Here is a 144,179-nt window from a genome sequence, read left to right as displayed (position 1 = left end):
CCATTTTTAATAGGGCTCTATTTAATATTTGGCTCTCTGGAGTCTAACTTCTTGAGTTCTTTGTATATTTTGGATATTAGCCCTCTATCAAATGAAGGATTGGTAAAGATCTTTTCCTAATCTGTTGGTTGCCATTTTGTCCTAATGACAGTGTCCTTTGCCTTACAGAAGGTTTGCAGTTTTATTAGGTCCCATTTATCGATTCTTGATCTTAGAGCATAAGCCACTGGTGTTTTGTTCAAGAAATTTTCCCCAGTGCCCATGTGTTCGAGACTCTTCCCCACTTTCTCTTCTATTAGTTTCAGTGTATCTGGTTTGATATGGAAGTCCTTGATCCACTTGGACTTAAGCTTTGTACAGGGTGATAAGCTTGGATCGATCTGCATTCTTCTACATGTTGACCTCCAGTTGAACCAGCACCATTTGCTGAAAATGCTATCTTTTTTCCATTTGATGGTTTTGGCTCCTTTGTCAAAAATCAAGTGACCATAGGTGTGTGGGTTCATTTCTGGGTCTTCAATTCTGTTCCACTGATCTACCTGCCTGTCACTGTACCAATACCATGCAGTTTTGATCACTATTGCTCTGTAATACAGATGGAGGTTAGAGATGGTGATTTTCCCAGAAGTTCTTTTATTGTTGAGTATAGTTTTCGCTATACTGGGTTTTTTTGTTATTCCAAATGAATTTGCAAATTGTTCTTTCTAATTCTATGAGGAATTAAGTTGGAATTTTGATGGGGATTGCATTGAATTTGTAGATTGCTTTTGGCAAAATGACCATTTTTACTATATTAATCCTGCCAATCCATGAGCATGGGAGGTTTTTCCATCTTCTGAGATCTTCAATTTCTTTCTTCAGAGACACGAAGTTCTTGTCTTACAGATCTTTCACTTCCTTTGTTAGAGTCACCCCCGATGGATTTTTAAATTATTTGTGACTAATGTAGAGGGTGCCAATTCCCTAACTTCTTTTGCAGCCTGTTCATCCTTTGAGTAGAGGAATGCTACTGATTTGAGTTAATTTTTTATCCAGGTACATTGCTGAAGTTGGTTATCAGGCTTAGTCGTTCTCTGGTGGAATTTTGGGGGTCACTTAAGTATACTACCATATCATCTGCAAATAGTGATATTTTGATTTCTCCTTTTTCCAATCTGTATCCCTTTGACCTCTTTTGTTGTCTGATTGCTCTGGCTAGAATCTCAAGTACTATATTGAATAAGTAGGGAGAGAGGGGGCAGCCTCGTCTAGTCCCAGATTTTAGTGGGATTGCTTCAAGTTTTTCTCCACTTAGTTTTATATTGGCTACGGGTTTGCTGTATATTGCTTTTACTATGGTTAGGTAAGGGCCTTGAATTTTTGATCTTTATAAGACTTTGACTATGCAGGGGTGTTGAATTTTGTCAAATGCTTTCTCGGCATCTAATGAGATGAGCATGTTTGGTTATATTGTGGGTTACATTGGTGGATTTTCATACATCAAACCATCCCTGCATCCCTGGGATGAAGCCTACTTGATCATGATGGATGATCATTTTGATATGTTCTTGGATTCAGTTTCTGGACATCTTATTGAACATTTTGGCATTGATATTCATAAGGGAAATTGGTCTGAAGTTCTATTTTCTGTTGGGTCTCTGTGTGGTTTATGTATAAATGTAACTGTGGCTTTATAGAACGAATTGGGTAGTGTTCAGTTTCTATTTTGTGAAATAGTTTGGCGAGTACCAGCATTAGGTCTTCAATGAAGGTCTGATAGAATTTATCACTAAAGGATCTGGTCCTGGGCTTTTTTTTTTTTTTTTTTTTTTGGTTGGGAGACTGTTAATGACTGCTTCTATTTCTTTAGGAGTTATGGGACTGTTTAGATTGTTTATCTGATCCTGATTTAACTTTGGTACCTGATATCTGTCTAGAAAATTGGCCATTTCTTCTAGATGTTTCAGTTTTGCTGAGTATAGTGTTTTGTAGTAGGATCTGATAATTTTTTGGATTTCCTCAGTTTATGTTGTTATGTCTCCCTTTTCATTTTTGATTTTGGTAATTTGGATAATATCTCTGTCCCCTCTGTTTAGTCTGGCTAAGGGGTTATTATCTTGCTGATTTTCTCAAAGAACCAGCTCCTGGTTTTGTTGATTCTTTGTATAGTTCCTTTTGTTTCTACTGGGTTCATTTTAGCCCTGAGTTAATTTCCTGCCATCTACTCCTCTTGGGTACATTTGCTTCTTTTTGTACTAGAGCTTTAAAGTGTGATGTCAAGCTGCTAATGTATGCTTTCTCCAGTTTCTTTTTAGAGGCAATGACAGGTATGAGTTTTCCTTTTAGCACTGCTTTGATTGTATCCCATAAGTTTAGACATGTTGTGCCTTCATTTCATTAAATTCTAAAAAGTCTTTAATGTCTTTCTTTATTTCTTCCTTCACTAAGTTATCATTGAGTAGAGCATTGTTCAGCTTCCATGTGTATGTGGTCTTTCTGTCAATTTTGTTTTTATCGAAAATGAGCCATAGTCCATGGTGGTCTGATAGGATTCACAGAATTATTTCTATCTTCCTGTATCTGTTGAAGCCTGTTTTGTGACTGATTACGTGGTCAGTTTTGGAAAAGGTACCATGAGGTGCTGAGAAGGTATATTCTTTTGTTTTAGGATGAAATGTTCTATAGATATCTATTAAATCCATATGTTTCATAACTTCTGTTAGTTTCATCCTGTCTCTGTTTAGTTCCTGTTACCATGATCTGTCCATTGTTTAGAGTGGGGTGTTGAAGTCACCCATTATTATTGTGAGGTGCAATGTGTGCTTTGAGCTTTAGTAAAATTTCTTTTATGAATGTAGGTGCCCTTGTATTTGGAGCATAGATATTCATAATTGAGAGTTCATCTTAGTGGATTTTTCCTTTGATGAATATGAAGTGTCCTTCCTTATCTTTTTTCATAACTTTTGGTTGAAAGTCAATTTTATTCCATATGAGAATCAGTACTCCAGCTTGCTTCTTGGGACCATTTGCTAAGAAACTTTCTTCCCTAATATTGTATTCTGAGCAAGTCTGTCTTTGTCACTGAAGTGCATTTCCTGTATTCACCAAAATACTGGGTCCTGTTTACATATCCAGTCAGACAGTCTATGTCTTTTTATTGGGGAATTGAGTCCATTGATGTTGAGAGATAGTAGGGACCAATGATTGTTATTTCATATTATTTTTGTTGTTAGAGTTGGAATTATGTTTATGTGGCTACTTTTTTGGGGTTATTTGAAATAAGATTACTTTCTGGCCTTTTTTAGGGTGTTGTCTTCCTCCTTGTGTTGGAGTTTACCATCTATCATCCTTTGTATGGCTGGATTTGTGGAAAGATATTATTTAAATCTGGTTTTGTCATGCAATATCTTGGTTTCTCCATCTATGTTAATTGAGAGCTTTACTGGATATAGTAGCCTGGGCTGGCATTTGTGCTCTCTTAGGGTCTCTATGACATCTGCCCAAGATATTCTGACTTTCATAGTCTCTGTTGAGAAGTCTGGTATAATTCTGATAGGTCTTTCTTCATATGTTACTTGACATTTTCCCCTTACTGCTTTTAATATTCTTTATTTTGTGCGTTTGGTGTTTTGACTATTATGTGACGGATGTGTTTCTTTTCTCTTCCAATCTATGTGGAGTTCTGTAGGCTTCTTGTATGCCTATGGGTATCTCTTTTTTAGGTTAGGGAAGTTTTCTTCTATGATTTTATTGAAGATATTTACTGGTCCTTTGAGCTGGGAGTCTTCACTCTCTTCTATACCTATTATCCTTAGGTTTGATCTTCTCATTGTGTCCTGGATTTCCTGGATATTTTAGGTTAGGAGCTTTGCGGTTTACATTATCTTTGACAGTTGTGTCAATGTTTTCTTTTTTTTTTTTTTTTTTTTTTTTTTTTTTTTTTTTTTGCTATTCCGATATCTCACTTTAATGATATTTGCAAGACCACATTCTTTTTTTTTTTTATTAACTTGAGTATTTCTTATATACATTTCGAGTGTTATTCCCTTTCCTGGTTTCCGGGCAAACATCCCCCTCCCCCCTCCCCCCTCCCCTTCCTTATGGGTGTTCCCCTCCCAACCCTCCCTCCATTGCCGCCCTCCCCCCAACAGTCTAGTTCACTGGGGGTTCAGTCTTAGCAGGACCCAGGGCTTCCCCTTCCACTGGTGCTCTTACTAGGATATTCATTGCTACCCATGAGGTCAGAGTCCAGGGTCAGTCCATGTATAGTCTTTAGGTAGTGGCTTAGTTCCTGGAAGCTCTGGTTGCTTGGCATTGTTGTACATATGGGGTCTCGAGCCCCTTCAAACTCTTCCAGTTCTTTCTCTGATTCCTTCAACGGGGGTCCAATTCTCAGTTCAGTGTTTTGCTGCTGGCATTCGCCTCTGTGTTTGCTGTATTCTGGCTGTGTCTCTCAGGAGCGATCTACATCCGGCTCCTGGCGGTCTGCACTTCTTTGCTTCATCCATCTTATCTAATTGGGTGGCTGTATATGTATGGGCCACATGTGGGGCAGGCTCTGAATGGGTGTTCCTTCAGTCTCTGTTTTAATCTTTGCCTCTCTCTTCCCTGTCAAGGGTATTCTTGTTCCCCTTTTAAAGAAGGAGTGAAGCATTCACATTTTGATTATCCGTCTTGAGTTTCACTTGTCCTAGGTATCTAGGGTAATTCAAGCATTTGGGCTAATAGCCACTTATCAATGAGTACATACCGTGTATGTCTTTCTGTGATTGGGTTAGCTAACTCAGAATGATATTTTCCAGTTCCAACCATTTGCCTACGAATTTCATAAACTCGTTGTTTTTGATAGCTGAGTAATATTCCATTGTGTAGATGTACCACATTTTCTGTATCCATTCCTCTGTTGAAGGGCATCTGGGTTCTTTCCAGCTTCTGGCTATTATAAATAAGGCTGCGATGAACATAGTGGAGCACGTGTCTTTTTTATATGTTGGGGCATCTTTTGGGTATATGCCCAAGAGAGGTATAGCTGGATCCTCAGGCAGTTTAATGTCCAATATTCTGAGGATCCTCCAGACTGATTTCCAGAATGGTTGTACCAGTCTGCAATCCCACCAACAATGGAGGAGTGTTCCTCTTTCTCCACATCCTCGCCAGCATCTGCTGTCCCCTGAGTTTTTGATCTTAGCCATTCTCACTGGTGTGAGGTGAAATCTCAGGGTTGTTTTGATTTGCATTTCCCTTATGACTAAAGATGTTGAACATTTCTTTAGGTGTTTCTCAGCCATTCAGCATTCCTCAGCTGTGAATTCTTTGTTTAGCTCTGAACCCCATTTTTTTTATACTTTAGTATTTCTTTTTTTTTTTTTTTTATTAACTTGAGTATTTCTTATATACATTTCGAGTGTTATTCCCTTTCCCGGTTTCCAGGCAAACATCCCCTCCCCCCTCCCCTTCCTTATGGGTATTCCCCTCCCAACCCTCCCCCCATTGCCGCCCTCCTCCCATAGACTAGTTCACTGGGGGTTCAGTCTTAGCAGGACCCAGGGCTTCCCCTTCCACTGGTGCTCTTACTAGGATATTCATTGCTACCTATGCGGTCAGAGTCCAGGGTCAGTTCATGTATAGTCTTTAGGTAGTGGCTTAGTCCCTGGAAGCTCTGGTTGCTTGGCATTGTTGTACTTTTGGGGTCTCGAGCCCCTTCAAGCTCTTTCAGTTCTATCTCTGATTCCTTCAATAGGGGACCTATTCTCAGTTCAGTGGTTTGCTGCTGGCATTCGCCTCTGTATTTGCTGTATTCTGGCTGTGTCTCTCTGGAGCGATCTACATCCGGCTCCTGTCGGTCTGCACTTCTTTGCTTCATCCATCTTGTCTAATTGGGTGGCTGTATATGTATGGGCCACATGTGGGGCAGGCTCTGAATGGGTGTTCCTTCAGTCTCTGTTTTAATCTTTGCCTCTCCCTTCCCTGCCAAGGGTATTCTTTTTCCTCATTTAAAGAAGGAGTGAAGCATTCACATTTTGATCATCCGTCTTGAGTTTCGTTTGTTCTAGGGATCTAGGGTAATTCAAGCATTTGGGCTAATAGCCACTTATCAATGAGTGCATACCATGTATGTCTTTCTGTGATTGGGTTAGCTCAGTCAGGATGATATTTTCCAGTTCCAACCATTTGCCTACGAATTTCATAAACTCGTTGTTTTTGATAGCTGAGTAATATTCCATTGTGTAGATGTACCACATTTTCTGTATCCATTCCTCTGTTGAAGGGCATCTGGGTTGTTTCCATTTTCTGGCTATTTTAAATAAGGCTGCGATGAACATAGTGGAGCACGTGTCTCTTTTATATGTTGAGGCATCTTTTGGGTATATGCCCAAGAGAGGTATAGCTGGATCCTCAGGCAGTTCAATGTCCAATTTTCTGAGGAACCTCCAGACTGATTTCCAGAATGGTTTTACCAGTCTGCAATCCCACCAACAATGGAGGAGTGTTCCTCTTTCTCCACATCCTCGCCAGCATCTGCTGTCACCTGAGTTTTTGATCTTAGCCAATCGCACTGGTGTGAGGTGAAATCTCAGGGTTGTTTTGATTTGCATTTCCCTTATGACTAAAGATGTTGAACATTTCTTTAGGTGTTTCTCAGCCATTCGGCATTCCTCAGCTGTGAATTCTTTGTTTAGCTCTGAACCCCATTTTTTAATAGGGTTATTTGTTTCCCTGCGGTCTAACTTCTTGAGTTCTCTGTATATTTTGGATATAAGGCCTCTATCTGTTGTAGGATTGGTAAAGATCTTTTCCCAATCTGTTGGTTGCCATTTTGTCCTAACCACAGTGTCCTTTGCCTTACAGAAGCTTTGCAGTTTTATGAGATCCCATTTGTCGATTCTTGATCTTAGAGCGTAAGCCATTGGTGTTTTGTTTAGGAAATTTTTTCCAGTGCCCATGTGTTCCAGATGCTTCCCTAGTTTTTGTTCTATTAGTTTGAGTGTGTCTGGTTTGATGTGGAGGTCCTTGATCCACTTGGACTTAAGCTTTGTACAGAGTGATAAGCCTGGATCGATCTGCATTCTTCTACATGTTGACCTCCAGTTGAACCAGCACCATTTGCTGAAAATGCTATCTTTTTTCCATTGGATGGTTTTGGCTCCTTTGTCAAAAATCAAGTGACCGTAGGTGTGTGGGTTCATTTCTGGGTCTTCAATTCTATTCCATTGGTCTATCTGTCTGTCTCTGTACCAATACCATGCAGTTTTTATCACTATTGCTCTGTAATACTGCTTGAGTTCAGGGATAGTGATTCCCCCTGAAGTCCTTTTATTGTTGAGGATAGCTTTAGCTATCCTGGGTTTTTTGTTATTCCAGAAGAATTTGCAAATTGTTCTGTCTAACTCTTTGAAGAATTGGATTGGTATTTTGATGGGGATTGCATTGAATCTGTAGATCGCTTTTGGTAAAATGGCTATTTTTACTATATTAATCCTGCCAATCCATGAGCATGGGAGATCTTTCCATCTTCTGAGGTCTTCTTCAATTTCCTTCTTCAGTGTCTTGAAGTTCTTATTGTACAGATCTTTTACTTGCTTTGTTAAAGTCACACCGAGGTACTTTATATTATTTGGGTCTATTATGAAGGGTGTCGTTTCCCTAATTTCTTTCCCGGCTTGTTTCTCTTTTGTATAGAGGAAGGCAACTGATTTATTTGAGTTAATTTTATACCCAGCCACTTTGCTGAAGTTGTCTATCAGCTTTAGTAGTTCTCTGGTGGAACTTTTGGGATCACTTAAATATACTATCATATCATCTGCAAATAGTGATATTTTGACTTCTTCTTTTCCGATCTGTATCCCCTTGACCTCCTTTTGTTGTCTGATTGGTCTGGCTAGAACTTCAAGAACTATATTGAATAAGTAGGGAGAGAGTGGGCAGCCTTGTCTAGTCCCTGATTTTAGTGGGATTGCTTCAAGTTCCTCTCCATTTAGTTTAATGTTAGCAAATGGTTTGCTGTATATGGCTTTTACTATGTTCAGGTATGGGCCTTGAATTCCTATTCTTTCCAGGTCTTTTATCATGAAGGGGTGTTGAATTTTGTCAAATGCTTTCTCAGCGTCTAATGAAATGATCATGTGGTTTTGTTCTTTCAGTTTGTTTATATAATGGATCACGTTGATGGTTTTCCGTATATTAAACCATCCCTGCATGCCTGGGATGAAGCCTACTTGGTCATGGTGGATGATTGTTTTGATGTGCTCTTGGATTCGGTTTGTCAGAATTCTGTTGAGTATTTTTGCGTCGATATTCATAAGGGAAATTGGTCTGAAGTTCTCTTTCTTTGTTGTGTCTTTGTGTGGTTTAGGTATAAGAGTAATTGTGGCTTCGTAGAAGGTATTCGGTAGTGATCCATCTGTTTCAATTTTGTGGAATAGTTTGGATAATATTGGTATGAGGTCTTCTATGAAGGTTTGATAGAATTCTGCACTAAACACGTCTGGATCTGGGCTCTTTTTGGTTGGGAGACCTTTAATAACTGCATCTATTTCCTTAGGAGTTATGGGGTTGTTTAACTGGTTTATCTGTTCCTGATTTAACTTCGGTACCTGGTATCTGTCTAGGAAATTGTCCATTTCCTGAAGATTTTCAAGTTTTGTTGAATATAGGTTTTTATAGTAAGATCTGATGATTTTTTGAATTTCCTCTGAATCTGTAGTTATGTCTCCCTTTTCATTTCTGATTTTGTTAATTTGGACGCACTCTCTGTGTCCTCTCGTTAGTCTGGCTAAGGGTTTATCTATCTTGTTGATTTTCTCAAAGAACCAACTTTTGGTTCTGTTGATTCTTTCTATGGTCCTTTTTGTTTCTACTTGGTTGATTTCAGCTCTGAGTTTGATTATTTCCTACCTTCTACTCCTCCTGGGTGTATTTGCTTCTTTTTGTACTAGAGCTTTTAGGTGTGTTGTCAAGCTGCTGACATATGCTCTTTCCTGTTTCTTTCTTCAGGCACTCAGCGCTATGAGTTTTCCTCTTAGCACAGCTTTCATTGTGTCCCATAAGTTTGGGTATGTTGTACCTTTATTTTCATTAAATTCTAAAAAGTTTTTAATTTCTTTCTTTATTTCTTCCTTGACAAGGTTATCATTGAGTAGAGCATTGTTCAATTTCCAAGTATATGTGGGCATTATTCCTTGATTGTTATTGAAGACCAGTTTTAGGCCGTGGTGGTCCGATAGCACGCATGGGATTATTTCTATCTTTCTGTACCTGTTGAGGCCCGTTTTTTGACCAATTATATGGTCAATTTTGGAGAAAGTACCATGAGGAGCTGAGAAGAAGGTATATCCTTTTGCTTTAGGATAGATTGTTTTATAAATATCCGTTAAGTCCATTTGGCTCATGACTTCTCTTAGTCTGTCTACATCTCTGTTTAATTTCTGTTTCCATGATCTGTCCATTGATGAGAGTGGGGTGTTGAAATCTCCCACTATTATTGTGTGAGGTGCAATGTGTGTTTTGAGCTTTAGTAAGGTTTCTTTTACATATGTAGGTGCCCTTGTATTTGGGGAATAGATATTTAGGATTGAGAGTTCATCTTGATGGATTTTTCCTTTGATGAATATGAAGTGTCCTTCCTTATCTTTTTGATGACTTTTAGTTGAAAATTGATTTTATTTGATACTAGAATGGCTACTCCAGCTTGCTTCTTCTGACCATTTGCTTGGAAAATTGTTTTCCAGCCTTTCACTCTGAGGTAATGTCTGTCTTTGTCTCTGAGGTGTGTTTCCTGTAGGCAGCAGAATGCAGGGTCCTCGTTGCGTATCCAGTTTGTTAATCTATGTCTTTCTATTGGGGAGTTGAGGCCTTGATGTTCAGATATATTAAGGAATAGTGATTATTGCTTCCCGTTATATTCATATTTGGATGTGAGGTTATGTTTGTGTGCTTTCATTCTCTTTGTTTTGTTGCCAAGACGATTAGTTTCTTGCTTCTTCTAGGGTATAGCTTGCCTCCTTATGTTGGGCTTTACCATTTATTATCCTTTGTAGTGCTGGATTTGTAGAAAGATATTGTGTAAATTTGGTTTTGTCATGGAATATCTTGGTTTCTCCATCTATGTTAATTGAGAGTTTTGCAGGATACAGTAACCTGAGCTGGCATTTGTGTTCTCTTAGGGTCTGTATGACATCAGTCCAGGATCTTCTGGCCTTCATAGTTTCTGGCGAGAAGTCTGGTGTGATTCTGATAGGTCTGCCTTTATATGTTACTTGACCTTTATCCCTTACTGCTTTTAATATTCTTTCTTTATTTTGTGTGTTTGGTGTTTTGACTATTATGTGACGGGATGTGTTTCTTTTCTGGTCCAATCTATGTGGAGTTCTGTAGGCTTCTTGTATGCCTATGGGTATCTCTTTTTTTAGGTTAGGGAAGTTTTCTTCTATGATTTTGTTGAAGATATTTACTGGTCCTTTGAGCTGGGAGTCTTCACTCTCTTCTATACCTATTATCCTTAGGTTTGATCTTCTCATTGAGTCCTGGATTTCCTGTATGTTTTGGACCAGTAGCTTTTTCCGCTTTACATTATCTTTGACAGTTGAGTCAATGATTTCTATGGAATCTTCTGCTCCTGAGATTCTCTCTTCCATCTCTTGTATTCTGTTGGTGAAGCTTGTATCTACAGCTCCTTGTCTCTTCTTTTGATTTTCTATATCCAGGGTTGTTTCCATGTGTTCTTTCTTGATTGCTTCTATTTCCATTTTTAATTCCTTCAACTGTTTGATTGTGTTTTCCTGGAATTCTTTCAGGGATTTTTGCGATTCCTCTCTGTAGGCTTCTACTTGTTCTCTAAGGGAGTTCTTCACGTCTTTCTTGAAGTCCTCCAGAATCATGATCAAATATGATTTTGAAACTAGATCTTGCTTTTCTGGTTTGTTTGGATATTCCATGTTTGTTTTGGTGGGAGAATTGGGCTCCAATGATGCCATGTAGTCTTGGTTTCTGTTGCTTGGGTTCCTGCACTTGCCTCTCGCCATCAGCTTATCTCTAGTGTTACTTTCTTCTGCTATTTCTGACAGTGGCTAGACTGTCCTATAAGCCTGTGTGTCAGGAGTTCTGTAGACCTGTTTTCCTCTCTTTCAGTCAGTTATGGGGACAGAGTGTTCTGCTTTCGGGCGTGTAGTTTTTCCTCTCTACAGGTCTTCACCTGTTCCTGTGGGCCTGTGTCTTGAGTTCACCAGGCAGCTTTCTTGCAGCAGAAAAGTTGGTCTTACCTGTGGTCCCGAGGCTCAAGTTCGCTTGTGGGGTGCTACCCACGAACTCTCTGCAGCTGCAGCAACCAGGAAGACCTGTGCCGCCTCTTCCGGGAGCTTCAGTGCACCAGGGTTCCAGATGGCCTTTGGTGTTTTCCTCTGGCGTCCGAGATGTGTGCACAGAGAGCAGTGTCTTCTGGTTTCCCAGGCTTGTCTGCCTCTCTGAAGGTTTAGCTCTCCCTCCCATGGGATTTGGGTGCAGAGAACTGTTTATCCGGTCTGTTTCCTTCAGGTTCCGCCAGCGGTGTCTCAGGCAGGGGTCCTGCCGCTCCTGGGCCCTCCACCACGGGAGCCCAGAGGCCTTATACAGTTTCCTCTTGGGCCAGGGATGTGGGCAGGGGTGGGCAGTGTTGGTGGTCTCTTCCGCTCTGCAGCCTCAGGAGTGCCCACCTGACCAGGCGGTGAGTCCTCTTTCCCAAGGGGTCTGGGAGCAGAGAGCTGCTGCGGGCCGGGATCCACGGGCGTGGGACCTCCGGCAAACACAGGACGTGCCCGGTCCTAGATGAACTCTGCCTCTGTGTGTCCGGATCTCACCAGGCAGCTCTCTTGCAGCAGACAAGTTGGTCTTACCTGTGGTCCCGAGGCTCAAGTTTGTTCGCGGGGTGCTGCCCACGGGCTCTCTCTGTACAGATCTTTTACTTGCTTGGTTAAAGTCACACCGGATTGCTCGATCTGTTGATAAATTTGGCATCATCTGCATGGAGGATCTAATTCATGAGATCTATACAGTTGGGAAACGCTTTAAGGAAGCAAATAACTTCCTATGGCCCTTCAAAGTATCTTCCCCACGAGGTGGAATGAAGAAAAAGACAACTCACTTTGTTGAAGGTGGAGATGCTGGCAACAGGGAAGACCAGATAAAAGGCTTAATAGATGGACGAACTAAGGTATTGCCCGTGGTATTTTTATAATCTGGTCAGTTAATAAACAGTCACAGCTTGGCAAATTGAAAAAAAAAAGAAATACAAGACAATACAGGTAAACAAGTAGAAGCCCCTTAAGGGGAAACACAAAAATTCCTTAAAGAATTATAGGAAAACATAACCAAACAGATGAAAGAATTGAACAAAACCAGGATAAAAATGGAAATAGAAACAATAAAGAAATCACAAAGAGAGACAAACGTGGAGAGAGAAAACCTAGGTGGGATCAGGAGTCATAGTTGCAAGCATCACCAACAGAATACAAGAGATAGAAGAGAGAATTTCAAGGGCAGAAGATGCCATAGAAAACATTAGACCTCAGAAGATGGAAAGATCTCCCATGCTCATGGATTGGCAGGATTAATATAGTAAAAATGGCCATTTTACCAAAAGCGATCTACAGATTCAATGCAATCCCCATCAAAATACCAATCCAATTCTTCAAAGAGTTAGACAGAACAATTTGCAAATTCATCTGGAATAACAAAAAACCCAGGATAGCTAAAGCTATCCTCAACAATCAAAGGACTTCAGGGGGAATCACTATCCCTGAACTCAAGCAGTATTACAGAGCAATAGTGATAAAAACTGCATGGTATTGGTACAGAGACAGACAGATAGACCAATGGAATAGAATTGAAGACCCAGAAATGAACCCACACACCTATGGTCACTTGATTTTTGACAAAGGAGCCAAAACCATCCAATGGAAAAAAGATAGCATTTTCAGCAAATGGTGCTGGTTCAACTGGAGGTCAACATGTAGAAGAATGCAGATCGATCCAGGCTTATCACTCTGTACAAAGCTTAAGTCCAAGTGGATCAAGGACCTCCACATCAAACCAGACACACTCAAACTAATAGAACAAAAACTAGGGAAGCATCTGGAACACATGGGCACTGGAAAAAATTTCCTAAACAAAACACCAATAGCTTACGCTCTAAGATCAAGAATCGACAAATGGGATCTCATAAAACTGCAAAGCTTCTGTAAGGCAAAGGACACTGTGGTTAGGACAAAATGGCAACCAACAGATTGGGAAAAGATCTTTACCAATCCTACAACAGATAGAGGCCTTATATCCAAAATATACAGAGAACTCAAGAAGTTAGACCGCAGGGAGACAAATAACCCTATTAAAAAATGGGGTTCAGAGCTAAACAAACAATTCACAGCTGAGGAATGCCGAATGGCTGAGAAACACCTAAAGAAATGTTCAACATCTTTAGTCATAAGGGAAATGCAAATCAAAACAACCCTGAGATTTCACCTCACACCAGTGAGAATGGCTAAGATCAAAAACTCAGGTGACAGCAGATGCTGGCGAGGATGTGGAGAACGAGGAACACTCCTCCATTGTTGGTGGGATTGCAGACTGGTACAACCATTCTGGAAATCAGTCTGGAGGATCCTCAGAAAATTGGACATTGAACTGCCTGAGGATCCAGCTGTACCTCTTTTGGGCATATACCCAAAAGATGCCCCAACATATAAAAAAGACACGTGCTCCATGTTCATCGCAGCCTTATTTATAATAGCCAGAAGCTGGAAAGAACCCAGATGCCCTTCAACAGAGGAATGGATACAGAAAATGTGGTACATCTACACAATGGAATATTACTCAGCTATCAAAAACAACGGCTTTATGAAATTCGTAGGCAAATGGTTGGAACTGGAAAATATCATTCTGAGTGAGCTAACCCAATCACAGAAAGACATACATGGTATGCATTCATTGATAAGTGGCTATTAGCCCAAATGCTTGAATTACCCTAGATGCCTAGAACAAATGAAACTCAAGATGGATGATCAAAATGTGAATGCTTCACTCCTTCTCTAAAAGGGGAACAAGAATACCCTTGGCAGGGAAGAGAGAGGCAAAGATTAAAACAGAGACTGAAGGAACTCCCATTCAGAGCCTGCCCCACATGTGGCCCATGCATATACAGCCACCCAATTAGACAAGATGGATGAAGCAAAGAAGTGCAGACCGACAGGAGCCGGATGTAGATCGCTCCAGAGAGACACAGCCAGAATACAGCAAATACAGAGGCGCATGCCAGCAGCAAACCACTGAACTGAGAATAGAACCCCCGTTGAAGGAATCAGAGAAAGAACTTGAAGAGCTTGAAGGGGCTCGAGACCCCATATGTACAACAATGCCAAGCAACCAGAGCTTCCAGGGACTAAGCCACTACCTAAAGACTATACATGAACTGACCCTGGACTCTGACCCCATAGGTAGCAATGAACATCTTATGGGTTGGGGATTTGGCTCAGCAGTAGAGCGCTTGCCTAGGAAGCGCAAGGCCCTGGGTTCGGTCCCCAGCTCCGAAAAAAAAAAAAAAAAAGAAAAAGAAAAGCAATGAACATCTTAGTAAGAGCACCAGTGGAAGGGGAAGCCCTGGGTCCTGCTAAGACTGAACCCCCAGTGAACTAGACTGTTGGGGGGAGGGCGGCAATGGGGGGAGGGTTGGGAGGGGAATACCCATAAGGAAGGAGAGGGAGGAGGGGGGAGGGGGATTTTTGCCCGGAAACCGGGAAAGGGAATAACACTGGAAAAAAAAAAAAGAGAGAGAGATCGAGCAATCAAGGAGTTATCTGTCAAGGCAATGCGCTTTTTATTGATTTTGCCATAGCCTTGCTTGTAGATGAGCTCGTTTACTGACTTCAGGTTGGGGTACCCCAGGCAATGTACGGCTCCACGATCCTCAGCGTGTTACCTGAAGCCTTGTTGAGCTTCACAAAGGTGCCATGGAGGATCTGCCGGAGACGAAGCAGCTGCAGCACCATGCGCACCTTTGGGCTCGCTCCATTGATACCTCGGATTCTGATGACAAAGGCCAATTTTGGTTCTGCAGGCGCATAGACGTTCCCAGCTTTCCTTGCTGTCCTAGCCATGCGAATCTCAGTCTGGTACGTCTGTCTGCACTCCTTGTGATAGTGCTTTGCCTTCTCCTAGATGAGCTTCCTCCTTGCCTTTCGCAGTGTCTTCAGGGCAAACTTCTTCCTCAGGCGCTTGACCTTCAACTCTGTGAAATTCCTTCGCTTTTTCTTAAGGGTTCCTGGCACGGCAGGAACCTTTTTCTTCTTAAGGGTTCCTGGCGCAGCGGCAACCTTCTTTTTCTCCTCTGGTACAGCCTCCATGGTTCCAGCCGGAAAAAGAGGGGAAGCTGGCGGTCCGAGAGGCGCCGTCTTGTATTTCTTTAAGGGAGTTACTTATGTCATTCTTAAAGTGCTCTAACATCACCATGAGATGTGATTTTAAGGTCTTTTCAGGTCTGTTGGGATATGCAGAACTTGCTGTGGTGGGAGAACTGGATTCTGAAGATACCAAATGGTCTTGGTTTCTGTTGCTTAGTTTCTTACACTTGCCTCTCGACCTCTGGTTATCTCTGATGTTAGCTGGTCTTGCTGTCACTTACAGTGGCTTGACCCTCCTGTAAGTCTGTGTGTTAGAACTCCTGGAAGACCAGCAGGATTTGGGTACCATGAGCTGTGACACAGGGTCAGCTCCAGTCACACTGGGAAACTGGAAGGATCCTGTCCCAGACTGCTCCTGGCTCCTTTGTCCTGAGAGCTCCATGCAGGCCCCTTGGAGCAGAAGTGGTAGTCCTACCTGTGCTCTCAGCTGTGTCAGCATTCCCACGAGGCCAGCTTTTCCCCAAAGGGAACAAGGCACACAGAGCTGTGGCACAGGGTCAGATCCACTCACAGAGAAATTTCAAGTATCTTCTAAAAATCAAATTAAAATTAAAAAAACTAAAAACTACAAAAGTGCCAATTTCCTTTTGAATTATTTTCGAGAATTCTTATTTATTTTTGAGAATTAAGACACACTATTATCAATTCTGAGACACTTTATCATATGACCAGATTTTAGTAATTTTTTTCTAGGTATGTTCCTCCTTTTTAAGAATTTTTTTATATTGAAAACAATTACTCTTTCATATTTTGGTTTCTTAAAGCTTTAAATGCCCTTTTTACTGATGCAAAAATGAACACTAAGCCTTCTACTTGCTTGATTTCCCTTTAGTTTTTTATTCTATGTGCTAGAAAATGACCCAAAATAAATTATTTGTTGTTTTCTCCCAAGGCTTTCTGGCACATAATGGCGTTAAAAGTGTTTGATAAGGTCATTTTTCTCCAGGCAAAAAGGCGTCTTTGATGTGGTATCTACTTTTCAATTGACTGTATCACCTGGTTTTAGTTCTTAATTCATTATTTTGTTCATCTCCCAGGAAATCAGTCCGGAAAGAATCCAGCCAATTCCTAATTTTCGGGTGTCATTTTAAAAGTCCCTTTTATAGAGACAACTCATATAGTTATCTATTCATCTTTTATATAGGTACCTAGTACCTAAATAAGGAAATAACAGATGTTTTCCCAAAAGGGAAATAATGGGGGTTGGGGATTTAGCTCAGTGGTAGAGCACTTGCCTAGCACGCGCAAGGCCCTGGGTTCGGTCCCCAGTTCCGGAAAAAAAAAAAAAAAAAAAAAGAAATAATGGTAGTGTGGAAACCTAACATTTTTAGCTGGTTTTGACAATTACTGCAACTTGTTCATTTAACCATCAACTCAGAACTGAAGCTTGTAGATACAATGGAATTTTTGTAAAATAGACTAAACTTTTACAAATATATTTAAGTATTTTGTCCCCGCCAGCGGGGACCCAGTTATTCAGGGTCCCGAAGAGGCTTTCTACCTGTGGGCCAAATGAGGGTGAAGAGAAGGAGACCAAGCAAGGATCTGTTGTCAAGGTCTCGTTTATTGAGAGAAATATACAGCATTTAAAGCTCTGAGGCAGGAATAGAAGAGGGAACTGAAGCTTAGGGTGGGGGAGTTTGGGAAGTGCCCAAGGATATAAGGTGAATCACTACACTGCAAGATATCCTCCTATAACAAAGAGGCAACAGTCTTCTGGGGACATGTTCTTTGAAAAGGTCGAACCCTTCTCAGGAATCTGCTCAGGGACATCCGGTGTTTTGCTCAGGCTGAAATATCCTGTCATTGCTCCCAGGGTCTTCCTGGGAGAGGCTTTAGTTCAACAATCTCATGTCTGTATGGCAGTCATTTCAAGGTTGAACCTCTGTGGCCATGCAGCCCAGAGTTATGTAGCCACCTTGAGCTATGCAGTCACAAAATGGCCAGGCCCAAATCCAATATGGCTCACTACATCATTTGTCCACTAAAATAAGTTTTATGGTCACTATATAATTTAGCAGGAATTCTTAGGAAAAATAATTCATCGGTGATTTCAAGGTATCTAAAGAAGTTAAAAACTAGCTCTCCCATGGACCATGCCACTGGAATCTTGAAACCTGATTAGGGTGGTAAGGGATTGAAGAAAAAACACATATGGACAGAGAAGCTGAAATAAGCTGGGTTCTGCACACTCTCAGGAAGTCACATCAACTAAAGCAACCCAGAACCTCAGCAAAGTGTCTCACCCTCTAAGCTCCATCCCAATTCATACTGCTGAAGGCTACTCACTGAGCCCAGTAGCTCTACCCATCTAGTTCCCAAAGCAGGTCACTGCCACACCAGTTTCATACAGAAACCGCCTATCTTGTGACTCTCTTATTGTGGACTCAATTAAGTCACCACATGAAAGAACACACCACACAATAACCTCTGATCCAATTGATAAGATATAATTTGCCCATCTAAACAGCACAAAATCCTGTAAATACCTTTAAAAAATTGACATAACAACCTGTATCTATGCGCAGAGAAAAATCTTAACATGTGCACCATGTTCTCCCAGCTCTTCCTACTTCTCACTCCAACTCCTTTCTCCTTTCTAAACTTTTCTCCTGTCCATCCTTCCTTCTCACCCAATGACAGGCCTTGTTCTATTCTGTCCCTGCCTTCCTGCATAAAGACGTCAACCTACACTTCACCCTTTCTGTCTAATTAAAAAAAACTTGTCCCGGGGTTGGGGATTTGGCTCAGTGGTAGAGCGCTTGCCTAGGAATTTCTCTCAAATGTAAGCTCAGCACAACTATTATCATTTTGTAATTTAAAAGCATAGAATATACCTAACGCACAGTCCAACATTTTATCAGTTAAACAGAACTTTTAGTTATCTATTCCAGCTTAAGAAAGACTTAAAATCCACTTTATGTCCTGGCTAGCTTGTATACTATCTGATAACTACACAATTAAATATGTATTCTCAAAGTTAAACAGCCTGGGTAGGATATGAGACTATAATCAGTCTTCAACCATGTCAGAAATCTGAGAATGACCAATTTGTCTGTAAATATAGGAAGTCTAACATGGCTTCCTGAACTGAGACAAGTTGTAGAGACAATGTTCTACCTGCACAGTCCCCTGTTAGTAACATGTGAGATCAAGTCTTCAGCCCTCTGGCCTAGGACCACCTGAACAGCTTTTGAAATGTAGAATTTCAAAGGGATGATCATTCTGGCTCGGCAAAAATTATCAGTCGACTATTCTGTAAATCTGTCCTTTCCTGGACAGTATTTAGTCTGTAGATGAACTAAGGCAATTCTTGCCTAGTGGTTGTCTTGCCACAATTTATCACCTCACCTGGAGGTGGAAATGTTCAATTTCTTCTTTGAATCCACCAAAGGGGAGTTGTTAGGAGCAGAAATGTCTCAACAAGAAAAGATAAATAACATTAGATGTCATATTTTGTGGATTTCTGACATTTTTTGAAAAACATCTATCTACATAAAGTAGTCTGGACTGTTGTCTGTTAACTACTCTCAGCTATTTCTAATAAGACTATTTTGAAAACACCCAAACAGTAAACTATGAGCCATGAATATGTTATTTGGCCTTTAATTCCTATGTTTAATCATCTCAGATTAGTTTGCAATGACAATAATAGAAAGACTGGGTCCAAACTTTGTACTTTTAAACCTTAACTTGTATCAAATAAATTCTATACCAATGTAAAATTATAACTTTAGCTCAGTAACAAATATAAGGATTTTTGCCAAATGAGATTATGGCTATACAATCAATTCTAGCTATTTGTCCCTGTTAAATTATGATCATTTCTAAATTCTCTAGAAAGACAACCTTAAAATAACCACTTTTAGCCTCCAAGAGTTTAGGGAATTTGGGCGATGACTCTTCAGTAACTCTTCTTCACGCTATACATGGGTGTTGGGATATCCTTGGGTGGACAGAGGGGTGGGGAAAATGGGGGAACAATTGTTGTAGCCTGATGTCTGTCTTGACTGGACCCAGCTGAAAGTCCTTGAGTTCAGGAATCCAAGCAGGCCAGTTCAGCATTCTGATGATGAGCTTCACCAAGCTGTACATTCTGCAATATATAAATCTCAAAACAAAATTTTAGTATCAAGATACCTTTTTGTTTTAGTTTTTCAGGAGATCTACCTTTATCAATTCTAATCAAAGCCTAACCACCCTTTTTAAAAACACAAAAATAAAACCTTTCTCCCAAAATACTGTGTTCTTTAGTCTGTAACCAGAAATACTTGTATCTTGCACTCTATCCCAGAGAAATAATATAACCACAAGACTCAAAATCACATCCATTATTAAAATTAAAACAATTTTTTAAAAAAGTAAGCTAAGGGGTTGGGGATTTAGCTCAGTGGTAGAGTGCTTGCCTAGGAAGTGCAAGGCCCTGGGTTAGGTCCCCAGCTCCGAAAAAAAAAAAAAAAAAAAAAAGAACCAAAAGAAAAAAAAGTAAGCTAAACAATACTATATGAGCCTGTTTAGGCTTTTCTAATCTGCCATGCCAGGAAATTAACCCAAAATTTCTGTGGAGCCCACATTAAGAAAATATGAGCCTCCTCCTGTGGCAAATATAAAAATAACCACAAACCCTCTCTAGTCAGCATCGATAAGCCATGTGGCCTTAGTGGGGTAGCCACTTGTTGCAGTAAATATTTTAAAAATATGGTTTCTTTTATCAAATGCTAGTGCCAAAACCATAGGGCCACATGGCATCTCTGGGAAATTTTCATTTCAGTCATCCAATTCCATTCTGTACCTGCCTTGCTGCATAAAGACATCAACCTACACCAGGCCATAACAATAATGGACTCAACTTCTGGAAATCTTTAAGCAATTCCCAAGCAAATGTTCATGTTGTCTCTTCACAGCAATAGAAGAGCAGTCAAGACAACTAAAGCACTGTACTTTAAGCCAGGCTTAGCCACAGTAGGCCCAAGTCTGTCTCCATTGCTGGACTGCCTTCCAAAGTCCCAGGCTTTAAGTCTACCAGGTACCACGGCCTCTAGTCATCCATCAGGCTGACATTCAAAGACCTAGCATCTTATCTGGTGCTGGATAGAGGAGCCTTACTTTTTATTATGGCAGCTTGCTATTTTTGTAATATGGTGATTTGGTTGAACACATTAAAGTACAGTAGTAACTGATCTCCCCCTCTTCCTGGATGAGTGAGGAGATGATTAAATGTTGATGTCAGCATCCATGAGCATATTCAGATGAGCTTCTGCTTCTGTTGAAAAGGATGCTGTGTTTGATTGTGGTCCGAAGCTTTGAAGCACTACTTGGCATCTCCTTCCTTGGAGGTCTCACTGTTTAAACATAACAGATTTGATAGCTTGTTGGTAAGGTGAGGTCCAGCTTGTCTCCACTAGGTCATCTTCATGTGAATCCGGTGGTTATACGGTTTTGTTCTAGGGATATTTCATTTTTTTAATAACGGTTTTAGCTGACATTCATGGAGAGAATGAATCCTTAGAAGTGTGCCACTAGTGAAAGGAAATCCTGTCTAGAGTATGTTTCTTTACAAAGCTGTGTCACACCATCCTTTGGGCCCTCTGCTGGAAAAGTAGAATCAAGTCTCAAATAATGCCTTTTAAATTGTATCCTCTAGTATTATAGATGTAGGACAGTACTGTATCATACCTCTGTGGATGTAAAATAGCTTGTACCTGCTTTATGATACGTAGTAGTGACCGTGCTTTATCAGAGCTGTTTTTAATGATGTTGCTCAGAATGTTTTCTTTCCAGATGATGATTGAGAAGCTAATTTTAAAAAAAATGGTGCCAGGTACCACAAGAGTAACAGAACTGTGCTGTTTTCTCGGGTTTTGTTTTTTTACTTTTTTTTTTTTTTAATGGAGTGTGCTGGATGTCTCTACAGTTTTGTTCAGATGACTGCAGAACCTGGAAAAGCTGTTGCTGCTGTTGATGCATAACACACTGCTATTATTGGTCTTTTTATATAAATATAAATATATATATACAGATATATAATTTGAATTTTTTGAAACTTTACCTGTGCTGTCAACTTTCGAAAAAAGTATCCCCGTTTACTGTGTTGAGTTGGCACTGTACAGAAATTAACAGCCATATTGGTCTAGAAATGTTGAACTTAAGTTTTTTCCATTTGTACAGGGGTAACACACTGTATTAAATATGTAAGGTCTTATATACGTGGGTTTGATTACAAAAACTAATAAAGTATTCTCTAAATAAAAAAAAAAAAAAAAAAAAAAAGACCTAGCATCTAGATTTTTCTCTTTGGTTACTGGCTTATCAAAGTGCCAAGATATCCCCTATAATCTTAGGCTTCAGGTTAGCCCCCGAGCAAATAGTCAAACTCTTGGCCTAAATACCTGCAAAAACAGGTTTTTAAGCCTTTACAGGACTAAGCTGTCCCCCCAAATCTCCATGTTACAAGTTGACTCCTATGGCTATGTAACTGTGAAGATCTTTTTTTTTTTTTTTAGATTTATTTTTTTTATTAACTTGAGTATTTCTTATTTACATTTCGAGTGTTATTCCCTTTCCCGGTTTCCGGGCCAACATCCCCCTAACCCCTCCCCCTCCCCTTCTTTATGGGTGTTCCCCTCCCCATCCTCCCCCCATTGCCGCCCTCCCCCCAACAATCAACTGTGAAGAGCTTATGTCAAGATTTTTGACAATAGACCCAGAGCTCAGGGCACTGGGTGTATTCTAGTAGACTTCAGGGTTGAATAGACCATCAAAAATCTAAAAATTCAGAACCTGCCTACTACTTCCCATCAGTGTGTTAGTCACTGTCTTAGCAAGTACTCTTAACCCCTGAGCCAATTGTCCAGCTTTAATGGACAAAATAAGTGTTTTAAGGAACTTAGGTTACTTTAACAGAAAATTTCACTAAAATTGGAGAAACAGTAATGGGCATAATGAGAGATTTCAGAGACTAAAAATAGTTTTAAAAACAAAGAGAAATTCTGTGGCTAATAAGTGAATTAAAGTAAATGAAAAAGAGAATAGCAGCAGGAAGTAAGAATATAAATGTGAAATTATTTTAAAACACAGTAAAAGAAGAAGGGGGAATAAATAAATATAAAGAAAAAAGATTTTTTTGAGGTCCACATCATAAAAAATTCAGAAAAAAGAATTTAATTTTACTGTTTTACATCCTGTTCATTACCTCCCTCCTGATCACTGACTCCTACAAGTTTTCCCCCATCTCCTTCTCCCCTTCTCCTCTGACCTGGTGTGAGCTCCCCTGGGTATCCCACCACCTTGGCACTTCAAGCCTGTGTGAAGCTAGGTGTTTCCTCTCCCGCTGAGGCCAGACAAGGTAGCCCAGCTAGAAGAACAGATCCCACAGACAGGGAACAGCTTTTGGGATAGCCCCATCTCAGTTGTCCAGACCCACATGAAGGCAGGGAGACCTAGGTCCAGCCCGGGTGTGTTCTTTGGTTGGTGGTTCGGTCTCTGAAAGCCTCAACGGTCCATGTTGGTTGACTCTGTTGCTCTTCTTGTGGAATTCCTACCCCCTTCGGGGCCTGCAATCCTTCCTCCTATTCTTACATAAGAGCCCCTAAGCTCCATCCACCATTTGGCTGTAGGTGTCTGTATACCTCTGAGTCAGGTGCTCGGTGGAGCTTCTCAAAGGACACTATGTTCCTGTTTGCAAGCATAAAGGAGTATGGTTAATAGTGTTATGGATTGGTTCTTGCCCATGGGAGGGTCTCATGTTGGGCCAGTTTATGGTTGGCCATTCCCTCGGTCTCTTCTCAATCCCCTATGCCTACATTTCTTGTAGACAGAATAAAATTTGGGTTGAAAATTTTGTGGGTGGGTTGTTGTCTATCTCTCCATGAGGTATCCTCTCTGACTTCAGGAGGCACCTGCTTCAGGGTCCACATCCCCAATGTAGTGAGTCACAGTTAAGGTTAAATCCATTGATTCTTCAGTGCTTCCCTTGACTCAGGTCTCTGCCTCATCCTGGAGATGCTCCCCACCTCCACAACCCCGTCAGTCGCAGATTTCCACTGATTTTCATGGCCATCTCTCCTGTCCTTCCTCACACCTGATCCTGAACACCCCATTCCTCTCCCTATCCCCCCTCCTTCCTAGTTCCCTCCTTCCATCTGCCTCTTACTAGTATTTTAGTCCCCCTTCTAGGTGAGATTCAAGCTTCCTTACTTGGGCCTTCCTTCTTCTTTAGCTTTTTGGGGCTCTGGAGTGTAGCATGGTTAAAAAGAACATTTGCTGATGCAAAATTAAAAACAAGAAAGCAGGAGAAGAGGTATGCATGGTGGTGCACACTTTTAATTCTATCACTCAGAAGGCAAAGCAAGTTCCAGTATAGCCAGAGCTACCCAGAGAAACCTTGTCTCAATTAAAAAGAAGGGAAGGAAGGAAGGAAGAGAGAGCGAGAGAAAGCAAGCAGGAAGAGAGTCAAGTAACATCATTATGTTTCAAGACCAGCAGTAGATTTTTCAGCAGTTAAGTCACAGGCTGAAACAGAGTGTAATGACATATCAGAGTACCAAGGGAAGTATCTTCTAACCAAAAATGATGTTACCAGCTTAGCAAACCTGTCCTTCAGATATAAAAGTAGAGACAAAGACTTCCCCAAAGAAGCAAAAGCCAAGGAAGCTTACTCCGTAAGAGTAGTGTTGCAAGCCATGCTAAACAAGGGTGATCAAATGGAGGTACATGATACTAATTAAAAACAGGAAAATATATAAAATATAAAATTCACTGTTAAAAGTAAATACACAGTTCATAACACTCTACTAATATAAGAGTGGTATATTAATTATTTTTTAGTAAGAGCATTTAAACATAGAACTATTAAAATGACTAGAATAAATTTAAACCACATACAACTAAAATGATGGAAATTATGACATCAAGGATTTTAAATAAGAAAATGGTGTAAACAAGTATATCTTTTACACTGTCAGAGAAGTTGTTGTCAGCTGGCAATGCTCTCCTGCCTATTTTTTCAAGCACCATAGTAAATATTAAGTACAAGCCTATAATAGGTTCTTTTGGGGAAAAAGAAATCAAAACCTACAACTATAGAAATCTTTTAATCAAAATCTTTTAATGAAAATACTCAAGGAGTAAAAGGAAGCAAAGTATCCACAAAACAACCAAAGAATAATTAGCAAACTGACAGTTGTTTACTTGAAACTTAAATGAATTAAGCTCCCTAATCAAAAGACCTAAAGCGGCTGAATAGGTTGTTGTTTAAAGGTCACAACTGCGTGCAATCTGCAAAGACTGCCTTCACATAGACTGAAAATAAAGAGACAAAAAGGATGCCTCACAGTAATGGAAAACAAAAGAAAGCAAGAGTAGACAGGTTTATAATGGATAAAAGAGACATTCATTCAAAACCTGCAAAATAAACTATAGAAGCCATTAAGGGACTCAATCCATAAAGGGACTATGACAATTAAAAATAAGTGCTTGAAAAGATGTGAAGAAAATGTGAAGCCTGCACACTATAGATGAGAATGTAAATGAGTATGTTCTCTATGTATAACAGCATGGGGATTCTTGAAAACATTAAAACCAGACTGCCAGATATCCCAGAAAATTCCACTTTTGAATATCTCCAGCCTAATAGAGTTGAAGAGTATCTCAAAGAGGCAGCTACACTTCTATGTTCATTGTACTTGCACAAACCAGGAAATAGAAATAACCTACATATTGATAGATGAACATATAAAGAATATATGATATATGGAATGCTATTCAGTATTAAAATGGAAGGACATAAAAAACAAAGAGAGACATTCTATCGTTTGCAACATCATGAATAAAATAAGGAATCATTGAGTGGAATACAATAAGAACAAAGAGGCAAACATGACATGGCCTCACTAATTCAATAGTAGCTGAACAAATACAAAGGTATCCATCAGAGGTAGGGGAGCAAAGAGGCGGTTAGGGAAATACGGGGCAAAGAATAAAAAATTTCAGTTGCAATAGAAGAATAAACTAAAGAGGTGTACACAAACCTAGCAGTCGTGTTCCTAGGAATGTTTTATATTTTACAACAAATTGGAATTGCGTCCAGCTTGCACTGAGCAGCTCTTGCAACTTCCAATACAGGAGCTGACATAAAGAAGCTGCTTCAAGTCATCGTCTCAGAGTTTGGGATTGTTTATTATTGATTTGTACCTTTTCTTTCCTGTATTACATTTTCATTTTTATCCTACTCTTACAAAGATTTAAATTTTATTTTCAGAGCCATCTTACAGATTTTTCCTCTTAGGTTTAAGCAGTTTGCTTAAGTGTTTCTTTATTGTGCTGTCGGTTCTTTTTTTATCTCTTCCTCTTTAATGTCTCTCTCTTCCTAGCTTTCTCCCATCTTCTGTTTCTTTTTCATTTCAAAGGGATTCCCCTTTCATTTCCCCCTTGCTCTGTTCCATATATCATTTAATTTTCCTTTCTATTTTGCCTTAACTAATTTTTATTTTTATATCTTATTCTACAAATTTCAAAGTCTTACTATATTTTGTAAATTATGTGTCTGTGTCCGTGTGTGAGCATGTATGTGCAGGTGCTCAAGGAATATGGATGAGGGAGTCAGATCCACTAAAGTTGAAGTTATAGGCAGTTGTGAGCCACCTCACATGGATGCTGGGCTCCAAATTCTCGTCCACTGGAAGAGCAACCAGTTCTCTCAGCCACCGAGTCATTGCTCCAGCCTTTGCTCCACATTAGATTTCCCATTTCTTTTCTGTGGCACACGTGATATCAGAGCTGCAGAAATCAATTAGGAGTGTCTGCCTGTGTTTTACTTGCTTCAACATGGTTGCCATTGCAGTGTTTAACTTTCACCCCTCTGAGTAGTACTGAAGACTGAGTGTTCAAGGGAGGGCTGCTCACAGGGATAGCAAAGTCAGAGGAGACATCATTACAACAGATGTGCACATCACAGCAGAGAAACACAGGAAACACAAAAAGTAAGGCAGTGTGATGCCCCAGTTACCAAATTCCAAGCATATGAAACAGATAAAGTGCACTTTGCAAGTATTCTATTGAGTATCTCTGTCTATGCTCATCAGACAAATTAGAATTTCTATTTTGCTGTGTCATTAACTACCAGTAAATGGAAACAACCTAGATTCCAATCAACTGATGAATGGATAATTTTTAAAATGGGGTATGTTTACACAGTGGGATACTATTCTGTTGCTAAGAAAAGTGAAATTGGTTTTGTGGCTGTTGCTGCTGCTTCCGTGGCTGAGCAAATCATTTGCGGAAGGAAGACATGTGAAAAGTGTGAAAGGAAACCTGGTTCAGTCATCACTCCAGATACACAGAAACAGGTACACAGAACCCCACAGAAAATGGTGAGGGAAAGTGGAGCCAAAAGATGGCTGGAGAGATGGCTCAGTGGTTAAGAGCACTGGCTGCTCTCCCAGAGGTCCTGAGTTCAATCCCCAGCAACAAACTCATAACCATCTGTAATGAGATCTGGTGCCCTCTTCTGGTGTACATGTATACATGTAGAGAGTATACTGTACATAATGAAGAAATGAATAAAAAATATTATTAATTAATTAATTGATTAATTAAAGTAAAGCATAACTTTTAAGAGAAAATCAATGTTTCATCCACTCAGAAAGGTTAAGTCCTCCAGTTGCAGAATTTGTGAAAGGTCTGTATATCAGCCAGTCTTCCGTTACTTCCAGGGCTACAAAGAGGACATCTGTACCTTGCGTTGCCATGTATGAGAAAAAGAACAACAGAGCCTCTGGAACTGGAGCTAAAGATGGATGTCAGCAGACATGGAGATGCTAAGAACAAATTCAGGTCCTCTGCAAGAACAACGAGTGCCCTCTAACATGGACCTATCTCTGCAGCCCCAAAGAGGATTAAGTTTAAACTCGGGAAATTGAACAGCAATCAGTTTTTCTCTTAAGAAATTCTGAAGAGCAATGATGTGAACCATCTTGTGCCTTCAGTGGTTATTTTACATATGAGAATGATATTGAACTAAAATAAGCAAAATTCAAGAAAAAAGATACCCCTGAGCTCTGTATGCATGTTTAACATTATTCTTATAGATCGTGTCAGATCATATATATATATATATATATACATGTATATATGTATATATATATATACATATAACATATGTGATTTTACTAATGCTTTACTCTGAAATTGACAACCACACTTAGATTTCCTCCCTCATTCTTGACAAATGTTCTAAGACTTAACAGTCCCTTAATTAATTGAAGTTTCATCTGCTACTTAAATGGTCGAGGCCATTATTGCTGAATGGCTCCTTAGTAATTAGTCTAAACCCATATTAAGGACAAGTTGCATTTATTTCTTTTAAGTTTCTTGGTGAAGCTAAAGTACCAGTCCCTTTGACATGTGAACAAGAACCCAAGGAGCACTCATTAGTCCAAATGAGCACACCGGATTTCAGAGAAACACATATTATCCAAATTAGCTTAAATTCAAATTGTCCTGAAATTGCCCAGAGAACAGTGTTTGTCCATGATGGTGTCTGCCTGGGTTCTTAAGTAATAAAAACGAATCTCCACTTTTTGAAAGATCTCTTTGAAGCAGAAAACAAAAAACAAACCTCTCCATCTACTCTGAAAGAATTCTTGGCTCTGGTTCTCCCTCTCTCCCTCTCTCCTCCCTTTCTCTACTCCTTCCTCTGTTTTTGCTTCTTCGCTTCCACTTCTTTCTCTCTCTTTCTCTCTTTCTCTCTTTCTCCCTCTTTCTTTCTCTTCCTCCTCTCCTCCCTCTCCCTTCCTTTCTCCTTCCTCTGTATCTCTCTTCCCCTCTTCCACCTCTCTTTCTCCCCCGCTCTTCCAGTATTCTCCCTCTCCCTCTCCCTCTGACAGACAGTGTAGATTTGTAGGACACAGTTTTGAGATTTCAAGCAAATTTATTCTTATAGGGCCTACCTACTACCTAGGTTTGGGCCTTCCACTTTAAAATCCTACGGCCCACTAGGAGATCAAAAAGGTACTCCCTGCTTCCACCTGAAGTATATTTAAGTACAAAGAACTAGATAGCAGTTCGACTGCTGTTGTTAATACTCTTGTATTTTTATTGTCTTGAAATGACTGTGGAATATATGTTTTAACCTCATTTTATCTATATATTTCTTCAGCGTTTTTCTGGGATACATTGTTATTTCTGAACTGAAGAAACATCACAAGGGTAATGCTTTCTCTGAGGACAAAAGACATTTGTCCATGTTTTAGTCAATTGGGTACTCTGAACATAATTCATAACATAGAACTCATAATAGGACCCAGTCATTCACATACCATTAAAACTTAGGTTTCTTTTTGAGAAAGGTACGTTTCTCAGAGTCACTCTGGGCCAGAAGTTGCATAACTCACCTCTTCCTTGGACCTTGATTAGCTTCCTTACATGAGTATGCCCAGTGGCCACATGCAAATGCCCTGGAGATTTTTGTATTATACCTCAGAAGAGAATGTGAGGAATTACTAGTCTTCTCACTAATGAATAACATGACCATATCTCATCCACTGAATAGAAGCAGCCACCAGATGAAAAAATTCCAAATAGAACATGAACATAAAATACTTTCTAAAAAGGAAGACAGAAATCAAAGCAAAAGAAAACAAAACAATCTACAGCAAAACAAGATGGTAGAGTCATAGTCAAGAGTGTGCTTGGCAGAGTCCAAAAGTGTTGAAAACCTATAATGAATATCTGCACCAAATGACAGAGTTCTACGTGTGTACAGAAGTCTGTATAACATGGGGACATTGAACAAGGCTACTGATCTTTCTCTGGGAAGAGCTTTAGCCCCTTCCATCCTGTGCCTACCACCTGTTGTCTTTTTCCTCACAGCTCCCTTATCCGGGAGAACATGCTGGGACTAAACATTACAGTATTCCATGTTTCAGGAATTTTAGGTACAAGTTCTAGCCATTGTTTTGATTCTTTTTGAAATGTATGCTGCATTGAATTTATTATTTTTCTATTTCTTGACATTTCTTTTTCTTTGAACCATGTGAGAGTGTACTGTAGGCATCATAGCTTTTAGCATTTAGAACTACACATGTCCTTCATAAGAATAAGCATATGATCTCACCTAAGTGTAGTTGGGACCTCGGGGGCTGAATATTTACATAACAGTTTTGTCTAGAGGGAGTCTGCATTCCAGTTCCATCAATTCTGTTTCTTATCAGCAGTGGGATCCCACCCAGGATTGCACGATGCCTGTAAAGACTCTGATGTTCAAAGATGGCTCGGCTGTTTTATGTCTTTTAAATACTGCTGCATTGTAACATTAGATAAGACCTACAGAAACATTGGATATTTTTGGTTGTGCCTCATGCCTGGGTTGTGCAGTGTGGGTGAGAATAATAACAAGTGATATTCTCTCACTGAGCCTCATATCCAGGGATGTTCACTCATTAAGCATCATACGCAGATGCTCAGAATTTCTCCTGTTTGGGATGCTAATTTGGGTCACATGGTAAGATGGGGGTACACTTTCACCCCGGTGTCCTTACTGTTTTCTTTTTGGGGGTTCAAACTTGGGAGAAGGAACGTTTAGGCCACATTAATTCTATTCTGTGTCAAACAGAGCTCGCCTATATTTAGCATCTTCCGATGATTCTTATGTGAACAGTTTTTATTAGAATGCTTGTAAATTGTAACTCATTTAAACTCCATGATTCCTCATGCATTTATTGTTTGTCTCTAATGAAGAAGTTGCCTGTTGTCAATAATATGTCTAGGAAAAGTGCTTTTGTTCTGAACCATTTAAATGTTCCTTACAGATGTGGTAACTCCTTTACCCAGAGTACTTGAATTTGTATTTCCTGAAGATAAACACACTTTCCTTTAAAGAAAAATGAAATCATGAAATTCACAGGTAAATGGCTAGAGCTGGAAACAATCATTCTGAGTGACATAATACAGACCCCGAAGTACAGATGTCACATGCTTTCTCTCATTTGTGGATGTCAGCTTTGAACCTTTAGATATGTGTGTTTTATTTTGGAATACCCACAGAGGTCAGGTAATTAGGAAGGGGCCATGGTGAGAGAGAGCTTTCAAGGGAGGGGAGATAGAACCCAGTGATAAGGAAGAGGAGAGGGGGATAATGGGACAGGAAGGGTTAACTAGGTTGGGGGATGGGAGGGCAGGACAGAGGAGGGATTATGGCGAGGGATAACTACCACTAAAAACTTTCTGAAAAAAATCATATAAGTAGAACAAAAGCAGCAGAAGCTTCTTCGACTATAAGCCTACACATATAAAATTTCCTTATACTTCTGGTAGAATTTGGCAGTGAAATGGGCAAATCCTGTTTTTTCCTTTGATGCTTCAGTTTCCTTGATTGCTAAAGATCTCTTTAATTTGCAAAGACACATGTCACCAAGACTGACAATCTGAGTTTGATCCCTTGGACCTACAGGGTGGAAAGAAAGAATGCATTCCTGTAAGTTGTTCTCTAACCTCCAAATGTGTGCCGTGGAATGTACACAGGCATACGAGTATATAAAATATAATACAATTTAATAATTTTTATTGTGTATATTATAAATGTTTTGTCTGCCCGCCTGTCTGTGCACCACATACATACAGTGTACCTAAATGCCAAAAGGGGGCATGGAATCTCTGGAACTGGAGTTCCTGATGGTTGTTAGCCACCATGTAAGTGCTAGGAATCGAACCTCAGACTTCTGAAAGACCAAACAGGGCTGGCTCTTAACAGCTGAATCACTTTTCCAGTCCAATATACTGATTTAGGGTTGTTTTCTTTTTCATACTTGGAAACCAATAGCCAGGGTTCCCTGACCAAGACTTATGCAAGACTGAGAGATCAGTATTCCATTACAGATGGTGGGAGCTCCTCCCTAAGTATCTATGGGTACTGAGTAATTGTTAGAGAATGGGTACATGAGGAGTTATTGAAAGTTAGGGATTACTCTGTGAGGGGAATCATTTCTACAGTTGACCATGTTCATGTCAGGTTATTAAACACAGTGTATCATAGAATAGAATTGATGTGAAAATAGGAGGGAGACTTGTTTGGAGAAGAAGAGACTATAGAAGTAGAATGGGAGAAAGATAAATTGTAATGGTGTGAAATGCCCAAAATATATTGCAATATGTATAAAATTATAAAAGAATAATAAATAATAAAAACTTCAATATTCTTACACACATTATATATATATATATGTGTGTGTGTATATATGTGTGTGTGTATATATATGTATATCTTGATGAAATTTGTTGAAGAAAAAATGTTGATATTATAAAGAAAGTAAAAAAATATTCATTCTTTCTGCTCTTTGACGTTGCTGAGGAAGCATCCCTAAAGGCTCTCATCACCCTGCCATCATGTCTAAGTCAGAGTCTCCCAAGGAGCTAGAACAGCTGCAGAAGGTGTTCATTGGAGGGCTGAGCTTTAAAACAACCAATGAGGGTCTGAGGAGCCATTTTGAGGAATGGGAAACACTTACCGACTGTGTGGTAATGAGAGCTCCAAATACCAAGAGATCCAGAGTCTTTGGGTTTGTCATATATGCCACTGTGGAAGAAGTGGATGCTGCCATAAATGCAAGACCACACGGTGGATGGAAGTTCAGTTGTAGAATCTAAGAGAGCTTTGTCAAGAGAAGATTCTCAGAGACTAGGTGCCCATTTAACAGTGAAAAATATCTTTCTTGATGTTATTAAAGAAGACACTGAAGAACATCACCTACAAGATTATTTTGAGCAGTATAGCAAAATTGAGGTGATTGAAATTATGCCTGATAGAGGCAGTGGAAAAAAGAGGTGTCACTTTTGATGACAAAGACTCTGTGGATAAGATCGTTATTCAGAAATATCATACTGTGAAGGGTCACAAATGTGAAGAAAGACTCTCTCGAAGCAAGAGATGGCTAGTGCTTCATCCAGCCAGAAAGGTTGAAGTGGTTTTGGAAAGTTTAGTGGTGGCCTAGAGGTGGTTTTGGTGGCAATGACAATTTTGATTAAGGAGGGAACTTCAGTGGTCGTGGTGGCTTTGGTGGCAGCCATGGTGGTGGTGTATATGGTGGCAGTGGGGATGGCTATAATGGATTTGGCAATGATGGAAGCAATTTTGGAGGTGGTGGAAGCTAGAATGATTTTGGCAATTACAACATCCAGTCTTCAAATTCTTGTTCGGATGAAAGGAGGAAACTTTGGAGGCAGGAGCTCTGGCCCTTATGATGGTGGATGCCAGTACTTTGCTAAACCATGAAACCAAGGAAGCTATGGAGGTTCTAGCAGCAGCAGTAGCTATGGTAGTGACAGGAAGTTCTAATTAGAGTCAGGAAACAAAGCTTAGCAGGAAAGGAGAGTCAGAGAAGTGACAGGGAAGCTAAGGTTAGAACAAATTTGTAAACTCAGGCAAGCACAGTGGTGGCAAGGACTAACTACTACAAAGAACACGTTTTAAACAATACTCATGTGTGTGGGCAAAAACTCCAGGACTATATCTGCAACTAATTGTATAATAGGTTATTTTAGTTTCTATTCTGTGGAAGGTGTAAAGCATTCCAACAAAGGGTTTCACTGTAGACCTTTTCACCCATGCTGTTGATTGCTAAATGTAAAAATCTGATCATGACACTGAATAAATGTGTCTGTTTTAATAAAAAAAAAACTTCATGTTCACCAAAAGAATCCTACATAGAACACTGAGCAACACTTTGTAGTAAAGAAAGGAAAACACATAACTGAGAAACTATACAAGTTGAAAACAAATGTAGACATAATTGCCTAAACAAAAAAAGGGAGTAAGGACCCAAATCCAGTGGGGAAGAGAACTGAACACACAGGACTGCAGACATCCTGAGATCACAGGACAGACTGCAACCTCTACACACCTCTGCCCACATCCCGGGTCCAAGGGGAAACTGCACAGTGCCTCTGGACACAGGGATATAGGAACAGACAGTGGCTGGTGCCCACAGTTCTGGTCTGTACCCAGGACCAAACTGAACCAGCCAAACAGGTCCCTGAATGGAAATTCCATGGGGGAGAGAGCTGGACCCTCAGAAGTGTGGACACTCCTGAGAACTCAGCGGAGACTATCCTCTGCCCACAGTCAAGACCCAAGAGGGAATTGCCTAGTGCTAACGGTGCCCCCAGTGCAAGGACCGAGGAGCAATCAAGGGCAGGACCGTTTGATCCCTGCCCATCCCTAGAGCTGAAAAAAGTCTCCCGAAGCACCTACACACCTGAAATCAGAGCACCTGTTCTGAGAAAAGGCCGAAAGAAACCAGGAAAACAATTCTACAGGACTGCTGACACAGAGGCCTACAGCAGAGTCAAGTCACTCTCAGAAACAGCAAGACAAGCAAACACCAGAGACAAACCAATGGCTAGAGGCAAGCACAGGAACCTAAGCAACAGAAACCAAGACTACTTAACATCATCAGAGCCCAGTTCTCACACCAAAGAAAATAAGGATAACCAAATACACCAGAAAAGCAAGAATTAGATTTAAAATCACATTTTCTGATAATGATGGAGGGCTTTAAGAAAGACACAAAGAACTACCTTAAAGAAATGCAGGAAAACACAAGTAAACAAGTAGAATTCTTTAGATGGGAAACACAAAAATCCCTGAAAGAATGACAAGAAAACATAAACAAACAGGCAAAGGAATTGAACAAAACCATTCAGAATTTAAAAATGGAAATAGAAACAATAAAGAAAGCACAAAGGAAGACAACCCTGGATATAGAAAACCAAAGGAAGAGACAAGGAGCCGTAGATTCAAGCATCACCAACAGAATACAAGAGATAGAAGAGAGAATCTTAAGGGCAGAAGATGCCATAGAAATCATCAACACAACTGTCAAAGACAATGTAAATTGAAAAAGGCTCCTAGCCTAAAACATCCGGGAAATCCTGGACACAATGAGAAGATCAAACCTAAGGATAATGGGTGTAGAAGAAAGTGAAGACTTCCAACTTAAAGTTCCAGTAAATGTATTCAAAAAATTATAGAAGAAATTTCCCTAACCTAGAGAAAGAAATGCCCATAAACATATAAGAAGCCAACAGAACTCCAAGTAGTTTGGACCAGAAGAGAAATTCCTCCCCTCACATAATAGTTAAAACACCAAATGCACAAAACAAAGAAAGATTATTAAAAGCAGTAAGGGGAAAAGGTCAAGTGACATATAAAGGCAGACCTATCAGAATTACACCAGACTTCTCACCAGAGACTATGAAAGCCAGAAGATCCTGGACAGATGTCATACAGACCATAAGGGAACACAAATGCCAGCCCAAGTTACTGTATCCAGCAAAATTCTCAATAAACACAGATGAAGAAACGAAGATATTCCATAACAAAACCAAATCTACACAATATCTTTCTACAAATCCAGTCCTACAAAGGATAAGAGATGGAAGACTCCAACACAAGGATAGAAACTACACTGTACAGAAAGTAAAAATATAATTTCCTTGCAATGAAACCAAAAGAAAGGCACACAAACATAATTCCAACTCTAACAACGAAAATAACAGGAAGCGACAATCACTATTCTTTAATATCTCTCAACATCAATGGACTCAATTACCAAATAAAAAGACAAACTGAATACATAAAGAGGACCCAGCATTTTGTTGCATGCAGGAAACACACCTCAGAGACAAAGACAGACACTACTTCAAGGTAAGTGACTGGAAAACAACTTTCCAAGCAAATGGCCTCAAGAAAAAAGCTGGCGTTGCCATTCTAATATCAAATAAAATTGATTTTCAACCAAAAGTCATTAAAAAAGATAAGGAAGGATATTTCATATTCGTCAAAGGAAAAATCCACCAAGAGGAACTCTCAATCCTGAATAACTATGCTCCAAATGCAAGGGCACTTACATTCACAAAAGAAAACTTACTAAAGCTCAAAGCATACATTGCACCTCACACAATGATAGTAGGAGATTTCAACACCCCACTCTCATCAATAGACAGATCATGCAAACAGAAATTGAACAGAGACATAGAGAAACTAACAGAAGTTGTGAACCAAATGGATTTAACAGATATTTAAAGAATATTCAACTCCTGAAACAAAAGAATATACCTTCTTCTCAGCACCTCATGGTACCTTCTCCAAAATTGACCATATAATCAGCCACAAAACAGATACAGGAAAATATAAATAATCCCATGCATCCTATCAGATCACCACGGACTAAGAATGGTCTTCAATGACAGACAGCCCACATATACATGGAAGTTGAACAATGCTCTACTCCATGACATCTTGGTCAAAGAAGAAAGAGAAAGAAGTTAAGACTTCTTAGAATTTAATGAAAATGAAGATACAACATACCCAAACTTATGGGACACAATGAAAGCAGTACTAAGAGGAAAACTCATATGTCTGAGTGCCTCCAAAAAGAAACAGGAGATAGAATATGTCAGCAGCTTGACAGCACACCTAAAAGTTCTAGAACAAAAAGAAATAAATAAAACCAAGAGGAGTAGAAGGCAGGAAATAATCAAACTCGGGGCTGAAATCAACCAAGTAAGAAATGAAAAGGGCTATACAAAGAATCAAAAAAAAAAAAACAGGAACTGGTCCTTTGAGAAAATCATCAAGATAGATAAACGCTTAGCCAGACTAACCAGGGGTCAAAGAGAGTGTATCCAAATTAACAAACTCAGAAATGAAAAGGGAGACATAACAACAGAATCTGAGGAAATTTTAAAAAATCACCAGATCCTACTACAAAAGCCTATATTCAACAAGACTGGAAAATCTGGAGGAAATGGACAGTTTCCTAGACAGATACCAGGTACCAAAGTTAAATCAGGAACAAATAAAACATCTAAACAACCCCATAACTCCTAAAGAAATAGAAGCAGTTGTTAAAAGTCTCCCAACCAAAAGGACCAAAAAGGACCAGATGGGTTTAATGCAGAATTCTATCAGACCTTCATAGTAGACCTCATACCAATACTGTCCCAAATATTCCACAAAATAGAAACATGTGGAGCACTACCAAATTTCTTCTATGAAGCCACAATTACTCTTATAACTAAACCACACAAAGATCCAACAAAGAAAGAGAACTTCAGACCAATTTCCCTTATGAATATCTATGCAAAAATACTCAATAAATTCTTGCAAACCGAATCCAAGAACACATCAAAACAATCTTCCATCATGATCAAGTAGGCTTCATCCCAGGGATACAGGGATGGTTTAATATGTGAAAATCGATCAATTTAATCCACTATATAAACAAACTCAAAGATAAGGACCACATGATCATTTCATTAGATGGTGAGAAAGCATTTGACAAAATTCAACACCCCTTCCTGATAAAAGTCCTGGAAATATTAGGAATTCAAGGCCCATATCTAAACATAATAAAAGCAATGTACAGCAAACCAATACCTAACATCAAACTTAATGGAGAGAAACTTGAAGCAATCCCACTAAAATCAGGGACTAGACAAGGCTGCCCACTCTCTTCCTACTTATTCAATATAGTACTTGAAGTCCTATCCAGAGCAATCAGAGAGCAAAAGGAGATCAAAGGGATACAAATTGGAAGGAAAGAAATCAAAACGTCACTATTTGCAGATGATATGATACTGTACTTAAGTGACCCCAAAAGTTCCACCAGAGAACTATGTAACCTGATAAACAACTTCAGCAATGTGTTGTGATATAAAATTAACTCAAACAAATCAGTAGCCTTCCTCTACTGAAAGGATAAACAGGCTGAGAAAGAGATTAGGGAGAAGACACCCTTCAAAATAGTCCCAAATAATATAAAATATCTTGGTGTGACTTTAATCAAGCAAATGAATGATCTGTATGACAAGAACCTCAAGTATCTGAAGAAAGAAACTGAGGAAGTTCTCAGAAGATGGAAAGATTTTCCATGCTCATGGATTGTCTGAATTAATATAGTAAAGATGGCCATTTTGCCAAAAGCAATTTACAGATTCAATGCAATCCCCATCAAAATTCCTACTCAATTCTTTATAGAGATAGAAAGAGCAATTTGCAAATTCATTTAGAATAACAAAAAACCCAGGATAGCAAAAACTATACTCAATAATAAAAGAACTTCTGGAGGAATCACCATCCGTGACTCCAAGCAGTATTACAGAGCAATAGTCATAAAAACTGTATAGTATTTGTACAGAGACAGGCAGATAGATAAGTGGAACAGAATTGAAGACCCAGAAATGAACCCACACACCTATGGTCACTTGATCTTTGACAAAGGAGCTAGAACCACCCAATGGAAGGAAGATTTCATTTTCAACAAATGATGCTGGTTCAACTGGAGGTCAGCATGTAGAAGAATGCAAATCAATCCATTCTTATCACCATCTACAAAGCTTACGTCCAAGTGGACAAGGACCTCCACATCAAACCAGATACACTCAAACTAATAGAAGAAAAAGTGGGGAAGCATCTCGAACACATGGGCACTGGAGAAAATTTCCTGAACAAAACACCAATGGTTCATGCTCTAAGAACAAGAACTGACAAATGGGATCTCATAAAACTGCAAAGCTTCTGTAACGCAAAGGACACTGTCATTAGGACAAAACGGCAACCAACAGATTGGGAAAAGATCTTTACCAATCCTACATCTGATAGAGGACTAATATCCAGAATATACAAAGAACTCAAGAAGTTAGACACCAGAGAGCCAAATAACCCTATTAAGAAATGGGGTACAGAGCTAAATAAAACATTCTCAGCTGAGAATTATCGAATGGCCAAAAAGCACCTAAAGAAATGTTCAACATCCTTAGACATCATGGAAATGCAAATCGAAACAACCCTGAGATTCCAACTCACACCTGTCATAATTACTAACATAAAAACCTCAGGTGACAGCAGATGCTGGGCAGGATGTGGAGAAAGAGGAACACTCCTCCATTGTTGGTGGCACTGCTAACTGTTACAACCACTCTGGAAACCATTCTGGTAGTTCCTCAGAAAATTGGACATTGAACTACCTGAGGACCCAGCTATACCTCTCTTGAGCATATACCCAAAGGATGCTCCAACGTACAACAAAGACACATGCTCAACTATGTTCATAGCAGCCTTTTTTATAATAGCCAAAAGCTGAAAAGATCCCAGATTCCCTTCAAAGGAGGAATGGATACAGAAAATGTGACACATCTACACAATGGAGTACTACTCAGCTATCAAAAACAATGACTTCATGAAATTCATAGGCAAATGTATGGAATTAGAAAATTATCATCCTGAGTGAGGTAACTCAATCACACAAAAAATACCATACACATGGTATGCACTCATTGATAAGTGGATATTAGCCAAGAAGCTCTAATTACCCAAGATACAATCCACAGACCACAATGAAGCTCAAGAAGAAGAATGACCAACGTGCAGATGCTTCAGTCCCTCTTAAAAGTTAGAATAAAAATATTCATAAGAGGGGATATGGAGACTAAGTTTGGTGCAAAGAATAGCTATTCAGAGTCTGCCCTACCTTGGGATACAGCCCATATCTATATACAGCCACCAAAACTGGACAATATTGATGAAGCCAAGAAGTGGATGCTGACAGGATCCTTATATAACCATCTCCTGCAAGGCTCAGCCAGAGCATGACAAATACAGAGAAGAATGTTAACAGCAAACCATTTGACTGAGAATGGGGTCCCTGTTGGTGGAATTAGAGAAAGTATTGAAGTAGCTGAGGGGCTTGCAACCCCATAAGAACAACAATAGCATCCAACAAGAACTCCCAGGGACTAAGCCACTACCCAAAGACTACACATGGACATGACCATGGCTCCAGCTTCATATGTAGCAGAGGATGGCTTTGTTAGGTACCAATGCAGGGAGAAGCTCTTGGTCCTGCCAAGGCTGGACCCCTCCAAGGTTGGTTAATATCAGGGCAGGAGACCCTGAAAAGGGTAGTGGTTGGGAGGGGAAACACCCCTATAGAAAGAGGAGAGAGGGATGGGAAAGGTGTTTTATGGCAAGGAAACTGGGAAAGGGAATTACATTTGAAATGTAAATAAAATATTTGATAATAATAATAAAAAAAGCTCAAAGCACACATTGTACCTCACACAAAAATAGTGGGAGACTTAACCACCCCACTCTCATCAATGTAGGAGTTAAAGGGTTGAAGGAGCTGAAGGGGTTTGCAGTCTTATAAGAACAACAATACCAACCAACCAGTGCTCCCAGGGAGTAAACCTCTACCCAAATGGCTCCATCTGCATATACTGCAGAGGATGGCCTTGTTTGGCACCAATGGGAGAAGCCCTTAGCCCAGCCAAGGGTATCCCCCTCAGTGTAGGGGACTGTTAGGGTGGGGAGTCTGGAAGAGGTGGGTGGATGGGTGAGGGAACAACCTCATAGAAGAAGGGGGAGGGGAAATGGGACAGGGGATTATGGATTAGAAACTGGAAAAAGGAATAACATTTGAAATATAAATAAAAATCCAATAAAATGTTTTTTAAAAAGAAAGAAAACAAAACAAACAACAAAGAAAAAATAAAAATTCACAAGCTCATTTTGACACAAAAAAAAGAGAAAAGAAAATAAGAGAAAAGAAAAGAACCTGTGCTTTTCAATGGGCAGCTAGCAAGGGAAATTGGAACTATTTAGAAAACTGTAGCCACTGAAACTAACTCAGCTTGTGAATTTTAAAAGAAAAATTTTAAAAGAACATAAATTAATGAAATGGAAACAAAGACACAACACAAGCCTTATTCTTTGAGAAGGCTAAGATCAGCAGATCCACAGTCCAACTAACTAAAAGAAAGAAAGAGAAGACCCAAATTTATAGAGTCAGAGATGAACAGAGAAACCTTAGAACAGACAAGAGAGAAATTTAAGATAGTTTATGAGAATACTTTTAAAACCCGTATTCCATTATGGATGAATTTCTAGATTTATCCAAATCACCAAAGTGAAATCAAGAAGAGAAAAACAACCTAAATAGATCCAAAATAAATACGGAAATTGAAGCATTAATAAAAAGGATTCTGGAAAAAAATGGATTCACAGCAGAATTCTACCACACTTCCAAAGAAAAAGTGACTTTAAGGAGTAATTTCGAAGGTTTTTTTTTCTGTTTCTATTTTTGGACCAGTTTAACTACTCCTATAGAGCTAATATAACCCTTATAACAAAACCAGATAAAAACACAAAAAAGAGAGCAATATCCTTGATGAAAATAGATGCAAAACTCCTCAATAAAATCTCTCAAGCCAAATACAGGCATATATCAAAAAGATCATCCATCATGATCAATTGGATTTACCCAAGAGATGTAAGAATGGTTGAAACTGCATAAGTCAATAAATGAAATAGATCATGTAAATGAGTTTAAAGACAAAAATCACATCATTATCTCAATAGCTGCTGAAAGGCCTTTAGCAAAATCTAATATCCCTTTATAATAAAAATCCTAGAAAGAATGGGAATGAAGGAAAATAGATTTCAACATAATAAAAGCAATATATGACAAGGCTACAGCCAACATCATCCAAAATGAACAAAGACTGTAAGCAATCTGATTAAAATCAGGAATGAATGAAACACTCCTTTTTAGTGATTGAAGCAGTAGCTGATTAAGTAAGAGAAGGAAATTAAAGGGAGAGAAATAGGAAAGGAAGTCAAATTATTCTTATTCATAAATTATATATCATAAATAGAGATCCAAAAATTTCCACCAGAAGACTTCTAGAAATGATCAACAAGTTCAGCAAAGTGATAATTTACAAAAATTTGTAACTTTTCTATATACCATCAAGTACTCTAAGAGTAATGAACAGCTGTATAAACAGTCTTAAGCCAGTTCAGCAAGAGGAAAATCATACTTATTACTGTAAATTTTTCCGACTACCAATGACTGGTAAGGTTGTGGTCCCTAGAGGAGAACCTACTATTGTCCCTTTCCTAAACTATTTTAATTTCAAATTGCATTCTAAATGCTTATCCTTATACTCACATATAATTGTAATTCCCATTCCTCATCAAAGGAGCTTTATCCAGCAGATGGAGATCATTATAGAATTCACAACTGGTCAAAATTCAGAGAACATCTGGAATTAACTAAAACAGGGTACACTCATGAGGAAGTTTTAGTTAACTGGATTATTTGAGATAGGAAGGCTCACCTTAAATCCATGTAACTTGAGGTCAGAAGACATACTTTTAATCTGGGCCACCCTTTCTGGCCGCAAATCTCAACTAATATATCTATAACACAATCCCTATATCTAAGGCTCCAAAAACATCATGGAAGAGAGAATAGAAAAGAGCCAGAGGACAGATATGTCTGTTGTGAGACAGAATCTTCTATGTATGACAGCAACAGTGCACCCATGAACTCTTAACAATATGGTTACCTAAGGAAGGACAGCACAATGCCACGAGTTGGTATGGCAGCAAGGATACTAGAATTCTCACAAGGCCCCTAGATGAAGAACTGCAGGCAATTAATGAATGTTGAGAAAGGAAAAAATCAGTATTTTCTAGGGATGAGCCCCATGATTAAATTATCCAAGTCCAAATGGTCAACCTTAAACAAATAAACATACGAACACCACCAAATAGATTCAGCAGGCCTTACTTATATATTCATGAGTGTGACAATGAGTAAAGGAGTGTATGTAATAAATTTGAGAGGAGTTGGAGAGACACTGAAGGAGTTGCAGCGAAGAGAGACAGGGTGGGAATGACGAAAAATAGTACTTCCATAAGAAATTACCATCTCAGCAGTCTGGGACAGGATCCTTCCAGTTTCTTTTGGCGCCAAGAACTGATCCTGAGACACAGACTTCTGTGCCTGGATCCTGCTGAGAGATATTTGGTCTCCCAGAAGTGCTAACACACTTGAGAATGCAGATAGTAATACCACTTCTGCTCCACAGAACCTGACTGGAGCCCTCAGGACACAGGAGCACAGGAGCACAAGAGCACTCTACTACAGGATCCTTCCGGTTTACATCTGTGCCTGGAGTTGACCCTGTGAAACAGATCTCACCAGGAGTGAGTTGGTCTCCCAGGAGTGCTGACACACAAACATACAGGAGGGTCAAGCCACTGTCAAACACAGCAAGATCAGCTAACACCAGAGAAAACTAGATGTAGAGAGGCACGTGCAAGAACATAGCAACAGAAGCCAAGGCCACTTGGTATCTTCAGAACCCAGTTCTCCCATCAAAGCAAATACTGGATATCCCAACACGTGAGAAAAGCAAAATTCAAAACCACATCTCATGATGGTGTTAGAGCACTTTAAGAAGGACATAAGTACCTCCCTTAAAGAAATACAAGACAACATGGGTAAACAGGTAGAAGCCCATAAAGAGGAAACACAATGATCCCTTAAAGAATTACAGGAAAGCACAACCAAACAGGTAAAGGAATTAAACAAATCCATCCAGAATCTAAAAATGGAAATAGAAACAATAAAGAAATCACAAATGGGGACAACCCTGGAGATAGAAAACCTAGGAAAGAGACCAGGAGTCATAGATGCAAGCATCACCAACAGAATATAAAAGATAGAAGAGAGAATCTCAGGCGCAGAAGATACCATAGAAAACATTGACACAACAGTCAAAAAAAATGGAAACTGCAGAAATACCCTAACACAAAACATCCAGAAATCCAGGACACAATAAGCAGATGAAACCTAAGCATAATAGGTATAGAAGGGAGTGAAAATTCCCAACATGAAGGGCCAGTAAATATCTTCAAAAATATTATAGAAGAAAACTTCCCTAACCTAAAGAAAGAAATGCCAATAAACATACAAGAAGTCTATAGAAGTCCAAATAGATTGGACCAGAAAAAAAATCCTCCCATCACATAATAGTCACAACACCAAATGCACAAAACAAAGAAAGAATATGAAAAGGAATAAGGGAAAAAGGTCAAGGAACACATAAGGGCAGACCTATCAGAATTACACCAGACTTCTCAGCAGAGACTACAAAAGCTAGAAGATCCTGGGCAGATGTCATACAGACCCTAAGAGAACAGAAATGCCAGCTCAGGATACTATATCCAGCAAAACTCCCCATTACCATGGATGGAGAAACCAAGATATTCCATGACAAAAACAAATTTACACAATATCTTTCCACAAATCCAACCCTACAAAAGATAATTGACGGAAAACTCCAACACAAACAGGGTAGCTAAACTCTACAAAAAGAAAGTTATTTTCTTTCAACTAACACAAAACATAATTCCACATGGTCATCTCATTAAATGCTGAGAAAAAATTTGACAAAATTCGACACCTCTTCATGATAAAAGTCTTGGAAAGATCAGGAATTCAAAGCCCATATTCAAACACAGTAAAAACAATATACAGCCAACCAGTAGCCAACATCAAATTAAATGGAGAAAAACTTGAAGCAATCCCACTAAAATCAGGGACTAGACAAGGCTGCCCACTCTCTCCCTACTTATTCAATATAGTTCTTGAAGTTCTAGCCAGACCAATCAGACAACAAAAGGAAATCAAGGGGATACAGATTGGTAAAGAAGAAGTCAAAATATCTCTATTTGCAGATGATATGATAGTATATTTAAGTGATCCCAAAAGTTCCACCAGAGAACTACTAAAGCTGATAAACAACTTCAGAAAAGGGCCTGGGTATAAAATTAACTCAAATAAATCAGTAGCTTTCCTCTACACAAAAGAGAAACAAGCCGAGAAAGAAATTAGGGAAATGACACCCTTCATAATAGACCCAAACAATATAAAGTACCTCGGTGTGACTTTAACCAAGCAAGTAAAAGATCTGTACAATAAGAACTTCAAGACTCTGAAGAAAGAAATTGAAGAAGACCTCAGAAGATGGAAAGATCTCCCATGCTCATGGATTGGCAGGATTAATATAGTAAAAATGGCCATTTTACCAAAAGTGATCTACAGATTCAATGCAATCACCATCAAAATACCAATCCAATTCTTCAAAGAGTTAGACAGAACAATTTGCAAATTCATCTGGAATAACAAAAAACCCAGGATAGCTAAAACTATCCTCAACAATAAAAGGACTTCAGGGGGAATCACTATCCCTGAACTCAAGCAATATTACAGAGCAATAGTGATAAAAACTGCATGGTATTGGTACAGAGACAGACAGATAGACAAATGGAACAGAATTGAAGACCCAGAAATGAACCCACACACCCATGGGCACTTGATTTTTGACAAAGGAGCCAAAACCATTAAATGGAAAAAAGATAGCATTTTCAGCAAATGGTGCTGGTTCAACTGGAGGTCAACATGTAGAAGAATGCAAATTGATCCATGCTTATCACCCTGTACAAAGCTTAAGTCCAAGTGGATCAAGGACTTCCACATCAAACCAGATACACTCAAACTAATAGAAGAAAAACTGGGGCAGCATCTCGAACACATGGGCACTGGAAAAAAATTTCCTGAACAAAACACCAATGGCTTATGCTCTAAGATCAAGAATCGACAAATGGGATCTCATAAAACTGCAAAGCTTCTGTAAGGCAAAGGACACTGTGGGTAGGACAAAACGGCAACCAACAGATTGGGAAAAGATCTTTACCAATCCTACAACAGATAGAGGCCTTATATCCAAAATATACAAAGAACTCAAGAAGTTAGACCGCAGGGAGACAAATAACCCTATTAAAAAATGGGGTTCAGAGCTAAACAAACAATTCACAGCTGAGGAATGCCGAATGGCTGAGAAACACCTAAAGAAATGTTCAACATCTTTAGTCATAAGGGAAATGCAAATCAAAACAACCCTGAGATTTCACCTCACACCAGTGAGAATGGCTAAGATCAAAAACTCAGGTGACAGCAGATGCTGGCAAGGATGCGGAGAAAGAGGAACACTCCTCCATTGTTGGTGGGATTGCAGACTGGTACAACCATTCTGGAAATCAGTCTGGAGGTTCCTCAGAAAATTGGACATTGAACTGCCTGAGGATCCAGCTATACCTCTCTTGGGCATATACCCAAAAGATGTCCCAACATATAAAAAAGACACGTGCTCCACTATGTTCATAGCAGCCTTATTTATAATAGCCAGAAGCTGGAAAGAACCCAGATGCCCTTCAACAGAGGAATGGATACAGAAAATGTGGTACATCTACACAATGGAATATTACTCAGCTATCAAAAACAATGACTTTATGAAATTCGTAGGCAAATGGTTGGAACTGGAAAATATCATCCTGAGTGAGGTAACCCAATCACAGAGAAACACACGGTATGCACTCATTGATAAGTGGCTATTAGCCCAAATGCTTGAATTACCCTAGATGCCTAGAACACATGAAACTCAAGACGGATGATCAAAATGTGAATGCTTCACTCCTTCTTTAAAAGGGAAACAAGAATACCCTTTGCAGGGAATAGAGAGGCAAAGATTAAAACAGAGACAGAAGGAACACCCAGTCAGAGCCTGCCCCACATGTGGCCCATACATATACAGCCACCCAATTAGACAAGATGGATGAAGCAAAGAAGTGCAGGCAGACAGGAACCGCATGTAGATCTCTCCTGAGAGACACAGCAAGAATACAACAAATACAGAGTCGAATGCCAGCAGCAAACCACTGAACTGAAAACAGGACCCCTGTTGAAGGAATCAGAGAAAGAACTGGAAGAGCTTGAAGGGGCTCGAGACCCCATATGAACAACAATGCCAAGCAACCAGAGCTTCCAGGGACTAAGCCACTACCTAAAGACTAAACATGGACTGACCCTGGACTCTGACCTCATAGGTAGCATTGAATATCCTAGTAAGATCATCAGTGTAAGGGGAAGCCCTGGGTCCTGCTAAGACTGGATGTGATTGTTGGGGGGAGGGCGGCAATGGGGGGAGGATGGGGAGGGGAACACCAATATAGAAGGGGAGGGGGAGGGATTAGGGGGATGTTGGCCCAGAAACCGGGAAAGGGAATAACACTCGAAATGTAAATAAGAAACACTCAAGTTAATAAAAAAAAAAAAAAAACTAAGGTGACAGCATATGTGGAGAAAGGAGAACACTCCTCCACTGTTGGTGGGATTACAAACTGGTACAACCACTCTGGAAGTCAGTCTGGAGGTCCCTCAGGAAATTGGACATAGTCCTACCTGAGGACCCAGCTATACCACTCCTGGGCATATAAATGATGCTCCAATATATAACAAGGACACATGCTCCACTAGGTACTTAACAGTCTTATTTATAATAACCAGAAGCTGGAAAGGACCCAGATGTTCTTCAACAGAGGAGTGGATACAAAAAATGTGGTACACTTACACAAATGGAGTACTGCTCAGCTATCAAAAACAATGACTTCATGAAATTTGTAGGCAAATGGATGGAATTAGAAAATATCATCCTGAGTGAGGTAACCTGCAGTGAGCCATATTGGATTTGGGCCTGGCTGCTTTGTGACTGCATAGCTCAAGGTGGCTACGTGACTCTGGGCTGCATGGCCACAAAGGTTCAACCTTGAAATGACTGCCATACAGACATGAGGTTGTTGAACTAAAGCCTCTCCCAGGAAGACCCTGGGAGCAATGACAGGATGTTTCAGCCTGAGCAAAACACCGGATGTCCCTGAGCAGATTCCTGAGAAGGGTTCGACCTTTTCAAAGAACATGTCCCCAGAAGACTGTTGCCTCTTTGTTATAGGAGGATATCTTGCAGTGTAGTGATTCACCTTATATCCTTGGGCACTTCCCAAACTCCCCCACCCTAAGCTTCAATTCCCTCTTCTATTCCTGCCTCAGAGCTTTAAATGCTGTACTTTTCTCTCAATAAACGATACCTTGACAACAGATCCTTGCTTGGTCTCCTTCTCTTCACCCTCATTTGGCCCACAGGTAGAAAGCCTCTTCGGGACCCTGAATAACTGGGTCCCCGCTGGCGGGGACAGTAACCCAATCACAAAAGAACACACATGGTATGTACTCACTGATAAGAGGATATTATCCCAAAAGCTTGGAATACCCAAGATACAATTCACAAACCACATGCAGCTCAAGAAGAAGGAATACCAAACTGTGGATGCTTTAGTTCTTCGTAGAAGGGGGAACAAAAATACTCGCCAGGTGGAATTACAGAGACAAAGTTTGGAACAGAGAATAAAAGATCATCCAAAGACTGTCCCACATGTAGATGCATCCCATAAACAGCTACCAAACCCAGACCACATTGTAGATACCAATAAGTGCATGCTGACTGGAGCCTGATATAGCTGTTTTTTAAGAAGCTCTGCTAGACAATGAATATCCTAGTAAGAGCACCAGTGGAAGGGGAAGCCCTGGGTCCTGCTAAGACTGAACCCCCAGTGAACTAGACTATGGGGGGAGGGCGGCAATGGGGGGAGGGTTGGGAGGGGAACACCCATAAGGAAGGGGAGGGGGGAGGGGGATGTTTGCCCGGAAACCGGGAAAGGGAATAACACTTGAAATGTATATAAGAAATACTCAAGTTAATAAAAAAATAAAAAGAAGCTCTGCTAGATCCCTACAAATACAGAGGTGGATGCTCGCAGTCAACAATTGAACTGAGAGCAGGGTGCCCAATGGAGGAGTTAGAGAAAGAATTGAAGTAGCTGAAAGGGTTTACAATCCCATAAGAAGAGGACAATATCAACCAGTCAGACCTCCCAGAGCTCCCAGGGACTAAACCACCATCCCAAGAAAACAACAGGGATGGACCCACGGCTACACTGGCATATGTAGCAGATGACGGCCTTGTCAGGCATCAATGGGAGGAGAGGCCCTTGGTGCTGTCAAGGCTAGATGCCTTAGTATAGGGGAATGTCTGGGCAGGGAGTTGGGAGGGAGTGCATGAGTGGGTGAGTGAGGATCCTCATAGAAGCAGTGTGAGTGGGATAGCAGATTTCTGGAGGGGAAACCAGGAAATGACATAACATTTAAAATGTAAATTAAAAATCCAAACAAAAAAGAAATTACCATCTCTTTAAGTAAAATAGAGAATAATGACTATAAATTAAAATTTAATTATGTAGACACCCGCGGATCCCGGCCCGCAGCAGCTCTCTGCTCCCAGACCCGGTGAGAGAGAGACCCGACCGCCTGGTCAGGTGGGCACTCCTGAGGCTGCAGAGCGGAAGAGACCACCAACACTGCTCACCCCTGCCCACATCCCTGGCCCAAGAGGAAACTGTATAAGGCCTCTGGGCTCCCGTGGGGGAGGGCCCAGGAGCGGCAGGACCCTGCCAGAGACACCGCCGGACCCTGAAGGAAACAGACCGGATAAACAGTTCTCTGCACCCAAATCCCGTGGGAGGGAGAGCTAAACCTTCAGAGAGGCAGACAGGCCTGGGAAACCAGAAGAGACTGCTCCCTGCACACACATCTCGGACGCCAGAGGAAAAAGCCAAAGACCATCTGGAACCCTGGTGCATTGAAGCTCCCGGAAGGGGCGGCACAGGTCTTCCTGGTTGCTGCCGCTGCAGAGAGCCCCTGGGCAGCACCCCACGAGCGAACTTGAGCCTCGGGACCACAGGAAGTCCCACACCCGCGGATCCCGGCCCGCAGCAGCTCTCTGCTCCCAGACACGGTGAGAGAGAGACCCAACCGCCTGGTCAGGTGGGCACTCCTGAGGCTGCAGAGCGGAAGAGACCACCAACTCTGCTCACCCCTGCCCACATCCCTGGCCCAAGAGGAAACTGTATAAGGCCTCTGGGCTCCCGTGGGGAAGGGTCCAGGATCGGCAGGACCCCTGTGCCTGAGACACCGCCGTAACCTGAAAGAAACAGACCGGATAAACAGTTCTCTGCACCCAAATCCCGTGGGAGGGAGAGCTAAACCTTCAGAGAGGCAGACAAGCCTGGGAAACCAGAAGTGACTGCTCCCTGCACACACATCTCGGACGCCAGAGGAAAAAGCCAAAGACTATCTGGAACCCTGGTGCACTGAAGTTCCCGGAAGGGGCGGCACAGGTCTTCCTGGTTGCTGCCGCTGCAGAGAGCCCCTGGGCAGCACCCCACGAGCGAACTTGAGCCTCGGGATCACAGGTAAGACCAAATTTTCTGCTGCAAGAAAGCTGCCTGGTGAACTCAAGACACAGGCACACAGGAACAGCTGAAGACCTGTAGAGAGGAAAAACTACACGCCCGAAAGCAGAACACTCTGTCCCCATAACTGACTGAAAGAGAGGAAAACAGGTCTACAGCACTCCTGACACACAGGCTTATAGGACAGTCTAGCCACTGTCAGAAATAGCAGAACAAAGTAACACTAGAGATAATCTGATGGCGAGAGGCAAGCGCAGGAACCCAAGCAACAGAAACCAAGACTACATGCCATCATCGGAGCACAATTCTCCCACCAAAACAAACATGGAATATCCAAACACACCAGAAAAGCAAGATCTAGTTTCAAAATCATATTTGATCATGATGCTGGAGGACTTCAGGAAAGACCTGAACACACTTAGGGAAGCACAGGAAAACATTAATAAACAAGTAAAAGCCTACAGAGAGGAATCGCAAAAATCCCTGAAAGAATTCCAGGAAAACACAATCAAACAGTTGAAGGAATTAAAAATGGAAATAGAAGCAATCAAGAAAGAACACATGGAAACAACCCTGGATATAGAAAACCAAAAGAAGAGACAAGGAGCTGTAGATACAAGCTTCACCAACAGAATACAAGAGATGGAAGAGAGAATCTCAGGAGCAGAAGATTCCATAGAAATCATTGACTCAACTGTCAAAGATAATGTAAAGCGGAAAAAGCTACTGGTCCAAAACATACAGGAAATCCAGGACTCAATGAGAAGATCAAACCTAAGGATAATAGGTATAGAAGAGAGTGAAGACTCCCAGCTCAAAGGACCAGTAAATATCTTCAACAAAATCATAGAAGAAAACTTCGCTAACCTAAAAAAAGAGATACCCATAGACATACAGGAAGCCTACAGAACTCCAAATAGATTGGACCAGAAAAGAAACACCTCCCGTCACATAATTGTCAAAACACCAAACGCACAAAATAAAGAAAGAATATTAAAAGCAGTAAGGGAAAAAGGTCAAGTAACATATAAAGGGAGACCTATCAGAATCACACCAGACTTCTCGCCAGAAACTATGAAGGCCAGAAGATCCTGGACTGATGTCATACAGACCCTAAGAGAACACAAATGCCAGCCCAGATTACTGTATCCAGCAAAACTCTCAATTAACATCGATGGAGAAACCAAGATATTCCATGACAAAACCAAATTTACACAATATCTTTCTACAAATCCAGCACTACAAAGGATAATAAATGGTAAAGCCCAACATAAGGAGGCAAGCTATACCCTAGAAGAAGCAAGAAACTAATCGTCTTGGCAACAAAACAAAGAGAATGAAAGCACACAAACATAACCTCACATCAAATATGAATATAACGGGAAGCAATAATCACTATTCCTTAATATCTCTCAATATCAATGGCCTCAACTCCCCAATAAAAAGACATAGATTAACAAACTGGATACGCAACGAGGACCCTGCATTCTGCTGCCTACAGGAAACACACCTCAGAGACAAAGACAGACACTATCTCAGAGTGAAAGGCTGGAAAACAACTTTCCAAGCAAATGGTCAGAAGAAGCAAGCTGGAGTAGCCATTCTAATATCAAATAAAATCAATTTCCAACTAAAAGTCATCAAAAAAGATAAGGAAGGACACTTCATATTCATCAAAGGAAAAATCAACCAAGATGAACTCTCAATCCTAAATATCTATGCCCCAAATACAAGGGCACCTACATATGTAAAAGAAACCTTACTAAAGCTCAAAACACACATTGCACCTCACACAATAATAGTGGGAGATTTCAACACCCCACTCTCATCAATGGACAGATCATGGAAACAGAAATTAAACAGAGATGTAGACAGACTAAGAGAAGTCATGAGCCAAATGGACTTAACGGATATTTATAGAACATTCTATCCTAAAGCAAAAGGATATACCTTCTTCTCAGCTCCTCATGGTACTTTCTCCAAAATTGACCATATAATTGGTCAAAAAACGGGCCTCAACAGGTACAGAAAGATAGAAATAATCCCATGCGTGCTATCGGACCACCACGGCCTAAAACTGGTCTTCAATAACAATAAGGGAAGAATGCCCACATATACGTGGAAATTGAACAATGCTCTACTCAGTGATAACCTGGTCAAGGAAGAAATAAAGAAAGAAATTAAAAACTTTTTAGAATTTAATGAAAATGAAGATACAACATACTCAAACTTATGGGACACAATGAAAGCTGTGCTAAGAGGAAAACTCATAGCGCTGAGTGCCTGCAGAAAGAAACAGGAAAGAGCATATGTCAGCAGCTTGACAGCACACCTAAAAGCTCTAGAACAAAAAGAAGCAAATACACCCAGGAGGAGTAGAAGGCAGGAAATAATCAAACTCAGAGCTGAAATCAACCAAGTAGAAACAAAAAGGACCATAGAAAGAATCAACAGAACCAAAAGTTGGTTCTTTGAGAAAATCAACAAGATAGATAAACCCTTAGCCAGACTAACGAGAGGACACAGAGAGTGTGTCCAAATTAACAAAATCAGAAATGAAAAGGGAGACATAACTACAGATTCGGAGGAAATTCAAAAAATCATCAGATCTTACTATAAAAACCTATATTCAACAAAATTTGAAAATCTTCAGGAAATGGACAATTTCCTAGACAGATACCAGGTATCGAAGTTAAATCAGGAACAGATAAACCAGTTAAACAACCCCATAACTCCTAAGGAAATAGAAGCAGTCATTAAAGGTCTCCCAACCAAAAAGAGCCCAGGTCCAGACGGGTTTAGTGCAGAATTCTATCAAACCTTCATAGAAGACCTCATACCAATATTATCCAAACTATTCCACAAAATTGAAACAGATGGAGCCCTACCGAATTCCTTCTATGAAGCCACAATTACTCTTATACCTAAACCACACAAAGACACAACAAAGAAAGAGAACTTCAGACCAATTTCCCTTATGAATATCGACGCAAAAATACTCAATAAAATTCTGGCAAACCGAATTCAAGAGCACATCAAAACAATCATCCACCATGATCAAGTAGGCTTCATCCCAGGCATGCAGGGATGGTTTAATATACGGAAAACCATCAACGTGATCCATTATATAAACAAACTGAAAGAACAGAACCACATGATCATTTCATTAGATGCTGAGAAAGCATTTGACAAAATTCAACACCCCTTCATGATAAAAGTCCTGGAAAGAATAGGAATTCAAGGCCCATACCTAAACATAGTAAAAGCCATATACAGCAAACCAGTTGCTAACATTAAACTAAATGGAGAGAAACTTGAAGCAATCCCACTAAAATCAGGGACTAGACAAGGCTGCCCACTCTCTCCCTACTTATTCAATATAGTTCTTGAAGTTCTAGCCAGAGCAATCAGACAACAAAAGGAGATCAAAGGGATACAGATCGGAAAAGAAGAGGTCAAAATATCACTATTTGCAGATGACATGATAGTATATTTAAGTGATCCCAAAAGTTCCACCAGAGAACTACTAAAGCTGATAAACAACTTCAGCAAAGTGGCTGGGTATAAAATTAACTCAAATAAATCAGTTGCCTTCCTCTATACAAAAGAGAAACAAGCCGAGAAAGAAATTAGGGAAACGACACCCTTCATAATAGACCCAAATAATATAAAGTACCTCGGTGTGACTTTAACCAAGCAAGTAAAAGATCTGTACAATAAGAACTTCAAGACACTGAGGAAAGAAATTGAAGAAGACCTCAGAAGATGGAAAGATCTCCCATGCTCATGGATTGGCAGGATTAATATGGTAAAAATGGCCATTTTACCAAAAGCAATCTACAGATTCAATGCAATCCCCATCAAAATACCAATCCAATTCTTCAAAGAGTTAGACAGAACAATTTGCAAATTCATCTGGAATAACAAAAAACCCAGGATAGCTAAAGCTATCCTCAACAATAAAAGGACTTCAGGGGGAATCACTATCCCTGAACTCAAGCAGTATTACAGAGCAATAGTGATAAAAACTGCATGGTATTGGTACAGAGACAGACAGATAGACCAATGGAATAGAATTGAAGACCCAGAAATGAACCCACACACCTATGGTCACTTGATTTTTGACAAAGGAGCCAAAACCATCCAATGGAAAAAAGATAGCATTTTCAGCAAATGGTGCTGGTTCAGCTGGAGGGCAACATGTAGAAGAATGCAGATCGATCCATCCTTATCACCCTGTACAAAGCTTAAGTCCAAGTGGATCAAGGACCTCCACATCAAACCAGACACACTCAAACTAATAGAAGAAAAACTAGGGAAGCATCTGGAACACATGGGCACTGGAAAAAATTTCCTGAACAAAACACCAATGGCTTATGCTCTAAGATCAAGAATCGACAAATGGGATCTCATAAAACTGCAAAGCTTCTGTAAGGCAAAGGACACTGTGGTTAGGACAAAACGGCAACCAACAGATTGGGAAAAGATCTTTACCAATCCTACAACAGATAGAGGCCTTATTTCCAAAATATACAAAGAACTCAAGAAGTTAGACCGCAGGGAGACAAATAACCCTATTAAAAAATGGGGTTCAGAGCTAAACAAAGAATTCACAGCTGAGGAATGCCGAATGGCTGAGAAACACCTAAAGAAATGTTCAACATCTTTAGTCATAAGGGAAATGCAAATCAAAACAACCCTGAGATTTCACCTCACACCAGTGCGATTGGCTAAGATCAAAAACTCAGGTGACAGCAGATGCTGGCGAGGATGTGGAGAAAGAGGAACACTCCTCCATTGTTGGTGGGATTGCAGACTGGTAAAACCATTCTGGAAATCAGTCTGGAGGTTCCTCAGAAAATTGGACATTGAACTGCCTGAGGATCCAGCTATACCTCTCTTGGGCATATACCCAAAAGATGCCTCAACATATAAAAGAGACACGTGCTCCACTATGTTCATCGCAGCCTTATTTATAATAGCCAGAAGCTGGAAAGAACCCAGATGCCCTTCAACAGAGGAATGGATACAGAAAATGTGGTACATCTACACAATGGAATATTACTCAGCTATCAAAAACAACGAGTTTATGAAATTCGTAGGCAAATGGTTGGAACTGGAAAATATCATCCTGAGTGAGCTAACCCAATCACAGAAAGACATACATGGTATGCACTCATTGATAAGTGGCTATTAGCCCAAATGCTTGAATTACCCTAGATCCCTAGAACAAACGAAACTCAAGACGGATGATCAAAATGTGAATGCTTCACTCCTTCTTTAAATGAGGAAAAAGAATACCCTTGGCAGGGAAGGGAGAGGCAAAGATTAAAACAGAGACTGAAGGAACACCCATTCAGAGCCTGCCCCACATGTGGCCCATACATATACAGCCACCCAATTAGACAAGATGGATGAAGCAAAGAAGTGCAGACCGACAGGAGCCGGATGTAGATAGCTCCTGAGAGACACAGCCAGAATACAGCAAATATAGAGGCGAATGCCAGCAGCAAACCACTGAACTGAGAATAGGTCCCCTATTGAAGGAATCAGAGAAAGAACTGGAAGAGCTTGAAGGGGCTCGAGACCCCAAAAGTACAACAATGCCAAGCAACCAGAGCTTCCAGGGACTAAGCCACTACCTAAAGACTATACATGGACTGACCCTGGACTCTGACCCCATAGGTAGCAATGAATATCCTAGTAAGAGCACCAGTGGAAGGGGAAGCCCTGGGTCCTGCTAAGACTGAACCCCCAGTGAACTAGTCTATGGGGGGAGGGCGGCAATGGGGGGAGGGTTGGGAGGGGAACACCCATAAGGAAGGGGAGGGGGGAGGGGGATGTTTGCCCGGAAACCGGGAAAGGGAATAACACCCGAAATGTATATAAGAAATACTCAAGTAAATTAAAAAAAAAAAGTAGATATTACCATTTTTATTATTATCCTGTTAAGTGTGGCTCGTCTCAGCATTTCTCAGAATTTTGTCTTGCTGCAAATGATCAGATACTGTATTCTGGCTTTCAATAGATTTTTATATTCTGTGAGAAGCTATGGATGGGTCTGTCCTATGGCCAAGAATGCTTTATACTTTATCTCCTCATGCTTTAATTCTATCCCCATGCCCAGGGCATCTGATATCATTAAAATTTGTGTTTACTATGAATATCCTAGTAAGAGCACCAGTGGAAGGGGAAGCCCTGGGTCCTGCTAAGACTGAACCCCCAGTGAACTAGATTGTTGGGGGGACGGCGGCAAGAGGGGGAGGATGGGGAGAGGAACACAAAAAAAAATTTAATTATGTATAAAACATAAAATATCAGATGAAGAAAATATAAATTTTTATATTATTATAGTTATTCTTAGCTTAAAGTAGAATTTACACCTATGAGGAGCCTCTTTTTTTAATACAATTAACCATTTTATTAGTCAAAATTCTCTAGAGAAATAAAACTGATAGAACTCTGTGTATGTGTGTGTTCTAGCTGGACCACAGCCTGTATAGGAGAGAGAGGAGAGCGAGCTTGAGGCTAACTTGAGAACAATATATGAACAGACAAATGAACATAAATGAAGACAAGCTCCCACTGTATGATATCTACTTTAGAATTAGTCACTTAAAGACTGGAGAAGAAGGAACAAGGGAAAATACTCCATATAAATGGCTACCAAAAGAGAGGAAGAATGGCTGTGCTTTACCAAACAATCAATGTAAGAGACAAGTAAATCCATTGTGCTAAGATCAAAAGATTACATCAAATACATGTATTACATATGCATCCTATATCAGAGCTCTTACATAAATAAACTGTTGAAAGACTTCGAGATATAAATGGACAATACAATAATAGCAAACTTCAATATTCACTCTCAACAATGAACAGGAATTTTAAACAGAAAATCACTCAGAAAACAGCATGTTTGAACAACATTCTAAACCAGAGGGACTTAAATATACACAAAACATTCTACCCAAAACTGTGGTCTTCTACACAATACAGTTCTCCTGAAGTGTACAGAGAACATTCTCCAGGGAAGAACATTCTCCAGGCTAGACTTACATTAGGTCATTAATTTGCGACAAAATTATAATGGAAATGACCTACAAATCATTAACATGAGAAAACCCAAAATTCACAAATGTATCAAGGATAAATTGGGTAATTTAAACTGTTGAAACAAAGAATAAATCAAAACAAAGTATGAAACACCTTCACACACAAAAAAATGAAATGTAATATATCAGGATGTAAGCAAAGCAATATGAAGAGGAGGGTGAACAGTGATAAATGCCTCCTCTAAGAAGAAAGGTATCATATAAATAACCAGTCTTTCAAACTCAAGGGATTAGAAAAAGAAGAACAAGTTGAACACAAAAATCAGCAAGAGAGAGGAAATAACAAAAACCGGGGCAGAAATAAATAGAGAAATGCCAACATTGCAACCTGGTGTTGGCAATCCTTTATTTGAGTTCTTCTTCCAGGTGATTCTAGATTGAGACAAGATGGCATATAAAACCAAGTATCACAGTATATATGTATGCTCCTATATAAACAAATGGAAAGACAGCAATGATACAAAGAAGAAGAAGAAATTGGGATAAGTTTGATAGAAATGAAGTCTAACATGACAAGAAAGAAATAAAATGCAGTACATTTACACAATAGGATACTACTCAGCTATTAAAAAGGAGGACATCATGAATTTTACAGGCAAATGAATGGAACTATAAAATATTATCCTGAGTGAGGTAACTCAAACCCAAAAGGACATGCATGGTATATACTCATTAAGAAGTGGATATTAGCCCAAAAGTTCAGAATACCCATGATACAACTCACACACCATATGAAGCATAACAAGAAGGAAGGTCCAAGTGTGGATGCTTTAATCCTACATAGAAGGGGGAACAAAATAATGATGGGAGGCAGAAGGAGGGAGGCACCTGGTTGGGAGAGGGGAGAGGGAGCAAAAAGGGTGGAGCACGATCAGGTATGTGGTGACACAGGAGAAAGCCCACAGGAGACACAGGAGTGCCAGGAGAATGAATAGAAATATGCAACAATGTGGGGTAGGAGATGGGGGAACCACTAGAAAGTACTAGACACCAGAGATGTGAGAAGCTCTCAGGACCCAATGGGAATGATATCAGTCAAAATGCCAAACTACTGAGACAGAATCTGAAGACCTCCTCCAGTAGATAGACATGGCCCCCATTTGAGGGATGGGGCCACCCACCTATCTCAAAATTATTGACCTGGAATTGTTCTTGTCTAAAGGAAATGCAGGGACAAAAAATGTAACAGAGACTGAAGGAAAGACTATCAGAGACCATCCCAACTTGGGATCTATCCCATGCACAGGCACCAAACCCTGATGCTATTGCTGATGCCATGTTGTGATTGCAGACAGGAGCCTAGCATGGCTGTCCCCTGAGAGGCTCTACCAGCAGCCGACTGAGACAGATGCAGATACTTATAGCCAACCATTAGACTGAGGTCAGGGACCCCTATGGAGGAGTTAGGGGAAGGATTGAAGGAACTGAAGGGGATGGCAACCCCATAGGAAAAACAGTAGTCTAAACTAACCTGGACCACTCTGAGCTCCCATTACATATGCAGCAGAGGACTGCCTAGTCTGGCCTCAGTGGGAGGCTAAGCACTTGGTGGAAGCTTGATGCCCCAGAAAAGATGGGTGAAGAGGGAGTGAATGGAGGGCACCTTAGAGGCAAAGGGAAAGGGGTTGGGGGTGAAGGGCTCATAGAGGGGGAACCAGGTAGGGGGACAACCTTTGAAATGTAAATAAATAAAATAATTGTTAAAACTTCTAAAATATTTCTTTCTGGATTTTTTAATTTACTATTTTTGGACTGCAGTTATCAATGAATTACTAACAATATGGTAAAAGAAACTACAGATCAAAAGAGAATAATAGTTATATTAAGAATATTTCTTAACTAAATTAAAGAGGCCAATATTATCCTGATTCCAAAACCAGACAAGGACAGTACAAGTAAGAAATACTAAAAACCACTCTCTCTGAGTAACACAGATATGAGAATACTTAGCAAAATATAAGCAAATCAAATCCAATGAATGAGTAAAAAATCATTCATTATGATCGACTGAGATTCATGCATGAAATGATGAATCAACATATGCAAATCCATGAGCAAGACACACCACATTAGCAGAATGAAAAACAAAAACCATCTGAACATTCCAATAGTAGAATAAAAGGTATTTGACAAACACAGTGCGTTTTCATTATTGAAACTCTTAAATGAGGTAGAAGATGAATTTTTCTAAATCTGATAGATTTATATGTACAATAAATGACTACCCTACAGGTAATGTCATGCAGTGGCAAGTCCAAAAGATTTTTGTCTAAGGTCTAAAAACAGATGCTCAATTTTGCCAAAAAATAAATAATAAACAAAAGATGAAATTAGTTCCTTATCCTACACCATAAAAAAAGATCAGCTTGCAATGAATTAAATATTTTAGACTTGACATTTTAAGAAGAAAACAGAAATTATGATCCATGGCATTGGGATTAGCAGTGCCCTTTTGGATATGGCACCAGAAGGACAGCAAGGAACAAAAGCAAAATTGATAAATAAGATTACATCAAACTAAAAATATGCTGCACAGTAAAGAAAACCAACAATAAGATTAAAAGAAAGTATATGCACACGATGTAACCAATATGAAGCTAATATCCAAAATATGTAACAACTCACAGCATATATATATACATTTATATATATACTTATCATCATATGCATATACATCATATACGTTATACATATACATATATTCATTACATATACACATACACATAGACACACATATGTGTGCCTAGTTATAAGATAAAATAATGGATTACTTAAGTAAATATTTTCAAAGAAAGCATCTAAATGGCCAACAGGTACATAAATGGACTAGCATTACCCATCATCACAGGAATGCAAATCAAGACCACAATGAGATACCACATCAATTAGGATGGCTATTATCAATAGTCAAAAATTAAAAAGTATTAGTAAGGATGTGGAGAAATAGGAAACCTTATACATTGTTGGTGGGAAGGTAAATTAACACATCATGGAAAATAAACATAGAAGTTACTCAAGATACTAAAAATAGAAATAACATATGACCCAGGAAACCTACTTCTAGGAGTATGTCCAAAGGAAATGAAATTAGTACCTCATGAAGATATCTGCACTCCCAAGATCGCTGCAGAAACAAGACATGGCAACAACCTATCAGTTGACAGGTAAAGAAAGTGGCTATTACATGTGTGTATAATATACACATTGTGAAATATTATTCAGACTCAAAAAGACAAATACTACATGATTTCACTAATATGTGGTGTGGAATCTTGAAAAATCAAATACGTAACTGCGGGTAGAATTGAGATTAGCAAATCAAGAGTAGAGTAACAGAAATGGTGATAAAGAATTACAATTTTTTCCTTATGATATAAATAAATTTGTGAGAATTCTAGCCTATATCCTGGTGACTATAATTAATAATTTATTATATACTTGAAATATTAAGAATAGTGCTGGGGCTGGAGAGATGGCTCAGCGGTTAAGAGCACTGACTGCTCTTCCAGAGATCCTGAGTGCAATTCCCAGCAACCGCATGGTGGCTCACAACCATCTGTAATGGGATCTGATGCCCTCTTCTGGTGTGTCTGAAGACAGCTACAGTGTACTCGCATATAATAAATAAACAAATATTTTAAAAAATAAGAATAGTGCTTAGCACACTCATGACAATCACATAAATGGTAACCATGTAAGATCATTGTGGATCTCCTCACAGCATATAGACATACCAAAATACCACATTATTTACCTCAAATACAGAAAACTTTTCCATTGGTAATCTTGATTCTTCTACTTAGTTGGTTTAAGAAGTGACTGGAAAATTAGTAAAAGACACTTCTAAGTATATATGTGAGGCCATTTCCTGACAAGATAAACAGATTCCCTAGATATGTGTGGCACAACCCTACAATTCCGCAGGCCCAAAGGGAATAAAAGGGGATAAAAGAGAAAACTATCTGGCACGGCATGCTCAAATATTCATATTAATTCATTCTTATATTCATTTTCTCTCCCTCTCCTCCTTTCCTCCTTCTTATGGACCACCATAATATCAATTATTTTTCTACCATGATATGAATTATTCTGCTACTATGATACAGATACTCCACTACCATACCACTTACTCTGTTCTACCATACTCTCTACACCATAAAGGACTCAATCTCGTGAAGCCATGAGCTACAGTAAATCTTTCCTTCTCTTCTAAGTTGTTGATTCAAGTACTCTATAGCAGCAATGAAAGAGTAATAAATACAAATTTTATTCTTCTATACTTCAATAAAACTAGAAAAAAATTCCCAGTAATAAAAATATTGAGGTGATCCCCCAAATAATTTTATTGTATAATTTTCATATTTCTACTATAAATTGCTTAATATATGAGCAATTTCAAATACAGATTGGATTATATGACATACTTTTTAAAGCAACTACTATTAAGTGCAGTAAGTAATATTTTGTACTAAATTTCTTACATGAAGTCTCTTCCTGATTCTACCTGACACATCTTTACAATGGCTTTGTTCCTTACGTAGCAACGACAAGCTGTGGACAGCCTAGTATAGTAGCTCACACCTGCAATCCTAGCACTCTAGAGACAGAACCAGGAGGATTATGGAAGAGTTCAGTGACAGCCTGGGCTGCATAGTGAATTCCAGGCCACAAAGTGAGACTTCCAGGTCACAGTGTGAGACTTTGTCTTTTTAAAAAGCAAAGTTCTTAGAAATGCTAAACAATGCTTATTTGTTCTTTGGGATGGATGTTTACACTTAAAGAACTAACTTAACTTGTTTTTCATCCTGTAGTTTGATTGTAAATTTGGAGCATTCTTTAGAATTTAAACCTCATTTGCCTCACAGTTCCGGGCAGTAAGGAAGGTGGATGCTTATAAAATTGTTTGGGAAAAAGGGTCACATTTCCAGATGTCCAAACCAAGTCCTATTAAGAAGAGGCATGTGCATCTAGTTGTAGGGTGTCTATTTATTAGGGTTGAGTACTGCCGGTCTCTAAGAGGTTTTCCCTATTGAGTTACTTAGGCTCAACTTGGCCACTAAACTTCGCCAAGGGTATTTTCAGTATATGGTTTCTACATGCCACCTTTTGAAGTTCTGTTTCATGGTTGCCTAGGCTTAGACTACATTCCTTTACGTAGTAAATCCTGGTTATCTGACATTTATCTGGTGAATAAATGCTACCTCTGTATGAGCTTTTAAATACCTCTGCAAAGAAACTATCCCTGATTAAAACAACACTCAGGGAGCCACTAAGTCGACTCTCTTGCTTGATTTACTTTTATTTTTTAAGTTAGTTAAATCAGGAGATCATGATAGAGATAAAAATCTTAGTAAGACATGGCCCTTGCCCCTCCAAAGGTCTTCTTTCAACTCTGGCAGCCTCCCTGGTCCTAAAGCCTCTTCTCCATCAGGCACACTGTAGTGCTGCAAACTGAAACGTGGGCCACTGTGCTCTGTACAGTGTGCATAACAAGGCTGATAAGTAGGAGAACAGTCTTGTAACTAAAGAGCAAGCCCCCTTCCCTGGCCCTCCTTACTCCCTTCAGTGAGAAATTTGCTTAATGATTCTTGCATCCTGTCCTCTACATTATATCAAGTGATTTTCTTTCCGATCTTTGTCCGGGTCAGTCTCTCCCAGAAACTTTTTGCTTCCTCCCCGGCATCATATAGATTGGTTCCTATTAGGGACTCAAATATCAAGTCCTGTTAGTTTCCCTGCTCCTTTCCAGTTCCTAGTTATAGGTCCTGCCCAACTCTCTCCGAGCTTACTTTGTTCTTAGTTGTCCCTTGTCTTACCTTGACCAGAGACGGGTAGTCCCCGAATCATTCCACAGAGCTGTCCTGCTTGTCTGATATCTTCAATCCTTGCTACCCTGACATAGTCTCCCAGTCCCCCAGACTGCCTCAGTTTATGAAGCTGGGAATGTATCTCTTTCTATCTGATGCCACATCAAAGGACTCTAAAATATAAGGCAGCTTAATTGAATTGAATTGACTCAACATCCCTCTGAGAATCACCATATCACAAACTGGGCTCCTGGCACTTGTCTCCTGTCAGACATTAGCATCTCTACAACTCTTAAGGACAGTTTGTTTACGCTGGCCTTAGCCAGGCTAGGGAAAATTTCAAATCCTTTTATTGGAGATGACAGGGATGGGGGGTGGAAGTTGGCAGGAAAGAAGGAGCCTGGCCACACCGTTCTTTGTGAGTTATAGTATTTTATAAGTGTCCCTGCCCTTTCCCCTCACAAATCCTTTTGTTAGAAGAACACTTGTGTCCAATTCTATGATTCAGCAATTTCCTCTTCTGGATCCTTTCACTTTGGGGCCGCAGCTGCCACAGACCCTTACGAAACAGAATCCACACAATAAAATGACCAAGGAGATAGGTTTGCAAATTGGGAGTGCTAATCTCACAAGAGAACGGAAGAAAAGGTTGGCCGGTCCCACGATTTCGCAAATGAGTGAATAGCGTAGTATACAAAGAGGTAAAAGGCCCTCATATGAAAGAACTCAGAGCAGTGGCTTTCCATTCCGGGGCCTGGGGGTTGGGGGTAGACACGCACTGAGTCAGTGTCCTTTGATGTCCATCGATGAGTTTTAACCCCCTTTCAGAAAGCCTGGCAACAGAGGCTGGCAGCTGTATGGGACAGATCTGGGACCAACTAAGGACCGCCTGCAGAGTCTCAGTAGGGCCAGAACTATCTAGATCTGGGAATGGGAACCTCTCTCAACTGACAGACCTTGGCCAAGAAAAGGAGAACCGCTGCACCGTCACTAGTGAGTTCTCAGGGTCAGATTAAGAGACCTCGAAAACAATGACAAAAAGGCAAGAGAGGGGCAAGTAGATAAAGTTTGATGGTGGTATTTCTTCCCTGGTTGGGGGTCGGGGTGGGGGTACAATGCTTTTCAGCTAGCTCCTTTGCACCAAGCCTGGCACTCACTTGGGCTCATTTTGCTTGTGCAGACCTCAGAAGCAGAGGTCGTTCTGTGCCCGAAAATCTCAGCCATTGAAACCCTGGAGTGCTCAATCCACCACTCTCAGTTGTTCCTGAAATAACTTGTTGCTTGCACACTATAGCAATGAGGTCCAGGGCTTTCGGAAAAGCTCAGGGGCTTAAAGGACAGAGAAGACCCACCAGGGATAATGGGAAAGAATGGGATCTTTGTCAGCACCGGGTGAGAGGGGCGGTCAAGGAGCCACGGCCAGTCCCCGCCCCCTCCCTCCCTTTTCCCCTGACCTGGTGGCCTGGTTAGTCTGTTGGTACCCTCCTGGGGCCGCGGGCCTGTGACCCCACTGCGTCGACAGCGGGGGGCGCAGGCCCCCAGCCACTCTTGTTTTTCTTTTCCTGTCACTTTTTCTTTCTCACCCCTCCCCTCTCAGTCTTTGGGCTCCGAACAGCTGCTGCTGTAGCTCCTAACTTTGTGCCTTTCTCTCTCCACCCCCCCACCCCCCACCCCTCAACGGCTGTTGGCGTCTTTGGAGACGCGGGCTGGCCGCCCCGCCAAGGGGGCGTGAGCAGGCCTGCCGGGTGCGCCGAGGGGCACGGACGGTGCGGTGGTGACCGGATGGAACGGGAGAGGAGCACGAGGCGGCGAGGGAGGGGCGGCGAGGGGCGAGGGGGCGGGGCGGGGCGGGGCCAGCAGGCCAGGGGCTGGATGTGCCTGTTGCTGGGATGCTGATGGATAGGGTTACACCGCTGCTGGGGCCGACTCGAGGAGGTGAGGGGATATTTTTGGAGGGAAGAGTTTCTGAGTTTGTGATCCGGGAGTGGGGGGAGGGCGAGAGGACACCGAAAGTTCCTCCTACATCTGGGCTTTCGGCTTCATTCAGACCTAGTAAAAGGCGCGGTCTCCTCCAGCCTTTGGGTGCCGCATGGACCTTCCACCGCTCTCCTGTGCCTCGCGTCCGGTGGCCGGCCCCATAGGTCCCGCCAGCTCCCTTTCTTCGCTTAGCTTCGCTTGCTTGTCTTTGTATTTGTGACTGTTTTCCAGCCCGGTCTTTTATTTTACTTAATCTTGAATTGGTCACTGTCGCCGGATCTCTTGATAGCTGGAGTCAGATCGAGAAGTACCTGAATGAAGAGTGAGGCTTTTGGAGAAGCATTTTTGTATCTGCTTAGGTATGCTCCTTGACTTTGCAGCAACTGTACTTTTCTATTTGCAATTAGTCACAGAATTCGGGGCTCTACCTCTCTGTGAACGCTTTGCAGAAAATCTTTTCTAATTCTGTCCTGTGCCTTTTTCTTTTTCGTTATACATTGACTGGTAAGTGAACTAGGTGCTTACTTTATTGGGGGGAGAAATTTAGATTCCTTGAGGAATGTACACAAGAGGATTGATTGCCCTGCGCTGGGCATCATTTATTTAGCCACCTAAGGGATAAATATTTATGGCTTAGGGTGGAAAGATTGTTGGGAAATCATTGGTGTTTTGTTTTGTTTTATATCTGTACTTTTGAATCGTGCCTTGAAGGTATCGTTATTTTCATGGATGTAAACTTTTCCTAAACTTAGAAGAAAACTAACTGGTAATGTCCTTGAATTTTCTACTTATTTTCTTCTTATTGTTACTTGCTTGCTTGAATTAGTTGCCTTGTGAAATATTCTGAATCAAGTTGTCTGGCTCCTTTCCGGTCGTACAGTTGGAAATTTCTCATCCCGAATTTTGTCTACTTAACAAACAAATTAATTGCTTTCAAATTATTTTGATGCAGAATTCATTTAAGCAATTAGTAATCATTTTCTCATTATTCTGACAGATTAAAGGAGATTAAGAAATTTAAACATTGATTCAAAACTTAAACACCTGGAAGAGGAGAAATCAACCTTTGCTACCTCGGGGCTGGGCTCTGCGCACCAAAGTTCCCTGTGCCTTGCCGGCTCTGGCGCACTCTGCCCCCTCCTTTGACATTCCACATAATGAATATACTTGAAATATGATTCTTAAAGTAATATCTGTGTCGTATAGAGTGCGTAACAGGAATACCAGGGAGCTTTCATGGTTTATTTTTGTAAATGACCACCACAGTTAGGTTTTACATGTTTTGTTACCTTACTTTTGTTTTGGGAAGAACGGAAAATTAGTTCTCAGAAACTTGTGCTCCCGTTTTTCTCCACAAATGGGGTACATGTTAACTTTAATCACTAATCAAGGCGCAAAATGTTCATGAAGGGTGGCAAATTAAAGATAGTCTCCTGAGAATATTCTTTTTTTTTAAATGCCTAATAACGCCTTTTTCATTCAACAGTAAGTAGAAACCTGAATGGCAGGATTGAAAAGCATAGCTTTAGGGGAAATTTTTTCCACCTGTTTTTGTGTCCACCTCAAAGCAAGCCAGTGTTGAAATCTTTCCAGACCAATGTGGCTCCATGCAGCTCATCACTGCTGAGTGCCAGATTTTAGCAGAAGAGTAAGGACCTTTTACTTCACTGACTTATGAAGCCCTTGAAGTCCTGATTCCAACATCACCCCTTAGTTTAAATTGCTCTGTGCCCACTAACACAATCCTGATGTCCTAGGACCTCAACTCCAGTTTTAAGCTCTAGGCAAAACTCCTTGTATCTCTAGTTCAGAAAAATTAGATTGACCAAGAAAACAAAATCTCAACTTCTCTTCTATTATATTGGAACTGTGCTATAAAATGCAATTGCAGTTCATAATAAAATTTATTCTGGAAATATTTGAGGAAAAGGAAGTTTAAAACGATCTGCTGCTTAGACTTGCCAGCTCTCATGATCTCTCAGATCTTCACACGAGAGAAGTTTTACATTTTGTTTGCTTCCCTTTGTTTTGCTGTGACTTAGAATCAGAGTTCACCGCTATCACCAAAACTTTCACTCAAACTGAAAACAAGTTTTTCACACATTCTCCTTCTGTTGTAATTACACTAGTGAACTGAATAAGCTAAAGGACAGATTTAAACTTATTAAACATACATTCTTTGTTACTTTGTTAAAAGTGAGTCGTTTTCTTCTTAAAAGATTCAAGAGTTGAAAGTAATTCACCTGTGGAAAAGTTCACATTTTTGAAGTGTACAATTTAAGATATTCTATTTGGTCATACTTTTTGATGTTCAGTATAATTTGATGCTTAATAATAGTTTGAGAGCATAAATTCAGTAGATTTTCTAAATTTAAGGAGGAAATGACATTTTAAAATCAACCTTTTTAATGGTAACATCTTGTTCTTCTGTGATAAGGCTGTATCCTTCAATCTACGAAATTTAGTAGTTGTAAAGAGGAATATCTGACAAAATAAAATATATTCATACAGATCTTACTTTAATAATTTGTAGCATCTTAAATTCTTTAAAAGAACCCTTTTACCTGAATGTATAATTTCTTTCATCAAAGGGAGACAACATTCAAATCCAGGAAAGACACAGATAACATACATATGAGCCAACTGACCATTGCCAAAGCCAAGCATAATTTCTCAGTTATGACTGGCATTTGTAGTTAGAACTTCTCTTGGAGGAATTACCCTTAAGATGTAACATAAGCCAGATTTAAAGTGAATAAATAAATGAAATACAAAAGAATCACAACAAGACAAGATGTAGCGTAAGTGTTTCTTAACGGAGAAACTTTTAACTTTGAAGTTAAAAATTCCATTCTAGGTCAACCCAAACTGTCCCAGAGTCCAAATCTGGTAGTGACACCAAAAGATGTTTTGTGACGAATGTAACTGCTTCTTATCATAGGACACTAGAACTAACATTTCATAATTCTTTATTTCTGTTAAGAACCCAAAACCAACCAATATTTTAAAATTTTCTCTAACTTCTCAAGCTTATTTAGATACCATATTCCCATAGGCACTTTATATTTTAAAAAATTTATGTATTCTCATCTACTTGAATATGTATAAGTTCTCCTGATAAGTTTTCTTTCCCCAGCACACACATCAATGAATGAGGGATGGAAAGGTACCAAGAAGAACCTTGATTTTGGCATTTTAATGCATATTGTAAAAATGCACATTTATTCTAGGTTTGTTCTCTCCCTTTTCTCCATTTATACTTGTGTTTAAATTTTAAAGTTGAAATAGGAAAATAATTTTTAAAATTATAAGTCACTTGTTACACCAGCCAACTGAAGTCCACCACTGGTAAAGTCCAGTTACATTTGTATCTAATCTATTTTCTGCACATATGTATATGCACAGAAAAGTGCTAGCCACAGTTGAATGCATGCTACACATAGATTTGTTCAGATTTTTGTTTGTCTAGAAGTTCTTTTGTTTATTTTTATTTTTATTTACTTTTGGTTTTGGGTTTATTTGCTGTTTTGAGGAAGTTGTATGTGGGATTTTTTCTTTTTGCCATGATGAAACCTGTGATCATTTTTCCTCAAGCTATCATGTAGCTGGGATTATGGACATATACCACCATCATTTTTTATCTTTCTATTCTAAAGTTTCAACTTTTAGAATCAGTCTTTATGTATGCCAAAAGTACTAAACTACTTAGACTTCAAATCACTTTTCTATTTTATCTGAAGTATTATTTCTCTTCTTATTTTATTGAAAAGCAATATAGTCTGCTCAACAGCTGTGTCTTTTGGTTAACAACCCATTGCTGGCAAGTTCTCCAACAATATTGAAAATTTGTAATCAACATCTTTTGCAAATATTCTATACAAAAATTACTAAACAGGACACTGAGGGTTATCTTTAATGTTTCGTTTTCATCAATATAAACGAATCATATGTTAAGTCTCTGACTTCCCTTGAGATAAAGTCAACCCTTGTAGTTAAGGCTGCCTTCAGGCACGCTTCTCCTGTCTCAGCATCCTGAGTGCCAGAATTAGAGGGGTGCACTGCCAGGCCCAAAGCCTACATTTCCAACTTTAAAAGTTCCCATCTCCTACAATGTAGCAATTTCAAAACTGTAACTACATGAGCTTTTTGTATTTATTCTCCATTAGTGCCTCTTGTGCCCATTTTTCAGGAAAATTTTTATTGATATTATTTATAATGTTCATCTTCATTTTGTGCTTTTTCACAGAGTATATTTTTATCAAGCTTACTGGCTAGCCCATAATTATTTGAATATTAGAGATATGCATTTCTAAAGCTAAGTAATTTTGGAAAACTTTGGAATATTGGTGGTGGTGGTGTGATGTGTGTGTGTGTGTGTGTGTGTGTGTGTGTGTGTGTGTGTGTGTGTGCGTGTGTGTGGTATCTGGTCTGTGTCAAGCTTGATCCTGTGCCATCGATCTTCCACATTCTCTAAAGACTCCACTAGAGGCTGTGTTGAACATTTGTGAAATTACTGTTACAGAGGAAATAAATAGTTAATAATAGTCCTCTGATTTTATAAGAGAAAAGAATTTAAGATGTGAATTTTAACTATTCGCTATAGCTACTGTTGTATAAAAGGTCATGGAGTTCAAATAGCTTTTCTCTGGCTTCAGTAGAGAAAAGATTAGGCCAATTAATATTCCTACATTTTGTTATTTCTTCTACAATATATCATTATATTCCATCATAAATTATGTTTTCCTAGAAACAATCTTCATATGTATATGTATACTGATCTAATTAAATATTTGAAAGATAATAAGAAGTCTTTGAAGTTTGCTAATATAAATACACAGTTCATAGTTCACTTTGAGAACAATCTATGGGGGACTGGCGAGATGGCTCAGTGGTTAAGAGCACTGTCTGCTCTTCCAGAGGTTCTGAGTTCAATTCTGAGCAACCACGTGGCGGCTCACAACCATCTGTAATGGGATCTGGCGCCCTCTTCTGGGCTACAAGCATACATGCAGGCAGAATACATAATAAAGCTTAAAAAAAGAAAGAACCATTTATCGATCATTTCAAGCACCATTGATCTCTCCATTTCCTACTTATTTCTGGAATTACTGTCATTATTACATATTGTTTTACTATACTCAGTTTAGAACTTTGTTTTATATAAGTGGCTCCATTTAACAAGTAGGTTTGTGTACTAGGTCTATACAAATATGTGTAGACTCATTAATCTGAAAACTGTAGTGCATTTTCACAAATTGATAATACCACGAAATAGTAATTAGTATCCCTAGAAAGTTAAATCCTTCTTGAGTTTTGAATGCTGATATTTAAGGGGAAATGAATCAAGTTATAGTATACTAAAATTGGAGTTTTCTAAGCAAGCAGGTAGATGGCATGTATTTACCACATGGACTTTCATTTGTAAATTTAATACTTTGATTTAGATGTATTACCAGCATTACTCTTTATTATACATGAGGATATGGTATTTTCCATTCTGAGACATGCAAATTAGAAAGCAATGTTAATGGGAATTATGAAAGAGTGAAAAGCTAAAGTTAAGACTACACAGTCAGCCAGAAGGTGGTGGCCGTGCCTTTAATCCCAGCTCTCTGGAGGCAGAAGCAGGTGGAACCCCAGTTTGTGGCCAGCCCGGGCCTATAGAGTGAGTTCCAGAACATCCAGGGCAACACAGAGAAACCTTATCTCAGGGAGAAAAAAGGCAACACAGTCTTATATGGATGAATTAAGAAATAAATATAGAGATGATAGGTTATAAGGTAAATTAGGTTAGAAGATAAACCGGAAAGAAACTGACATTAAGGCAGTTCTCTGTTTTGGCCTCCAGATTATGTGGACAGAGCAAAAGCTAAAAGTCATTAAATTCTTACCCAGTGTATCTTAGCTCTCAATGCTCTCAGAGCTGGGACTGTTGCTTGAGAGCAGACCACCTCCTCAGCATGGGCAAGGCCCTGGCTTTGACTCTCAGCAAAGAGGAGGAGCAAGACCAAAGGGAGAGGCAGCCAAGGAAGAGAACAACTGAAGGTCCTTCCTCAAAAGACTTTAAACTTTGAAAGGTCCCCTATTGGTTGCACACAATATCAGGTATATGCCAATCACAAGTTAGACACTCAGTACATAATAACAATATAATAAATTGCCTACTTCATATGCTATTGTAAGCATTAGATGGCTTTATAGATGAATGGTGCTTAGCATATACTAAAGGACCAATATTCATTTTCTGTTTTTATGGCTATTTTAACTATTTTTTCTTTTTCTAAAAACATTTATTTATTTTGTATACAGCATTTTTCCTGCATGTATGCCTGCAGGCCAGAAGAGGGCATCAGATCTCATTATAGGTTATTAATCACCAAGTGCTTGCTGGGAATTGAACTCAGGACCTCTGGAAGAGCAGGCAATGCTCTTAAGTCTGAGCCATCTGTCCAGCCCCCTGTTTTAACTATTTTTAATGTTAGTTCTCCTGTATAGTGAATGTATTTGTATTGTGTGTGCACATGCATACATGCGTGATATATAGGTTTGTGTACATAAGTGTATGTAGGTGCACTCCTGCACAATAAAGGACATATGGAGACCAGAGGTCAATCTCTCTCCACCTTTTTGAGGTGGGTTCTGTGATTGAACCTGCAGCTTCCTAATTGACACACTGGCTAGGCAGCAAGCCCCAGGGTTCCACCTACCCGTCCTCAAAGTACTGGGGTCTTAGACTTTTCCTGGCTTTTCCATGGGTTTGGGGGCTCTGATCTGCCCAGTCCTTTAGTGTTTGCTTTCTTTAATTAAACTTCTTGAAGTACTCTGAGAAGGCATTTGTAGCAAAAATAAGCACATCTTTGTGAGTTAATATAGTGTACAGCGCAATGAATACAATTAATAGTATTATATAATGTATCTAAAAATAGAAGGACTGTGAATACACTCATCATGAAGAAATGATAAATCTCCTGAGTCAATTGACTGCACAAATCAAAGCATCCCATTGTACCTCATAAATATGTATAAATATGATGTGCCAATCCAAATGCAATGTATTTATTAATGGGGACATTTAATGGATGCTCTCTGGTAAACATTGCCTTACACTGGGTATGGGTTTTAACCTCAGTTTCAGAATTAAAGTGGTCTTTTGAACCAGGGCCTGGGATGTCCTGAAAGGAGCCTGGAGGTAAGTTCTGACTATGTCTTCTGATGTTCATTGACCTCTCTGTGCGCCCCCATATTTGGTAAAGAGCCAAAAATATTGGCATTTGCATCATTCCTGAGGTTGCCACCTTCAGAGTCTGTTTCCTAGTTCAACTGTTTTATTCATGAGAAAATGTAGTTGGAATGTCTTTCAATAGATGATGTTAGAGACATTCACTTTTTTATTTAAATAAAATAGATTTCTCTGATATTAGCTACTTAAAATAGCAAATACCAAATAATAAATAAATACTAAAAACCTCAAAAATAGCAAATACCTTGAATGATTTTTTTTACAGAAATGGGCTTATCTCTAAATTAGGAAGCCTTCATTTTTAATTTGAAGCTTGTACTTCTGTTCGCCTTATGCACAGGGAAAGCCAGTGGTCGTCAAAATAGTAATTCATTTATATAGTAAACTCCATTATTTAGCAAGCGCTCTTTTCTTTGGAAATACAGCATCTAATTTTGAACACTTTGTAATTGGGACTATTTTCTGGTGATTGCCTAGTAGAGTAGGTCATTTGCAGGTAAAGCATCCAGCCTTCCTCCAGCATTTCTGGAGTGCCTGTTAAGAACTCAGCAGTGAAGAATACAAACAAAGCAGAACTTGCCTAATAAGGGGCAAAGCAAGAATTTGCCCCAGGTCTTTTGACCATCAGACTTCACAATAAAACAATTCACTCTACCTTCTTTGACAGAAAACAAAAAATACAGAAATAGTAACATCACCTGTTCTCTTTCACCAATAAGCCCTATTAAATCCCTACATAATTAATACGGCTATCAAAGAAATACAAACTGTGTTTTGTATAAAGTTAAAAGTTAAATTCAAACAGAAAACCTGGGGCAAGAAAAAAATCTAAAAATATATTTTAAAATAATGTTCTTCTAATCATATCAATCAGTATTTACAAGAACCGATTCCTAATCAGGTTAGACATATGATATATTTTCTGCTCTCAACAAAAGTTGAAAATAATGTCTGAAGTTCATTTATTCCTTTGGAAATGACTTGCACATAGTCTAGTTGAGCATGTATGTACGTAATTTCCGAATTGTTCTAGTTGTTGGAGCAGACAGAGTGAGGTATCAAAGCTGCCTATTTGAAATATCCATGTTCTTACAGCAGAATAGCAGTGCATGAATATATGGATCATCCATTTAATTGAACTATAGCATAAGGCAATTCCCCAAAAAGAATATTTCCTTGTGTTCCTTTTGTTTGTTACATTGGGTGTTTATGGTAATATAGTTTAGCTTCAACATGTACATAGTGAGAATTTAAAAAAAAACAATTTGATTGCAACAGCACTTTTTAAATGTAACAGTTTCTTAAATTCCAAGATTGAGAAGTCATGAATCTAGAACCACCTTAAAATTAAAAGTACAAAAAGAGCTAAGAAGCCTGAATGTGTCTGTTTTAACATTTTCTGATCAATTTCTAAAGCTATTTTGCTTCTAAAAAGCGCATTGTTTCTCTGTCTTTTCTAATTCCTTAGTTTGGCCACAGTCAATAAATTTTATTCATACACAGTAAATTTATCGAAATGAATCAGGAGATTTGAAGTTGCACAAACACCACTCACAGTTTTGTGCTTTTTCTGACAAAGCATTTTTTTGTCTTCTTTCAAGTTCTTTTACATTAACTCATTACAGTCATAGGCCAATTACAGTACAAAGTAATAGCAGAATAATAGTGAATTTGTAAGGAAAATGGACTGGCAGAATGGAAGCATCTATGGGATTTTTTTTCACCAAACTTCAAGAGCCTGAAAAGCAAAACTATTAAAGCTTCATTGAAAAAGGCACTTCACCTTATAGAGTAGTTAATTGACTATTTAATGAGGTGGAAAATAGATTATGTTGGGAAAGAGGTATTTAATGAAGCAACCCTAGAAATTCTCTACACTAGAAAAAAATCCTTGGCAACCAAGTCTTTGTCAAATTGTCCTTAATTGTATACTTATCTAGCTTACTTGTGCCTAATGGACAAAATCTGTGTTTAAAGAAGTTGCTAAACTGCATGTAGATAGGAAAGGTGTATGTTTTTGTTCCTTTAGTCCACTTTTGACTGTAATAGCAGTGATAGAACTATGGAAGTTCAGTCCTAGAGCTTTTATACCTTGATTGTTGATATTTTGTTATATATGTTTAAAAGGATAAGTATGTCTTCGTTGAAATAATTGTGATATTATTATGCCTAAGTTTTGGTGGTTATATAAAGTCATAGTACATTACATTTTTATTAACATTTTATTTTATGTGTGTGAATAGTTTGTCTACACATGTATTTGTACATTATGTGCAGGCCTGGTGCCCATGGGGGGGCAGAAGAGAGCATTGAATCACTTGGAATTTGAGTTACAGAAGGTTGTAACTTCTGTAAGCCATCATGTGGGGGTTGGGAATCGAAATCGGGTTCTCTAAAGGAACAGTCAGTATTCTTTACCTCTGAGTTACCCCTCAAGACCCCAAATAGTCTTTAAGAAATTGAAGATCAAAATATGAATTTAAAGGTGATTTTTTGATAATGAAATTAATAGCCCAGTTATAAAGGGAAAACAGAAGTTGCTACCCATACTGTAAAAGGGAATTAGATAATTTAACTATCCATACTGTAAAATGAAATAGAGATAACTTAACCTGTAAGGCTTAAAGACTTAAAATTCCAAAAAGAAAACTTAATCCCATATAATGTTTAATTGTGGGAGAAGAATTTTCAGATGTTTCTATTTTAGAAAATCTGATACCAATTATAATTTCAGAACAAGTAAAAGTTCTTTCTCATTTTGTAGTAAGGTGTAGTTCTCTCCCTCAGCCTGGCCACTGTGAGTCTGTAGTAAGGTGTAGCTCTCTCCCTCAGCCTGTCCACTGTGAGTCTGTTGGCATATGGATGTCATCCACAGCCAACACATTCTAGCAGAGACAGAGTAAACGATATCAACTTAAGATGACTTATGGACAACTGATTGTAAATTTTGATGAACTTTAGCACATTAAGGAGTGAGAAAGAAGAGGAGAGAAAGGCAGGAAGAGAAGGAGAGTAGGCAGGGGAGAAAGGAGGGAGAGGAGATAGAGAGGAAGGGGGGAAGAAAGAAGAGAAGGGGAGAAAGAAGGGAAGGGAGAGAAAGGAAAGAAGGGGAAGAGGAAAGGAAGAGAGAAAGAGGAGATGAAGAGAGAGGAGTGGGAAACAGAGGAGAGAGATTCTGCTTTAAAATATTATAAGTTGGTCAATCCACCCATCGAAATAGACCACAAAGCAATAATTTTTGCCCTAAATTAAGCCAATAGCTTGATTACAAACGATATCTAGAATAATATAAGTTGTTTGGCAATTTTGAGGAAACATATTAAAGCTCTTAAAGGAGTGATGAGTCACTATTCCTCAAACCTAAAACTATATTTTTCCCCCACTAGATACAATCCATATTTCTTCACGACTCCAAATTTTTCTTTTCAAAATTCTTACCTTTAAACAATATTCATAAATAAGGAATCTCCTATGGCCACTTTAAAAGATTGGAAAGGAAATGTCACCAAATTATGACATATAAGTGTTCTTTTACTAAAGGCTGTGGAATTGTCACAAGACCCTCCTTTCAAGACTTGCCTCCCTCTAGAGAGGTTCACTCTTGAGCATCTTCTCTCTGTATCTTGAAAGTAATCACATTTTTCTACCTGTTTTTCATCTAAGCGTTTATTTTGGTGTTTGGTGAGATCTATAGATGAAGTGTTTCAATCAAGGAAGAAATGTGAGTTTAAATGTTTGGGTTTAAAATTTTGCATTAAGTTTGAGCTCTTGGGTTTAGTGTCCAAGACAGCTGGCTAATTTTTGTATTTCAAACAAATTAATGGGAACTAGCTAATTCTTACAGCTATCTTTACAATATAAAACCTTGTTTATAATCAGTGTCATAAACTGTATCTCAGTTTGTTTGAACTAGATATAAGTGGATCAAATAGTCAGTGACTTGTTAACTAAACCCTTATTCATGTAGCTTAATGTGCTGTCTTTGTATTCACACGAATGAAGAGAAAATAAGCAGAAACTGTCACCTCTACACTTGGTTCTGTCATTTTTATGAAGATCAGTGCCTACTTTAAATGATGCCTTAACTTAATTCTATTTAACTCAACCATTCCTAGAAAGGACAATAAAGATGGAATTTCTCAGACAACCTTGTCGTCTTTTGTCATTTAAAAAACATGATTGTGACTACATCTAATTAACCTGTAAGTTTCTGTTTGTTTATTTTAGAACTATCACTTAATGTGAAAGTCAATCCTTTTCGAGTCAATGGAACACCAGCTTGCACCTATTCTTTCTGAAATACCTCCAACAGGGCCAGTTATCAATGGAGATCCCATGTGCCAGGTAAGAAAAGTTTTCGCTTTTTTAGTTTCTCTATAACTGGTTAAAATGTTATGAAATCTGGCATTGGCTTTTATTGGGTTTTATAGTCTCTTGGAAAGTTTTTGGTTTTGGTTTTGGTTTCGACATTGGTTATTTTCCTTGTAGGCCTTTTGAAAATAAGACATTCAACACTAGCTTACTTACCTATACACCATTTCTTTTTAAATTAATTTAGCTGCTTTTTTTATACTCCTTTGCACAACCTAAAATGTCTACTTTTATGTTGTAAATTTCTACTATTTACAATTTCCTAGGGTATATCTTTTGAAATTGTATATTTAATAAACAATAACATTCCTTCATGCTCATTCAGAAATAAGTTCAATTACATAATATTTGAAAAATATTGTATTTAAATAGCCATGACTTCTATGGGTTGGTTTCTAGAATGAAAGGATATAATTAAAAATTAGTATTTTTAATAGATTCAGGAGAAGGCATAACTCACTATATATAATGTAAAAAAAGATGAACTTTTTGTCTCTTGAAAAAAAAGCAAAGATGATACTTTCTCATAACACAGTCAGAAATGATTGGGATATATGCATGCATGAAAATGTCAAAATGATGCTCAGTTTTATTATTAGTGTATGATAATAAAATGTGTTATTTCTAAAAATGACAAAAGTAAAAATTTTTATAAGCAAAATTACATTTTTTTAGGTGGAGAGTTTTCTTCTGGACCCCAATGCCATGGCAGTGTATTCTAATTATTCACAGATTATGACTCAGCCCAAGATGTATAACAACTGGACTTGTCCCCAATACTGGTCTCAAGTATGTCTGAATTTTACCTTCAAATAAATTGTGTTATCTGTGGTTTCATTTATTTGTTTATAGAGGTTTTAATCTAGGGGTAGATGCAGAGGGGAATGTTGTCTTTCCACCTCAATGCACCTATTTTCTATTACCTTATAAAGTATTACTTGGGTGGGGGAAAAGAGCTGTTCTTACTAAGGGGTATTGAATTTCTGTCCATTGACCCAATTGTACCCTTCTCCTTGGGTATTTTGAAATCCCTATAATTAGGGGACCTGGATGTTATTCAGAAAGGATAATAATGACTTTTTCCATAGATTTACAAGGAAGTATGCTATTAAATAATTATCTATTTCTAGATTGTATTCATTCAAGTTAACCCTGGAGAAATCCTTACCATAAAGGCTGATGACGGGTCCATTCAGAACATTCAAGGTTTGTTAAAGTAGAATTGGATGTGTGCTTTTTTACAGTCAGATCAAGTGAACCTAAATATTGGTGTAAAATTACTAATATTTCAGTGATGCTCTTACTGTTTGAGAGACTGAATATTCTTGAAATATTCTGAATAGGAGCTTAGCACCAATAAAAGAACCAGAACTAATCTTGCTTACCTTCTTGTAGAAATCTTCAAAACTAACTTTTAAAACATGAAAGGAAGTTGATTGAAGAATTGTATTTGAAGGTCAGACATTGTAGATATTAATTTTTACTTAGTTTTACCTCTGACTTCAGTACTTTAATCACTTACATTACAATATGATCTGTGCTAAAACTTTTAATGTAATAGTAAAATCTTTGAAGCAGTTAATATACTACAGGTTAATAAAGAGAACTATATGTCCAGTGAGATGTTTGTATATTTGACAGACTATGAAGGCAATGGAAATAATTGCATATACTTTTAGTGTTTGCATCAAATTATAAGGTCACAAAAAGATATATTAGGCTATATAAGCTATTACGCCATATGAGCTAGTTTTTATATGCTTCTGCATTTACAAATATATCTATATTTTCAAAATTAAATGACATCTGAATTATAGTGGCATATCTTCTTATCAAAGTTAAATTCAAGCTTATTGAATTTAGAAGGCACAGTATACGGATGAATAGAATAAAAGAAATTATTCAAAAGCAAATGTCATTTAATATTCTCTTAATGACCCTTTTAAAAAGATGCAAGCATATATATTTTTGTACTTCATGTATGTACATAATGTATTGTGATTATAGCATCACTGCTGTCTCTTGCTGCCCTCCCTCTGATGGTACACTTCCTTTTCTCATCTAGTCTTGATTCTGCTTTCATGGATGTGGTTTCTTGTTTTTGGTGACCCATTGAGTTTAATTAGGGTTACTTCTATGAGCATGGGAGAAGGGTTTTGTATAGAAGTGTATATCTTAGGATTGGCAATAATACTGCTGAAGAAAATGTCTTTCCCTTCCAATTACAATTAACTGCCAATAATTCTTCAGGGAGGTGTTTGGAGCTTGTGAGCCCTCTCCCCTCTAGAAAGAGTTAGCTACCTATAAATCTTCTAATTTTTTAAACATCCTGTTAAAGGTTAAATCTCTTGTTAATTACCAATCTGTACAATCTAAAGCAACAAAACTAGATATACATTAGATAAATCTGTATTTTATATAAACAATGAGTGGTTAATTGATCAGTTTTAGCCTATAAATCTTCTAATTTTTTAAACATCCTGTTAAAGGTTAAATCTCTTGTTAATTACCAATCTGTACAATCTAAAGCAACAAAACTAGATATACATTAGATAAATCTGTATTTTATATAAACAATGAGTGGTTAATTGATCAGTTTTAGTCTGCTCTACAGATGGAGCCTTCAGGCAGCTCATTTATTCACATTTTTCAACAAATATTTCTTTAATACTTAGTGTGCACTATTATTGCACTGTATATCTAGTACTAATAATGTCCTCTTGATACATATAAAGTATTGTGTATAGTAATTTTACTATAATATTATTTACTATAATATTATACTATAGTATTTTCCTATAATATTTACTATAGTATTTTAATTATACATACACATTTTATTATATATAAAACAAATAATCTCAATTTTAAATAGTCTAATAAAGTTATTGCTTTATATCCATAGACTTATTAACTATTTTCAATTAAGATTAATTTTTGGTATTATGCTAATTGTTTTATATTCTAAGGTGATTTTGATCTATTGCTATGCCAGGAATGACTGTTACAAGCCAGGGACTCAGTAAATATACTTACCAGGCCAGAATATATCCAGAAAATATTGACTAAATCTGCAGAAAGCGAGACACAGTTGAAAGTTTGTGACAGAGAAAATCATCCCCTGAAAGAGAATGGGGTTCTTTATACAGTTAAGGAAAGTTAGTCTTACCACATGTGCCATTTGTGTAGGTCTACATTTGGATACATAATCAAGCACATTGCCATTTTGTTAAATAATAAATAGTATAGTACAAGCTGTTGGAGTTTTGTCATTTGGAATAAGGCACCATGGATCCTTAAGATTTATTAGACTTTAAAACAGGGCATAAGGCATACATCTTTAATCCTAGCACTCAGGAGGCAGAGGCAGGAGGATTTCTGTGAATTTGAGGCTAGACTGGTCTACATGGTTCCAGAACAGCCAGAGTTACATAGAGAGACCCCGTCTCAAAAAAAAGTATTACTAGGCTTTTAATATTTGTATAAGACCCCATAAGGTACTATGGTCAGGCTGCACATAGTGAGGGGCTGATGATTAAAATGTAGTGAGTTTTCTTTTAATTTTGACTTTTTTTGTCTCTAAATTTGTTCCCTGACAAAGTAGTAAGATCAAGTCATTGGCAAGGGGAAAAAAAAATCATCACTTCTGCAGTGCTCAGAAGGATTGTCAAAGGGACCTTATTGATGTTGCTGATATATCATAGCGTTTGAAGATCATGGGCAAAACATAGAAGGTTTAAGAAGCATTTTGGAGGAGAAGAGGGGGAATGACTATCTCAAGAGGTTGAAGGCCCAACTGTAACCTCAACTTGGAGACTATAAAGTCCTTGATAGAAGAAGACAGGCACTGATGGCAATGGTAATGGTAATTGCCCTGTAACAGGGCCATGGGAACTTAATGGCTTTTAATATGAAAAGTATCAGTCATACCAAAAGGTTAAATGAAACACACACACACACACACACACACACACACACACACACACACACACAGAGAGAGAGAGAGAGAGAGAGAGAGAGAGAGAGAGAGAGAGAGAGAGAGAGAGAGAGAAGTTGTGTCAGTGAGAGCCCAGGAGATGAAAGCAAATCAGTCCCATGAGGCCTTCCATAGGAGACATCCCTCAGATGTTCTCTCCTCTTAATTAGATGCCTACTCTCTTTTGGTCTTATAACTACATCTTGTACTATCCCTACTTAATTGACATATACACTACATTTCCAGGGCCAGACAGGTATTCTTGGGACTATTGTAAACAATTCTACTAGTTTATTTTTTAAACTGGCCCTGAGAGATTTGACGGCTACCTAAATATAGTCTAATCCCAAAGACTATTGGCCAACAAGTACGCTGAGCATAAGAAGCCAATGTGAGTACTCTTACTCTGGTACCTGTATCTGTCATAAAGGCTTATCCCACTAAGCAGAGTGTCAGATGAAATGCCCTCTAGGTCAAGAGATTACAAAAGAAGGTACAGGGAGGAGATGCTTGAAAGGAGCAACCTGGATATCAAGAGCATTGGTTCAGGTATCAAATAAATTAGTGAGAACATAACAAGAGACCTTAGTTCTACATAAGAAGGAGACTGCTGAGGAATTAAGCCATGTGGTGATGACTAGAAAGAAAAGTAAGTGGTTAGGACATTTTAATACGAGGACGTTGAAGCATGAAAGAAATTGTGGCAAGCCAAGACCATTCTAAGAAAGGGCTGACACTGAGGGATTTCATGTTGAAGTAATTAGACTGTTATATTTTTCTAATCCTGGTAGAATTGGGGGGAACTGATTGGACCCACTATTGATCATTATCAGAGAGAGGAAATATGAAAGCTTTCTGAGAAGAGGAAGAATCTTGTCAAGAGACAGACTGGAATGATTAAGTGGGATTGGGAGTTTTAATTTAGAAGCATTTAAGAACACATGCCTGTGAGAGTTGTAGGTTGTCTTGGGTTGGGGGTATTTGAGAAAGAAAAGGTATGTTCTTCTTGTCTTTTTGTCCTATTTAACAGGAGAATGAAGTCACATGATGAAATAATGCTCAGAGGAAAGGGCTTTTTCCTGTGGCCCTAACAAAAATGGAAGTCTGGCTTAAAAGGCAATCTGGTGAATAAAAGGGGTGTGGAAGGGACATCTGTGTTTCTATTCAGCCATATGAGTGATGGAAGGTGTCCCACATGACAGGGATTTCATTAGAAGTATCTATGGAGCAAGGCTGTCAGTTGGGTTCATTTAAATGGACTGGCTGGGCCAAACATGATAATCTAGTTAGGAGTTGTGTCAGGAAAAGCCAGAAATCCTTTGCAAGAGTTGAGCTGTTTTATTAGAGGAGATCATGGACATTTTAGAAAAGACAATAAGAGAAAATGGGTGTAGGGTGTAGGGATAAGAATGAGGATAATGAAAAGTTACAATGGTTAAAAGTGTCACCATGGGGTGATTTTAGGGAGGCAGGTAAGAAATATAATAATAATGGTTGTAAAGATTAGAAGAAACCCTCTGTACTATACAGGAATACAGTGAGGAGTAAAGACGGAAGAAGTGAGTCAAAATAAGTGTTTAACTTCAGTCTAAGAATCAGTTAACAAATCTCCCTAAGGACCACAAAATGTCTCTGTAGGAAAAAGTTCTTGCCATGCAAACCGGCAAACCTGAATTTAACCCCCAAAGCCCAAGAGCAAGGGCAGAACTGACTCCTAAAGTTGTTCTCTAGCCTCTTCCCATGCTTGCCTGTACTTGCACATACACATATAATTTATACACATTAAATTCCCGCATGCATACATACACACATGCACATACATAATACATCTCTCTGAAGGAAAATATCTAGTATAAGTTTCCTAAACTGAGTTGAGACTTGTAGAAAGAATATCAAGAGAATATGAAGAAAGAGCTTGTAAAATTATATCACAGAATATTTTTAAAAAGCAAGAAAGAGAACTAGCCACTCAATGGGATCTAGGAGGCTTTAAGAGTCTGTTTCACCTTGAGACTTGCTATAAGAGGAGTCAGATCTCTAAGGGGTTCATAGAAGCAGGCCATTTGAGCTAGGGGTGGGCACAATGTTCACACTGGACAGATGAAGCCATGTAAAATAGGCTTTATAGATTGACTGTTTTGAAACCAATTTGATCCAAACAACTTCAAGAGGTCTTCCAAAATGTGAGGTCTTTAAGATAAGCTCAATATCCTGCATTTGTGAGAAATGATCATCACTTTATAAGAAGAGTACTGGAGACTCAGTGTAATTAGTGAAAATTAGTTTATTTCATGACTTTGTAAATCTGAGCAACAGTCTGGAATGGCAGATTTGCCAATTAAGCACAGAAACAGTCTTTATACCCCTAACACTAGCCTCTTTTTCCCTTTCCTCTTTGGCTGAGTAATCAGGAGGATACAAACTTACACATCATCTAAGTATTGCATTTCCCCTGGCCACTTAGCACTTATCTTTTACTCAACAAAAAACATGCCTGAGTTCATCTCTACACTTTACATTTTCTTTATTTTAAAACTTATCAGGTGTGTGAACTTGTTACATTTCTAGCTTTATGACTTACCTACCATTCTCTACCTTAAACTTGTAGTTTAGGTGTGTGGGGTAGCTTAGCAAGTGTGGGTTAGAGGGCATGGATAGCTAGACTAACAGACTCCAGCAGGGGTCCAGTGTTCTTTGTTTTTCTATATTTCAACCTATGCTGGCTCAAGGTAGTTTGTAAATATACTTCTTCCTTATTTCTTATAGGCTAATATAAGGAGACAATACACTAAAAGTGAGTACAAGTTTAAGCTATACTTACCTTGGTAGTGAGGGATAGTCTTAATCATCTGTCCCAGTGGTATACTGAAATAGGTAATGAGACTCTAGACACACCAGGTCTGCCTCAAGGGAGCACTTTGAAGGAGTTGGGGTGTTGGTGCCATCTAGGGGTACTTGCTGATTCTATCTGATCACCAGATAGGGAATTCTGCTATTATGACGTAAAGAAGCTGAGAGTTTGGGTAGACAGGAATACAAAAGAAAGCATCTTTAAAGTCTAACACTGGGTTCCAGATGATATTAGAGGGTGTCTATTCTATGAGGGTTAAGGATTGGAAACAATGGCATAGATCAGAACCTCATTCATAGTCCTCAAATCTTGAGTTGTTCTGTGGTACAGCCCAAACGGGCATAGCATGGAGAGTTACGGGGGTATAGTAGCCCAGAATTTATCAATGAAAGACTAAGTTTTTCCCTACTTCAGACTTGAAAGGATATTGGTACATTCCAGGAAAGCTGTTAGGATCCTTAAGGGCAACTTTGATAGGAGTAGCTGTTAAGGAATATCCAAAAATGGAGATATCCCATTTAAGGAAGAAATTCTTGTATGATGTATGCATCTACTTTGGAGAATATATGGAGGACCTTTGAGAGCCCAGACAGCAACAGATCACTTCAGGACAGGAGATGCAGTATTAAGAAAGTCATAGAGGCTCTGGAACCTTAAGTGGATCTGAAGTTTAAACATTGATGTCCCTGCCTAGAAGGGGAACAGATCAGCTAGGCTAAACCAGAAAAGAATGAGTGAAAAGTTGTTTGCCTATCATATAGGTTTAAAAGTTTATCAAACAGGCAGAATACCAGGAAGGAGGGCCTGAGACCAAAGCGCCAAAGATAAGTAGGTGGTCAGGAAAGAATCTTTCGCTTTCTTATTGATAACTCTTTTTATCCCTACCAGTTCTGGAACTGCTAAAGACTCATCTACAGAGATGGAGAATATAAAAGTCTGTAGAGTCTTAGGGTCTAAGTTACTATTGCTGTGAGGTGACAAGGCAAGTTATGAAAGAAATTTAATTCACAGCTTGCTTACAGTTTCAAAGAGTGAATCTATGACCATCAGGGCAGGGAGCATAGTAACAAGGAGGCAAGCATAGTAGAGCAGTAGCTGGAAGCTTATATCTTATCCAAGAGTAGGAAGAAGAGAAACTAGACCTGGCTTGAGCTTTTGATATCTCAAAGCCCAACCTGGGAGATATTACTCTTCCAAAAAAGTCACAGCTATTCCAAGGCCACACTTCCTAATCCTTGCTAACAGTCCACCATCTGAGAACCAAGCATTTAAATATATGAGCCTATGGGGCCATTCTTATTCAAACTACCTCAAGGCCTTATAAGTCCTTAGGGAGAGAGGTACCTCTTTCCTTACTGGAAACAAAATGTAAAAAGAAAAGGAAGACAATGAGGCAAACCCACAGTGGTAGAGAGAAATCTTTTTCTAAATAAACATGAGAATGGTTCTCATCAGAGAAAGGAAGAGAGCAAACTTTGTTTACAGGCTAGAATTTTTATTGGAGCTGAAGAAGGAACTGAGGTCAGGTTATGCCAGGTAGTAATCATTTGGAAAGTAGGATGTTCAGGAATGATATTTATGGTGTTTATTTGAGGAAGTTGACTATGGAAAGTTGTAACTGCTGGCTACCGGAAGGCTGTTCGAGCTGGAATGTAACAACCGGAAGAAGGGGCATTCAAGCTGGAATGTGGTTTATAGTGAGGAAGGGAGTGGAGTGGAGTGCCCTTCAAGTCCTATTCTTGATCTCTTGATTTTGGCTCTGTGGCTACAAAAGAAGATGGGATGGCATTGACTGTCTTTGCTCAGAAGGACATGAGGCTTGGAAGTGAAGTAAGGGCCTGCTGGACGAGGATACCTTTGACTAGTTCTTGAGAGGTTGTGCAAGAGTTTGTGACTCGGAAGGTTGCTAGGGAGAGGATCATCTGCACATCCAGGTGTGTCTTGACAGAGGTCAGGATCTGGATTCAGATGAGTAAATCAGAAAAGAAGACTAATATTATAACTTATAGGAAGGTATGAGTATGCACATCTATCCAATTCTTCAAGTAGCACACACACAGGCCTGCCAGCCACAAAAGCAGAAGATTGCAGTGGTGGATGCCAGGCAGGGGAAAGGTCAGAGCAGGATATCTGGAAGTCTCCCTGATTGTCCGTATTTGGTGTTGGAGTGAATATGCCAGAGGAAGATGGAGTGTCCAAAGGCACTTCCAAGGTAAAGGTGTGAAGGTACTGTACTGCAATACAGCGAAATTGTGGGTAAGACTCAAATGGCAGATGGAGATGGAGAGGGACAGAGGAGGACTAGGGGTGGGAAAATAAGGACAGGAAGTAGGGAAGTCTAGATAGTGACCTCTACCCTTGGAGCAGAAGGACCACGATTCAATAACTGATTGCTTAAAGGTTCACAGTTCAGTTAGTCTAAGGGGTCCACCAGACTGAAAAGGAGGTGTGTTGGTGTGATAGATGCGGAAGTTGTAGTTAACGTGCAGTTGCACATACAGGACTGAAGGCTGCCATGAGGTATGGAGGAAGGAAATACAAGGGATGCAAAGAGTGTGTTGGCGGCCAGGCCAAGGGCCTTTTGGTTTGGCCTCCTGAAGAGATGTTGAAAGGGTTGTAGACAGGTAAGAAATCTCTTGAAATTATAGTGGTCTAACTGCAGAAGTCTTTGCTTCAACTCCAGTCATTGCATGCATATAGTTGATTTCCGGTTTTCTAGTAAGTGTGATGCAGTTCCTCTATCAAAGAAACCCAAATGGATATGGTACAGGAAAGCCTGATCTGCTACCAGGGAGAAGTAACCATAGTCCCAACATGAGGAGAGCATGGAAGAGTAATGGGTTTCCATGAGCTAGATGGAGAATAAGACAGTCTGGTTGAGGTATGGAAATAAGGACCCCCTCTGACAGAGAGAGACAGACATAGAGACAGACAGAGAGACAGAAGAGTGTGACAGAGAGAGACAGACAAAGAGTAGTAAGGGGAGGAACAAGTTAGGAAGTGCATCAGAGAACATGCCATCACTCTCCTTGTCCTCTGGGATGCAGCTGACACATTTCAAGCTGGGTCATTTGGTGAGGTACAAGTAGGACTCCTAAAATAGGCTCCTGAATGGGGCCTCCTGAAACAGCTCCTCTGGTTGGGCTGAGGTGTTCTGCCTATGTAGTGGGGTGAGAAGGGATCAAGGAGAGAAGATACATACAGAATAAAGACATAGTGGAACATATCCTAGCCCTAGACTGCTAGGCCAGCCCAGAGTTGAGCCATTCAATTCGCCAGGGTGACAAAGTCTTTGTAGGTGAGATGCCCTTGGCAGTGGATGGTAGCATCTCCTTTGGACAACATACATGCTTCAAAGAGGAGAGGGAAAAGCCTCTCATTGGTGATGGTGGTGGCCATTGGTGTAAGGAAACTGCCGTTATCTAGGAGACAGAGTGAGTGATGCTATAGGTAAGTAGGTAGGTATAGAGTCTGGGTAATTGATCACTGCAGTGTTCCAGGCTGAGGGTAGGACCCTGGCAAGTGTCCTCTGCCTGCTTAAGGAGGAGGAAATTTGCCTCTTCCTCTCAGAGAAGGCAAACAGTTGAGATTCTCATGACATCCCTCATCAATGGGATTCAAATAGTGGGGCATCTTTGAGAGAGCTACCCTCAATGAACCAATCCAGGGTCCCAGGAAAGGGAGTGGAATTGAGCTTGTGGGAAATCTTAATGGAATCATCTACTGTTTCTGAGTAATGGTCACAAGAAGGGAGTTGTCTGTAGCTGGGAGCAGAGCGTCAGGGATATGGGAGGGAAGGGCTGTCCAGAGCCTGCAGGGTAGAAAACTGATATGACAAGACTGGAGGCAACAGATGAAATAGAGGAGAGGACAGGAAAAAACAACGTAGTAGGGATATTTTGAAGGCCGTGACGCACGACAGGAACAGGCTTTGCCTGAAGTAAGAGACATAAGGCGCCAGCTCTGGTAGTTGTCATGAGTTCCTTTAGGCAAAGGCTACAGGCAGGAGGTAATCAGAGCAGTTGGGCTAGAATGTTTAAGGCCTGCTTGCAAGCACTGAAGAGGTAAAGGTAGAAACATTGGAATAGGTTGGGGAACCCAAGAGCTCAAGGTCCAGGAAGAGGCAGCTTCAGGATTGTAAAGGCTTTATGTATTTCTAGTTTGGGAACCAAGTGATCATTGACATCACCATTTAATGTAATATCAAGGGTTCTGTGATAATTTCAATGTTGGGGACACAATTTGCAGTAGGTTATAAGATCCCAAATGAAAGAAGATCCTTCCTGACATTAGAGAAATGGATGGGCTAATGTCCTCCTTCCAGGAGGCAAGAATTGTATGTTTTATGTGGGTCAAGCCCAGATAGATGATCTGGTATTGGATCAACTAATCCTTGTTTCTACACACTTGATACCTATGTGTGGCTAGGAACGTGAAGAATTCAGGAGACAATTAGTTGGCAAGGAAGCATAAGAGCGGGTCTTTTATGTCTTAGATAAGGCAATCTGAGAAGAGTTTGTCCAAAGAATTGAATACTAACAAGACAAGGTAAGGTGTTGGAAGAAATTTGAGTCATGAGTCAGGTAAGATTATAGGACTTAAGACGGAAGGTGAAGAAAGAACCCTTGAAGTCTAAGAATGTGAAGTAGTGACCAGAGTGGGTTGAGAATGGAGGACCTAAGGGTTGAGAACTACTAAATGGAAGAGTTCACAGTTAGAAGGAACCCTTTGGTTTCTAGACTGCATGGATAGGCATATTTTGGATGAATTTCTCAGAAATGGGGCTAACAGAAACAAAGAAATGAAAGATGATGGGGTTGTTACCCATAGCCCCGAGGAGGAGAATAGGTATTGAGCAAAATATATTTAGAAGGGTTACTGCGGGAGCTTTGTGGCAATTGGCGCTATTGGGTGATACTAGACAACTTTGTCTCATATAATGGGGACACCCTAGGAGTCAGAATGAAGGTCAAAGGAATAAATGAGGTTCTTCGTCAGCTGCAGCCTAGCATAAGAGGATAATCTGACAGAATTCAAGCTTTTGAAGTAAGTCCCTCCCTAGTAAGCAAAAGGGACAAGAGGGTAAGAAAAGAAGTCCCTACGGATAGAGTCCTGGAAGGAGAGGGTGAATACGGGTGTGATGTGTGGAATCTTGGGTTTTCCTTTCATGACAGCAAAAGGGAAGGAAATTCCTAAAGTTGTTCCCTGGTAGTTAGTTAGAACAGAATTAGTCAATTGCACCAGTGTCCAAAAGAAAGAGCATGGTCTTGACGTATATGAGCATAATTGTCCTGTGTTCTGTGGGCGCAAAGGATCCTGGGTACCTCCATTCCTCGTTTGATAGCATCAACACATAAGAAAGATGCTTAAGAGAACAGTTGTGAGCATTTTAGGTAGAGGACTCCAGTCTGTAAATGTCCCCCCGGCTTAGACAGTCCATATTCTAGTGCCCCTGGTGACTACAAACTAGGCATAGTTTGGTGGGTGGCCTCAGGTTTAGACAAATCATTGTCCATACAACAAAACTTGGTCCATTTGGACCAGGAGTGTAGTGATAGGATTCATTAGAGCCTCTTGATTTGGTCCTTTAATGGCCAAGACAAGCATGTGACATTTCACCTGTGTAAAATTGTTGTTGTTTTTTTTTTAAGCTTAAGCTGCATCTATTGTATTGCTAAAGATGTTCAAGTTAAATAGGTCCCTCTGTGGGATCTGTGGGCCCTCCTCAAGGCATGGCAATTTTTGTTTTAATGGCTGTGGCTAGTTGAGAGATGAACTAAAAGTGGAAACCAGTCTCTCGGGAAGCTCAGGTTTAAGATTGACAAATTTAGAAAGCCTAGGTTAATCTGATTGAAAGGGGACTGGGTTCTCAATTAGAGCCTGTGTTACTTCCCTAAGCCACAAATGATTTACCTACCACCTTATGGACCTGTTGGGCCATGCCAGCTAAAATGCTGGAGAAAATGTGGTTGAGTCATTGGGGACCAGCAGCTTTAAATCAATTAGTGTTCTGTCTTGGGACAACCATGGCTATCATTCAAGTGATCATCAGGTGCCTGATGAACAAGACTGTCATCATGGTCCTCAGCCACCCTCCAGAAATGCTCCTTTTTATTCAGAGTTAAAGAGGAATAAAAGATAATTCAGTCATCCAGTGATGTCAGGCCAAACAGCTGAGTGGTGTGGATAAACTGTCTATAGTCTGGTCAGTAGGATCCACAGAAAGGAAAAACTACATAGACCATATTCAGACCAAATGGGACTTGGAAAAGGAAACTGGTCCACAGAGTCTGGTGACCTCATTTGTGAGGAGAATGGTCCTTGACAAAATGAAACGGAGAGATCACAGGGTAGCAGTCATGTAACCGATGAAGTGTGAATGATGATGGGCTGGGTTATAGGGCTATGGAAGCAAGAGAAAACTGGGGGTGTGAGGAGAGTAAAAGGAGTGGAGGGTCAGGGAGCTGGAACAGAGGAGACAGACAGTGCCTGTTTTCGGGTGGCAGGCTCTCCTCAGAAGGAGAGCAAGCAAACTTCCTGAGGTGAGGGAAGAATCCCTTATAGAAATAAGGCTTAGGCTTAGAAAGAGGTTACTGGTGGTGGGTCTTGGGATTGTTTGAAATGATCAGAATGGCCTTACGGGTTAGATGGCATAGCATTACTGGTTAAAGTAGGATTACTGCAATAGTATATTCAGATAAGGTCTGGCTACAGGAAATTGAAACTCTTTCATGAAATGGAATGCCCTTCAAAGCAACATGATCATGAATCTCGTCAGTCAATTCAAACTCATGCTTCAGTAGGAAGACAGGGCAAGCAAGACTCTAAATGGTATTTCCTGCCAGGGAGTGGGGATGAACCTCAGAAGAAAGGGTCTGAAGGACAAGGGAGCTTTAAGGTGTTGTTGTGAGTTCACTTCACTAGGAGAAACTACAGTAATCATGTGAGGTAAAAGTTCTGAAGTGGGTAATCAGCAAGAGAAGCAGGGGAGTATTAAGATGAGCAAGATTAAAGGGGCAGCTAAGGAAAACAGCTAGGAAAATGAAGATACCAACCATGAGCTGGAGTCCTGCAGAACAGCAGTGGTCTCTATCCCCTAGCCTTTATAATCCATCTCTACTAGAGCTAACTTACTGATGAAGTAGCCCTGATCATTCATGAGTGTACCTTTATGCCTGTAGGTGGCCTCGAGGAGACAAAGATGCTGAATGACAGACTGCACTAGAAAACAGATCTGGTTTTAGATGGCCAGGAGATGATGTGCAACGTCACATCCCAGGGAACAAGTATTGAGACATTCTAATACTTGTTTGGAAGTCCTGTGACCACATTTCTCAGACCCCCAAGATTGGTAGGAGGAAGATCACCTTCATAGGGCAGTGAGTCCTGACAGGAGGCAAGATCTGGATTGGGATTCGTGTGTCATAAGGGAAGAGTTGGATTGTGGGTTAGAGGAAGGTAAGAGGACACTCTTATCTGATAAAAGGAAGAGACGTGTATGCCTGGGAGGTGCAAATCCAGAACGTTCCAGTGCTGTATGACAGGCAGCTAGGTAGAAAGGTTAAAACAGGATATCTGAAATAGCTTCCTATGTGTCTTAATTTGGTCCTAAGAATGAGTATGCCAAAGGAAGGTGGAGTGGAAAAGGCTGGGGATGTGACAGGCTACATAGGGTGGCATGACAATCTGAAGGGGATACCTCTAAGATTGAGTTGAAAATAGTTGTTCTTAGAAACAGGAATTCAGAGAAATCATGAGTATGAATTGAATAGCAGGGGGAGATGTATGTGGGGGAGGAGGGAATAGCAGAGGACTAGAGGGGGGATCAGAAAACCAATCAGTTCCCGGGCAGTCAGTGGATCTGGGTATTAATTTCTAACTGGCTAGTGTGGGTGGTTCAGTTGGTCTATGGAGTTCTTAAGATTGAGCAAGGAGAGGCATGTTATAGTGAGTTGGGGCAAGAGTGGTTAAAGTAAGGTGGCAAAGAGCAGATTGCAAGCTGCCAGAAGTTGCATAGGGGCCTTGGTAGGCCAGGCAAAGGCCTTTTTATTATAGCGAGTGATGAGACGCTAAGGAGGTTATAGGTAGGTATGTGATCTGGGGAAATAATTATGATGGCCAAATAGAAGAAACCTTAGCCCCCATTCTAGCCATCTAGTGGTGTCCTGTCAGGCAGGGTGGAGTCCCACTGTTGAGGCAGTCCAGGCAGCAGTGGACATCAGGAAAGCCTTGTTAGTTATGTGAGGCAAATGAAGTCAGACCCAACAGGAGGAGTGGATGGAATCATTAAAGCTCTTCATGAGATTGGTAGTGAGGGAGGCAGTCTGGTTTAGATATCAGGTAAGGACCCGGAACCCATCTGAGAAAGAGGAATGAAGAAAGAGTGGAGACAGTAGTAGGTGGTTAACTAGGGGGAATGCATTTGTCCATATTCTCTAGGATGCAGTCAGGGCACACCAAGGTAGGGACAGTATTTAGTAAGTAGTGTGTTCAGGTTCCCAGGGTCAGAAGGAGCCTCTTTATGGAAGAGAAGTAGGAGTGCCAGTAGGAACAGTCTTGAAGTTTGTAAATGGGAGGATCCTTCTGTTAGAATGAGCTTGTGTGGGCCCTCCCTTGTGGGCTTTAGAGGGTTTATTGAAGTGAGAATCAAAAACATCATCTCAAGGCAGGAGAAGCAAGGAGTAGTCTCTTGGAGAAGGGATAGAGGTGGGATCGCAGAAATTAGCAAAGGTCTGTAGAGGATCTGAAATAGCTAAAAGAGAAAATTACTGGATGAAGCAGGATGGTTCTTGATGGGGTCCAATTGAAAGGTGAGCAAAAGTGGGTGCTAATAAATTAACTCAGAAGGGCAGACAATGAGAAGGTTATAAGGACCCTCAAGAAGTTTGAGGAATGCAAGGATCAAGAAAGAAATCCAATCCATATGTACCTGGAAGGAGGAGCAGGCTAGATGGTTTTAAAGATTCCATTCACTCTCTACTTTCCCAGAGGACTGTGTATGACAAGAAATGTAGAAACTTCTGGAAATATTTAGCCTCTACCAATCCACTGAGTTATTTGATAAACAAATTCAGAGCCATTGTCAAATTGCATGAGTGGCATGAGAAATGATTTGTCTCAGTAGCCTTGAGGCCACAAGGGAGACATATTGGTTAGAAGTGGGGAAAGCCAACACCCATCCTTTGAAAGTGTCAACTAGGGGTTGGGGATTTTGCTCAGTGGTAGAGTGCTTGCCTAGCAAGCGCGAGACCCTGGATTCGGTCCCCAGTTCCGGAAAAAAAAAGAGAAAGTGTCAACTACACCTACTAGCAGGAAGTATTTGGTGCATCTTATGGGAGGAAGGCATGAATTACACAGTAAGTGGATCAGTCAGGAAACGCGGGTGCCTAATACTGGCTGGCGCAGAGACCCTTTGATTGGTGATACATTGTTGACAGAGATCCTGTAATCATTCGTTCATAAGAGAGCTGAGATGAGGGTGTGTACTAAGAACATTTCAGAGGGGAAAGTGGTTGGCTTGGAAAGGAGGAATGGCGCTCTTGAAGGAAGGAAAAGCTTTGCAGGTGAGGAAGAAACTACTATGTTGTTAAGATACCAGTAGTGTTCTCAGAGGTTGGCTTTGCTGGATCTGAAGTGTTCTGGTGGTATGAGAAGATAAATTTGAAATGGAGAGAAGCTAAATAAAACAGTCAGAGGGGCACATCGTGGCTCATTGCCAGCTAGCAGGGCCAGGGATTAGGCAATCATGTTCCCAAAGTGGAACCTTCTGGAAATGGGACTGCCTGAAGGAGACATGGGAGACATTTCCAGTTAATAACAAGGTACCCTTTGACATGAGGAAACACTACTTCCTCAAAGTGTGGGAGTTTGAATGAATGATGTCTTAGGAATGTTGAAAGTGAGCATAGATGCTAACTGTGGTATTTCTAGCTAGGTGTAGTACCCCATTGAGGAATGGGCTCTTCCTGCTACAATCAAAGTCATCTGAAAAGGGAGGGGCCTTGCCTCTGCCACCCACTGGGGGAAGCAGTCAAAATCATCATGGCAGTACTCTAACATGGTCATCATAGCCAGCTGGATGTGGGGCTTCCTGGAGAAAACTACCATCACTGAACCTATACAGAGGTCCAGGAATCTGAATGGTTAGAGTTGAGTAGATTCCAGAGATGAAGAGAAACTGCACATTGGAGAAGGGAAGTATTACAAGACTGGGAACAAAAGGTGGAAGTGGAGGAGAGTGCAGAGGGGCTGATCATGTTGCACAGTGGTGGAGGACAAAGCAGAGGTTGAAGGAATTAACTGTAAGTGGTGTGGGAATGAGCAAAATGGCAAGTTTCTAGAACTTGAAACATGAGGGGCCAGCTCTGCTATAGAGTTCAATTTGTTTAGTGTAATAGACATTAGGTCAGAGTTAGTCTTCTACAGGTTGGACTAGAAGAACTACAAACGTAAAGAAGGAGAATGGTCAGGAAGCGTTGGAGCAGCCCATGGGCATGAGTTTCTGAGGGTCTGCCTCAGGGATATAAAACCGTACTGTTTGTCTGGACTGCAAACCACATGACTATGATGTGTGTGATAAGAAAGTTGGGAGACAGTAGCAAGGGTGGAGACCTACAGTAGTAGTAAAAATAAATGAATGGGGTGTCTCTGTCATCGCAGTTAGGTCTACTACAGGAATAGTATATCTGGAGAAGCATGTTGTGGGGAGAGGGATTTTTGGAAGGAGGAAGAGGCAGAGGCAGAGGGAAAGAGAGGAAAGAATAAAGAAAAGTCCCTGACTGCCACTAAAGAACATCCCAGAAATGATAGGAGCTGGTTCTGAATCCCCGCTGAGAACCTGCAAGGTAAGTTGCTGGGAGAAGTTATAGTCAGGGTCAGTCCCAGTGAAAGCAGAAAGAGTTCAAGAGTTGGCTGGAGGAAAAGGCAACTTTGAGCTCCAAGATGGGAAATGAAGATGATGTCTGTCTCAGATGGGGAATCTGGGAGATGGGTCTGGATGCTAGAGAGTTGGGGGCTGCATGGGTGCACGGAAAATCTTCCTGTCTAAGGTCTAGAAAAGGGTAGGAGGGGCAGTGGGCTTTTGAATAGTAAGGGTAGCCATGTTGTCAGTAGTCGCAGAGTTTGTGGACATTGGGATATTCATAAGGAGGTGAGAGGTGATGTGCTTGAGTTCCTCCAGTCCAGCAAAGGAAAATAGTTGCTGCAGAACTGAGATATATCAAGGATATCCATGGGAAAATGAGCACCAATTAATGATGTTGGGCATTTGTTGGGAAGCTTGTGTCCTATAAAATGGGGATGACTTTAGACAGGAACCATATTGAGGAATGAGTGCAGGAGTCACCTTCATGTGCCAATACAACAGGAGAATTAGTTAAAAACAATTTCACTGCTAACAGATCCTATTTAAGTGTATGGAGCAAGTTTCTTCCTAGTAAAGGAAATGGACACTGGGGTATGATGAGGAATGAGTGCAAGAGACATGTGTCCTAGAAGGCACAAGCGAATGGGGGAATGGTATGTGGAGTTGGTTATGGTATATGGTATGTGGGGTTGGTTAGTCGTTAATGCCAGTAACAGGAAGTGGGCTCTTAGGAAGCGGTACAGAAGACATGGGCAACAAGAGTACTCCGTATTTTCTCAGGCTCACTGGGCAACTCACCAGGCTCAACAGCAGCAGGACAGGCATCAGGTGGGAGATGGGGAGGATGGGGAGTCAATACCAGCTCCAAAGGTGGAATCCCCAAAGGATAAAGTAGTGGTCTCTAAAGGACACAATATATGGGTAGGAGAACAGGGCTGACTCAGGAAAAACCAACATGGGGCAGAAGTCTTGTAAAGGGGGAGCTTCCTACCACTTTCTAGTTCCGATTCTAAAGTGATCAAGGCCCTGATAATTTTCCAAGTCTCGTATGCCGTTCAGACCACAGAGAGATGTTGAATTTATCTTGACACTGGGTCATTTACTAGGTCAGATTTCACTCCTAAGAACCAATTTAGAGACATGAGAAAAAGGGCACCTCAAAAGAAATGAAGGTATTGAGGGGAAATTTGGAAACCCATGGTGCTTAAGAGACCCCAAGATGCTCTGAAAACCCTTGACCATGCATCCCTCTCAGGATGCCAGTCAACTCTGGGACATTTCCTAGAGAGGTCAGAAAAGGAAATGGTAGGCATTCCAATAACAAGTCCTTATCCTCTCAATAAAGAAAGTCCCCAAGGGACAGACTTCCTAGTCTCCTTGGGATTGAAGCACTGAACGCTTCCAAGGACAGAACAAGAAGATGTCACAATGCCAGACATACCACAGTGGGGAATATGGGAGGAAATGATGGAGAGAGGTGAAGGAGAGGAGAAGGAACAGAGGAAATGAGAGGAGAAACACGGAAGACAGACACAAGACAAGAGGGAGAGGAAAGGGAGAAGAGAGAGATGAGAGAGAAAAAGAGAAAGAGGGATCCAGCCCAAGGAGTTGACTAGTGGTTAGAGTGTTTGGAGAGGGACTTCATTGTGCAGAGGGTTTGGGGTGTCCTGACCAGGATTCCATACTTCGACAAAGTGTTCAGTCATCTTCATGCAAACACAGAGCAAGGCTGAAAGAAAGAAGGACTGGAAGAAAACAGGGAGAGAGAGCCAATGACTTCTCAGAAAGAGCACAGGATAACCTACCACAGTCAGCAGCTTCCTGGTTGCAAGAAGACCCTGACACTCAGGAAGCAGATCCACAGAGGTGGGGACAGGTTAATTTTGAAGTAAACCTAAGGGGGCCTCTCATCACAGAAGGTGAGAGAACAAATGTCTCTCACAGGCTATGGTTTTATCAAAGATGGGGAAGAGGCTGAGGTCATGTTGGACAAGTAAACATCGTGGTCACACAGAGATGCACAGGAATAATGTTAGTGTTCTAAACTTTGGGAAGTTGACTATGGGAAATTGAAACTGTACTCCACAGGAAGGGGGGACTATTCAAACTGGAGTTTATTGACAGGAGGAGACGGGGTTTAATGAAGGCTGCCACTGAGTCATGTTCTAGTTCTCTCCCAAATCATGGGCAGTTGTCCTAATGCAGGTTTGCTCTGAAGAAGAGTTTGTGTGGAGGTTGCTGTTCCCTCACATGACAGACAGCTACTTTCTTGCATGCAATTGCTCTGTACTTTGTTGATGGACATGTCCCAAGGGACGTGTATAGCTTAGTAACTTTTAGAACTCAGGGTTTAAAAATCCTAGCTAACAACACCAATAACAGGAAAGACTGTTTTGGCCCTTAAATAAGCTGGTTCTTGTGAATAAGCAGAGTGACCACTAGATAGAGCTCTAGGGCTTCCTGAGATGACCAGGAATAGACAATTTGTCACGCATGTACTGACCTTGCTCTGTCTCTCTTTAATCTTCTAATATTCAACCTTAGCTTTAAACATCTCCTTGTGGCTTTAAAGACCCTGAGGGCCTTGTCTAATAAACTGAAGGAAGGCTGTACAATTCCTTTAAGCTTATCTACTATCTTGAAACATTTGACTTGTAAAATGTGCAGCCAAGCTTTCTGATGTGCAGTCACATAGGTGTACTTCTACATGGTTTCAACTGGCCTAGTTTGAAAGTAAGCAGGGTTCTTGAGAGCATGCCTGTATTATCTCACACAAAGGGTTATAGTTATTAACTTTGATAATGACCCTTTTCAAAATTCATAGACAACATAACATAGATAACATAGATAACATAGTCTTGGCATATCCTTCCCCATCAATTTCTACTTCAGTGTCCTGCTGGGGCCAGAGGAGATGCATCACAGAGCAGGCACTACAGTCTAGCCTGGCCTAACTAACCATAGACGAGCAGAGCCTTGGGAACCCACAAATGAAGACTTCTCAAGGGTACCACCTACAACTAAAGTTTAGAGGTCATGGAATAGTATAGAAGAATCTATTAAAGCACAAAAGACATCTCTCTCTAACTGAACATCATGTGACCGAGTCACGGAGACTTGGATATAACAGACCTCAAAGCCTTTTCATAAATTACAACTAGATAGATCTAACTGTAAGTAGCAGTTATACCTTAACATGGCATGAAGGGGCAGACATCCACGATCTGAGTGTGTATAAACCCCAAACTTTGTTACAACTGAAAATAAGGATTGTTTTTCTATTACTAGTGACGGTCAAATTTAGACCAGACCCATTTCATGGGTGTGACATGAGCTGCAATGTTCACCCAGAAGGTATTTCTCAAGGCCAGTAGACTTCCCCAGTGCAGTCATAGGTGAGGTTCAATTTCAGCACGCTGTCCAGTCTGAGGCATGTCTCAGTTAGGGCATCCTCTGAGAACAGAAACACTGCCAGCATTCAGAGGTGAAACGATTTTATGACAGAACCATATGCATCTCTTTAGTCAGGCTAGACAAACCTTGAAAGGAAATAGCACATAGTTGTGAGGCACTATATGGGAGCCAAGAATCGAACCCAGGTCCTCTGGAAGATCAGCCAGTGCTCTCAAACACTGACCCATCTTTCTAGGCACCCGCTTCCCTTTTTAAATTATTTCTCTTATTTTGAGATTACAATAGAATTGTATAATTTCCCATATACATGTATGTGTTAAACTTTAATAGTATGGGAAGAAGACCTAATATAAAATTTCATTTCATTTTTATCAGGCAATATAACTGCAAGAAATGATTTTATGACACAAAGCAAAACTTTAGGCAACATAAGCATGCTAATGAGAGAATACCACCAGAAAGCTGCAGTGAACTTGCCAGTAGCTTTTATAATATACATTTTGCCCAGTACTCATTGGATCCCCTGATTATATTCCATTGCTTGACATGAATTTTTGGTGATTACATCTACACTTGGGCAATAGGCTTTGTGTATATGCAGCAATATTCTTTCAAAATGGCTATTTTAAAGCTCAATGCTAGTTAACTGGAATTCTGTATTGGACTTTGTTTAAATTCATTAATAATTCTCTTAGGACCTGCAGATGTACCTCTGATAGCACCATCTGGTAATCTGCCACCAATATACCTTCCCCCTGGTTACATATCTCAGGTATGGAAATGTTATTTTTCTTTTGTGGTTAGCTCTTTATTATCATTTAAACTTTACTGTGTCACTGTATACTAGATTTTCTGAAATATGTGTTTACTTACTTTACTGTTATCATTTCTTTAAATTTGGCTTTTAATTAAACCTTTAACTGAAATTATTTCAAGTGATTTTTCCCCAACCTCCCTTTGATTGCCCCATACATGATTCCTAACTGTTTAGCAAATTTAGATCACTTAATATTTACTTATCTTCCATTGCTTTGTAGAGTGTGTTAATCCGCCTTAAGAAATATCATAACACAGACAGCAATGGCTTCTGATAATGTATAGTCTTTAGTCCTTAAAGTAATTACAATTTTCAACCCAGTAGTATTTTATTATTAAAGGTCGAAGAAAACTTATTTTAAAAATCCTCACATATTTGTTGTGCTCATAAAATGGGGAGGCAGATAATCCCCCATTATGATTAAGAAAATATCCAATGGCTGTGGAACTACAATATTTGGGAAGACGTCTTGTTATTCTTCCTCCTAGCCTTTGTGTTCATGGTTTGGGAGTTTTGTATATTGCATAATGCTGCAGTTGTGAGTCTTGTGAGAAAATATCTAGTGAAAGTTTGTGCACACATGCCTGCAGTCAGCAATTCACTTCAAAGAATTTATCATACATTTTTATAACATTATAATGATACATTACTATCGCATATACATATTGTTAGTATAGCATATACATAATTTTTGCAATGTTATTTACAATTACAGAAAAGTTTGAAAACAAATCTGAAGCCTATAAATGAGTTTCTGTATGATATATGAAGACAATGGAGTACTAGAAATCTAGGCCAAAAAAATTGAAAGAAAGAGGCTGTGTAGTGGTGTCACTCACTTTTAATGCCAGCACTAGACAGCCTGGTCTGCAGTGAGTTCAAGTCAGCTAGAGTTACATAGTGAGACCCTGTCTGAAAACATGGGCAAGGACAGATCATAACCAAATGGAAACGTTTTCAAAAGTATATTACTAAGTAAAATTGAAAGTACAGATTGGTAGAAATAAAACTATTGTAATATAAAAATACGGAAAAGACGAAATTATAGAAATGTTCATAATTAATTAACAGTACTTTCCAGGTGGGAAGCCTTGAGGAAGTATTGATTAGAAAGAATACTTTTAAATTATATGTTACACTTTAAGGTTTTGAAATGTGTCAGAAATTACCTCATTTTTTTATTAACTTGAGTATTTCTTATTTACATTTCGAATGTTAAAAGCTAGCTACAGCCAGACATGCTGATGTACACCGATTAATCCCAGTACTCAGGAGGCCAATCGGTTAGTCTGAAGTCAGCCTGGTAGACAGAGCTCTAGAGACCATACTAAGATAAAATCAAGTTACCTGGGGGTGGACAGAGAATGATCATACCTTCTTGATGATTGGTCCATGATACTTTAGATTTCTAAATTAACTGCATGTGATATAAATCCAAGACAGTAATTTCTATGGATGTTAATATGTACATATGATTCTGTCTTCTGTTTTAGGTTGTGGAAGAAAATGGAATTCAAAAAATTATCATTGTACCTCAGACACTTGACTATCACATGCCCGTGACTGGGCCTGTGCAACACCCCTTTGTAGCAGCACCATTGCTCACATACCCACAGACCCCTCAACTGCTGTATTCTCCAGTTCAAGGGGAATTCCCAATATCTTCTTACATCCAAGAACCACAGCAGATCCCGTCACTTCCACTTCCACCACCACTGCCACTGCTACCACCAGCAGCAGCATTTATATTCCAGGAACATCTTGGTAGTATATACTTTTCTTCTATTGGGATAGCATTTTTATTTCTCTGAAGTGTTTCCCGGAATGTATGTCTGTACACCATGTGTGGAGGGCCTGTGGGGACCAGAAAGAAAGAGGGCATCAGATCCTCTGGAAATGAAATTACCTAATAGTTCTTAGCTGCCACGTGGATGCTGGAAATTGAACCCACTGAGCCATCTCTCCAGACCCAGCATATATTTTTGTAAATGATAAGCATTGCCCTAGATTTGAGACAAAAATATAGATATGGCATGAAAGTAGGCATGAGCCTATCTGAGAACTGAGAAAATGATCATTTACTAGAATATTTGCCTAGAATACAGAAAGTCCTGAGTTTCGTTACCAAATAAAACCAGGTATGATGGTATATAATTATGTTTTTTAAAATTTTTTATTAGATATGTTTCTTTACTTTCATTTCAAATGTTATTCCCCTTCCTAGTTTCCTGTCCATAAGCCCCCATCCCCGCCCATCCCCCTCCCCCATACAGCTATTCCCCCATACATCCCCATTACTGCCCCCCATATTCCCCTGCACTTGGGGGTCCAACCTTGGCAGGACCAAGGGCTTCCGCTTCCACTGGTGCCCCAATAATGCTATTCTCTGCTACATATGCAGTTGGAGCCCTGGGTCAGTCCATGTATAGACTTTCAGTAGTGGTTTAGTCCCTGGAAGCTCTGGTTGGTTGGCATTGTTGTTCTTATGGGGTTGCAAGCTCCTTCAACACTTTCAATATTTCCTCTCATTCCCCCCAAGGGGGTCCTGTACTCAGTTCAGTGGTTTTCTGCTAGCATTGACCTCTCTATTGTACATGCTCTGGATGTGTCTCTCAGGAGAGATCTATATCCGGTCCCTTTCAGCGTGCATTCTCTGACTTCATCAATCTTATCTAGTTTTCGTAGCTAGTGGAGCATGTGTCTTTGTTATATGTTGGGGCATCTTTTGGGTATATGCCCAAGAGAGGTATAGCTGGATCCTCAGGCAGTTCAATGTCCAATTTTCTGAGGAACCTCCAGACTGATTTCCAGAATGGTTGTACCAGTCTGCAATCCCACCAACAATGGAGGAGTATTCCTCTTTCTTCGCATCCTCGCCAGCATCTGCTGTCACCTGAGTTTTTGATCTTAGCCATTCTCACTGGTGTGAGGTGAAATCTCAGGGTTGTTTTGATTTGCATTTCCCTTATGACTAAAGATGTTGAACATTTCTTTAGGTGTTTCTCAGCCATTCAGCATTCCTCAGCTGTGAATTCTTTGTTTAGCTCTGAACCCCAATTTTTAATAGGGTTATTTGTCTCCCTGTGGTCTAACTTCTTGAGTTCTTTGTATATTTTGGATACAAGCCCTCTATCTGTTGTAGGATTGGTAAAGATCTTTTCCTAATCTGTTGGTTGCCATTTTGTCCTAACAACAGTGTCCTTTGCCTTACAGAAGCTTTGCAGTTTTATGAGATCCCATTTGTTGATTCTTGATCTTCGAGCATAAGCCATTAGAATGGCTACTCCAGCTTGCTTCTTCAGACCATTTGCTTAGAAAGTTTTTTTTCCAGCCTTTCACTCTGAGGTAGTGTCTGTCTTTGTCTCTGAGGTGTGTTTCCTGTAGGCAGCAGAATGCAGGGTCCTCGTTGCATATCCAGTTTGTTAATCTATGTCTTTTTATTGGAGAGTTGAGACCATTGATGGTGAGAGATATTAAGGAATAGTGATTATTGCTTCCAGTTGTATTCATATTTGGATGTGAGTTTATGTTTGTGCTTTTCTTCTCTTTGTTTTATTGCCAAGACAATTAGTTTCTTGCTTTTTCTAGGGTGTAGCTTGCCTCCTTGTGTTGGGCTTTACCATTTCTTATCCTTTGTAGTGCTGGATTTGTAGAACGATATTGTGTAAATTTGGTTTTGTTATGGAATATCTTGTTTTCTCCATCTATGTTAATTAAGAGTTATGCTGGATACAGTAACCTGGGCTGGGATTTGTGTTCTCTTAGGGTCTGTATGACATCTGTCCGGGATCTTCTGGCTTTCATAGTCTCTGGTGAGAAGTCTGGTGTGATTCTGATAGGTCTGCCTTTATATGTTACTTGACATTTTTCCCTTACTGCTTTTAATATTCTTTCTTTGTTTTGTGTATTTGGTGTTTTGAATATGAAGTGTAACTTCCTTTTCTTTTTTGGTTGAAAGTCAATTTTATTTGATATTAGAATGTCAATTCCAGCTTGTTTCTTCGGGCCATTTGCTTGGAAAGTTGTTTTCCAGGCACTTAGTCTGAAGTAGTGTCTGTCTTTGTCTCTGAGGTGTGTTTCCTATATGCAGCAAAATGCTGGGTCCTCTTTACCTATCCAGTCTGTTAGTCTATGTCTTTTTATTGGGGAATTGAGTCCGTATGTTATTTTACGGAATAGTGATTGTCCCTTCCTTTATTTTCGTTGTTAGAGATGGAATTATGTTTATTTATCTCTCTTTCGGATTCATTGCAACGAAATTATATTCTTGCTTTCTGTAGGGTGTAGTTTCTCTCCTTGTGTTGGAGTTTTCCATCTATTATCCTTTGTAGCACTGGATTTGTAGAAAGATATTGTGTAAATTTGGTTTTGTCATGGAATATCTTGGTTTCTCCATCTATGTTAATTAAGAGTTTTGCTGGATACAGTAACTTGGGCTGACATTTGTGTTCTCTTAGGGTCTGTATGACATCTGTCCAGGATCCTCTGGCTTTCATAGTCTCTGGTGATAAGTCTGGTGTAATTCTTATAGGTGTGCCTTTATATGTCACTTGACCTTTTGCCCTTACTGCTTTTAATATTCTTTCTTTGTTTTGTACATTTGGTGTTTTGACTATTATATGACAGGCAGAAGTTCACTTTTGGTCCAATCTATTTGGAGTTCTTGTAGGCTTCTTGTACGTTTATGGGCATCTCTTTCTTTAGGTTAGGAAAGTTTTCTTCTATTCTTTTGATGAATATATTTACTGGCCCTTTAAGTTGGGAGTCTTCACTTTCTTCTATACCTATTATCCTTAGGTTTGATCTTCTCATTGTGTCCTGGATTTCCTGGATGTTTGGGGCTAGGATCTTTTTTTCTTTTACATTATCTTTGACAGTTGGGTCAATGTTTTCTATGTTATTTTCTGCCCCTGAGATTCTCTCTTCTCTCTCTTTTATTCTGTTTTTGATGCTTGTTTCTACAGCTCCTTGTCTCTTCCTTAGGTTTCCTATATCCAGGGTTGTCTCCTTTTGTGCTTTCTTTATTGTTTCTATTTCCATTTTCAATTCATTCACCTGTTTGGTTGTGTTTTCCTATAATTCTTTCAGGGATTTTTGTGTTTCCTCTCTAAGGGCTTCTACTTGTTTACTTGTGTTTTCCTGCATTTCTTTAAGGGAGTTCTTTGTCTTTCTTAAAGTCCTCCATCATTATCAAAAAATGTGATTTTAAATCTAATTCTTGCTTTTCTGGTGTATTTGGTTATCCTTATTTTCTTTGGTGTGAGAACTGGGCTCTGATGATGTTAAGTAGTCTTGGTTTCTGTTGCTTAGCTTCCTGCACTTGCCTCTAGCCATTGGGTTGTCTCTGGTGTTTGCTTGTCTTGCTGTTTCTGAGAGTGACTTGACCCTGCTGTAGGCCTCTGTGTCAGCAGTCCCTGTAGAACTGTTTTCATGCTTTCTTTCAGCCTTTTCTGAGAACAGGTGCTCTGATTTCAGGTTTGTAGGTGCTCCTGGAGACTCTCTTTCAGCTCCAGGCATGGGCAGGAATCAAAGGGTCATGCCCTTGATTACTCCTAGGTCCTTGCACCCAGGGGGGCACTGTTTACATTAGGCAATTCCTTCTTGGGTCTGACCTGTGGGCAGAGGGTAGTCTCCTCTGACTTCTCAGGGGTGTCCACAGTTCTGAGGGTCCAGCTCTCTCTGCCATGGGATTTAGGTGCAGGGAGCTGTTTGGCCAGTACAGTTCAGTCCTGGGCACAGACCAGAACTGCGAGGACTGGTGGCTAACTTTTCCTAAATCCATGTGTCCAGAGGCACTGTACAGTTTCCCCTTGGACCGGGAATGTGGGTAGAGGTGTGCAGAGGTTGTCAGTCTGTCCTGCAGTCACAGGATATCTGCAGTCCTGGGTTTTCAGCTCTCTTCCCCACGGGATTTGGGTGCAGGGAACTCCGGTATATACTTATAATGGCAGCATTCTGGATGTAGAAGCATGAGGATTCAAAAGGTCATCCACAAGAAGAGAAGGAAGAGGAGGCGTAAGAGATGACAAGGACAATAACTATATTAAAACATGGAGAATAGCAGGAAGGGGAGGGAAAATAAATAGGGTAATGGGGGAAATATTGACAAGAACATGATATATTGTATGAAAATGTTTTTAATTTTTAATTTTTATTTTTCATGTATACTTTATCTATTTACTTTTCACATTTTATCCCCCTCCCCCTCTCATATATACCCTCCCCCTTCATTGAAAATGCTCCCACTCCCCCTCAATGTCCTGGCATTCTACCACATTAGGGAAACAAGCTTTCATAGGACCAAGGGGTTTTCCTCCTACTGATGCCAGGCAAGGCCATCCTCTGCTACATATGCAGCTGGAGCCATGGGTACCTCCATGTGTACTCATTGGTTTGTGGTTCAGTAGCTGGGAGATCTGGTGGGGTCTGGTTGGTTGATACTGTTGTTGTCCCTATGGGGTTGCAAACCCCTTCAACTCCATCAGTCTTTTCCCTAACTCCTCCATTTGGGTCACCCTTTTCAGTCTAATGGTTAGCTACAACCATCCTCATCTGCATCAGTAGAGCCCTACAGAGTCTCTCAGGAGACATCCATATCTGGCTCCTATCACCAAGCACTTCTTGGCATCAGCAAAAGTGACTGGGTTTGGTGGCTGCATATAGGATGGATCCTCAGATGGGGCAATCTCTGGATGACATTTTCTTCAGTCCCTGCTCCACATTTTGTCCCTGTATTTCCTCCCATGAGCATTTTGTTCTCCCTTCTATGAAGACCTGAAGCATCCACATTTTGGTCTTCCTTCTTCTTGGGCTTCATGTCATCTGTGAAATTTTCCTTAGGTATCCCAAGCTTTTCAGCTAATACCCACTTACCAGTGAGTGTATACCGTGTGTGTTCTTTTGTGACTGGATTATCTAACACAGGATGATATTTTCTAGTCCCATCCATTTGCCTAAGAATGTCATGTAGACATTGTTTTTTATACCTGAGTAGTACTCCATGGTGTAAATGTACCACATTTTGAAATGTTTTTGTGAAACACATCATTACATACAATGAATGTGTGCCAATATAAATAGAAAACTTTGCACAAGTAAAAAAAATATGAAGTATTTTCCATTTGTTAAAAGCGAGCAGATATGGACAGTTATTAAAGTGGAAAAAAGTAGAAAATAATAACATTTCCATGAATGATTGCATATCATGCATATATACTAGGGTTGATGATAGTTGATAGGAAAATACTTATAATGCCTAAAGTTTATGATCTACATAAAATAGTCATTAATACAAATTGTCAAAAATATTTCTTTTAATTATGTATAGCATGTTATTTGTGGTACATACTTTTCCTGGCAAGTCTATAAAATCAGATTGGAAAATCATAAAAATTTTGACTATTAATGCTATTATTTGGGAAATAAAAGACTCTGGAGGATGTCATAAGAACCATCATAAGACCTTAAGATTTTAAAGTAAATTACTATCGGGAAAATATTATTTACTCTTTTTTTCTGTACTTATCAGTATATCCTAAACACATATACAAAGAACATATACATGAATACCAAATACTTGTAATGAAGCAAAGTAAGAAAACCTTTTAAAGTAAACTGTGATTTATCAGTGTTCTTTGGATGGATAGGTGAAAGAACGTGAGAGAATGGGATGACTACTGAACTTGATTGCATTTATTTTCTCTCTTAGAAACCTATCCTCATGGAAGAGTGAATCATAACCTATTTGATGAAAGGACTGTAACGATTGGAGAATATTCAAAGAAGAAAATAAGGGATCGCCAACTTGGTGAACACAAGATTAGCTCCACTTTTAGTGACACCCCTTTGCTTCTGAACAAAGTCATTGACATATCTGCTCCTTCTGGTACACTCTGTCCTTACACTGTGGATACTGCTCCAAGCACTAACACTGATACCAGTCCTCTGGACACTTACTCTCTGAATACTGTCTTAAAGGCTTGCACTACTGACAGCACTCCAAGAAACATGGCTGACAATATTCCAGACACTAACACTACTGACAGAAACACTAGTTCTGGTCATTCCCCAAGCAATTCTACCTCAAACGCATTTTGCTCTGACAACAGTAATGATATTACAAGCCCTTCCATAAATACTTATGATCTAGTCACCTCTGATGAAACTCATGAACCACCAGATGCTAAGAGTATTCCGAGCTATACTTCTGAGAGTACTTGCAATGCTCTCATCACTGAAAATGCTCAGACCTGCTCCTCGAATAAAGATGATCTCAGACCATCTGGTGCTGCCACCATTTCCAACAACACCAGAGCATATACTGAAGACAATCCTGGAGAGACAGAGACTAACATGGGAGCTGGAGACAGTAAGCAGATATCAGATGAAAACCAAAGGAAGAGGCACTCATCAAATGCATCAGTGAGAGGTAAACACAACAAGCCCAATTTGTTGCCAATGAGGATACAAGCCAAATAATTTGGACTCTCAGTTCATTTTTATCTACGGCTCCTTGTCTCTTCCTTTGGTTTTCTATATCCAGGGTTGTTTTCCTGTGTCCTTTCTTTATTGCTTCTATTTCCATTTTTAACTCCTTCACCTGTTCGATTATGTTTTCCTGGAATTCTTTCTGGGATTTTTGTGATTCCTCTCTATAGGCTTCTACTTGTTTATTTATGTTTTCCTGTGTTTCCCTAAGGGAGTTCTTCATGTCTTTCTTGAAGTCCTCCAGCATCATGATCAAATATGATTTTAAATCTAGATCTTGCTTTTCTTGTGTGTTTGGATATTCCATGTTTGTTTTGGTGGGAGAATTGGGCTCCGATGATGCCATGTAGTCTTGGTTTCTGTTGCTTGGGTTCCTGTGCTTGCCTCTCACCATCAGATTATCTCTAGTGTTACTTTGTTCTGCTATTTCTGACAGTGGCTAGACTGTCCTATAGGCCTGTGTGTCAGGAGTTCTGTAGACCTGTTTTCCTGTTTTCTTTCAGCCAGTTATGGGAACAGAGTGTTCTGTTTTCGGGCGTGTAGTTTTTCCTATCTACAGGTCTTCAGCTGTTCCTGTGGGCCTGTGTCTTGAGTTCACCATGCAGGTCACTTGCAGCAGAAAAGTTGGTCTTACCTGTGGTCCCGAGGCTCAAGTTTGCTCATGGGGTGCTGCTTTTGAGCTCTCGGTGAGGGTAGCAACCAGGAGGGCCTGCGCCGCCTTTTGCCAGAGCCCCCGTGCACCAGGGTCCCAGATGGCGTTAGGTCCTCGGTTCATTTTTACATAAATTTCTATTACACGTAATTGTTTATTTAGTTTGTGTATGTATGGGAATGAGGGAAATCAGAGGGCAACTTCTGGGAGTTTGTTTTCTCCTTTGAAAGATGCAGGTTCCCGGTTCAAACTCAGGTTACAGTGTTTGGTGGGAAGCACATTTACACCCCATGTCACCTTGCCAGCCAATTCAAAATATTAGAGTGAAATTCTCTGCTTCTGTTTCCTCTGTAACCCATTAAGCCGTACCTCCACTTTTCTAATTTAGTTTAATGTATTATTAATTGACAAATAATAAGCCTAAACTCATGAAGTGATATGAGACATTTTGACACATATTTATATTTGGAATATATAAATATGATGTGGAATTAGTAAATGAAGCTAAAACAATCATCTCAATTATCAATTTGGACTGTTTTTTATGTTCAAAAGTATGAAAATGTCTGTCTACCTTATTGAAATATACCTTATAATGACTACCTCACCCTGCTGCTCAAGAGCTCCCAGAACCTCTTCCTCCTATATGAAGTTTACTCCCTAGGACCAGCAATTCCTCCCTGCTCCTATGCCCTGATTGTTATGTGTCTTTCAACTTCATTAAATTCTTCATACAAGTGAGATCATGACATATTTGTTTTTCTGCGCTTGGCTCATTTCATTTAGTATAATGTCTTTCAAGTTTTATATGTAGCAAATGACAGGACACTTAGTGCACTCTTGAAGTCCAAATATCATAGGTAAAGTCATACCGAGGCTGCCTTTTAAAACCATGAGGAATGTTAGGATCAATGTCAGTGCTAGAGTGCTTGTATAGTATGCCAAAGGTCATGAACTAGATTCCTACCAACACACACACACACACACACACACACACACACACACAACTATACATATTAAATAAAGAAATACATCCTTGAATCCTTTCTAGTTGTCTTCTAATGAATAATTATAGATTTCAATCCTACATAATTTGTTGATTTTATTTAAATTCAGAAGTTTTGTAAATATCCAATTAGAGTTTATGTTAATATAAATCTTAGTTAGGTCTTACTACTTTTCATAGTAATGATATATTTATAATGTGAACTAACTCTAGTCTCTTGTTGTCAATGTATTATTTTGTTTGAGGTTTTTTTTTTTTCTTACTTTTAGAACACAATACAGAATATGGAACACAGCCATGTTGCTCCAACATTGAAAAACCTGTGGTACGTAATGAAAAAGAAGATTTAATGCTCTTCCAACTTTTCTATCTAAACCGTCCAAAATCACTGCTAGTTTTCTTTAGAACATTTACTGTTTTAATATTTTCATAATATTCTGCAGCAATACATTAACATCCAATGTGGGATCATTAAAGATAGGAAAGGTGGCTAATTACTTAATCAGAGTATTTAAGCACCTAATATGGGAATTGCACCTAGTATCAAACAACTAAAGAAAAGTTTGCATTCAAAAGTACAGACTATGATTTTTAAGTATACTTCTTCAATTTCTTCATTTTAGGTTTCAAATATCCAAACACGATCTGCAACTGTTTCATGGGCTCTGAACAGTGCTGAAAAATATGATATTAATTCTCCGATGAAATTTGAATTGACACTGTCCAGCAGTGGTAAAAATGGCAACTATAAAAATATTTATACGTAAGTCTTTTAAATTATTTCACATTATTCAGTTTAAACATACAATAGACACATATAGTCATTGTACCCAAACTTATACCTAGGCTGAATTCTTCATATTCTTTTCAAGTTTTTTGACAGAGATAGAATTTTAATAGTAAGTTATTGAACCAATGTACAAATCTCGATAAGGTCATAGTATGTTATTCCAATATCTGCCAATCATCCAGCCAGTGGTGGTGCTCACCTTGACTGCTAGCACTTACGCAAGCTGATCTCTGCATTCAAGGCCAGCCTGGTCTATTGAATGAGGATCAGGACAGACACGGCTACACCCAAGAGAAAAGCCTAGATAGATACATGGATGGATGGATGGATGGGTCCCTGGAGGGTTGGATGGATGGGTGGGATGGGTGGATGGATACAATTTTAGTTTGAGAATTTTTCTTCTTTAGTCAGAGACTTGATTTGAAAATGTGACATTATGTAAAGTTTTATTTCTTTGATAATTAGCACTTAAAGGTGTGCAATTTAATAATCCCAAAGTACAATCATCTGTGCTGCATAGCAGAGATGCAGATATGCAAACTTGGCTTGCATCGAAATCTTTCTGTATGACATGTACTTGACAAGCACCACTATCTTGAAAAGATATAACGTATGAAGGAATCAGAGGAAGAACTGGAAGAGCTTGAAGGGGCTCGAGACCCCATATGTACAACAATGCCAAGCAACCAGAGCTTCCAGGGACTAAGCCACTACCCAAAGACTATACATGGACTGACCCTGGACTCTGACCCCATAGGTAGCAATGAATATCCTAGTAAGAGCACCAGTGGAAGGGGAAGCCCTGGGTCCTGCTAAGACTGAACCCCCAGTGAAATAGACTGTTGGGGGGAGGGGGACAATGGGGGAAGGGTGGGGAGGGGAACACCGATAAGAAAGGGGAGGGGGGAAAGAAAAAAAAGATATAACGTAGCTCTCAGTACTGGGAGAGGAAGGACGGTGAAGAGGAGGAGCTACAGCAGAAGGAGGAGATTGCCTGTTTGCTTCCTCCTTGATTACCGTTAGCTTTTGAGTAGCCTTTGCTTAAAACTATCAATACCTTCCATTTTAGAGGGGGCTTTATGGGATCTGGAGGTAGAACAAATTCCTTGGTGTCTGCTCAGGAAGACAAAGGGAATATAATCCCTCTGTTCATGTGACAGACAGGATCTCACCCAGAAAGTGCCTCATAAAATGAATGAATGAACTGTGCGAGAAGTGTGTTCTTCAAAGCATTTGCTATCTGCACTCTAAATTAACTACTAAAAGCAGATCTGTACTAGTATCGTTAAACATATGCAGTAGTACAATACAAATTGACTGCTTTGAATGAGTAACATCATTGCTGGTTTGTAGTATTAAAATTTAATGAATGAAGGGACAAGACAAACCGAGAACTTGTGGTAGCTGCCTTCCTGATGACTACTTTGTTCAGCTCCTTCAGCTTCCTCTGGGTGCAGGTGTGCACATGGGCAGATGACTGGATTTGCGGATGTGTATCCGCACCAACCGAACTTAAGTAGCTGCCTTAGAGACCCAGAGCAGCTCTGTTGTGTGTCCACTAGATGGTGGAAAAAAACCACATACCTCCCAGATCATACCATCCCCCAAAAACTTGATATGCTCCTAAATAGAGGCTACAGCCTACAAACAATACTATATTGCTCAAATATAAAGGGGTTTAAAGTGATAAAAACTTCAGGAATTCTTGTGGTTCTTTATCAGTTATTCAGTTACTATGAGACTAGGACTGGTTACTTTGCTGTTAAACGTACGTGAGATCCCATATAAACAAACGTTTTCTTCACAGTGGTGATGGCGTTACTGTGGTCCTACATGATCTACAGCCTTGCACGGTCTACTTCTTAAGGTAGGAACTGTGTCCCACACAACCTACCAGCAGCCTGTAGCCAGCCAAGACTCCTTAATCTATATGAGTTTAGTACTTAGAATTCCTGAAGGCAGCCTAGCTATTTATTTGCTGGCAAAGTGCCCATAGGTACTCAGATAAGCTACCATAGTTTAAACTCATAAGGCTAGCAAAAAAGGTAAAGAAGAAAAACCAAGAAAGTAGTAGCACTAGGAGGAAGAAAAAGGGGATCAGTGAGCATGGGAAGAAGGGACCAAAGAGCTTTATGGCCAGGGAGGAAGATGCTCATATATGAGAATGCCATAATGAAAGTCGTTGCTATGTATGCTCAATAAGGTCAACAAAAGAAGAAAGAATATGTTTAGAAAAACAAACTTACAACTCAGGACCTTAACTCTTACAACAATTTCTGTTCCCTTTCCAGAGTTGCAATCATAAGAGATGGAGAACACAGAAATGTGTCTGAAGTGGTTAGCTTCACAACACCAGGCTGTGAACCAGACCCTCCTCTTGCACCCACACTGATTAGCAGAACCAAGAACAGCCTGAACTTACAATGGAAAGTAAGGATTTTACTGTGAAAAGAATCTCAATGTGATTTGAATACACTGTCCTGTTCTTTGAACTTTGAGCAAAAATGACACATACTTTATCTAATTTATTTCTCCATCACTTTTCTTCACAAATGACCCTTCAGTTCTGTCTAGAGATCATGCCAAGTGAGTTGAGAAATGTCACTATACATTGGATCATTAACGTAAAGCTAACTGCCCATTTCTTGCATTTATGTTTTGGTGTCAACAATCACACTTACCAATTACACTATTTCTCTGGTTCCTTTGTCATCCATTTTAACTTCCCTCTTTTTATGCCGTCAGGAAACATGACATATACAACTAGGGTATGTTTGTAAACTGACAAATGCGTGTCTTAAACTTAAAGGTAAATTGTTATTAAAACAAATATCCTTATACAAATTTTTGCAGTACAAATTCACTGCATAAACATATACTCAATATATGTGCAGGATATCTAAGTGCTGTATAACAATAAATGATCACAATCATTCTGACCTTTTCAGGGTTGCAATGATAATGGATCCAAAATAAGCAGCTTTCTATTGGAATGGGATGAGGTATGGTCATTTATTATTAAAAAGACATTGTTTTTCATACAATATACTCTGATTACTGTTTCTTTTCTACCAACTCCAGATCCCTGCACTCCAACCCACCCCTAGGCAAATCCACACCCTTGTTTTCTCTTTAGAAAACAGGCCTCTCAAAGACATGGGCAGAAAATAATACAATAAGATATGATTAAAAATGAAACCACAATAGCACAAAATAAACATGTGACCAGAAGAAATTAGAGCCAAGAAAAAACAGAAGGATCACATATAGATACAAAGACACACACTTGGGCACACACAGAATTCTCATAAAGACACAAACTCAGAAACCATAATATATACTTATAAGACCTGTAGGGGTTGTAATGCTAGGCAATGAATTCTATGCCCCCTTCCAAAAAAAAAACCTTCCAAGTTACCATTCAGTTAATTTTCTGTTGGCCAACTATTGCTGGTCAGAGGACCTGCCCTTATCTCTGGTTTGGACATCCTGTGAGGTTCAATGGGAAGAAACTAACAGTTAACACTGTGGGTTAGGGATGGGGACTTGTGTCCAGTTCCCTCAGTCAAGGGACTTGTGTCCAGTTCCCTCAGTCAATGTTAAGAACCCATGTAGCTTAGACCTGGTACACTGGTATCTTTAAAAATCACCTGAATTTGAATGGTTAATGCTGTGGTGAACATGTGTTAAGTGTGGTATTTTTAAATATGGTAATATTTTGCGTGCATTGTCTAGGGCATAGGTGAAGACTTCAAAAGCTGTTACACTGGGCCCCTGAAACAGCACAAGCTCTTTAAACTGAGCCCATCGACAAAGTATTCCTTCAGATTGGCTGCCAAAAATCACTTCGGCTGCAGGTACACTGAATTATTTGCACCACTGGAAAGGCTATCCTACCATGAGGTCCTAAGAATAATGCTTTCATTTCAACTTGTTGTTCCAGTAATTTCAGTGAAACAGCAGTCTTCTATACGTCGGGAAACACGCCTTCAGCACCTCTGCCACCTAAGTTGAAAGAGGCAGGAGTCTACAGTTTGTCTCTAGAATGGTGTGCCCCAACAAACCCAAACCCTAATGATACCCTTACTTATGTGCTAGAGATGGAGGAAGCAAAGTCTGTAAGTCTCCTTTTCCTTCTTTTTTACTCTATGATCTTCACCTCATCTTTCAATAACTTTTTAGACTTCTCACTTGGAAAACAAACAAACCTTGAGTCCCTGTGTTCAGAGTGGAATCAATGCAGAGACAGTGTTGTGTAGGTCTGCATAGGCCTCCTTGATCCCACAACGAGCTGAATGCAAGAGGTCCATGCTCTATTCAGTCTCTATACAAAGAAGCCTGTTAGCATCTTCAACTCCAGGCCTGTTCTAGGTGACTCTCTGTGGCCACACTTATCTTTAAGCACCTTCAAATGAATTCTCAAGTCCTGGCCTTTCTTATCTAGTTTCCTCATGTGTGAGCAACTACTTCCGTTAGAAATTCCAAATCTGTGTCAAAGAGCTAGTCAATTAGTACGAGTTACTGTGCACATGTTACCAAAGTTTGAATCAAGCTCATAACATTGAGATGAGTTCCGGATTGTAACTAATAGGCTACTTGCTTTCACATGTTCTACCTCATTACTTCCTGACAAAGTGACCTTTGGAAAACAAAAATTACCTCCATTTTCTATTGAAAAATAGATCTTTCTCTCACAGAATACAGTACACCCAAAACACAGTTTCTCCTCCTCCATTTGTCCCAGCTTTTCCGACCTGTGTCTTCCCCAGATACACACAATCCCATTCCATCAGAAAATGGTAGCCCTCCAAGGATGTCAACTGAACATGGCATATCAAGTTACCATAAGACTAGGGGCAAAACCTCATACTAAGGTGGGATGAGGCAACCCAACAAGAGGAGAAAGGGTCCCAGGAGCAGGCAAAAAGTCAGAGACATCCCCTCACTCCCTCTGTTAGGAGTCTCTCAGAACACCAAGCTAACATCATAACATAGAAGCAGAGGACCTGATGCAGACCACGTTGGGGTTCAAAACCTTTCAGGTGGACAGTAAATTCAAGCTAAGCCTTGAAATTAGTCTTTCTTGATAAATTTACTCTCCTGCATTTTTAGGGATTAGGTTTTAAACCTAAATACAATGGAGAGGACCTCTCTTGCACTGTGAAAAATCTTCAGAGAAATACTACATACAAGTTTCGGGTATGTGGCATGACCTATAAGTTGGTTTTTTCTCTTGAAATAAAACTTTACTTAGCATTTAATTCTTGGAAATTCTCATAGAGCGGGCACTCTATACATTATTAAACCACATAGTAATTTCCATTGATCAATAAAATGATCTCTTTCACTCAAACAGATTTTTGCCTACAATCTGGAAGGAAGGAGCAACCCCAGTGGAGAAGTAAAATATACTACCCGTCCAGCTAGGCCTGGATGCCCTAATAAACCACACGTAGTGGGAACGATCCATGCCCGCCAAGTGACAATTGGATGGGGTAAATAATGCTTCTCTGTGGAAACTTTGTTCTCTCTATACTAGTATTTACTATTGAGAAGACGTCTTCCTTCACTTTCACTAAGCAAATAGTCTCATTTTCAAGGGAACTACTCTGCCCTATAAGTGAGTTTACTTGTAAGCCTACAATGTCTTTATAATTTGATATAGAATTTCCTATTGCTGGCTTAACCATCCACAAGTGAGCAAATTATTGACGTTTATACCGATCTGTGGATAACCATCGTCCAAGTAAGATGAATTTATATCCAAAATAAGGACCATAGATAGAAGTATGTGTAACAGGTGAATGTCAACTTAATCAGAAATTATATTTATACAAATTTAATACCTGTAAACTAGGTAAAAAATAATTATCCAATATATACTTTTTATTTTAGTCTCTTCATAAAAATTTGGAAGTGATTTCTTAATGTTTAATGTCTGATACCGCATGTATATAGCTTGTATTATGTTTGGACATTAGTATAGAGATGTTAACACAACAATATGCCATGGTTATATTTTTCTGTGAAAAGTTATAATTTATGTGGTAAGATTTTAGTGAAAACTTATGTTTGCAAGAATCAGTTAAAATTTATTTCTTCTTTTAGACTTACCCAAAGATAATGGTGGAATGAACATTTCAAGTTACAGTTTAGAAGTTTGTGAAAATTCCGATGCTGGTAAGGCAACACTAATTTTGAAAGATTTTATTTTGAAATAATCTCATACTCATGTAGAAATTTTTCAAAAATAGTACAGAGGTCCCCTATAAAAGTTTCACTTGGCTTCACCAAATAGAAGTGTCTCATGTAGACATGGTTCAATTACCAGTACGAGAAAATCTGGATTAATATACACTTATTAACTAAAACCCAGAACATATTTGGATTCCTTTGAATTTTAATAAATTACTATTTACTGGTCACTTACAATTTTTTTTAATTCTTCTGGAATGAAATTATTTAACAATTATAAAAATATTATTGGGTTGGGGCTGGAGAGATGCTCAGTGATTAAGAGTACTGACTGCTATTGCAGAGGTCATGTGTTCAATCCCCAAGTCTCACAACCATCTGTAATGTGATCTCGTGTTTCTGAAGACAGTGAGTATAACTCAGATACATAAAACAAATAAATCTTTAAAAATATTATTTGATCCAGTTATTTCCCAAACTGGCTGTTTCTTAGCATACATATGATATACAGATTGCATATATATATAATTTATACCATGCATACATTAACTATTATGGTGACCCACAACATTTATACATGATTGATGAAGGAATTGAACCAAATTTCTCTTCTTCCTTCAGGGAATCTCTGGAAAATAATCTACAGTGGCACACTGCAGGAATTCCTGTACGATGACCTCCAACCAGGCACCACTTATAAACTTAGGGTCTTTTGCACTTCACCTGCAGGCCAAAGCCGTGTAAGAAACCACAAAGCAAAGTTCTCCAATGGAGAATTGAACTAAAGTGTCCTATCAGTAAATGTTTTCTGACGCTGATCTTGAATTTAGTACAGTAGTAACAACACCTTGTGTTTCTCTCAGCCTTCAGATGTATTGACAATTCAGACACCTGCTCTTCCTCCTGAGTCTTGCAGTTCGCAGCCCTTACATAGTAAAAGCAAGGGAAGGGATGCCAACCTTCTTGGTGAGTAAGGCTTCCTTATATGACTGACAACTGTCCCTAAACTTCCTATCCTGTGACTTTTGATTGGTGCGCATATGTTAATGTTAGCAAGTAGGGTTTCCTGTTAGAACAGAATTGAATAATTCTGAGCACACCAATCATTGGTAATTGACAACCCAACATTTTAATGTCAAAGTCAAGTTATGAAGTTACTTGACCCAGTAAGCTATGAGTATCTAAGCATTTTTAAAGAGTTGTCTTAACTCACTGTACAGTATGTTTTATTGTTTTAAGGAAACATCGCTAAAACCTAGGGACTCTGTATGTAACCAAATGATGGCATTTGTGTTTAGTATTCACAAAACACTGGATTACATCACTAGTGCAAAGGTAGATTTGAGAGAAAAGGGAAACTGAGTGGATTTTACATATTTTGTAGACAATCGTTCTGTTAATGGGAAGTCTGAAGCACCTGTGCGAGGCAAAAAAGCAAAAGGTCCTCATGACAAAAAGGAGTGTCCCAGCTCTGAAAAGACATGTGCAGTAAGTAAATTAATTCGTGAAGACCAATGGGTTTCTGGTTAAAAACATAAAACAGGAGTTTAAAAGGTAAACTATTCAGGTGATTGACTTGTACTTCATTTCACCGTGAATGAATACATGCTTGCACTGTTCTTGTTGTCAAGGTGAGGAGTAACCATGCCTGCTAAGTCATGCATGTGTTTGTTTATTTGTATGTTTGTTTAATTTGTAGCTTGGATCTCAGTCAATGGAGTGTGGATCTGTCCCAGCCCGGCACCCTCCTTCTCAGTGTGGTACACCTGTGCTAACCTGCAAGGGTCCAACCTGTGTTATTGTCAGTTGGGAAGTATGTTACCAATTCAACTTTTTATTCATTTTGCTGATACACAAACATTTTAATAGTTTAGGGCATTTTTGGAAAACACTGAAAGGGATCATAGATTAGAATTAAGATCCTGGATCCCTCAGACAACACTTTCTAGAAAATACATACCTAGGACCTAATACTACTGATATCATGAAGACAACATAACCAATACTCTGCTCTTCAGATGTCGATTATAAATTTGGGGACCAAAATCAACCATGAATGGGTAACTAATTGAATTTTTGAAGCTATTGCAAGAGTCAGTGAATCAGTAAAGGTAAAGAAGTTTGTAAGAAGTTTAATTTTCTATGGTACTAAGGACTGAACCCAAGGCTTCATACATGCTAGGGAAGCACTCTACTTCTGAGCAATACTCCCAGCCAAGAACTTAGTCTTCTTTGAAGAACTTCATTGGGAAAGCTTCTGCTGCTCTATCTCATATGGAACTAAAATGTGGTACATAAAGAATGTAAAAGATTTTAAAATGTACTTTCTACAACCATAGGAATGTCTTACCAAACTTAAGAATTAGCCTAATTATTTAGCCACATTGGTTTATTTGTGATGTTCTTTTCCCCAAGCCTCAAGCAATGGTGTAATTTTTTAACACTGACCCAAAAGGCTTAGTCTGTTAATGATGCATGACAGAGCAGATTTTTTAACTTTTAAAGACTAGATCAGCAGAGCATGTGTTTTAGCATACTAACCAATAATGCTAAACAATCTTAATATGTTTATTTTTATTCATCTAATATGTGGAATTAGCAAGTCCTTCTTCTTCCTTTAACTTGTTGCTTTTAATGTTATTACAGTGTCATGCCTGGGTTTGTTTCTACACATCTCTATCCTGTATCAGTTGATGGATTACAGGCTTTTATGCAGTATTCCTCCTCACAGTATCGAATATAGTGACCACTTCGAAAAAGAATTAAATTTCTGTGTATGCTCCATCTTTCAGATCCCTAAGTGCAATGGTGCTGAAATCATTGATTACCGACTACAATGGGGACAAGTTGAAGAGTCTATGCATTTGATTTATACTGGCCCTTGCTTGCGCTACGAAGTTAAAGGTCTTATTCCTGCAACTACATACTTTTGCAGAGTACAGGTAGATCTAACATTCCCTTCAATATAAAGAAGGCAATAGCTATTAACCTATATATTTCCCACATGCATAATACTAACGTCATTTTCAAAGTAAAGACTAGAGTCAAGAAGGGAAGACTTTTTTTTTTCTTTTTTTCTCCATCTTTATTAAATTGGGTATTTCTTATTTACATTTCAATTGTTATTCCCTTTCCGGGTTTCCAGGCCAACATCCCCCTAGCCCCTCCTCCTCCCCTTCTATATAGGTGTTCCCCTCCCCATCCTCCCCCCATTACCACCCCCCAACAATCCCATTAACTGGGGGTTCAGTCTTGGCAGGACCAAGGGCTTGAAGGGAAGAATTTTTAAATTGAGAATATTGCTTATATTTAACAACATAAGTTGTTATTTGGTTGGTTTTAGTTTTTCAAGATAGGGTATCTCTGCATAGCTCTGGCTGTCCTAGAACTCTCTCTGTAGACAGGCAGGCCTCCCACTCAGAAATCCACCCACCTCTGTGTCCTGTGCTTTGATTAAAGTATATGCCAATACTGCCTGGTCAGTCAGTTCCTAATTTCAAAGTTTGGTAATCACGATATTTAATAATAATGATCGTAAGAAGAAAAGACAACAGGGCTCAAAGCCAAGGACATATTTATTTTGAGATAAACTTGGGACAGATTCTCATCTAAAGTCAAGATAGTAAATCAATGAACTTCTTTTACTGGCTAGGGTTGTTAAGGGGCTTGGACTTGTAAAGGGGATACTAGGGGGACTGGGAATTTTTCTGAGTGATCAGAATAGTCTTATTTGTTAGATGAGTAGTGATTAAGCTACAATGGGCAAAAATGGTATATTCATTAAAGCCTGGCGTTGGGAAACTGAAACTATTACTCACATGAAATGGGAAACTATTGAGACCAGAATGCATCTGTGCTTTCAGTTCAAGTTCTATAGTTTGGTAGAAAGGCAGGGCAACCAAGTCTTTAATAGTACTCCTTGCTAGGGACGGGTGATGGTCCTTGGAATGAAGGTCTGAAGGAGGATGGAAGATTTAAGACATTATTGTGAGTTCACTCTGCTAGGAAGAATTGAAGTGACCCTGTCAGCCAGATCCTGTCATTCTGGAAAAAAAATGATAAAGGAAGGGAAAGGAGTCCAGGATGATCATGGCAATCAGGAACGACAAAAAGGTTGTTCAAAAAAACTGTGAAAGGGTTAATCATGAGATGGAGGAACTGTTAAGAAGCAGTGGATGTAACTTCTATTTTAATTTCGTTTTATATGCATGTCTGGTACCCACAAATGACAAAAGAGAAGGCGGCACTTCTGCTGGAGCAGGAGTTACATATGTTGTGAGCCACCATGTGGGTACTAGAAACAGAACCGAGGGCCTCTGTAAGGCCCTTGCTCTTAGTTGTCAAGCCACCTCTCCAGCACTCTAGCCTTTAAGTCTTGTGAACCATCTCTATTAGCATTGACTTGTCAGTAAACAAATAGCATGGTTTATTCAGAAGTGCATACATAGCCCAAGGGTGGCCTCTAAAAGACAGAGAGATAGACCGTGGCAGTTCTGCATGAAAACAGCAGCTAGGAAGCAGACCTATTCTTGGATTGTCAGGGACTGACTTACACCATTGTTGACCTCTAATAGTTGTTTGTAAAGAGAGGTGAATTGGTTACTCACAGGATGGAGGAGTTATAGGATTTCATGAGACGGGTGGGTATTATGACAGACTGGTTGAAATATGGAAGTAAGGAACGCTCTCTGAGAGAAAGAAAAAGAGAGAGACAGAGAGAAAGAGACAGAGAACAAAAGAGAAGTAAGGGGAAGAACAAGTTAGGAAGTGCATCAGAGAACATGCCATCACCCTCCTTGTCCTCTGGGATGCAGCTGACACATATCAAGCTGGGTCGTTTGGTGAGGTACAAGTAGGACTCCTAAAATAGAGGTCCTGAATGGGGCCTCCTGAAACACCTCCTCTAGATGAATGGAGGTGTTCTGACTGTACTGTGGGGTGAGGAAGGATCAGGAAAAATGTGATGTATACAGAAGAAAGAGACAGTGGGGCACATCCAGGCCCTGAACATCTAGGCCAACCCACAGATAGACCATTCTATACCTCAGGGTGACAAAGTTTTTGTCTCAGAGATACCCTTGGCACTGGATGGTAGCATCCCCTTTGGACAATATGAATGCTTCAAGGAGGAGAGGGGAAAGCCTCTCACTGGTTATGGTGGTGACCATTGGTGTAAGGAAACTGCTGTTATCTAGGAGACAGAGTGAATGATGCTATATGGAACTAGGTATAGAGACTCAGGGTAAATGAACACTGCAGTAGGACCCTGGCAAATGCCATCTGCCTGCTTAAGGAGAAGGAAGTTTGCCTCTTCCTCTCAGAGAAGGGAAGCAGTTGAGATTCTCATGACATCCCTCATCAATGGGATTCAAACAGTGGGGTGTCTTTGAGGGAGCTACCCTCAATGAACCAATCCAGGGTCCCAGGAATGGGGGTGGAATTGAGCTGGTGGGAAACCTCAAGGGAGTCATCTACTGTCTCTGAGTAATGGTCAGATGTGTGTTTGTCACAAGAAGGGAGTTGTCTGTAGCTAGGAGCAGAGCGTCAGGGATATGGGAGGGAAGGGCTGTCTAGAGCCTGCAGGGTAGAAAACATATCAGACAAGACTGGAGGCAACAGACGAAATAGAGGAGAGGACAGGAAAAAACAACATAGTAGGGATATTTTGAAGGCTGTGACGCACGACAGGAACAGGCTTTGCCTGAAGTTAGAAACATAAGGTGCCAGCTCTGATAGTTGCCATGAGTTCCTTTAGACAAAGACTACAGGCAGGAGGTAATCAGAGCAGTTGGGCTAGAATGCTTAAGGCCTGCTTGCAAGCACTGAAGAGGTAAAGGTGAAAGGCACTTAGAAAAGAAAGCACCCTTGAGATCGAACAGAGTGAAGTCAGTTTTTGAGGGGTCTGTGAGGTATGAAGGCAGTCAGAGTAAGAGGCCTGGGTTCATCTCCACTAAGAAGAATGTATAGAAATCACTAATTTCCGGATGAAAACAGGATTATTTTTACAAACAGAGAATAATTTTACATATATAAATGTGTATCCACTAAGAAGAATGTACAGAAATCACTAATTTCTGGAGAAAAGCAGCATTATTTTTACAAATACAGACCAATTTTACACATGTAACAAAAGAAATGAAACGGACATCAAAAACTCACAAAGTACTGACCCTAGGTGATATAAATTGCCATTTAGTCATGAAGGAAATTTATTCTATATATTAAAAACACTCAAAAATTCCAATCCCAAAAGGGTTCACTAGTGAATTCTACAAATCATTTAATGATAAATTAACAGTGAGTTTAACAGTCTTCCTTTCCAGAGACTAGACACTAAAATAAAACCAGAAACCAAGGCAAGCAAAATGGCATGTACACAGAGTCTCGACTAATACTCAAGGTTGAAATTCTAGGATCCCTAACACTCAGAGGATTTGCTCCAACCTGAGGAACAGAGCAAGAATCTCTGTCTTTAAACTTTTACTTCTCTACCGTTAAAACAGGATGAAAGTGAACTTAAAGGCTGGAGGATTATACTTGTGAAATACGTGTGTGTGTGTGTGTGTGTGTGTGTGTGTGTGTGTGTGTGTGTGTGTGTGTCGCAAAGGAATAGCACCTAAAAGTATAAACACCTCTCCAAACTCAACAGTGAATTGAAACATCGTTAGGAAATGGGTAAAGATTAGTGAGCAAAGAGAATATACAGATGGCAAATGAGTGCAGGAAAAGAGGGTCAGCAACATTGACTATTAGGGAAATGCACCAGGAAACACCTTTCCATCTCTTTCAGACCGCCTAAGCTAAGGAGTAATTAATGGTCCAACGAGTGCTGCCTGAGATATGAGGAAATCGATCATTCATGTGTTACCAATGAAAAGTATAGCCCTTCCCAAAGAGAGCACAGTAGCATCTAACGTTTACTTGTAGGACATAAAACTAAATGTAGCTCATACATCCTTCAACAAATGTGTGGTTAAATAAACTATGATACACCTACACTATAACACATTGTTCAGTAATAAAAGTGGATAAATTATTAGTATACACAATTGCTGAAAGCTCTCCACACCATTGGCATAACTGGAAACTGAGCCTGCATCGAAGTTTATCTGTAGCACTTTTTAATTTATATACTATTCTGAAAATGTCAAAATTGTAGTAATGATGGCTAACAATTAGTGGTTTCCAGAGGTGAGGAGATGGACAGTATAGGAATATTCTGTGGCTATAAGAGAAAGACACAGGAACCTGTAAGGAAAACTTCTTAAAATTGAGGATTGGGGATTTAGTACAGTGGTAGAGCGCTTGCCTAGCAAGCGCAAGGCCCTGGGTTCGGTCCCCAGCTCTGAAAAAAAGAAAAAAAATTGAAGTAGTCCTAGTCACTGGATAAAACTTAAATACTCACACAAGGGAGTGCACACAATTCTGACTAACACGAGTGGGTTTTATCAATGGCGATTTCCTGGTTATGGTGTTGGTCTATACATATTGAAAACATTGTCTCCAGAAGAAAATAGGTACAGAATATATATATATATATATATATATATATGTATGTATATATATAACTATAATGTCAAACAACATGATAATGAATGCTTTCCCAAGGAAACTGAAATTGATTAACTGGATGGTATCGAAACAGAGATAGAAACTCAAGCATGAAGACTAATAGTGAACAGCTTAGTGTAGTGGTAGGTGACATTTTAGAGGTATAGTTTTCCTAAAATATCCACATCAACACCCTCAACTTTCTTTCCCTGGTGTGCTCACCTCTCATTCCTAAAAATGCAGCTTGCAAGTCTCACCTTTTATTCCTGCAGCATAGAAACAAAAGGTTAGAATATGAGTCTAAGACTCATGGTTTCCCTATGCCACAAAATGGTCCATGCACAGAAAATGTTTGAAGTGAATTGCTAACAAAGCATGTGTTTTTCAGGCTGTAAATATAGTTGGGGTTGGAATGTTTGGAGGAACTGCAAAAGTGACAACACCTGGAACGGTACCAGCAATGGTTCCAATGTTACAAGAAGTTGAAAACAAAGTGCCTGCCAAGCAGTCATCAACTTGCATAGCTATCCGGTGGGAGGAGCCGGACTGCCATGGCTCTCAGATCACTGGATATAACATTGAATATGGAGATAAAAAAATCGTGACTGTCAAAAGGGTAACCGAGTATGTTCTGAAAAATCTACAACCTAATACTACATACCGGTAAGTCACTATATCTTATTTTGGGTACATGAAGAGAGTGTTGAGAATTTTGAACACATACACATTTGTGTATTTCATACACTTCAGATGCCTTTTGAAAAGAGTTCTACTTAATTGGTGAGGGTTGATAGCAACAAGAGCCCATGTCTGCTTGCCATCAATATTCTCAATAGTAATTACTTCTTGGAAATCTGTCTTGTACTCAGTACCATCATCATTCTAATATAAATAGAGTGGGTTGGCGTATATGAAGAAAATAATTTTATTTACTAAATATCAACTCATACGTTTTACTTTTACCACTAGAATCAGAATTCAAGCTATCAATCATTATGGACTAAGCCCTTTTAGCCCATCAATAAGATGCAAAACCAAACCACTGCCACCAGAGCCTCCGCAGCTTAATTGTGTGGTCTACGGACACCAGAGTCTCAGACTCAAATGGGGCACAGTCTCCAGCAAAAAGTCACTTGCAAACTTTATCAGCTACAACTTACTAATGGAAGACCGATCTGGCAGGTAAATACACTTCCCAATTAAAATCTACTGCAGTAGAAAGAAGATTAAACTGTTATATCCTGTCGGGCATGCTAGGTCTCTCTTTCTCTGTCTCTGTCTCTCTCTCTGTCTCTGTCTCTCTCTCAATCTCTCTCTGTCTCTGTCTCTCGCTCTGTGTCTCGCTGTCTCTGTGTCTCTGTCTCTGTCTCTCTCTCTCTCTCTCTCTCACACACACACACACACACACACACACATGCTACCATATTGATTTCTATTGGCCTTTTTGTTGTTCAATACTGGCTTAATTAGACTTCTCTGGGCTTCAGTGATGACTATAACACTGCCCCCGATCTTTATCTTCTTTCTCTCAGGTTTTCTGTCATTTACCGTGGGACAGATGTGACTCACAAAGTGCAAAAACTGACTGAATATACACAATACAAGTTTAAAATCCAGGCGTGTAATGAAGCTGGGGAAGGACCAGAGTCTGACATCTACACTTTCACTACAACCAAGTCCCCACCAACTGCACTTAAAGGTAAATGGAATACACACAGTAGCCATTTTACTGGTGCATCTACAGAACATATATTGAATTGAGACGTAATTAGAAAATACGAGATTAAGTCAGGAGACCTGGTTCAGAAAGACACAGGCTACATGTACTGTCTTATGAAAACTCTTCCTTTTGAGTTTTTATATCAATGTGTTTAGGTGACAGTAACTCTTGGTAGTGGCCAGGGCAGTGGAAATCATAGGGTGGAAGATAGGCTCTCAGGAAGGGGTACAGAGGGCATCAAACACATAATATGAAAGTTGAAGGTGGAAGACTGGAGGTGGACAAGTCCTAGTAGCATGAGAGAACAAGACCATCGCAGTTGCAGGGGTAACAATATACCCATCTGGCCTCCAGAAATTCCTGGCACTCAGGTGATGCAGACATACTATTTTTCCAGGCAAAACACTCAACATGCTTAAACAGTTTAAAATTTTGAAAGTTAAATCTTAAAATAAAACTAGCAGGAGGAATTTTTAAAATGTACTACTAGGAAAATTACACAAAAATATAGTGCTTAATTAGAGATAAAGGGCAATGTAAGATTCTTTAAGATTTCAAGCATGGTAATGGGTCATGCCGTTAATCCCATCACTCTGGGAGCCAGCCTGATCTACAGAGTGAGTACAGGACTGCCAGGGCTTCACAGAGAATCCATGCCTTGGAAACCATAAAAGGTCATATAATAAAAGTCCCACAATCAGTACTTTTACTTTTTCCATCTTTATTAAAGTGGGTATTTCTTATTTACATTTCAAATGTTATTCCCTTTCCCGGTTTCCAGGCCAACATTCCCCTAGCCCCTCCACCTCCCCTTCTCTATGGGTGTTCCCCTCCCCATCCTCCCCCCATTACCGCCCTCCTCCCCAAAAATCACGTTCACTGGGGTTCAGTCTTGGCAGGACCAAGGGCTTCCCCTTCCACTGGTGCTCTTACTAGGATATTCATTGCTACCTATGGGGTCAGAGTCCAGGGTCAGTCCATGTATAGTCTTTAGGTAGTGGCTTAGTCCCTGGAAGCTCTGGTTGCTTGGCATTGTTGTACGTATGGGGTCTCGAGCCCCTTCAAGCTCTTCCAGTTCTTTCTCTGATTCCTTCAACGGGGGTCCTGTTCTCAGTTCAGTGGTTTGCTGCTGGCATTCGCCTCTGTATTTGCTGTATTCTGGCTGTGTCTCTCAGGAGCGATCTACATCCGGCTCCTGTCGGCCTGCACTTCTTTGCTTCATCCATCTTGTCTAATTGGGTGGCTGTATATGTATGGGCCACATGTGGGGCAGGCTCTGAATGGGTGTTCCTTCTGTCTCTGTTTTAATCTTTGCCTCTCTCTTCCCTGTCAAGGGTATTCTTGTTCCCCTTTTAAAGAAGGAGTGAAGCATTCACATTTTGATCATCCGTCTTGAGTTTCATTTGTTCTAGGCATCTAGGGTAATTCAAGCATTTGGGCTAATAGCCACTTATCAATGAGTGCATACCATGTATGTCTTTCTGTGATTGGGTTAGCTCACTCAGGATGATATTTTCCAGTTCCATCCATTTGCTTCTGAATTTCATAAAGTCATTGTTTTTGATAGCTGAGTAATATTCCATTGTGTAGATGTACCACATTTTCTGTATCCATTCCTCTCTTGAATGGCATCTGGGTTCTTTCCAGCTTCTGGCTATTATAAATAAGGCTGCTATGAACATAGTGGAGCACGTGTCTTTTTTATATGTTGGGGCATCATTTCGGTATATGCCCAAGAGAGGTATACCTGGGTACTCAGGTAGTTCAATGTCCAATTTTCTGAGGAACCTCCAGACTGATTTCCAGAATGGTTGTACCAGTCTGCAATCCCACCAACAATAGAGGAGTGTTCCTCTTTCTCCACATCCTCGCCAGCATTTGCTGTCACCTGAGTTTTTGATCTTAGCCATTCTCACTGGTGTGAGGTAAAATCTCAGGGTTGTTTTGATTTGCATTTCCCTTATGACTAAAGATGTTGAACATTTCTTTAGGTGTTTCTCAGCCATTCGGCATTCCTCAGCTGTGAATTCTTTGTTTAGCTCTGAACCCCATTTTTTAATAGGGTTATTTGTCTCCCTGCGGTCTAACTTCTTGAGTTCTTTGTATGTTTTGTATACAAGCCCTCTGTCAGTTGTAGGATTGGTAAAGATCTTTTCCCAATCTGTTGGTTGCCGTTTTGTCCTAACCACAGTGTCCTTTGCCTTACAGAAGTTTTGCAGTTTTATGAGATCCCATTTGTCGATTCTTGATCTTAGAGCATAAGCCATTGGTGTTTCATTCAGGAAATTTTCTCCAGTGCCCATGTCTTTGAGATGCTTCCCCACTTTTTCTTCTATTAGTTTGAGCGTATCTGGTTTGATGTGGAGGTCCTTGATTCACTTGGACTTAAGCTTTGTACAGGGTGATAAGCATGGATCGATCTGCATTCTTCTACATGTTGATCTCCAGTTGAACCATCAGCATTTGCTAAAAATGCGATCTTTTTTCCAATGGATGGTTTTGGCTCCTTTGTCAAAAATCAAGTGACCATAGGTGTGTGGGTTCATTTCTGGGTCTTCAATTCTATTCCACTGGTCTATCTGTCTGTCTCTGTACCAATACCATGCAGTTTTTATCACTATTGCTCTGTAATACTGCTTGAGTTCAGGGATAGTGATTCCCCCAGAAGTTGTTTTATTGTTGAGGATAGTTTTAGCTATCCTGGGTTTTTTGTTATTCCAGATGAATTTGCAAATTGTTCTGTCTAACTCTATGAAGAAATGGATTGGTATTTTGATGGGGATTGCATTGAATCTGTAGATCGCTTTTGGTAAAATGGCCATTTTTACTATACTAATCCTGCCAATCCATGAGCATGGGAGATCTTTCCATCTTCTGAGGTCTTCTTCAATTTCTTTCTTCAGAGGCTTGAATTTCTTATCATACAGATCTTTCACCTGCTTGGTTAAAGTCACACCGAGGTATTTTATATTATTAGGAACTATTATGAAGTGTGTCATTTACCTAATTTCTTTCTCGGCTTGTCTCTCTTTTGTGTAGAGGAAGGCTACTGATTTATTTAAGTTAATTTTATACCCATCCACTTTGCTGAAGCTGTTTATCAGTTTTAGTAGTTCTCTGGTGGAACTTTTGGGATCACTTAAATATACTATCGTATAATCTGCAAATACTGATATTTTGACTTCTTCCTTTCCAATCTGTATCCCTTTGATCTCCTTTTGTTGTCTGATTGCTCTGGCTAAGACTTCCAGAACTATATTGAATAAGTAGGGAGAGAGTGGGCAGCCTTGTTTAGTCCCTGATTTTAGTGGGATTGCTTCAAGTTTCTCTCCATTTAGTTTAATGTTAGCAACTGGTTTGCTGTATATGGCTTTTACTATGTTTAGGTATGGGCCTTGAATTCCAAATCTTTCCAGGAATTTTATCATGAAGGTGTGTTGAATTTTGTCAAATGCTTTCTCAGCATCTAATGAAATGATTGTGTGGTTTTTAATCTTTCAGTTTGTTTATATAGTTGATTATGTTAATGGTTTTTCGTATATTAAACCACCCCTGCATGCCCCTGATGAAGCCTTCTTGATCATGATGTATGATCATTTTGATGTGCTCTTGGATTCGGTTTGCAAGAATTTTATTGAGTATTTGTGTGCCGATATTCATAAAAGAAATTGGACTGAAGTTCTCTTTCTTTGTTGAGTCTTTGTGTGGTTTAACTATAAGAGTACCTTTGGCTTCAATAAAGGAGCTCAGTAGCTCTCCATCTATTTCAATTTTGTGGAATAGTTTGGACAGTATTGGGATGAGGTCTTCTATGAAGGTCTGATAGAATTCTGCACTGATCCCATCTGGACCTGGGCTCTTTTTTGGATGGGAGACTTTTAATGCTGCTTCTATTTCTTTAGGAGTTATGGGGTGGTTTAAATGGTTTATCTGTTCCTTATTTAACTTCTATACCTGGTATCTGTGTAGGAAATTGTCCATTTCCTCCAGATGCTCAAGTTTTGCTGAATATAGGCTCTTGTAGTAGGATCTGATGATTTTTTTGAATTTCCTCTGATTCAGTTGTTATGTCTCCCTTGTCATTTCTGAGTTTGTTAAATTGGACACACGCTCTGTGTCCTCTTGTTAGTCCGACTAAGGGTTTACCTATCTTGTTGATTTTCTCAACAAACCAGCTCTCGTTTCTGTTGACTTTTGTATAGTCCTTTTTGTTTCTACTTGGTTGATTTCAGCTCCGAGTTTGATTATTTCCTGACATCTACTCCTCCTTGGTGTGTTTGCTTCTTTTTGTTCTAGTGCTTTTAGGTGTGCTGTCAAGCTGCTGATATATGCTGTCTCCTGTTTCTTTCTGCAGGCACTCAGAGCTATGAGTTTTCCTCTTAGCACAGCTTTCATTGTGTCCCATAAGTTTGGGTATGTTGTACATTCATTTCCATTAAATTCTAAGAAGTCTTTAATTTCTTTATGTACTTCTTCCCTGACCAAGTTGTCATAGAGTAGAGCATTGTTCAACTTCCATATATATGTGGGTGTTCTTTCCTTATTGTTATTGACAAACAGCTTTAGCCTGTGGTGGTCTGATAGGACGCATGGGATTATTTCTATCTTTCTCTAACTTGTGAGGCCTGTTTTATGACCGATTATATGGTCAGTTTTGGAGAAAGTACCATGAGGTGGTGAGAAGAAGGTAGATCCTTTTGTTTTATGATAGAATGATCTATAAATATCTGTTTAGTCCATTTGTTTCATGACTTCTGTTAGTCTATGTCTCTGTTTTATTTCTGTTTCCATGAACTGTCCATTGATTAGAGTGGGATGTCGAAATCTACTATTTTTGTGTAAGGTACAATGTGTGCTTTGAGCTTTAGTAAGGTTTCTTTTATATATATAGGTGCCCTTGTATTTGGAGCATAGATATTTAGGATTGAGAGTTCATTTCGGTGGATTTTTCCTTTGATGAATATGAAGTGTCCTTCCTTATCTTTTTTGATGACTTTTAGTTGAAAATTGATTTTATTCCATATTAGAATGGCTACTCCATCTCGCTTCTTCAGATCATTTGTTTAGAAAGTTCTTTTCCAGCCTTTTACTCTGAGGTAGTGTCTGGTTTTGTCTCTGAGGTATGTTTCCTGTAGGCAATTTAGTGCTGGGTCCTCATTGCGTATCCAGTTTGTTAATCTGTGTCTTTTTATTAGGGAATGAAGTCCATTGATTTTTAGAGATATTAAGGAATAATAATTGTTGTTTCCTCTTATCTTCGTATTTGGAGGTGAGATTTTGTTTGTGTGCTTGTCTTCTCTGGTGTAGCTTGCCCCCCTGTGTTGGCTTTACCATTTATTATCCTATGTAGGGCTGGATTTGTAGAAAGATATTGGTAAATTTGCTATTGTCATAGAATATCTTAGTATCTACATCTATGTTCATTGAGAGTTTTGCTGGATTTGTGGGCTGGCATTTGTGTTCTCTTAGGGTCTGTATGAGCCAGCCTGGTCTACAGAGTGAGTTCAGAACTGACAGGGCTTCACAGAGAAACGATGCCTTGGAAACCATAAAAAACGGTTCAATAAAACTCCCACAATCGGTATTTTTAAATATCTTAGAGGTCATCTACTTTCACCATTACACTTTTAAAAGTAAGACTTGGAGCTGAAGCGATGTCTCGGAGTGTAAGTGCACTTGTTCCTTTCAGAAGACCTGAGTTCGATTCCCAGTTCCCACTTGGTGGTTCAAAAACATGCATTCATTATTCCAGTTCTAGGTCATCTCCTGCCCTCTCTGACCTCTGGGAACACCAGCATACACACTGCCACCCATAGATATCTGCAGGCAAACACACATAAAATAGAATTAATGATTCCAATAAAGCTTTAGAAAAAGAGTGAGACATTGAGTCCCACAGATGGGAGACACTCTGAGGAGTAAAGTGCTATGTATCACACGAACAATGAGTACGAGTCTGCAGTTCTCAGAACCTTGGACTTGAGGATTGCTTTTCCATTTCCCAGTTGGGATGTCTGCTTGATCCTGTCTTTCCTCGTGAGTCGACTCATTGTTTATATTTACTCCTTGTGTATTAATGTTTCCCTTCATTTACAACTGTGAGAGGGTGACAGATCCCCTGTAACTGGAGTTACAGACAGTTCTAAGCTGACATATGGATCCTGCGAATTAAACCTCGGTTCTCAGAAAGAGGAGCCAGTGCCTTAACTTTGGACTCATCTCTCTAGGCCCCAAGTTCAACACTGATATGAAATCATTCCTCTTTAGTATCCTGCTAACTGAAACACATTCAATTTAAATAATCGTGCTTAGATGACAATAATGCCTTCTTCTGTTCTGACTGCTGACATATATGTTTAGGTTCCATTTTCTTAAAATATAGAGAATATCATTAAATAAATTATTCGCTCCTTTCTGTCTCACATAATTGCTAAACTCCTAAAACAACGTTATTTATTAATACAAAAACACTTCTAAATATACAACATACCATATAAATACAATGCAGATGATTCTAGGAGTAAAGAGCATTATTAAAGTTATTATAACTTCCATTTAAAATCTAAAGAAGCACTACTAGGTTATAACTTTTTAAGAATTTTCCACAATCATGATACCTGATGGTATAACAATATTATTTCCAATAATATATATATAGTCGGTTGGGTGTGGTAGCAAATGCCTTTAATGTCAGCACAAGATGGGCAAAGATAGGTGAATATCTGTGACTTCAAGGGTGGTCTGGTATTCTCAGTGAGTTCCAAACCATCCACATCTACATAGTGAGACCTTTACTCAAAATACATAAGTATCTTTTTAAAATGTGGTTATATATTTCTCATATTAGAACTACTTTTTTTAATGGTTTCATGAGTCTTTTTTTTGATGTATTGTAAATCATTTAGGAAAAAAATAGAAATCACTTAGGAAAAAAAAACCTTCTAAAATGTAATTTTTTTCCCCAGCACCCAAAGTTCATCCACTGAATAACAATTGTTGTGAGATCAAATGGGAGACTTTGGAACCAATTAAAGGTGACCCCATTGTGTACTGTGTTCAAGTCACCACCGGAAAAAAGGCTCATCAGGTATATTGTCTCAAATTTAGTCTTTAACATTTTGCCAGGCATGGCAGTACATTTCTTTATCCTGAGCACTTGTGGGGTATAGGCAGGAGGATACAGACAGCTTCTCTTGACTACCTAACAAGTTTGAAGGTAGAGACCTTGCCTTAATAAAATGCCAAGATGCGGTGGGACCTGCTTTGACCCCAGTACTTGGGAGGCAGAGGCAGGTGGACCTTTGATTTGAGGCCAGCCTGGTCTAAGGAGTGAGGAGTTATAGGATAATCAGGATTAAGAAATTAAATTATAGTTCTATGTCCAGTGGAGGGTTGCCCTTTTGGCAGGGAGTAAGTCATTTTTAAAGGTGTTTAACTAAATCTTATCCCAAATTCCATCTCATCCATAATATTTATGTACATAATCTTTATTTGGAGACAACTAACTTTATTGAATTATGCAGTATCTCTTAATTCCTACTAGCCTTAACCCATGGTTCACATACATAATGTATTTAAACTTTAACAGTTGTAGGGTTTGCTATGCTTTATTGAGTAAAATTATCTAAGCAATACTGAATTCCCTCAACATTAGAAACACTGAGTAAACTTTTTCTTTTGTTACAAACATGTTCATGAAATAATTTTCATTTTGCTTGTTATAAAATTCTATCTACTTTGAATTGAAAAGGAAACCATAATTTTCCTTTGATTCTTTTTCCCTAGATTTACAAAGGACCGAACACTTCCTTTTCCTTTTCGAACTATCATGCAAATTCACGCTACCGCTTCAAGGTCTGTGCAGGACGCCAATATGAAACCTCCAATGGTCTCCAAGAGCTGTGGGGGCCATATAGCCCCAGTGCTCTGTTCTCGACCTATAAGCATCACTCAGGGCATGGCAAAGGCAGTGGGGGTAAAGGAAAAGGCAACCACAGTGAGAAAGGGGAAAAGTGCAAGACAGAGATGAGTGATGATACCTTCGTTCTTACCCTTTTGATAGGTTTCGCACTTATTGCTGTTTTGTGTGCTGTTGCTGTTCAGTATTTCCTTATCAATTAGTGTATTCTTTTAGGAAAAAAAGAAAGCAGATTATATACAATTTAGAAAGCCTTAGATACATCATAATGCTTATGCTTATAATTAATGCTTATTGATAGAAAGTAGAAACAGGGGGAAAAAAGCAAAACCCCTATCTTCACTTTACATGCTCTTATACAGAAGAAAAGAGATTTCTAAGGAAAAACCTACCATGAATTTTCATTGTTCTGTCAACAACCATTGCTTTGTTATATCAAATTCAGTCATTTGTGGAAACTTTCTATCTTCTCTCTTCAAGTTAATGTTTTCAAAAACTTTTAGGACTATGAAATAAGAACAGTATTTTGGAATTTCTTTAGAATAAAATGAGAAAAATCACTTCTATCTGTCCTGTTAATGTACACATGAAGTAATAAAAATGTATCTACCAAACTTCTTATTTGTTCAAAATAATATATTCAGCTATTGGTAGGAACAGAGCTAGCAGAATACATATGTACACACATACAAACACACACACACACACACACACACACACACACACACACAGGTAATTTATCAGAGTGTATAACAGCATATGTGGTCTGGATAGTCCAATACTGTCTTCTAACAAAAAAGTCAAAAATTAGTAGTTCATCCATAGGGCAGATGTCTCAGCACTCTCAGTCTGGTGCGGGCATCCCTAAGAATTCCAAGAGAGCTGCTGGATTTCAGACTGTATTGGAACCCTGAAGAAGTTGGATTTACTATCAGATAGCAACAGGATAGATAAACTTGCCAGGACGAGTCTGAGAAGACCAGATAAAAACAAACACTTCCTTGCCCTGTGTCCTCTGTAGTCTACCACCAGAAGGTTCAGCCAAAATCTAGGATGGGTCGACCTGCTTGAAATAGTCTAATTAAGAAAATGTTTCATGGGAGTATCTAGCATGTTGGGTTTAATTGACTCAAGATGCAGACACAGTGACAACCAAGATTAGCCATCATGCTTTGTAGTGGGAAATAGTGCTTTATAGCATTTTGCTGTAATAGAAAGTAGGCAAAAAGGAAAGGAAAATATAGAGAATGATTCTATACCATTGTAAGCTCTTTAAAACACCCTGTCCTGGCTACCTTCCCATTGCTATTGTCAAATGTTGTAGACATACATAATCATATGCATTCATATGGACACAGAGTGTTATCTTTGTTTTCTCTTACCATAGATGGATTTGCATCTATTTCTAGTTAGACACAAAGCATCTCAACACAGTTCCCACAATTCACCCTCCATGAACCTTTCCCAGAATAGGTCAAGAAACTTACTGCCCTCACTGAAAATCTGTAGGATGCTATTTCCTATTTCAGTGGTTTTGACACTTAATGTCTTAAATTCACAATGAAGATATCCACTTCTAAAGGCCATTGACAATTCTGTCACATACAAAGATTGAGTCTTTTATCGGACACTGATAAGTGATTTTATACAAGTACCACCACATTTTGATATACATTGGCTCAGTCTTCTCTTGTATTTTTGGTTGTGAGCCTGGACATTATCGGGTGAACCATCTCTTCAGTCCCCCAAGTGAATCAAAGACCTCCACATAAAACCAGATATCTTGAATCTAATAGAAAAGAAAATGGGGGAAATGCCCAAACTCATTAGCACACAGGGAAGTTTCCTAAACAGAACTCCAATGGCTCAAGCTCTAAAATCAAGAATTGACAAGTGACACCTCATGAAACTAAAAAGTTTCTGTAAGGAAAAGGACACATTTAATTGGACAAATCAACAACCTACAGAATAGGAAAAAATCTTCACTAACCCACATCCATTAGAGAGCTAATATTCAAAATATATTTTAAAATAATTCAAGAAGTTAACCACCAAGAAACTAAACAATGCAATCAAAATCTGGGTTATTGAACTAAACAGAATTCACAAGAGAAGAATCTTGAAAGGCAAAAAAGCAAATAAAGAAATGTTCAGACACAAATCCTGTAGAGAAGAGAGCTGAACACCCAGAAATGTGGACCATTCTGAGACTGCAGGACAGACTGCCACTTCTGCCCACATTTGCCCGCATCCCTGGTCCAAGAGGAAACTGCATAGTGCCTCTGGAAACAGGAATATAGGAATAGTCAGCTGAGGGACCTGCTGTTCTGGTCTGCTCCCAGAACTGAACTGAATAGTCAAACAGCTCCCTACACTCAAATCCCATGGGGGAGAGAGCTGGACCCTCAGAAGTGCAGACACTCCTGAGAAATCAGAGGAGACTACCCTTTGCCTACTTTCCTGACCCAGGAGGTAATCGCCTAGTGCCAGCTGTGCCACCTGGGCACAGGGATCTAGCAGCAGTCAGGGGCAGGACACTTCTGATTTCTGGCTGCACTGAGAGCTGAAAGACAGTCACCAGGAATGCCTACACATCTTAGACCAGAGCACCTGTTCCCAGAAACAGCTGAAAGAAAACAGGAAAACAGTTCTATAGGAGTACTGACACAGATGCCTACAGGAGGCTCAAGCCACTATGAGAAACAGCAAGACAAGCAAACACCAGAGACAACCGAATGGCAAGAGGCAAGTGCAGAAAACTAAGGAACAGAAACCAAAAATACTTGGCATCATCAGAACCCAGTTCTTCCACCAAAGAAAATACTGGATATCTAAACACACAGGAAAAGCAAGATTTAGATTTAAAATCATATTTTATGATAATAATGAAGGAGATAAATAACTCCCTTAAAGAAATGCAGGACAACACAAAAAAACAAGTAGAAGCCTTTAAGAGGAAACACAAAAATCCCTAAAAGAATTACAGGGAAACACAACAAAACAGGTGAAGGAATTGAACAAAACCATCCAGTATTTAAAAATGGAAATAGAAACAATAAAGAAAGCACAAAGGGAGACAACCCTGGAGATAGAAAACCTAAGAAAGAGATCAGGAGTCATAGATGCAAGCATCACCAACAGAATAGAAGAGATAAAAGAGAGAATCTCAGGGGTAGATGATACCACAGAAAACATCAACACAACCATCAAAGATAATGTAAAACACAAAAATCTCCTAGCCCAAAACATTCAGGAAATACAGGACACAATGAGAACATCAAACCCAAGGAAAATACATATAGAAGAGAGTGAAGACTCCCAACTTAAAGGGCCAGTAAATATATTCAACAAAATTATAGAATAAAACTTCCCTAACCTAAAGAAAGAGATGCCCATAAACAAAACTCAAAATAGACTGGATGAGAAGAGAAATTCCTCCCGTCACATAATAGTCAAAACACCAAAAGCACAAAACAAAGAAAGAATATTAAAAACAGTAAGGGAAAAAGGTCAAGTGACATATAAAGGCAAACCTATAAGAATTACACCAGACTTCCCACCAGAGACTATAAAAGCCAGAATGTCCTAGTCAGATGCCATAGAGACCCTAAGAGAACACAAATGCCAGCCCAAGCCATGATATCCAGCAAAACTCTCAATTAACATAGATGAAGAAACCAAGATATTCCATGACAAAACCAAATTTACACAATATCATTCTACAAATTCAGCCCTACAAAGGATAATAGATGGAAAACTCCAACACAAGGAGAGAAACTACACCATACACAAATCAAGAATATAAGCTCCTTGCAATAAAACATAAAAGAGAGACACATGAACATAATTCCAACTCTAACAATGAAAATAACAGGAAGCAACAATCACTATTCCTTAATAACTCTCAACATCAATGGACACAATTCCCCAATAAAAAGACATAGACTAACAAACTGGATACATAAAGAAGACCCAGCATTTTTCTCCATACAAGAAACACACCTCAGAGACAAAGACAGACACTACCTCAGAGTGAAAGGCTAGAAAACAACTTTCTAAGCAAATGGTCTGAAGAAAGAAGCTGTAGTAGCCATTCTAATATAGAATAAAATCAATTTTCAACCAAAAGTCATCAAAAAAGATAAGGAAGGACACTTCATATTCATCAAAGGAAAAATCCACCAAGATGAACTCTCAATCCTACATATCTATGCTCCAAATGCAAGGGCACCTACATTCATAAAAGAAACCTTACTACAGCTCAAAGCACACATTGCACCTCACAGAATAATAGTGGGAGATTTCAACACCCCACTCTCATCAATGGACAGATCATGGAAACAGAAATTAAACAGAGACATAGAGAAACTAACAGAAGTTATGAACTGAATGGCTTTAACAGATATTTATAGAACATTCCGTCCTAAAACAAAAGGATATACATTCTTCTCACCACCTCATGGTACCTTCTCCAAAATTGATCATATAATCAGTCACAAAACAGGCCTCAACAGATACAGAAAGATAGAAATAATCCCATGCATCCTGTCAGATCACCAAGGAATAAGGCTGGAATTCAATAACAGAAAGCCCACAAATACATGGAAGGTGAACAGCACACTACTCAATGATGACATAGTCAAGGAAGAAATGAAAGAAATTAAAGACTTCTTAGAATTTAATGAAAATCTAGATACAACATATCCGAGTGTATGGGACATAATGAAAGCAGTGCTAAGAGGAAAACTCATAACTCTGAGTGCCTGCGAAAAGAAACAGGAGAAAGCATATATCAGCAGCTTGACAGCACACCTAAAAGCTCTAGAACAAAAAGAAACAAATATACCCAAGACGAGTAGAAGGCAGGAAATAATCAAACTCAGAGCTGAAATCAACCAAGTAGAAACAAAAATGAATAGACAAAGACTCAACAAAACCAGGAGCTTGTTCTTTGAGAAAATCAACAAGATAGATAAACCCTTAGCCAGACTAACCAGAGGACACAGAGAGTGTATCCAAATTAACAAAATCAGAAATGAAAGGGAGACATAACTACAGAATCTGAGGAAATTCAAAAAATAATCAGATCTTACTACAAAAGCATATATTCAACAAGACTGGAAAATCTGGAGGAAATGGACAACTTTCTAAACAGATAACAGGTACCAAAGTTAAATCAGGAACAGATAAACCATCTAAACAACCCCATAACTCCTAACGAAATAGAAGCAGTTATCCAAAGTCTCTCAACCAAAAAGAGCCCAGGACAGATAGGTTTACTGCTGATTCTCTCAGTCTTTCATAGAAGACCTCATAACAATACTATCCAAACTATTCCACAAAGTAAAAATGGACCGAGCACTACCAAATTCCTTCTATGACGCCACAATTACTCTTATACCTAAGCCACACAAAGACCCAACAAAGAAAGAGAACTTCAGACCAATTTCCCTTATGAATATTGACACAAAAATATTCAATAAAATTCTGGCAAACCGAATCCAAGAGCACAACAAAATAATCATACATCATGATCAAGTAGGCTTCATCCCAGGGATGCAGGGATGGTTTAATGTATGGAAATCCATCAATGTAATCCACTATATAAACAAACTCAAAGATTAGAACCACATGATCATTTCTTTAGACGCTGAGGAAGCATTTGACAAAATTCAACACCCCTTCATGATAAAAGTCCTGGAAAGATCAGGAATTCTAGGCCCATAACTAAACATAGTAAAAGCAATATACAGCAAACCAGTAGCTAACATCAAATTAAATGGAGAGAAACATGAAGCAATCCCACTAAAATCAGGGACTAGACAAGGCTACCCGCTCTCTCCCTACTTATTCAATATGGTACTCGAAGCCCTAGCCAGAGCAGTCAGACAATGAATGGAGGTTGCCAAATGGAGGAGTTAAAGGAAGGACTGAAGTAGCTGAAGTGGTTTGCAACCCCATGAGAAGAACAACAATAACAACCAACTAGACACCCCAGAGCTCCTAGGAACTAAACCACCAACCAAAGAGTACACATGGAGCGACCCATGGCTCTAGCTACATAGGTAGAAGAGGATGGCCTTGTCAGGCATCAATGGGGAGAGAACACTCCTCCATTTTTGGTGGGATTGCAGACTGGTACAACCATTCTGGAAATCAGTCTGCAGTTTCCTCACAAAATTGGATATTGCACTAACTGAGGACCCAGCTATACCTCTCTTGGGCATATACCCAAAAGATGCCCCAACATATAAAAAAGACACATGATCCACTATGTTCATAGCAGCCTTATTTATAATAGCCAGAAGCTGGAAAGAACCCAGATGCCCTTCAACAGAGGAATGGATACAGAAAATGTGGTACATCTACACAATGGAATACTACTCAGCTATCAAAAACAACGAGTTTATGAAATTCATAGGCAAATGGATGGAACTGGAAAATATCATCCTGAGTGAGGTAACCCAATCACAGAAAAACACACATGGTATTCACTCATTGATAAGTGGCTATTAGCCCAAATGCTTGAATTACCCTAGATGCACAGAACACATGAAACTCAAGAAGGATGACCAAAATGCGAATGCTTCACTCCTTTAAAAGGGGAACAAGAATACCCTTAGCAGGGAATAGGGAGGCAAAGTTTATAACAGAGGCAGAAGGAACACCCATTCAGAGCCTGCCCCACATGTGGCCCATACATATACAGCCACCCAATTAGATAAGATGGATGAAGCAAAGAAGTGCAGACCGACAGGAGCCGGACGTAGATCTCTCCTGAGAGACACAGCCAGAATACAGCAAATACAGAGGCAAATGCCAGCAGCAAACCACTGAACTGAGAACAGTACCCCCGTTGAAGGAATCAGAGAAAGGACTGGAAGAGCTTGAAGTGGCTCGATACCCCATATGAACAACAATGCCAAGCAACCTGAGCTTCCAGGGACTAAGTCACTACCCAAAGACTATACATGGACTGACCCTGGACTCTAACCTCATAGGTAGCAATGAATAGCCCAGTAAGAGCACCAGTGCAAGGGGAAGCCCTTGGTCCTGCTAATAGTGAACCCCCAGTGAACGTGATTGTTGGGGGGAGGGCGGTAATGGGGGGAGGATGGGGAAGGGAACACCCATAAAGAAGGGGAGGGGGAGGAGTTAGGGGGATGTTGGCCCTGAAACCCGGAAAGGGAAGAACATTCGAAATGTAAATAAGAAATACTCAAGTTAATAAAAAAAAAAAGAATCGACAAATGGGATCTTATAAAACTACAAAGCTTCTGTAAGGCAAAGGACACTGTTGTTAGGACACAATGGCAACCAACAGATTGGGAAAAGATCTTTACCAATCCTACAACTGACAGAGGGCTCATATCCAAAATATACAAAGAACTCATGAAGTCAGACTGCAGGGAGACAAATAACCCTATTAAAAATGTGGTCCAGAGCTAACAAAGAATTCACAGCTGAGGAATGCCGAATGGCTGAGAAACACCTAAAGAAATGTTCAACATCTTCAGTCATAAGGGAAATGCAAATCAAAACAACCCTGAGACTCCACATCATACTGGTCAGAATGACTAAGATCAAAATCTCTGGCAACAGCAGATGCTGGCAAGGATGTGGAGAAAGAAGAACACTCCTCCATTGTTGGTGGGATTGCAGACTGGTACAACCATTCTGGAAATCATTCTGGAGATTCCTCAGAAAATTGGACATTGAACTACCTGAGGACCAAGCTATACCACTCTTGGGCATATACCCAAAAGATGCCCCAACATATAACAAAGACATATGCTCCACTGTGTTAACCGCAGCCTCATTTATAATATCCAGAAGATGGAAAGTACCCAGATGCCCTTCAACAGAGGAATGGATACAGAAAATGTGGTAGATCTACACAATGGAATACTACTCAGCTATGAAAAGCAATGACTTTATGAAATTCATAGGCAAATGGATGGAACTGGAAAATATCATCCTGAGTGAGGTAACCCAATCACTGAAAAACACGCATGGTATGCACTCATTGATAAGTGGATATTAGCCCAAATGTTCGAATTACCTTAAATGTACAGAACACATGAAACTCAAGAAGGATGACCAAAATGCAAATGCTTCACTCCTTCTTTAAAAGCGGAACAGGAATACTCTTCAGAGGGGTCAGGGAGGCAAAGTTTAGAACCGAGACTGGAGGAATGCCAATTCAGAGCCTGCCCCACAGGTGGCCCACACATATACAGCCACCAAACTAGATAAGAAGTGCAGGCTGACAAGAACCGGATGTAGGGGCTGGGGATTTAGCTCAGTGGTAGAGCGCTTACCTAGGAAGCGCAAGGCCCTGGGTTCGGTCCCCAGCTCCGAAAAAAAAAAAAAGAACCGTATGTAGATCTCTCCTGAGAGACACAGCCAGAATACAGCAAATACAGAGGCGAATGCCAGCAGCAAACCACTGAACTGAGAACAGGATCCCCTTTGAAAGAATCAGAGAAAGAACTGGAAGAGCTTGAAGGGGCTTGAGACTCCGTATGGACAACAATGCCAAGCAACCAGAGCTTCCAGGGACTAAGCCATTACCCAAAGACTATACATGGACTGACTCTGGGCTCCAACCTCATAGGTAGCAATGAAGAGCCTAGTAAGAGCACCAGTGGAAGGGGAAGCCCTGGGTCCTGCTAAGACTGAACCCCCAGTGAACATGATTGTTGAGGGATGGGCGGTAATGGGGAAGGATGGGGAGGGGAACACCCATGTGGAAGGGGAAGGGGAAGGGTTAGGGTGATGTTGGCCTGGAAACCGGGAAAGGAAATAACAATTGTAATGTAAATAAGAAATACCCAATTTAGTAAAGATGGAGAAAAAAAATACACCCAATTTAATAAAGATGGAGGGAGAAAAAAAAAAGCATTAGGGCCATGAGGATGTGAACAATGAGGGGGAGTCCTGTAGAACAGTGGCTCTATCCTTAACCTCTGTAATCCACCTCTCACAGAACTGACGTAATACAGTAGCCCAGTTCATCCATAAGTGCACATATTCCCCTGTGGGTGGCCTCTAGGTAACTGAAACCTGCAAGACCAACAGCAGCCAGGGAACAGATCTGCACATGGGCTGCTAGGAGTGGATGCGCAATGTCACATCCTGGTGAACAAGTATTGAGACTTTCTAATACTTGTTTGAAAGTCCTGTGCCCACATTTCTCAGACCCCCAAGATTGGTCGGAGGAAGACCACCTTGACAGCCCAGTACCCCCTAACACAATGCAGGACCTGGATTGGGATTTGTGTGTCATAAGGGAAGAGTTGGATTGTGGGTTAGAGGAAGGTAAGAGGACACTCTTATCTGATAAAACAAAGAGACGTGTATGCCTGGGAGCTGCAAATCCAAAAGAATCAAGTACTGTATGACAGGCAGCCAGGTTGAAAGGTTAAAGCAGGATATCTGGAAGAACTTCCCTGAGTGTCTTAATTTGGTCCTAAGAATGAGTATGCCAAAGTAAAGTGGAGTGGAAAAAGGCTGGGGATGTGACTGGCTACATAGGGTGGCATGACAATCTGAAGGATTAAGTTTGAAAATAGTTGTTTTTAGAAACAGGATTTGAGAAAATCATGAGTATGCATTTAATAGCAGAGAGAGAGATGTATTTGGATGGAGGAAAGTGAAGCAGAGGACTAGAGGGTAGAAAAAGAAAGACACAAGGAAGGGATCAGAAACCCAATCATTTCCAAGGCAGTGAATAGATCTGGGTTTTAGTTTCTGACTGACTAGTGGTGGGTGGCTCAGTTGGTCTATGGAGTTATTCAGATTGAGCAAAGAGAGGCATGTTAATGTAGTGAGTTGGGCCAGGGTAGTTAAAGTAAGGTGGCAAAGATCAGATTGCAAGCTACCAGGAGTTGCATAGGGGGCCTTGGTAGGCCAGGCAAAGGCCTTTTTATTATAGTCAGTGATGAGACATTAAGGAGGTTAAAGGTAGGTATGTGATCTCTGGAAATAATTATGATGGCCGACTAGAAGAATCTTTAGCCTCCATTTCAGCCATCCAGTGGTGTCCTGTCAGGCAGGGTGGAGTCCCACTGCTGAGGCAGGCCAGGCAGCAGTGGACAGCAGGAAAGCATAGTCAGTTTTGTGAGACAAGTGAAGTCAGACCCAACAGGAGGAGTGGATGGAATCATTAAAGCTCTTCAGGAGATTGGTAGTGAGTGAGGCAGTCTGGTTTAGCTATCAGGTAAGGACCCAGAACCCATCTGAGAAAGAGGAATGAAGAAAGAGTGGAGACAGTAGTAGGTGGTTAACTAGGGGGAATGCATTTGTCCATATTCTCTAGGATGCAGTCAGGGCACACCAAGGTAGGGACAGTATTTAGTCCCTACATTAGTGTGTAAAAGTTCCCAGGGTCAGAAGGAACCTCTTTTATGGAAGAGAAGTAGTAGTGTCAGTAGGACCAGTCTTGAAGTTTGTAAATGGGAGGATCCTTCTGTTAGAATGAGCTTGTGTGGGCCCTCCCTTGTGGGCTTTAGAGGATTTATTGAAGTGAGAATCAAAAAATCATCTCAAGGTAGGAGGAGCAAGGAGTAGTCTATTGAAGAAGAGATAGAGGTGGGATCAAAGAAATTAGCAAAGGTCTGTAGAGGGTCTGAAATAACTAAGAGAGAGAATTACTGGATGAAGCAGGATGGTCCTTGATGGGGTTCAATTGAAAGGATGTGTAAGCAAAAGTGGGTGCTAATACCTTAACTCAAAAGGGCAGAAAATGACAGGGTTATAAGGACCCTCAGGAAGTTTGAGGAATGCAAGGGTCAAGAAAGAAATCTAGTCCATATGTACCTGGAGGGACGAGCAGGCTAGATGGTTTTGTAGATTCCATTCACTCTCTACTTTCTCAGAGGACTGCGTATGACAAGAAACGTAGAAACTTCTGGAAATGTTTAGCATACTATCAATCCACTAAGGTATTTGATAAACAAAATCAGAGCCATTGTCAAATTGCATGAGTGGCATGAGAAATGGTTTCTCTCAGTAGCCTTGAGGCCACAAGGGAGACATATTGGTTAGAAGTGGGGAAAGCCAACACCCATCCTTTGAAAGTGTCAACTTCACCTACTAGCAGGAAGTATTTGGTGCATCTTATGGGAGGAAGGCATGAATTACACAGTAAGTGGATCAGTCAGGAAACGCGGGTGCCTAATACTGGCTGGCGCAGAGACCCTTTGACAGGTGTTACATTGTAGACAGAGATCCTGTACGCATTCATTCATAAGAGGGCTAAGATGAGCGTATGTGCTAAGAACATTTCAGAGGGGAAAGTGGTTGGCTTGGAAAGTATGAATGGCGCTCTTGGAGGAAGGAAAAGCTTTGCAGGTGAGGAAGAAACTACTATGTTGTTAAGATACCAATAGGGTTCTCAAAGGTTTGCTTTGCTGGATCTGAAGTGTTCTGGTAGTATTTGAAGATAAATTTGTAAAGGGGAGAAGCTAAATAAAACAGTCAGAGGGGCAATGCATGGCCCTTCACCAGCTAGCAAGGAACCTTCTGGAAATGGGGCTGTCTGAATGAGACAATTAGACATTTCCAGTTAATAACAAGGTACCCTTTGACATGAGGAAACACTACTCTCTCAAAGTGTGGGAGTTTGAATGAATGATGTCTTAGGAATGTTGAAAGTGAGCATAGATGCTAATTGTGGTATTTCTAGCTAGGTGTAGTACCCCATTGAGGAATGGGCTCTGCCTGCTACAAAGTCATCTGAAAAGGGAGGGGCCTTGCCTCTGCCACCCACTGGGGGAAGCAGTCAAAATCATCATGGCAGTACTCTAACATGGTCATCATAGCCAACTGGATGTGGAGCTTCCTGGAGAAAACTACCATCACTGGACCTATACAGAGGTCCAGAAATCGGAAGTGGTACAAATGCATAAGGACCTATCCATTCTCTTGTAATAACTGTGAAGTATTTGTGCCACAAGGAAGATGTTACCT

General features: G+C 39.7%; 1 protein-coding gene and 1 pseudogene across 2 annotated transcripts; one reads left to right on the top strand and one right to left on the bottom strand.

Moving 5' to 3' along the window:
• Positions 1 to 12,090: 12,090 nt before the first annotated feature.
• Rpl7-ps30 (ribosomal protein L7, pseudogene 30) lies at positions 12,091 to 15,353 on the bottom strand (annotated as a pseudogene).
• A 59,817-nt stretch (positions 15,354 to 75,170) lies between these two features.
• Fndc3c1 (fibronectin type III domain containing 3C1) lies at positions 75,171 to 132,820 on the top strand. Of its 2 annotated transcripts, XM_087599915.1 has the most exons (27): positions 75,171 to 75,315; positions 75,822 to 75,938; positions 76,641 to 76,754; positions 77,096 to 77,171; positions 97,766 to 97,842; positions 99,381 to 99,651; positions 105,596 to 106,315; positions 108,302 to 108,357; positions 108,656 to 108,795; positions 110,630 to 110,689; positions 111,114 to 111,252; positions 111,771 to 111,824; positions 112,558 to 112,679; positions 112,766 to 112,940; positions 113,935 to 114,021; positions 114,179 to 114,317; positions 114,931 to 115,002; positions 115,639 to 115,757; positions 115,881 to 115,983; positions 116,402 to 116,505; positions 116,717 to 116,830; positions 117,810 to 117,959; positions 122,957 to 123,231; positions 123,538 to 123,750; positions 124,101 to 124,267; positions 131,254 to 131,375; positions 132,074 to 132,820. In XM_087599915.1, exons 2-27 carry the CDS (start codon positions 75,861 to 75,863, stop codon positions 132,407 to 132,409), a joined length of 4,083 nt encoding a protein of 1,360 aa, XP_087456041.1. In that variant the 5' UTR covers positions 75,171 to 75,315; positions 75,822 to 75,860; the 3' UTR covers positions 132,410 to 132,820. The 2 variants fall into 2 exon arrangements, with proteins under 2 accessions (XP_087456041.1, NP_001178651.1); NM_001191722.1 differs by lacking the exon at positions 75,171 to 75,315 and having other exon boundaries at positions 75,861 to 75,938.
• The last annotated feature ends 11,359 nt before the right edge of the window (positions 132,821 to 144,179 follow it).

Source organism: Rattus norvegicus, chromosome X (genome assembly GCF_021556685.1).
Source record: "Rattus norvegicus strain SHRSP/BbbUtx chromosome X, alternate assembly SHRSP_T2T, whole genome shotgun sequence".
Lineage (NCBI taxonomy): Eukaryota > Metazoa > Chordata > Mammalia > Rodentia > Muridae > Rattus > Rattus norvegicus.
Note: the sequence above shows the minus strand (reverse complement) of the source record. Positions and strands in the feature narration are given on the sequence as shown.

What these genes read in the sequence shown, in the direction of transcription:
- Fndc3c1 (XM_087599915.1), top strand. Translation starts at nt 75,861, where the DNA reads ATGGAACACCAGCTTGCACCTATTCTTTCTGAAATACCTCCAACAGGG. An exon ending in AGATGGAGGAAGCAAAGTCT is followed by an intron (nt 112,941 to 113,934) that starts GTAAGTCTCCTT and finishes CTGCATTTTTAG; the next exon opens with GGATTAGGTTTTAAACCTAA. An exon ending in CAACCTAATACTACATACCG is followed by an intron (nt 123,232 to 123,537) that starts GTAAGTCACTAT and finishes TTTTACCACTAG; the next exon opens with AATCAGAATTCAAGCTATCA.